Source organism: Camelus dromedarius, chromosome 23 (assembly GCF_036321535.1).
Source record: "Camelus dromedarius isolate mCamDro1 chromosome 23, mCamDro1.pat, whole genome shotgun sequence".
In the NCBI taxonomy this organism is placed as follows: Eukaryota; Metazoa; Chordata; class Mammalia; order Artiodactyla; family Camelidae; genus Camelus; species Camelus dromedarius.
Window position 1 is genome coordinate 2547668 of NC_087458.1, and position 144179 is coordinate 2691846.

Consider the following 144179-nt stretch of genomic DNA (forward strand, 5'->3'; position numbering starts at 1 on the left):
GTTCCTCCCATTCTTCTGGTCATCAGTCGCCTAGAGCGGGCCTGGGCACAACCAGAGGCACAGGAGTGGGACTCCGGCGGCCCCACGTGCGCGGGCTGCAGGCGCTGCTCAGCAGCTAGCAGGGCCCCTCCGCACACCCTCCGCGCGCCGCAGCCCCCGCGCACGCCCTCTGGCGGCTGCTGCGCCCGGGGCGGCGCCGCGGGCGTCGGGAAGGAAGCGCGCGCGGCGCGCGGGGCGGGGCGTCTCCCGGATGGACGCAGCGTGCGGGCGCCGAGACGCGCGAGTGCAGCATGTCCGCCTTCTTGCTGGCTCTTCGGGGCGAAAACCGAGCCGAGGCGCCGCGGGCGCGCGTGCAGGAGCAGGACTTGCGGCAGTGGGGCCTGACAGGTCAGTGGCTCCGGGCGAGCTTCCGCCCAGGCGGGCCGCCTCGCGGGCACTCGCGTCCCCCGGGCCCGGGAGCCCGCGCCGGCGCCGGTCCGGCGGCGCCGCGGGTGCGGACGACGGGGCCTTGCCTCCCCGCCCCTGCGGTGGGGACGGGCGGTCGGAGCCCCGCCTGCGCGGCGCGCGGGGCCCGCGGACGCCGGAGGAGCGGGGCTCCGGCCCCGGGGAGGGGGGGGCTTGGGGAGGCCCCTGTCCCAAAGGTGAGACCGTCCTCCCTGAGGAAGCGGGGGTCGTCCTGGCGCCGCGAGGATGCGAGTTTAAAGTTTCTGTTGCGGTGGGTTTGGAGGCCTGGCCTGGTGGGGGGCGGGGGGTTGGTTGCTTTTGTAAACCTGTCAGACTCTCCTCCAAGCTTCAGTTTTCTTCGTTCACCGTGCGCGCGCAGTTCTGGGATAGTTCTCCACTGACCAGTTCTCCCCCAGTGCTAGAGTTTGAAATATGCAGCTAAGAAAAGTTCATCAGCTCATTACTGCGCGTAACTATTTTATGTATACTAGCCCTTCCCTAGAATCTTCGAAGCACGAAACTGTGCGTCTCCCTGAGGTCAGCAGGTAGGGAGGCGGACCGCATTGTTGCGTGGAGATCGTAGGACTGGAGACACCCAAATCCCATTTCTCTACTTCCCGGCCTGCACTTAACTTCCCGCCTAACCTCTCCCATCCTCATTTTCTTTCTTTATAAAATGGGAACAAGCAGCCGTGCCTTAACTGTATGACAGAACCCTGAATCAGTAATAAGCAATGGTATAGTTTTTAACTCACTACTTACTGAGTGTTTCTGAGAGCCACATACTATAAAGTGTTCGGTACAGAGGTGAGGATACCCATGTGGGCCCTGCTTTCCTAGGGTTTCTAGCCTGGGGACTGTGAGTGCTTTCAAAAGTATAAACAAGTATTTATTGAACTCATACTGTGTGCTAAATACCAAGGAAGTGTGAGGCTTTGTTGTGAATGAGACAAAAGGTGCGGTTCTGTGTCTAACTTGGAAGAGGGATGGATAAAGATGAATGGATGGGACACAGACATGGAAGAGAAAGACCTCTCCCATCTTGAGTCTCTGAGACTACGAGCATGATAGCTCTGTGTCTGCAAGGAGTGTGTATCCAACTTAAATATGGATTTATGGACTGATGCTTCTACGTTTGTGTAGTTTATATGTTTATAAAGCTAACGTTTTTATATGTTTGCCTATTTCCTTGCATGTGTTTTTGGGTATGGTACTTTGAGAACATGTGTGAGAGGAGGCTAGATCAAATGTTCACATTGACATTAGACTGTAGATTATATACCTGGAGAAATGCACACATGGATGGATGAGCGCTGTGTCAGTGAAGCTGAGACCATAGATGAGAGATTGCAAGTTTGCCTGGATGAATTAGAGTGAGTGAAATAAACAGACAAATGTGGGGGCTTGGTGGGAACGGATAAATGAGTAGTGGAGGGAAAGAAAATGAGTAGAAAGTGCATATATTCAGAGGAATAACCATTTAATAATATAACTTGAAATTTCTATTTGCCAGAATAAATTGACATTCTGAGAAACTGTTCTTTGTGAATTGGTTAAAAATGCTTACTAGTTTTTTTTTTTTTTTTCTTATTAACAGGTAGTAAATGTACTCCACAAGTGAAATATTTAGGGTAACCACTGCCGCATCTGGGGGATGCATGGGTCATGCCAGCATCTTCATGCAGGGGGCACCCATCCTCCTCTTCTGTCTCTCTCCATCCCCCACCCTCACAGCATCTCCCCACTGAGTGCCCACAGCAGACTCATTTATTAACTTGACTTTTATGTCAAATATCTTTTAGGTTTAATTTCAAAAAAAAAAAAACAGTTAAATTAAAAAAACCCAGCATTTAGGGTAATAGTCTATGCATAAAGAAAAAATAGTTACATACATAGTGCTACTGCTGGTAGTGCGTTTTTACCTATTCCTGCCAGCCCTCGGTCTGTGCATGGATACGTGTGTATGTCTAACTTCTTTTTTCCCTTCTTTTCCCGGGCTGGGCAGGGACTGAGGCAGAAGTGCAACAATGGGGATTCATGTACATACTTTTTGGAAACCATGGTTTTTTTCCTTATTATCATTTAGTTTTCTTCAGTATTATATTTAGTACTTCAGTGTGTGGGTGAGCCATAATTTAGCCAGCCCCTTCACTTAGGTATTTAGGGTTTTTTGCCTGTTTTACATAATATTAATAAATACTCTTGTAACCAAATACTTGTTATTGCTATGAATTTTAAAAATTGAGATATAATTGCCATGTCACATTATATGAGTTTTAGGTGTATGACATAACAATTCGATATTTGTATATATTGCATAATGATCACCACAGTAACTCTAGTTATAAAAAGCTGTGAATTTTTAATTCTTCAAAGGCAGCATTTCTGGGAGAAGAGTATATAGAATTTTTGCTCATTTTTCCACACTCTCTCCAATGCTGATATTTTCAAATTTGAGAATGTAAAAATGCTGTTTTATTGTTTAATTTAATGTCTGTTGTTTACTAATGTTGTTGGACACTTGGGTATTCGTCTTCCTTTTCTTCCTTTTCTGTTTAAGCTTGTTGCCCATTTAAAAAATGTTTTTTTATTGAGGTATAGTCAGTTTACAATGTTGTGTCAGTTTCTGGTGTACAGCACAATTCTTCAGTCATACATGAATATACATGCATTCATTTTCATGTTCTTTTTCACCATAAGCTACTACAAGATACTGAATATATTTCCCTGTGCTATACAGTATAAACTTGTTTTATAGTTTGTATATACCAATCAGTATCCTCAAATCTTGAACTCTCAGTTTATCCCTTCCCACCCTCCTCCCCTCTGACAACCACAAGTCTGTATTCTATGTCTGTGAGTCTGTTTCTGTTTTATGTATAAGTTCATTTGCCTTTTTTTTTTTTTTAGATCCACATACGAGTAATATCATACGGTATTTTTCTTTCTCTTTCTGGCTTACTTCACTTAGAATGACATTCTCCAGGGCCATCATGTGTCTGCAAATGGCATTGTTTTACTATTTTTCGTAGCTGAGTAGTATTCCATTGTATAAATACACCACAACTTCTTTATCCAGTCATTTGTTGATGGACATTCAGGTTGCTTCTATGTCTTGGCTATTATAAATAGTGCTGCTGTGAACATTGGGGTGCAGGTGTCTTTTTGAATTAAGGTTCCCTTTGGATATATGCCCAGGAGTGGCATTGCTGGGTCATATGGTAAGTCTATTTTTAGTCTTTTGAGGAATCTCCATACTGTTTTCCACAGTGGCTGCACCAAACTGCATTCCCACCAGCAGTGTAGGAGGGTTCCCTTTTCTCCACAGCCTCTCCAGCATTTATCATTGATGGACTTTTGAATGATGGCCATTCTGACTGGTGTGAGGTGATACCTCACTGTAGTTTTGATTTGCATTTCTCTGATAATTAGTGATATTGACCATTTTTTGATGTGCCTATTGGTCATTTGTTTGTCTTCATTGGAGAATTGCTTGTTTAGGTCTTTTGTCCATTTTTAGATTGGGTTGTTTGTTTTTTTTTTTAAGTCATATGAGCTGTTTATATATTCTGGAAATCAAGCCCTTGTCAGCCTCATCTTTCGCAAATATTTTCTCCCATTCCGTAGGTTGTCATTTTGTTTTTCTTATGGTTTCCTTTGCTGTGCAAGAGCTTAAGTTTAACTAGGTCCCATTTGTTAATTTTTGCTTTTATTTCTATTGCTTAGACTGCCCTAGGAGAACATTGCTGAGATGTATGTGAGATAATGTTTTGCCTGTGTTTTCTTCTGTTTAAGTCTTTAAGCCATTTTGAGTTTATTTTTGTGTGTGGTATGAGGGAGTATTTTAACTTCATTGATTTGCATGCAGCTGTCCAGTTTTCCCAACACCATTTGCTGAATAGACTGTCTTTATTCCATTGTATGTTCTTTCCTCCTCTGTCAAAGATTAATTGACCTAAAGTTTGTGGGTTCACTTCTGGAGGTGTTGGGGTACTTGGTTACAGCTGCTTGAGGGCAGAATCTAGACCCTCACTTGGCCTTTGCTGGTGTGGGTTGGACCACAGTTTTTTCCCCCTATGGTGTTTGGCTTAACCAGACTGGTTACTGTCTAAAAATATAAATTTTCTGTCTTGCTAGGCTGCCCCTTTCCTTTGGCTAGTGGGAGCAGGCTTTTATTTTTTTTGAAGTACAGTCAGTTACAGTGTGTCAATTTCTGGTGTACAGCACAGTGTCCCAGTCATGCATATACATACATATATTCATTTTCATATGCGGGCAGGCTTTTATTGGACCTTTTTTTTTCTTTCTTTCTATGCCAATTGACATTTCTGGGTGGCCAGTTTCCTCTAAGCCTGGGATATATGAGGCAAAAGGAAACCGGTTAACTCATCACCCTGTTGTTCGCTGGGTCTCTGGGCACTAACCAGCCTGCTTTCCTCACTCCACCTTTTCAGAGTCATTCTATGTTCTTCTTCTTCTTCTTCTTTTTTTTTTTTTTTTTGGTAATATTCAGGGTTTTTAGTTGTATTAGCAAGAAGACTGGGGAAAAGAACATCTCCATCTTCCTAGCAGCAGAAGTCTCCAGATTTCACATATTAATCTTTGATTTTCTGGGTTTTCTAACCTATAAGGTGGGGATAATACCTAGGGCACGGGATTGCTGTCACGTTAAATGGTATAACGTAGGTTCAGTGTTCTCTCCTCTCCCCAGTACTTAGTAAGTGCTTAGTAAAGATAACTTCTTAATATTTTTAATATTCTACAGTTGTATATTGTGTAGTTTCTTTTTAAAGGGCATGAGTTCAAACCAGAAAGTTTTGCATTTGTGAATAGTTCTTGTGTAAAGTGTGTTTGGGGTCTTCCCTCTTCCCAAGTTATAGCTGTTCTCTGAAATTGAACTTTTTTTCAAGTGAAAGAGAAAAGAGAGGCAGCAGAAGCTCCGTGTGGATTTCACACGCTTTCTGCGGTCCCTGTGCACTGGCAAACTCCTGCGCAGCATCATTTCAGTTCTTAACAGCACTGCATCTCTATGGAAGCATAACTGAATCTAGTCCTGTCTTGATTTTTTTTCCTTTAGCACTCGATGGCAGGTTTAAGTGGCTGCGATCAGGCAAGCAGACACAAGTCCAGTCCGCGTGCTGCTGTGTGCTGCTGTGGTGCCTCAGTTAATGCCTCGTTTCCTAGAATGGACACTGATGTGAGACTCAGGCAGTATAGAGGCCAAATCCCAGGTTGACGTTCTCGTCTGTCAAGGCGGTCCTGTTAACACCGACGGGCTGTGTTAGGGCTTTGAGTGTAGTGGTGACTAAGGCTGCTCAAAACATAGTTTGGAGGTCAGCAAATGTTTCCGTGTCTGTAACTTCTCAGCAAGGGATGTGGCCGGTAAGGCTGGGGGTGTGGGGACTCAGGCGGCCTTCTTCAGCGAAGTCTTGAACACAGCCTGTGTGTGCTGAAACGGCTGCCGTGTTTTTTATTTCTAGGGATCCGTCTCCGCCCTTATCAGCTGGAGGGAGTCAACTGGCTAGCCCAGCGTTTCCATTGTCAGAATGGCTGCATCCTGGGAGATGAGATGGGCCTGGGTAAGACCTGTCAGGTACGTTGCTGTGGAGTGAACACTGTTTGCTCCCACTGCAGTACCTCCTTACAGCTTGTGACTGTCTTTAGCTGCCAGCTACTGGCGTGTGTTTTTATACTAGGAGGTAAAATGCCTGCGCCTTTGTTAAGAGAGCGTGATCTTGGTCTTGACTTCTTTAGCCATGGGGACGGTTTTGAACTTTGCACTCCCTTTGTTTTATCTAGCCCTTGACGTAGAATTAAAATTAATGGATAGAGTTTTTCTCTCTGTAAAGCAAATACACCTGTTCCAGGGCTCAAACTGACTCTGCCCTCCCTAGTCATACTTTATCTAGTTAACTGGATTACTTTTAATATCAGTCTCCCTTCCTCAGTGGGCGGTGGGGCTACTTCCCTTTTCTCTGCCCTGCTAGAGAAGCACACAGAAAGTGCCCTGTGTTCTCTGAAATGCCTTGGCCATACAGTGGTAGGCTGCAGTCTAGAGACCTGGAGAATCAGACGTAACCTCCTTGAGCATCGATTAGTGAGTGGTGTGTTAAGGTCAACGCTTCCAGTAGGTTGATCACCAATAGCAGTCCGTGTTGACAGATGTTAGCAGTAGGCTTGGATTTCTGGCCAGTCCAGACACAGACGCTCCTGGGGTTAATTACACAAGGTTTCCTCATCTGTAAGATGCCAAAGGAAGCCAGTGCAGTCAGGATGCACAGAAGAGGCAATTGGAGCTGAAACACGAAGGTGTAAATATTTGGATACCAAGAGGGTTCACCAGTGAGCACACAGAATGAGTCAAGGTCTCATAGTCCTTTTAAGTCTAACCCACGTACATAGATGTTGCGCTGGAGCAGCTCTGCTCATAGTCTAGTCTGGCCATGTCTTGGAGACTCCTTGCTCTAAGCCAGGCATACCTCATCAGTCTTGGGATTATTCAGAATACAGTACGACCTCTGAGTGTGTCCCCTCAGGTACCTCATTTATGACCCTTGGGTTTCCCAGGCAGATGACCCTGGTCCTGGTACCTTCCTGCACTGAGAGCTGTGCAGTAGAGATACGTTTCCCATGTTTCTGGGAGGTAATAAAAGACTTGCACTCGGGAGCAGAGCCCTCTGCTTTGCCTGGGACACTGAAATCGCCCTGACTCCATCCAGAGCCAGCAAATCCCATGTGTCCTTTGCCTTTCCCAGAGTGTTCACATAGCCCAGCTTTAAGTGCCCTGACAGTATCACACCTCAGATTTCATCTTGCTAAAATTTTGTTTATAATTTTTGCATCCGTGTTCATGAAGGACATTGATCTGTAGTTTCCTTTGTATGGTTTTGGTCTTGGGGTAAGTCTGGCCTCGTAAATTGCGCTGAGAAGTAGCTCTTCCTTTTCAGTTTTCTGGAAGAGTTTGTGTAGTTATTGTTTCTTCCTTAGAAGGTTGGAAGAATCCACTAGTGAATCCAGATTTATTTTGTCAATATATCTCGTGGCAATAAAAGATAAATTTTCTCTAAACAGTATCCTCAAGCGAAAACTAAACAGAATGGTTTTAATTCAGTAAGTTCTTCTTGGGTGTTTGGGCACAATCTGGGCTGGGAAGCTATGGATAGTGAAAAAGAAAATTATTTCTGTTATCAAAGTAATGTGACCTCAGTTAAAACTCCTCACCACAGCACGCTGACCATAGTCACGGAGAGCAATGTGTGCTTTACATGGTTGAAATTATAGTGCACATGTAGTTTGTATATTATTAATCTGGCAGTCATTGTTATTTTCCATTTATTATGTTCTTTACCGTGATGATTTTCTGTTGGCTGCGTAACACCCGTCAAGGGAAGTGATCGTACTTTACTTAAATGCTCTCCAGAGGACGAGTGCAGACGTTCCCTCTCCGCGGTCCTGACACTAGCCTCGGTGTGGGCGTCTCCGGGCCCGTGCAGCTCTGTCAGGATTTTGGGGTTACATCCTTAGGGGCGGTTTTCTCAGAAGCAGCTCTGCAGGTGGGGCTGGGGGCCCTCAGACTTCTTGTTTCGTAAAAGAGTGCTGTGTTCTCTGTATGTCACGGCAACTTTTCAAAGAAGATGTTCTAGTCCAAAGTGTGTGCAGCTGTATCCCGAAGTAGTCTCTTAGGCGCTGAAAGATTTTCAGTGTAGACCCTGATGTAAGCTTATGAGACGTTATTTACTGTTTGTTTTCCTCACTGAATTTATGCTCCGGGAGAGCTGGGAGTTTTGTCTGTTCCGTTCACTACTATGTTCCAGAGCTCAGAATAGCTCCTGGTAAATAGAAGGTGCCCCATAAGTGCATGTGGAGGGAGGGGGGGCATGCTCCCTAGGAGATGCTGGCCAGCAGTGGGGCCCCGCGCGGCCGGCCCTCTGCACAGCAGGTCTCGGCACTCCCTGCCTTGTGTTTCCAGGGCATCCCTGATCTTGCACGTTCCTTGCATTGTTCCCATTGTTTCCTGTTGTCTTTCCTGATGTTTCCCTTTGTATTAGAGCTTCAGTCGCATAGATGCTGAGCACCATTGCTTATTGACTGTTGGTGAAACTGGGCACCACACGTTTCTTTGGCGATTGTATTAAGGCTGTGATTTCCCCCCCGGGAATGGATTACCCTCCTAATGGGTGGAGACTGTACACAAGGTTTTGTTAAAGCAAGTCCTCTATAACAGTTTGCATTTGTTTTTATCTTTTTGATGCAGTTGTAAGTGTTCTCTACGAGGTTGTGGGAACTTTACTGTGTTCCTCATGTGGGAATGTGATCAACACTGCCTCCTTTTTCTCTGTTTCAGACTATCGCTCTCTTCCTTTACTTGACAGGAAGACTCAATGATGAAGGACCATTTCTGATTCTTTGTCCCTTGTCTGTTTTGAGCAACTGGAAAGAAGAGATGGAGAGGTACAGAGTAGATGCAGCTGAAATTTTATTTTTTACATTGATTGTTTTTTTCTGGGGTGCTATCTGAACTATGATAAAACGACATACTGCCCTAAGCAGTGAGTTTGTTTCTTCCAGAAAAGTGTGACCCAAGGCCGTGCCGCCAGAGACTGAGGGCTGGGGCGGGGTGGCCTAGGGATGCTCTTGTCACTGTTTGGTACTTTGAAAAGTCAGTACTCATGTTTAGTAAATTTTGCTGAACTAAAGGAAAACCCAGCTTTTTCATAAAGACATAGTGACACTTCATAGAAAGTAACCAATATGGAATGAAAGTTTTCTTTTTAGGTTAACACAAGGCCCTTTTTGATGTTCACTCAGCCCTTTTCCATCTTCACACGAGAACTCGCCCTCGGGTTTACCCGTCAGTCTCGGCGAGCTCCCAGGGCCCAGGGCTTGCTCTGGCCGTAGGGTACCCTCAGGGCAGCCCTTCCGTGAGGTGTGATCCTCCAGACGTGCACCCGCTTCCCGCGGCTCGTTCTGTGTGTTCATCTGCCTCTCTTCGTGGATTCAGATTGGCTCCAGGGCTTTCCTGTGTAGCATACGCGGGTGACAAGGAGGAGCGGGCCCGGCTGCAGCAGGACCTGAAACAGGAGTCACGCTTCCACGTGCTGCTGACTACCTACGAGGTACTTGTGTGTTTCCCTGGAGTCAGAGCTCTTCACTTGGGACCTTAGAGGTCGTAGAATCCACTGGAATCATATTTAATTTTTTTTTGAGAGTTCGTATTTTTCTGGGAAGAAAGTCTGCTTTCATTAGATTCTCGGAGAGAAGCGTGCTCACATGAGTTAGCTCTCTCTCCCTCTCTTTCCTGGTGGAGCAAGGGGGCAGCTGCCCCCCGAATGGTGGGCAGCAATAGGCAGGCGGCAAGGGGAGGGCGGTGGGCTGAGGCGTCGTCTCTGTCACTGGAGGATGGCAGAGGAGGACACTTAGCTCAAGTCTCTGTTTAAGTCCTTGCTCGTTGCGCTAAGCTTGCCTGGGTCACTGGAAGCAAGACCGTCCACTCATTGCTGCCTGCCTGTGTCTGTCTGTCAGATGGTGCTGCTTAGGTTTATGCTCAGGGCTTGTTTACACAGTGAATGAATAAGACTTAACTAAATCCTGTAGTTTGGGAGAGTTAATAACAAACTAGCTTATTGACATCCGAGTTATGTCGGTGTCAGCCTTTATAAGGTGTCTTCTTTAATTTTTCAGATTTGCCTGAAAGACGCATCATTCCTGAAGTCGTGAGTATGCTGTTCAGGGCTCACGTCTAGCGTACCGTGAAAGCCGTGTCTTTCCTTCACGTTGCAGTGCTTTGCTTCTTCCCTGGTGCGTCGTCTGGGAGTCCTGTTCATCTGTGTGGGACGTGGCAGGAGTCTTACAGCCCGACCCCCTGCTCGTTAACTGCACGTCCTTGGGTTAGTTAGTTAACCTCCACAAACTTCAGCTTCTTCATCTGTAAGTTGGGGATAATTAAATCTCTCACCTTGAATGTCGGTTGTGAGGATGAAATGAGATCTGGTGTACACGGTGGGCCTTCACATCGCAGCTGCATAGACGCCTTTCAGGACTGCCGTGTGGAGGCTTTACTGCATCACAGGAGGTGAATCATTTCAGCCTTTTCCTGGGAATATCCTAAAGTAGCAGTCAGTGCTGTAAAATTAACTTTTTAGAAGGGGATTTTTAAGTATACTTCTTTCTAATTAATTAGCTTTCAGGCCTCATATCAGCTCACAAAATACAGGAAAGTTAGATTTAACTCTTAGTACCACCTGGTAGGAGGGGTGACATGTTGCAGTGTGTAGTCAAGACAAAAGTTACCTTACAAATGAAACGAGCGAGATTGTAGGTGAAAAGGAAGGTATGCTGACAGGGTTTCATTCTCCGTAGCGTGTGTAGTTATGATGCAGTTCCACCCAGTGTTTTGTTTTAAGTGTCACTTAAGTAAGCACAGTACCTTATTACTTTTCTTAAGAAAAAGAGATGCTTTCCTTCTCGCTTCTCTTTTGCGATCGATGCCCAGCTTAGTACGTGCTGAAGATCTCTCCCCCGGAAACGCACTGTTCGGGGAGTCAGCAGCAGCACCAGGAGAGTGAACCACAGAGCAGCCCTGAGAGCACACAGACTCTGGTAGAGGAATGAGAAGCTCCTGGACAGCCAGACTGCCGGGCAGTGCCTGGGCGTCTCACAAGACGAGGAGATGGGGACATAAATGTTATTGGGGACTTTACATACGTCATCCTGTTTAATCTTGGTGAAAACCCTAGTAGGTGGGGATTCTCAGCCACGTTCTAAATGAGGAAGGTAAGAGATTAGGTGACCCATCCTGGGGTACATTGGTAGTAAACGGCCAAGCAGACATCCAAACCCACCATGCAGTGCTGTGGATCTGCTTTTTAAGAAAGCGTGTCAAAGTGTCTAGGTGCACTGGAGTTTCACGTTATTCAGCAGAAATACACTCTTTCTGTGTTAGGTCATCTGTCTTGAATCCACTCCAGGTGAATTTAAGAACCTGAGTAATAAAGGGCCATTTATAATGTTCACTCAGTATAGGCTGCAAGAACACGGATGCTTGCTTTTGATGTATTTGGCAAGGTTATATTGTGTGTTACTGTACCGCACACTCTGAGAACAGCCAGAAAGTGGAATGTAATCTCTGCCCTAATGAGGTTTATTGTGGAGACTTGAGGCTGTGCATGTATGAAAGATAGGAAATTTTTTTTTGACAATAGACACGAAATCTTTAGCTCAAGAGGATTAGAAGTTACTTTGTCCCACTGTCCACCCACTGCTGGAACTCCCTCCACCTCGTCCTCTCGGGGAGTGTCCCTGAGGGTGTCCTTTGATGAGTGATTTGCCCTCCTTCCTTTCGGTGAGCCCAGGTCCCCTCCCCGCAGCCATTCCATTGAACAGGCTTTGTACTGGATGCTTGCTGTGCGCCAAAACCTGAGTATCTAGTTCTTCACAGAGGAGCAGGACCAACTCTGTTCTGTATGGTAATTCAGGCAGGAGCCAAGCACTGCGCGGTGGCCACTTCCACACCTCATTTCATGGCGTGTGTCCAGCTTCGGCTGCGCTCTTCCCCTCCGTGGTCCTTCGGTGCGGCCCCTGCTGTTCAGCGGGGGTGGCCCCGCTTCCTGCTCTCCCTCCCTCTGCCTGCGCCACCCTCGGTGGGAGAGTGAGTGGTGCTAGGCATCTGCTTCTGCGCCTGTTTTCTGGGTTTTCTGTGTGACCTTAGAGGAAGAGGCTTCCCTCCTTCTAAGGCCAAGCTTTGCTCAAGACCTTACTCTTAGTATTTGAAGGATTTTTATTTCTATACCTACTACTCTCCCAATATTCTGCTTTACTTGTATATACATTTAGTTTTTTAAGTATAAAAATAATGTAATGGGACTGTAAACAGAGTGTTTACAAATGAAATATCAACTTAAAAATCTTAAACTTTCACTTTATTATCTTCTGCATGATTTTCACACTTTTGAAAAAGATACAATATTTATATATTTTTAGTTATATAGGCTTTTTATCACAGTGTAATCATTTATCATTTAAAATGCTATATTTCATCATGCATTTTGGACCTGGTAGTATTTTAAGCTTTTTGTTTTTTTAAATAATGCAGCTTGGAACATACTCATACATGCATGTATTTCCAAATTTTGAATGTTTTCATGGGAAAAAACAGTTTCCCAGGAGTATTTGCAAAGAGTATCCTTTTACGACTGCAACCTATTGGGAAGTTGTGGTCACAACTATTACGCCACAGAAGTGCTCTGTCCCACCACTGTGACTTCCAGGTGAACAGAGCCAGTGAGCAAGCTTCCTGTCTGTAACGTTTGACCCTGTGCACCGCTTCCCCATTTTAAAACCATCCTTTTTAGCTACTATGATATCACCGTCTGTTGGCTTTTCTCCTGGGTCGGAATCTCAGCTCTGCCTCATGCTAGCTATATGCCCCTGACCAGGTTACCTACCTTCTGAGCGTTAGTCTCCCTGTTGGTAAAATGGGCTCAATGATGTCTGCTTACCTTAGTCTTTGGATTAAGTAACATACCTAAAGCCCCAAGCTGAGTGTTTGGCACATAGTAAGTGACTGTAAATGTTTCCTTTTGCTCTTTGTCTCCGGCTCCTTCCTTTCTGCCTTCAATGGTCTTTCCAATCTTGGAAAATAAATTCCCTTAATTTTATTGCCATATCCAGAAACTGTATGTACATGGTAGTCTCAGATGAGAAGGCAGTGTGGGTGTGTTTCTAACAGAGGGGGCCTGATACCCGCCTTCCCAGCAAGCGCCGTGGTGTCGTGGTAGGACTCCTGGCGGTGAGGTACGTGTCTGAGTCACACGAGACTGAAGGCTTGGCTCTCCCCCCGCAGCTTCGCGTGGAGCCTGCTCGTCGTGGACGAAGCTCACCGGCTGAAGAACCAGAGCTCCCTGCTGCATCGGACGCTCTCGGAGGTGAGCTCGCAGGGCAGCCTTCGTTCTCATGTAACCCCCTTTCAGAGACATTAGCTTAGGTCTATACAGAGCCAATTAAGTTGAAACTTTTTTTTTCCAGTCAGATTTCTGCAGTTAAATGAACATTTTGTGGTGACAGAAGGAGTGCTTATTATGGCCTAACTGCTTCCTCTTGTCGTTTACAGGGGTGATATTTACTAAAATCTGGTTACCAAGTGACTGAGGTTCTACCCCAGTAAAACACATTGTATTTTTGGAAACGTTTCAGCTCTCTTCTGGTCTTCTTCAAAGAGGCAGTTTCTTTAAAAATAGTCTTACTGTAGTTCTTCTGCCTGCAGTGAGGACCGCATCTGACATGTTGTACCCCTTCTCCGTTTACCTGTTTAAAACCTTGGACGGTTCACCACGAGGAGCCTGATCTCCTGCCGTAGAACGTTTCCTCCAGCCTCTCCTGTCTCTGTCGTTCTTCTGAGTGTCACACCCTTGACCTTACTCCACTCTCTTGCTCTCTGGCGCAGCAGGCGAGCCGTGTCGTTGGAGCCCTAGATCTGCCCTCTTTTCTGAGGAGCTAGTGGAGTAGCTTGTGCGGACGGAGGGCCCTTCTCCGTATCGACCTAGTAAAGAGGCTTGTTCATTCGTGAGACCACATGTGTGAATGTGTGTGACCATCATTGAAGTTTGGTTCCTATCCTGTAATAAATCAGCTAATAAATTTAGAGGGAATTCAGAGGAGAGTCTTAGGTCTGAATTGTGTATTTACTGGTTAAAAGTCCAGTTTTTAGTGCTTTTATGCAGATATGGCCACTGTCTGTTATTGGCCCAGTCTTAAGGATTGCTGTCCCCTAGTGGGCCCCCTCTGCTCTGTGGTGTCCTTTGCCTTCTTTTTAGGGACTCTGCATAGCATCTCTTTCCCAAGAGGTTGTCACATCCTGGCACCTAACCTTATGAGAGCCTGCTTCATAAACTGCCGTGCCAGCTTCCTGACCTGCGACGGGGAAGAGGAGCACGTGCAGCAAAAGGCCCCGGGCTTGGAGTGGGGAGGCTAGCTCTGCCCCTGGCTCCAGGGCCTTTTCTTCTTACTCGTAAGGAAACTAAGGCTCGGAGGGACTCAGTGAGAGAACTGCTCTGCGTCATCCGAGGGTTCCTTTTTAGGTGAGGCTGGAATTGCAGGCAGCTGGCTGGTCGGAAAGAAACAGTCATATTTACTGATTGGGCCGAGGGAGGGGAGAAAGGTGCTGCCTTTTTTCCCCGCTTCCTAAAACTGTTTTCAGCTTGTTTGTTGAAGTTGGAAGCAGCCTAAATGTGAACACCGGGAAGTGGTCACACAATTTATGCTCTGTCCATACAGTGCGTTTACGGAGTACGGCTGCTGCGAAGAATTGTGTAGAAGGGTGTTTAGTAACATGGAAAATATTTGTAAAATATTTTATGCAAAGTGTTTACAGAATATTACACACACAAACAGAGATTATCTCTGGAGTTTTTTCCCTGATAAGTTTTAATGCAAAATGGACACGGCTTTGAGTAAAAATGTGAATAACTCAGGTGGTAGGGTAAGCTGATTTTAGTACCTGACAACCTTGATTGTCTTCGTTGACCTCATATTCTTTGGGTCACTTTAGCCCTTTGCTTGGTGAGCACATATTGTAAAAATGTGATTTGATTACTAGAAACATTTATTTGTGACCAGTTCCCGTGCTTGAAATGCTTGAAAACTTTGCCCTACAGGCATAGCAGGCATGAATGGGTGGGCGTTGATTAGACAGTCTAAAAAGAAACAAAACAGAAAAGGGAGAATGCCAAAAAGAAAAAAAAAGACTTTCAAATCAGTTTTAACTGATTACATCATTTCACCCATTACCTTTTCTTCCTTCAAAAGCAGTATCTTTTTATGACCCCCCTCCCAAATCAAAACGTAGACACACAAGAAGAGTAAAAGGCAACAGTGACCCTGTTGCGCTGCATGTTAACATTTAGTGTACGCGCTGCCACGTCCTTTGCGGCCCATGAGTGCGCCCACACAGAAGCACGCGTGTGTATTTTTTTTTTAAATCAAGATGTATTACTTTAAATATAAAAGTGCAGTGATTATGTATGTGTATATATGTATTTACATACACACAATGTATTTCGATGTTTGATATATATTCATAGGCTGTGGCTTTCTCTTTGTGTTGTATTTGTGTGTGTGTGTGTGCGCGCGCGCGTGCTGCGCTATTTAACTCAAGTAGTGTGTGCTCTTGTTGATGTCAGTTCAGAGGCTGTCCTTTGACTAGTATCTGTTACTGTTTTTCCTAACCTTTTACTTCATTAGTCTCTTATTCTTGGTGTTCTCATCTTTTGCTCAAAGTTTAGAGCTTCTTTCCACTTTGGGTTGTTTATGGTCCAGAAAAGTCCAGAAGTCTTCACGTCTTGCACTGGCTGCACCTGTGAGGGTTCACAGACGGGCGCTCTTGTAGGAGAGCGCTGCCTCCGCCTTGCGTGCTGGGCGCCCTGCCTAGTGATAGCGCGGCGCGCATCCCCACGCGGGCTGCAGCCCGGCAGCCGGCCTCAATGTTCACGCGGTGCTTTAGAGCCACAAGTGAGTTTACCTGCATCTTTGTAACGGCGTCGTCTTCAGAGAATCCTCAGCCCCTCTCAGGGCTGGAGCCAGGGCGGAGCCCTTGCCTGCGCCCGTGCCCCTGGGTGTCGGCCCCTCTGGTCCTCTCGTTAAACCGCACGTCTCTGGGCACGAGTAATGGTTGTGCTGGGGACTCGGCCTTGCCCCCCAGGGTTACGGGTTTTCACCTCGGGTGTTCATGCGTTTGAGTTCTCAGCCGTCTTCAGCCTGCTGCTGACCGGAACTCCCATCCAGAACAGCCTCCAGGAACTCTACTCTCTCCTCGGTTTTGCGGAGCCGGAGCTCTTTCCCAGGGAGCAGGTGGAAGATTTCGTTCAGCGGTACCAGGACATAGAGAAGGAATCGGAGTCAGGCAAGTTCCCTTCTCGCAAACCACGCCCGAGGGGCCTGGGCCCAGAAGGTGCCCTTGTGCATAACGGTTATGGAGAGAAAAGAAAGGGAACTGATAATCAGAGGGCACCTTCCGGGAGGGGAGGCGCCGCACACAGACGAGGCGACGTCAGCGCCCTCATGCTGTTCCGTGTCTGCTCTTGGTGACTCTCTTGCTTGTTTGCTACGTGAGTCTGTGGTAGTGCTCACCGGGCCATTTTTGGAAGAAATGGTGACTGCTGATTTGCAGGCTTTTTTTTTTTTTTCCTTCCAACATGTAATTTCTATAAGGACTTTGTAAACTTTCTGTGCTGCTTCCCGAGGCAGAAATATATGTGGGTGCTGTAGCCTGAATCTACTGTCCAGCATTCCACAGCACTGGTGTTTCTTTGCACACTGCACAAAACCCAAAGTCTGGACGGTTGGGTGGTGGAAGTGAAGGGGGGAGGCCTACGTCGTTCACACAGGCCATCTGTAGTCTTCTTCCTCTCACACCTGTGCCCCTCTGCCTCCTGGAATTATCTGTCTATTTCTGTGATATTATGCCGGGATGGTGATGCAGAACAAATGGCAGGCATGCCAGTGTGTGGTCTGTATGTGCGAGGTGAGTGTGATTTGGAAGGGCTTTTCACAGCAGAAACACCTCCACCGCAGGCTGAGGATTACCTGGGGAACTGCTCTGATTGCTCCCATGTTCAGGGTTGCCAGATAAATATATGTCACCCAGTCACATATTACACAGGATGTACTGATATTTAAAACATTGTTTGTTGTTTATCAAATTCAGATTTAACTGGGCACTTGTATTTTTATTTGCTGTATCTGGCAACCCTACATGCAGTGTAATTCCAGTGTAGGCTAGGTTTTGAAGTTCACAACACCCGGGGAAGGAGCAAAGGGATTGTAAGTTTGAATGCTGGCAACATTAGCATCCAGCTGTGTGTCTTTGGATAAGGGGCTTAATTTTTCTGAGCCTCACTCAGCCTTAGAAATGGGGACAATATTATCTACTTGCCTTACATTTCTAAGCTTTTACGCTGATCAAATGCAGAAGTATCACGGAAACAAAATAGCTCAGTGCAAATGAGATTACTGGTAAGAATCAGAAGAGCTGGAAGGGAAAACCCAATAAAGGAAGAAATACTATGAAAAATTACCATCCTGGCCTACAACACAGAATTGGCATGAAAACGGGAAACAAAAATAAAGTGCTGTGTGTTCTCTAGTAGTGCAAAGCCTCGGTCTTGCTTCTGTCCCACGCTACGTGTGTTTTTTTTCCCTCGTGCAGCAAGTGAACTATACACACTCTTGCAGCCGTTTCTGCTGAGGCGAGTGAAAGCGGAGGTGGCTGCAGAGCTTCCCAGGAAGACGGAAGTGGTGCTGTACCACGGCATGTCGGCGCTGCAGAGGAGGTGCTACAGGGCCATTCTGATGAAGGACCTAGGTGATCAGAGGGCACCTGTCCGTTTAGAAACTAAATGAAGATATGATTTTCATGCAAGGCAGTGTTTTATACTCAGGCTTGCTTTATGTAGCGAGAATATGGGATGGAACTTTGTGTTCTGAATAATACTCAGGGCCGCTGCTGTGAAACTGGCAGTGTCTTGAATGTAACTCAGACTTTCTCGGTTGTTGCGTTTGTGAAATCCGCCCCCCCCCCCCACCTTTTCCTTACTGCCTGTAGTTAAGCGGACACTTCTAGGTATCCCAGTCATGACTTGCGTTTTCCCACCATGTCATGTATGTAACACATTGCAGAACATTTTTGTTGAATCAAATTTACTGGGAGGAATTGGGACTGGGAAGGGGGAGAGAGTGGAAAGACCTTTCAGTTTTGTGTTTTTTTGTTCCTTGGCTCTGCAGTAGCTGTCAAAGAAGGAAACAGGATTCTGCAGAAGGCTAACAGAGTACTGCTGAGTTCTGTTTATAGTTAGGTGGATTTTAAAAACCAGATGATGGTTAAGAAATCTGCATATTGATGTGCTGTTAATTCTTAATGCAATTCAGTGAAATTTGGGAGGTTAATACAGGTTTGAAAGATGTATTATTGAAATGAGTAAAGTTATTTATGGAAACTTGAGGGTTTTTTGTTGCTCAGTAGTACCTCTCTGTGTCTCTTTAAAAAATTTCAGACGCGTTTGAAAATGAGACGGCAAAGAAAGTTAAACTTCAGAACGTCTTGTCCCAGCTTCGAAAGTGCGTGGGTCACCCGTACCTGTTTGATGGTAAGGCGGTGCCCATTTTTCTGACATTACTTTTTCACATTTCTGTGGCCAGCCTCGTAGCAAAGTTCTTCCAAAGCTTTGCCTGTGTTTACGGTCTGCTTTTCCCTATTTTCTTGTGTTAACTTTTTTATGTCAGTGTTACCTATATATTGCTCATATCTTCAGTTGTCCCTTTTCCGTCCTTCAGGATTTTGTTTTTTTCTTTTTAAATTCGAGATCCTGTCATAGATGCTGGGTTGTATCTCTTAATTTTCCTAAAACCTAGCATTTTTTTGTGTGTGTCTTCAAAAGTAGCACCCTTTACCATCTGTCTTTTATTCATTTTGCTGTGATGCAACCAAAAAGGCCTTGTAGATACTCCCCTGGGTCTCAGGTAACAGGCTTCCAAGAGCAAAATACCACTTTCTCTGTACAGTGGAAGCCGGCATTTGGATGGGCTGGATCCGGTGGACAGGCCGAGACACTGACTTCTTTCTCATTTCAGAGAGTTTTCACTCTAGGGATCAGCTGGTTCCTTTTGATGATCTGTGAGGCCGGCTGGGTGCTGCTGTTCTGCGGGTGGAGGTGGACGGCCAGTGAGACGGCTTCAGGGGCACTTCTTGGGGTGGGTGGTTGAAGCCGCCTGGTGGACACACTCCCGGACGGAACTAGGGTAGCTTTTTTGTTTGTTTGTTTGGCCATTTTTTGGTCTTTCATGAGATTGACAGTTTTGAAGACTTAAGGATGGTTATTTTATGGCATGTTTTATAATCTGGATTTAGCATTCCTTTATGATCGGATGTCCTTTTCTCAGCCTTTTATCCCGCCCTTCCTGCTTCACGAGCGGACTCTCAGACGCTCGACCAGTGGTTCACATTTTAATTAACCTCTCAAAACCTTTGATCCAGCTGATCACTTTTTTCTTTCATATATAATTTTAGTTTACTTTTAATTGTTTTTACATACTACCATTCATTGTAGCAAAATAAGAAAATGTAGATCAGCAGAAATAAACCTGAAAGCCTCATAATTCTACCTTGACTATAACCCTGGATATGTAACCTTGTGGATCAGTTTTAAGTCTCATTTATCATATATTACCTATGGTGTTTGAAACATGCTTTTTTTTTTTTTCTTTAATACTCAGCTACACAACTTGACTGACTTTCCGCATCAAGAATTGTATTTTTATGGCTAACATTCCATTGGATGGATGTGTCATAAGAATTTAACAGCCCCTCCCATCTCTTGACGTTTGTGTTGTCTCCACTGCTGTGTAATGACAACCAGCAATTATACCTACTTGTATGTATAATTAACAATCACACATATTTCTATGTGTAGGTAAAAAAGTGTTTACTTTCACTTGGACAGATTCTTAGAAATGCAATGCTGTATCAAAGGGAAAATTCCATTTGAGACTTTCGGTGTCTAGCCCCAGGCCACCCCGCAGGGTAGGATGGAGCCTGTTAGCCCACATGCCTGCCAGTAATGGGTATTGGCATCCTTTAGAAATTTTGCCAAATTAAAAGGTAGTCATCAGCTTGCATTTCTTTATTTGAAGCGAAGTTGTTTATCCTATGCATCTGGTTTCTTCTTTTTTTCTTGTTTTTCTTTTTTTTTTTAAATTGAAGTACAGTCGGTTGACAGCGTTGTGTCAGTTTCTGGTGCGCAGCACAACGCTTCCGTCGTGCGTGTCGGTCGATCGCTTCTTGAAGCACTTTTTCCCTTTGGCTCTGGGACAGTTCTTTCTCCTGCTTTTCTATCTGCCTCACGTCTGCTCCTCGCCGCCTCCTTTGTTGCTTCCCTTTCGTCTCGTGGATGTCTGCAGCTCCCTGGAAGCACTGCTCTAGCCACACTTGACACATTTTGATATGTAGTGTGTTCATTTTCATCCAAACGGTTTTTTTTTTTTTTTTTTCATTTCACTCTGACTGGCAGCCTTTGGGCCAGCTCCAGGCCTTCGGTGGCTGCAGGGGTCTGGCACTGAGGCTCAGCATGGAGGGTTTGCGGCGGCCATTTCAAGGGGGTCCCAGCCAAGTAGCTCTATGAAGCATTTTCAAGTGTCCTAGACTCTTAACTAGGTGCCAGTCAAGACTTTTTTTATTTAAGGGAGGGGGCACTGGGAACATGTGGATTTTAAAAGAAGCCCCCCGGGTTATTCTGCCACTGCCCCCTTAAGAATTACTTGTTTATACATCCAAGCCTGTTTCTTCATTTGTCTCCTAGATTGGGAGCCTCAAGACTTCAGTTTGGGACTGTTTGGTCTTTAGCACTTCCCTGTGCCTCAGTTTCCTAAAGTGTGGCTCTGACCCCTGGGTAGACATTAGGCACGCTGGGTGTGCAGGCTCTGTGACTGGTGTTAGGCAGCTCTGAAATACCATGCAGACAAGTAACTAGAAAACGCTTCAGAGGTGTGCGACTCGGGCCCGTGACCAGTGAGGGCGCTTGGCCTCTGTAGCCTGGCCAGCGGCGTCTCCGGTCAGGGCCTGCCCGGCTCGGGGCCCGTTACTGGGAGGGATTCTTTCTTTTCCAGGTGTAGAACCAGAGCCTTTTGAAATTGGAGACCACCTGATCGAGGCCAGCGGGAAGCTTCACCTCCTGGATAAGCTGCTGGCGTTCCTGTATTCTAAGTAGGTGGGAGGTTCGTGTCTTCTGCTCTGAGCTGGTGACTTTAAAAACCAGAGTCATGAGCAACTCACTGATTTCTTGAAACTTATCCCCGTTTTCCTTTTTTCAAGACCCTGATTCAGGTTCTGCCTTCTTTGCAACTGCACTCACCCCCCAATTCCACTCTGTCCCACGCCATCCCCTCCATAATCATCCTTCCCTTCTCTGAATTCCTTCAGCCCTTAGGCTCCCAGTCCAGCACTTGGCAGTGCACTGCCTTATCTGCTATCTGGTTGATTACTGTGTGTTAACCATGTCACTCCGGTTGTTTGGTTCCACAAGGACAGAGATAACAGAAAGCATTTCTTTTTTGCCTGCTGGTACCTTGTGTGGAATTGGCATATAGTAAGTACTTAGTCAGTATGCACGTTTGTTAACTTGTGGGGTTTAGTTTGAACCCAGGAAGAACGTGGGGGGCTCTTTGCCCGAGACATGAGTTGGGCATCAGAAGACCAAGTCACTTCTGGAGCCACTGATGTTTAGTGCCTGGTGTCCAACCTGTATCTAATCCTCCTGGTCCCCAGAGGGACAGAGCAGTCTAGAAGAACCCCAGTTTCCCAAGGATTTCAAAGTTGCCCCTTAGGAACAGTTGTGCCAAGTAGGCCTAAACCAACTAAAATCGCCCAGTGCTAGGAATGTGCGAGACAAATAACTGCATGTCTCACTGTAGTTCATTGGCTATGGTGTTTCTACTCCAAGTTTGCTACAGTTGGAGGACCTATAAGTATCTTCTCTCCAACCTTTTCATTTCACAAGTGATGAAACAGGCCCAGAGAGGTTGTGTGACTTGTCTAAGGTCACACAGCCAGCAAATGACAGAGATGGGATTAGAATTAAGGTCCTCAACTTTAAGTTCAGTGCCCTTTCCACCTGTTGGGCCTAGAGTCTTAAAAGAGTTTTTCATAATTGTTCCTCTTATACCCATTGCAAACTCAGGTTAAATCAGCGTTCCTAATGAGAGTGTTGTTTTGACTGTGCCATAATTCTTTGTGCAAACTTAAAATTACAGCTGACAGCATGGGACTCTAGGCTTGACCTTATTCTTGACGTGGTCCATTTTGCCTCCTCCTTTCCTCTCTCCTCTCCCCATACAGAGGTTTTCTCATGTGTTATGTGGGATATGAGATGCCCCCTGCCCCTTGCTTCTCTGAAGTGACGCTTCTGGAATTTTCAGCCAATCCTGCTGTAGATGAGAGGGTAGTGATTTCACCTCCACGTGGAGATGAGCCGTCGATGGCTGACCTCATGCTCTTCAGGCTCTCCAGTTTTTGTTTTGTTTTTCGTACTTTTGAATTTTGCATTTTACTCTTTGAATTTTTAAATGTATTTTGCTGTGAAGAGCATGTCTTTCTTTCCATTTAGTCATTGATGCCCTAGAAAGACGGGCCTTGTTGTCCCAGGGCTTCCTGTGCCCTCTGGCGCATTGACACACGCCTCTGGGAACACCCCCGCTCCAGGGTGAGAGCTGCTGCCCAGAGCCCACATGTGGGGCCATGTTCTTATGTAAAGCGTCTGGCACTTCCCAGAAAGTCTCTGTAACGAGTGTGACATTTATGTTTCTGCGTCAGGACTTCACTGCTTCACAGATGTGCGTTCTTTGGTAAGTCTCACCTGAGGGAAACCCACCTTCTGTGCTGCTGGGGTTGGCAGTTGTCCCTTTTCTTTTTTTCGCCAGGGGCCATCGAGTTTTACTTTTCTCCCAGATGACCCAGATGTTGGATATTCTCCAGGACTACATGGATTATAGAGGTGACACCCCTTGACCACTGCATCGCTCAAGACTTTTAGGCAGAATAGTCCAGATAGGTCCATGAGGAGAGATCCGGGGTGCGGGGATGTTATAGAGGAAAGCAGTGAAAGGCATTATTCAGAACCAAAGGAAGATTGAAAGTAAGGAGAGAGATGTGTGACGCAGGGTTTGACAGGAGGGTAGAGACAGGAGGGCGGAAATAAACACACAGCCCCGTCAGTGATGTGATTGAAAACGATGGATGCTGATGATGGATGTTCACTTGGCTTACTGTGATAATCATTTCATGAGGTATGTAAGTCAAACTGTTGTGCTCTACACTTTAAACTTATACAGTGCTAGCTGTCAATTATAGCTCAATAAAAACTGGGAGAAAAAATTGTGTGTACTGGAGAAAATGTGTGTTGCAAAATTTTGAGTGTTTTTGAAAATACGAGCTTTCAGTGTCCTGCAATATTCAGCTCAGCAGCTGAGGACTTGTTCAGGACCGGTAGAAAGATGAATATGGGAATCACAGAGATCCCACCTACCTACCAAGGAAAAGCAAAGGACATTTTTTTCTACATAGACAGTGGGGAATGTAAGTTATTACCTAGGGACTCTGTTTAATACGTAATAAAATTTATGTGGGATGATGGGGAAAAAGGCTGTAATATTGGTTGATCTTGAGATTAGTGGTGAAGTATCAGCTCCAGACTGTAACTATTTAAAAAATGAACTCAGAGGAGGTCTCTTAGAACCGTGTGATTCCCCCAAGCACCGCAGGGTAGCTGGTCCATTGGACGCTCGCAGGAATGCACTGGCGTGTCGAGGAGGCGTCCTCAGGTCATAGGCAGGGCTTGAGCATCTGATTTCCCTCCCCGACCGCGGGTCTGTGGTGACGGGTGGAGAACCCTGAAACTTCACTGAAAGGCAGCGCTGGGCCATCTGGCCGGGCTCATTCGCTCCCGAGTGCTGGTCTGACTTGCCTGGGAATTGGAGCTGCCCCACAGTGGGGACCAGCGTGCCTGTGCCTCCAGGCTGACTTGGGATTGTCAGCACTGAGTGTTAACCCCACAAGTGCCAATACATCAGCTCTATGTATTTTTTTCTCGTATGTGTGTAGAAAACCCAGGGGAGTTTATTATGGTGAGTTCTTTTGTAAACAGTGAAATATCCCCAGGATTTAGATTTTTCCCGTGGGATTTACTTATAATAGGGGCCTGCCTGCATCTGGAAAGGGACAAAATTAGCGTTTGGTTTTGAGCTGACAGCAGTTTATTCCACAAAGAGTACTTGAAAAGGGTTAATATTTCTCCTTTTTCTTCCTCTGTGTGAAGGCTACAGCTACGAGCGTGTGGACGGTTCTGTGAGAGGAGAAGAGAGACACCTGGCCATTAAGAACTTTGGACAGCAGCCCATTTTTATTTTTCTCCTGAGTACCAGGGCAGGTGGGCCGCAGAGACACTGACAGAAACAGACACATAAGGGACGATACTGTGCATTTACATCCTAACCATTAGTACCTTTTCCCTTACTTCTCTGAAAGGTGAGGTTATTACTGAGGACTGTAAAGAAAGGGGACTTGAGGTGGGTGTGATGTAGGTTGATCAAGGCACTGGACTTCTAGTGGGGTGCTCTTTTCTGTCCACCCTAAGCACTCATCTTATCAGAGAAGTAAGGCTGAAACCTGGGGTTGTTGGAAAGTAATTCTAACCTGCTTTGACCATTGACCTTGGATCGTCCTGAAAGCTTTCTAGAATTTGTGCAGAGTTTTAGTCACATTCAGTAGAGGCAGCTCTCCTCCCAACCATGAGTTTGGGAAATGGGATAGCAGCCTGTCTGCTTGTTGTCCTTCCTACAGGTAAAAATCTGGTTTAAAAACCATGTGATTACAATGGAATTGGCAGCTCTTTAGAATTATTCGTAACACTGTTTACATATGAAGTATCGTGTATGGCATTTGTCGTGCTTTACCCGTTACAGAATGCTTTCATTTACTCCAATAATACGAAACCCACTCTTGGAGATGAAATTTTTCTCATGTCGTGGAACAAGCAGACCTTAAATTAGTTTTGAACTCACAGAGTCTTAAGTTTTCATTATTTTATTTTATTTTTCGTAGACCTAAATCTTGATGGAATAGATGCGGGAGCTCTAAGGGGATGTGTGTCCTCTGCTATAAAGAGACCAGTGTCTTTATGAAAAGAGAGTTCAGTCGTATTTAGGAAGCATTTATTAAGTGCCTCTGACCAGAGGGTATGAAAGGAAGTGTTAGCTGTAACCCTTGAGTGTAAGGAGGGCGCTTCACCTGTGTGTGTGTCGTCTCTGCGGCACAAAGGGAGAGTCAGGCTAGTTCGGCTCCGTTCACTCAGGGTCGTAGGCTGCACCCTGGGTCTCAGCCGTTTATTCGTGTCATCTGTGGTCTTAGGGGTGCTGTTAGGAGACACTGAAAGGGGCAGCGCAGAACATCCTCACTGTTGGGAAAACAGCCCGCTGACGTGTTACTGATTTCATCGCCTTCGTTTTGAGAGAGCGGCATGGTTTGAAACATCTAAAATTAGAGCTCTGCTTTTCAGCCTACCTCCCTGGAGTACTCAGAACTAGTCAGAACAGAGTGATTTTTTTTAGGAGCCATAGCAGTCCTGGACAGGAGCCTTTCCAAACACTAACTGTCTTGTTCACTCTCTTTTTATCTGTAGATTTGCATCATTATTTATTTAATAGTTACCCTCCAACTTTGAACTATTTCTGATTGAGTCATATTGCCACCAGGTGGCAGTAATAGCACATGAATGCGTCCCAAACAAGCCCAGATACGGCTTATTTGTAAGATAGCACCCCTCGATGACGAGGAGCTGAGCTTAGATGACATTAACCCAAGAAGCAGAGATTTTATGAGTGCGCTTTAGTGACACGAGGGCCCGAGAGGGACTGTGGGGTAGAGGATAGCGCGTGGGCTCTGGAGCCAGACCACGGGGCACTGAGCCCGGCTCCTTCACCCTCAGCTGCGCACGCTCTGAAAAACCCCGTGACCTCCCTGTGCTTCCATGTCGTCATCTGTAAAACGAGGATAGTGAGAGTAACGACGCATAGGGTTGTTGGGAGGGTTAAAGGAGTTAATATATGCGACGCTTATTAGAACGGCGCCTGGCAAGGAGTGAAGCACAGCCCCGGGGTAGCTGGCCTTATGAGTAGGTGTAATTTGGCATCTCTCAGTAATCGGTCTTTATTATCTCTTTATTCCAGCTTTAATTTTATATGAAGGCTTTAATTAGAATGTTCCAGCCTGACTTGTCTTGAGATCCAGCTTGGAGTCAGCAGCCCGTCTCAAAAGTCAGTCCTTAATTCTGGCTCTTGGAACAAGCTGTTTCAGGCTTGCTTGTTTCAGCAACGAGCTGTAACGACCCTGGCAAGAGGGAGTCCGTTTTGCACTTGTTTCCACATTAATCAAAGAGAAGGCTGTAATTTGCCTTCATGGTTCTCTTAATTAATTCCCGTAGTCCAAGAAGCCTCCGGGCCCGTCCTGCAGCGCTGGAGGAAGCGCAGAGCTGTCCCGCGCAGCGTTCTTGTCCTGTGGGTGGTTTTCTTACCGTCTCCTTGATGAACTTGGAAACAGGCTCAAAGAAGCCTGAAGTCTTCTCCAGTCAGAGGGAGGCGGCCTCCCTGCTCTGCTCGCGGCGGGGGCGGGGGCGTCCCCTCTCCTCCTCCCCCTGCGCCCGGGGCCCTGCTGCCCCGCTGCCGCTTGCGGTGGACGCCGAGAGCTCTTCTTCTCACAGTGCCCGCGACAGGCCTCGCTCACGTTTAAAGCTGCTTTCCGAAAGACCACGTGTCCTCTCCCACACGCTATTCTAAACAAAACTCAATGAAGACTGTTAAACAGAAGAGATTTTAAAATGGCTTCAGGGCGCTCACTTAACACCCGCTTTTGCCGCTTACTCTTGCTCCCCTCACTCTGTTATCTTGGTCGTTAAATTTTTCCAAGTCAGGCAGTATGAGCCTGGGTTGGACTTCTGCCCCCTATGAGACTCTGTCTGCAGTTGGGGAGGGGGTGTCCGTGTGGAGGATGAAGCCAGTTCTGATGGTCTCCATTTATCAACCTGACCAGTGTAGTCTTGCATCCTGATCGTCAGGTCCCCCGCCCGTGAGCTGCAGCTGACGCTCCTTTTTGCGCTGTTTGCAGGTGGCGTCGGCATGAACTTGACGGCAGCAGATACTGTTATTTTTGTTGACAGTGATTTCAATCCTCAGAATGACCTGCAAGCAGCCGCCAGGGCTCACCGAATCGGCCAGAACAAGTGAGAGCCCTAAACGCCGGCGCGGCCCCACTGCCCTGGCTCCTCAGCGGTTCTGGGTTGGGGAGGAAGGTGAAGGACGTGGGCTGGGACGGTCGCGGATTGGGGGGCGAGGGGCCGCGAGGCGTGAGCCCAGCCCTGCTGGTGACTCCAGAGTAGTGCAGGGCTGGGCCCGTGACTGTTCCAGACTTGCTTTGTTTAAAAGAGCAAAATCAAGTTGAGAAAGGACTAGAAGGAACCTTTAGAGGTCGTTTAACTCATCCTTCCTGAGTCGAAGTCTAATTCAGCTGAAAGTGAAATTACAGGTTTATGGAACTAAGCTCAGAAGATAGGTCTTGCCCTCTGACCTGAGGGCGATTTAGATCTACCCGGGGTTTGCTGCCGCCACGGGTAAGGAATCGCAGTGACGACCCCTCATGGTCCCTCCCTTGACTCTTTTGGAAAGTTTCAGTGAGAGAGGCCAGATCTCTGACGGCCACCTCCCTTTAGTGGTGCCCCAGACACGGCATTTTGAGGCTCCTTTTGGACTTGTCGGCCTTGCGTGCCTGTGCCCGGCTTTGCAGGCCCCTTATTACAGCACATTCCTCTCCTCGGACGTCTGCACAGGTCTGTGAAGGTTATTCGGCTGGTTGGCCGAGACACTGTGGAAGAAATAGTCTGCAGGAAGGCCGCCTCCAAGCTGCAGCTCACCAGCGCGGTCATGGAAGGGGGCCGCTTCACCCTGGGAGCCCCGAGACCCTCTGCGGATGCTGACCTCCGGGTAACACACGTCGTTCTTCACTTTGGAAAGTGTCGTGATTGTAGCCAGTGCTCTCTGGGGATGAGAAGGAAGTGAAAAGAACTGGCATTAATCCGCCCCCAACGGCACATCTGTTCCCAGGCCAGAGTCCTGCTGCCGGCGCGCCTCCCGCAGGCCGCGGTGGGAGCTGCGACGAGCGGGCTCTGTCCAGACGGCAGGTCTAGAACGCGGCGGGCTTTGGGCCCCTCTGACTGCACTCCAGCCCAGGCCCTGAAGCTGGCTGGCCACGTGGCTCTGAGCAGGCGTCTCGCTTTACCTTTGCTTTTCTGAAAGCCAGGCTGCCGCGGGCCGCCTCTGAGGGCCGCTAGGAGAACGAGGTGAAATAAAGAGCGCAGTGTAACAAACAGTGATTGCTCCCATATCTCCACCTGAACCCCAGGCCCTCTGGTCAGTTCACATCACCTTCTTCATGCTCACAAGAGGGTGGACAAGACTGGGAATTCGGAATTATGCCATACATAGGAAAAGTGGGTGAAAGAATTAGAGTTAACTGCTTGAAGACAGGGACACTGGATAGGGAAGAAATGCTGGCTTGGAAGATTTTAGAGAAAGCTTTTATCTGCAAGAGGGCTTACAGACACTCTGTAGCAGCCCTGGGGTTAAAATTAGAACCCATGTGATCGTGTGTCCCAGGGCCTTCCATTCTGACCCAGGCATGAGGAGCTGGAAGCAGAGAGACCAGCTCCTGGGACATTGGAAAGACCCAGGCGTGCCGGGGGTAGCGGGTCTCTGCCAGGGCAGCAGCAGTGCGAGGGCCTGGCGTGAGCAGCGCACGGAAGACGAAGTGACAGGAGTTGGCTGTCAGAGGCGGACGGCTGGGGAGAAGGACAGTTCACAGGTGGCTGTGAGGCTGGAAGCCCAGGTGATGAGTCCGGTAGCAGTTAGGAAGGTGGAAGGTAGAACAGAGGTTTAGAAAGATAATTTAGGCTTTAGTCAACAGAGTTTGCAGTAAAAAAAACACAAAGCTACTGTTAGAGGAAAACTGAGACAAGAATTTCATCTGCAAAAGTTTGTAAGAAAGAGCAGGCTTTAAAAGGTCTCGTTTGTCAAGCAGGAAATACAACAAGTATTTAAAAGGAAAAAAGCTACACACTTACGCACAGAGCCACTGGTCTACAGTTAGTCTGGTTAAAAACAACGTCTTCTCACGTGGTTTTCATGTCCACAAAGAGCAGCGCCGGCCTTTACGCCCGGCCTTGCAAAAGACGAGGCTCCCACTGGTTTTGTCAGGGAGTTAGTAACTTGCGGGAGAGGCTGAAGGTTTCCTTTGTGTTGGGGCCAAAACGAGAAAGAGTAACCCTGGGTTCTGTGCATCTTCTTGTTTGGTTTTTGTTTAACCTCAAGGTGCAAAGTGTTTTTTTTTTCTCTTTCTGTTCTTCCTTTGGCTCCCGGCTGACGTGTGCGAGCTCACCCATGCTGGTGGCGGGGCAGGCTCGACGCTGTCTTAACGCTACCTAAGGGGCCACTACAGGTGTAAGCTGAAAGCTCAAGAGAGGGGTCGGGCAGCCTGCGGAGCTCTGAAGTGTGGTTCTCCACGCGCCTGTCCTCTGTTCAGCCTCGAGGGCGGCGAGCCCGCCTTGCGGGGTGGAGGGCATGAATGGCAGAGCCTCGGAGGCCCCCTTCTGGGTGTGCGCGGAGGAGGAGGAGGAGTTGCCAGTAAGAAGTCTGAGCTCTCCCCCGTGGGGAGGAGCTCAGGGGATTCAGTCGGTGTCCCTGTGACGCAGGCTGCTGGGCACATCCGTGCGGTCGTGCAGACATGCCTCTGTGCCATGGGCCAAATCCTGGTGGGGATGTAGGCCACTGGCTGTTGGAGGCGGGCTCTGTCGGAAGGTTCCGTTCTGGCTCTAATGGCGGATTTCTGTCTTCCCTGCCAAGACTAGACAGCTTATCTCTTTGGTGGCCGAAAACAAAGGTGACAACCCAATGCCCTCGTCTCAGAAGAAAGCAGGGTTTATTTGTCTGTAAAATAAAAAAGAATCCAACAGTAAAATAGTGACTGTGGCTTAGTAAGTCTGAGTACAGGCTCCTGACGCCCTCAAGGAGGGAAGCGGGCTTGTCACCCTGCAGGGAGGAGTTGGCAGAAGCAGAGTGAGGCAGAGCAGCTGCAGCAGCGTCTACTGACCGCCTGCTGTGTGCTGTGTATTACATGCAGTGTTTCCTTCCCGTTGTTTCCGTGAATGTAAGTTACCAGAGAACGAGGTAGGCGCTGTTTCCATTTTAAGTAATTTTCCCTGGGACGTTCAGGTTTAGGACTCCAGTCTGGGTACTCTCTAACCTCCAGGCACATCCCTTTGCCCTTAATTGCTGTAAAATATTGCTTCTGTAAAAACACGGGTAGTCCCTTGATGGCTGAGACTCATCATAAGTGAAAGCATGAATATGAGATGGACCAAAGGGAGTGTCCCATTGGGACCAGTCCTTCTCATACATAGCTGGCTTTCTTCTATTTTGGGGGCCAGCTGCTGCAGCCAGTCACCTTGTCACACGTATATCAGGGTTCAAGGTCAGTATAGCCCGGTGTGTTGCTTCGGTGAACTATCTGAATTTTTTTGCAGCTACCAGAGAATTTCCTAGTCACAAAACAGAACATCTAGAGATAACCGACCCAGTCTAAGAGGACAAGATGCAAATGAGGAGCCAAGACGTGAATGCAGCTTGGCCCAGCATCTCAGTTAGCTCATAGGGAAGCACACAGGTGAAGGTGGGACGCTAAAGCCAGGAAAGATGATCTGAACTTTTTGGGTGGTTCCTGCATCCCTAGGAAACGGACCGAGAGCACAGTAGAGAGAAGGGAAGAGAAGCGGGGCCGTGGAGGCCCAGAGCAGTGTCCAGGAGCATTAGAATTGAGAAATGGCCTTCAGGCCCGGTGATCAGGACTTGTCACTGGCCTTCGCCAGGGTGGTTTCCATAGAGCGCTGCGGCAGGAACGAAATTGCCAAAGGAAAGCAGTCAGTCAGTCAGTAGTGGAGGTAGAGTGCCCGGTGTAGCCTTCTCTTTCTGAGAAGCTTGGCAGCGGGAGTCGGGGGAGAGTAGCTAACAGGGTCTGTGACTTCTCATGTGGCTGCTGGGATGCCTGTGAGAGCGACTGTGCGAGAGGTGCTAAGATAACGCAGGAAATTATGATTATTCTTCAGGAAAGATTTCAGGTGAAAATTTTTTGGTTACTGAGAATTGCCAGAGTCAGCGTCTCTGACCGTCATTTATTACCTCTCTGGTTACCCATCATCCATCCTCGGAACAGCCCTGGTGGTGTCATCCTTCGTGGGGAGGGAAGAGACGCTGACCGTCAGGGAGGGGACGTGCCTGGTGTCCATAAGCCGCTTAGCAAATCACTGATACCCCAGGGTTTGTTTTCACAAGAGCCAACTGGACTTTTCTGTTTTCTCATTCAAGCTGAGTGAGATCCTCAAATTCGGTTTGGATAAACTGCTGTCTTCTGAGGGGAGTACCATGGATGAAATAGACCTGGAGCCTATCCTGGGAGAAACAAAAGACGGCCAGTGGCTCTCCGATGCCTTGCCGACAGAGGAGGAAGGAAGCAGAGACCAGGAGGAAGAAAGTAAGTGGGGGCGAGAGCAGAGCTGGTGGTCCTGCCACCCCCGCGGGGACGTGAGTGCGATGCGTCCCCGTGGAGAGTCCTGGTGCTGCTGCCCGGGCACCCTTCCCCTGCCTGCCCCTCGCCGTGGGCTCACTGTTTAAGACTCACGCGGTTCAGAGGTTGTCGGACTGTCCCATGCGGCTGAACTTTGAACCACGTTGATGGTAGCAGTGCTTATGGTGGTATCCGTCTCAAGGATGTAAATGCGTATTTTTCCTCCCTTGATTGCAGGTGTGTTCCCCTTTGTCTGTCCTTAGTCCTCTGTCCTTGGTGTGGAGCTGCACGTGGTGAGGCCTTCTCTGAATGGTGGAACGATTTATTTTAAACTGCAGTGAACACCGATTGAGCCTTTACTCTGTGTTCAGTCAGAAGTCTGCTTGTCACGTGCCTTGTACTAATTTTTTTTCATTTAATCTTCACCATGAGGTGAGGTGCCATTAATTTTAGTTTTTAAGTGAAGCGATACATGTAAATCATAAGATGATTTTTGTCATTTTTTTTTTGCTTTTGGTCAACATTTGTCTTTTGTCCGTTTCTATAGTACTTGAATTTCTGATTTGCAGTGTTTTTTCACTTGGTAGCTTTGTAAGGATGTCTTCTGACGTCTTAGGGTTGTTTTGAAATGACTCTGCCTGTACCAGAGATTCGGTGCGGACTCGGGCGGAAGGTCTGACTGGTCGTCTTACTTAATTCAGAAGCGCCTGTTCCACTCACGGAGAAGTGCAGCGTCTCTACAGGCTGCTGCTCTTTTGGGTGGAGGGTGGGGTTGGCGTGACTGGTGGCGGTCTGATTCTCCCGTTTCCGTGGGACCCTGATTTTCCGTCCCTTGCTTCCTTCTTTCCCTTTGCCACCAAACTGCCAAGGCATGTCCCTCCTTCTGAGGCGCCTCTCTCCCCAGAAGCAGTGCCGTCCTAAGTTGCTGGCTGCGAGTCCTTTCTAGTCCCTTCCTTTCAGTTCCTTAGTAGTCACTGCTCTGATCTGCCCGGTCTCAGACTGACCCTCGTTATTTTCCCATTTGGGGTGTGGCGTTCTTTGGGGGACAGGTCTGATCTGCAGCTGACACTGGCAGAAGCCTGCTGCCCTCTCTGCGCAGCCCCTGCCTGCCTCTCCGGGCTGGGCCCGGCAGCGGACTCGGCTGGCCTGGGCCGTTCGCGTCTCTCGCACCTGCGGGCTGAGGGTGCCATGCTCTCCGCCTCCTGGTTCCGCCGCGGCTGTGGCTTTGCTGCCGTGTGTGGGGTTCGCAGGGTGTGTGGGGAGCCCGGCCCGCAGGCGGCCGGCGTTACTCGGCAGGACGCTGCTTTGTGACCTTTCTAGTTGTTTAGTTTAAAAATGTTTTAATATTAGTATTTCTGTTTTTAAAGAGCCCTTTCTCTGCTTGCTGTTTGCCTGTATCTTGCTCTCATTGCAGGGCTGTCGCGCCCTCTCTTATCATAGCTGTTAAAAAGTATTCCGGGGGGGGGGGTATTTATTATCTTAGAAAAAAGAACTCCTCCAGCCTCTGTGTTGTCTTTTCCCTCCAGTTGCTTCTCCTTTCTAAAAACGCTGTCTCGTTTCCGCCGGAGGTTTCCCTGAAACACCTGGTGGCTCTGGCTGGCCCCTGTGCCAGCGAAACGCCAAAGCTGACGGGCAGGTGTCTGGGCTCTGGGTCCTTATTGCAGCGTCACCGGTTGGCGAGCTGCCTTCCTCACTGAAGGGGGCCTTCCCAGATGTCTGTGTCTGGAAGGAAGCCTCTTCTCTGGGCAGCTGTTTCTCCAGAGATGAATGCTTGAGATCATTCTTGGAAAAGGTTGGGTAGGAGCTTGGAATAAATCTGCTCACGCTGAGGGGGTGACGTGAGAAGGGGTTCCGGCGCTCCTGTTCCTTGGTGTGCAGGTTCTCTCAGTCCTCCCCCAACGGGTCCTCGTCCTTGTATGCTCTGCGCTTTTGGAGGGTTGAAGGGGTCCCTGTTCTCATTATCACCCTTTGACTGGGCACCTGTGTTTTGCTTCCACTGCTCTTTTAAATCTGTTATCAGCCACTTTCCATTTTCCAAAGTTATTGAACTTTTCATTCACTGTTGTCTCATATCTTTTAAAAATCCCGTCACTGGCATTTACTTCTGTTAGATGGGAGAAGAAACAGATGCATGTGGTCCTGTTTTTCAGTTGCATTTTGATCACATTAAGCGCTGAAGCTTGCACCCATTTCATCTAGATTAATTTCAGCTTGTTTGCCTAACATTTACCAGAACGAAATAAAATTTCACTGTTTTCCAAAAAGATAATTATATCGTCAGTCCAACTGCCAAAAAAAATTCTATTTTTTTTCAGGCAGCCAAGCTGCCTGAAAAATTCCCCTGTTGTATTAAAACTTGGGGTTTTGTCCTTGATCAGTGAGCGTGGGTTCACTGTGTGGCAGGCGGCTCCCCTGGCTGGAGGCAATTGAGGGTCTGAGCCCGTGGTCTCCTGCCTCCTCTCGGCTGCAGAGGGAAAACAGGGAGCGCGGTTGAAGGGATGTAACTGAGTGTGCAAGAGCGGTAATTAGAGCACACCCCGCCAGAGTGAAAGGAAAAACAGCGCTGCTGTATCTTGACCGCCAGGAATCTTTTTAAAAGCACGTCCGTGAGTCGAGAACTGCACTGTGAAGCTGCTTGTGCCGATCACGTCTGACGCCTCTTGGCGCTGTGTTTTCTTCCACTTGCTGATAGAGCGCCTCACTGAAAGCCCCCCGCTGATTTAATTAGCAGATGCCAGTTAGAACCGCAGCTGGTGGGTTTGGGTACAAGTGTGAAGCACTTGATCTCTTGGGAATGAAAATGTTTGCTTTCTTACTCTTTAGGGAAAACACACTTATCGCTGATTTTACTAATGCTGTGAAAACACGTTCTTTGGTAACACGTGTGTATTACATTAAACACGCTTGACTTTGTAATATCTGTGTCACCGCTCCCTGGTTGCCAGTCCTGGCTTGTTACGGCTTCTCTTCGTCCGGTGATTCATGATCCTGGCAGGCCATCCAGCAGCCTCTCTCAGCCGCGGTGTCCTCCCCTGTACAGTGGCGCTGGTAGAGCCCGCTCTGCTCTCCCGCAGTCACAGCAGCCAGGTGTGGTCACATAAGGGCTCGGACAGCATCAGGTGCTGTCCACATTTACCCCACCGTCATCGCTGTTGTCGCTGTCATGAGTGTCCCTGCCCGCTAGCCTTCCATCCCCCTGTACGTAGTAGTATGCCGAAAAGAGCCCCCCGGCCTTCGAGTCAGCAAATCCTGCCTTCTTCATGTATTAGCACCGAGGACTGGGGAGTCTCTCCCCCGTTGGAGCCTCAGTTCTCCCTTTCTAAGTGGGGTCGGTTGCACCAGGACTGGGGTGTTACACGAGGTCTGTAAAGACCGTCGTAAATCTAAGGGATTGTTAGATTCTTTACTTTCTCATAGATTCTCCCCGTTCCTGTTAATATTGCAGAAAAGGGATAGAGGGGTTAAAACTGTGTTTAGAATTAAAAAAATAGGCTCTTCGTTACCCGTTATTAGTGAACCTTACTGTCAGGGAGATTCATGCGGGGGAATAGTGTGGAGTGAGTGGGTGATGAGTGATGCCAGACTCCGTGGGGTGGGGGCATCCGGCAGAGACCCACGGACCATCTAGAGATGGACCGGAGGGCTTTAGCCACGCTCTCCCCTCAAAGGTGAACACGTGAGACCTGCACGTGGATCCCAAACCCGTCAGCGTCAGTGGGACTAGACATCCACTGCCTGCCTCGTGAGCTAGTCTCAGCCCGTTTAGAACACAGGCTGTTTGCTAGTTCACCCTGGTTATTGCTTTGAATCGAATTGGTCTATTTGTCTTTAGTATCTAACATGTCTCTCTCTGTGTTTTATGTCCTTAGAAAACCACATGTACTTATTTGAAGGTAAAGATTATTCTAAGGAGCCTAGTAAAGAAGACAGAAAATCGTTTGAACAACTGGTGAATCTTCAGAAAACCCTTTTGGAGAAAACCAGGCAAGAGGGCCGGTTACTCCGAAATAAAGGCCGTGTAAGAACTGTTCATTTATGGAAGAGTACATTCTTCCAAACTTTCATCCTAAGAGAGCAAAAAATGATACTGGTAGTGATTTGTTAAGAAATAAGTATGCAAGTATTTGTTGAAATGCAGGTATAATTAACTGTACCTTAGTGTAAAAGCGATGTAAAAACAGCATTAGAAACACCATCAAGGAGAGTATGTTCACCACTTAGGGCACGTGAAGGCAGCCGTCCCTTGGGGCCCCTGAAGGCATCGCTGTGTTGCACCAGCCTCCTGCGCCCTGCTGCTGACGGCCGCGACCCTGCGTTGTTAGGACGGTGGCAGTCACAGGTGGTCTGCGTGGCATCCGCAGTGGCCCGGCACTTAGTATGTGCTCAGTAAGTGCTGGTTACCGTTCAGATGATCATGATGTTGAAACATTCTTTTTAAGAAGGAATGACATAATACAGTGAGGAGGATTTCCACTAAAAATTGTTAACCCTAAAATGGCATCCTACAAGGTATGCTGTCAATTAAAAAAAAAAAAGCTATTTTCTGAAGTAGCTTATTCCCAGTGAGATGAATGAAAACGACGCACTGCTGCCCTGGCTGTGCCCGGGCTCTGGCAGAGTGCAGAGCACGGGGTCTTGGTTACCGTGCCTCCAGGACGTGTGCATGGTGGTGTCTTGCCAGCACACAAGTTGGCGTGGTTTTGTGAAATATTTAGCACGCTGCTTCCATGCAGAGTGGTTTTAGGGATGAAGGAAGCTCACGGAGGAACAGGTAGCCCCCAGCCTCCCTGCTCACGGGTCTTGTCCTTCCTCCAGGTTCTCCTCCCAGGCCTCAGCGAGGAGTCTACCGCACGTAAGCGGGTTCTGAGCCCTGAAGAGCTGGAGGACAGAAGGAAGAAAAGACAAGAAGCAGCAGCCAAGAGAAAGAGACTAACAGAGGAGAAGAGGAGGGAAAAGGAGGAAGCAGAACGTAAGAAAAGGTATGTGTGTGGCATTTGACTGTGTCGTGAATAAAGCCAAGGGCCACGGTCGGTCAGGGCAGCACCGCCGTATCGTGAGTCCCCAGCTGAGCAGCACTTCAAAATTGCAGAAGACCCCTGTGAAGCTGCTGGTTCCTACTGGTAATAGAATACTTTTTAAAGATTAAACTTTAACCTTAACAGTTAGTCTACTTAAGAGAGCAGTCCTGAGTGTCGAAGGCAGAGAAGATGCATTCAACTGAAGCCAGAAAATTTTAGGATTTCATTGTCTGACAAAGAGGAGTTTGAACAGTCCCTTTTAGTCACATGTCCTTAAGAACAGTGGCATCCGGTGGCTGCTCATTATTGACGTGTAGTCAGGAGACAGGCTCGTTGGTAAGACTTCTTGTTTACTTACAGGTAGGCAGGAAACCTCAGTCGGGGTGAGTTTCTGACTGCATTTCTACTTGGCGCTTACTGTTTGTGAACAGCAATGTGAAATGTGCTCCGAGGGACGTGGCGATAGACCCAGTTAATGTCCTTTTCTCTCTGGCCCCGTGAAGGATGGCCTGGTGGCAGTCCAACAATTACCAGTCCTTCTGCCTGCCTCCTGGGGACAGCGAACCAGAGGACCTCGAGGAAGAGGAAGATGAGAACTCTGCCCGGCTGGATTATGAAGACCCAGACTCGACCTCCATCAAGTATGTTAGCGGTGACGTCACCCACCCGCAGGCCGGGGCGGAGGATGCGGTCATCGTGCACTGCGTAGGTAGGAGACGTGGTGGGGGTCTGGGTGGGGGCCTCCATCTTTATGGTGCCAAGAACTGGGGAAGGTGAGGCAGAACCCTGACCTCAGGGTGATTAATGGGCCTGGTGCAGACTTATGTGGTCAAAAAAATGTGAATTTTACAACCAGGAGACTGGGATTTGACTCTTCTCTCTCTTGTTTACCTGGTTGAGCAGCCCAAGCTCCCTGGGCCGCAACTGCCTTATCTCTATAATGGGATAATATCTGCTCTGTTCTCTGCACAAGGTTTTTATGAGGGTGAAAGGGGGCACTATCTACAAAGCAAGTGAATCCTTTGAGCAAAAGCGGAAACTCCGAGCATGTTCTTTCCTCGTGACCTGGGTACCTCTGACTTCTCTGCAGGAGCCCTCTTTCCCTAAGTAGCCACATCAAACATTACTCATCTGTGTGTGCCTCAGCGGGGCCTCCCCTGAGCGCCAGACCCCACCCTCACCGCTCTGGTTTTCTCTCCATTTTCCTGCCTTACTTCACTCGACGACCCAGCAGCACCTGACAAATTCCGTGTGTATTTGCTTATGGCTTCACTGAACTAGAAAATAAGCTTCACGGGAGCAGGGATTTTTTTTTATCCACTGCTGTAATCCTGGTGCCTAAAACAGTGCCTGACATGTAACAGAAACAGATGTTTGTAGTATGACTGAATGAATGACTGACTCTGAATACAAGGCCCTAACCAGCCGTGTCAGTGCCGGCCTGAGCAGGGCACTCAGCCTCCCCGCGTTCCTCCTGGGAAGTGGGAGCTGTGTGCGGCTGTGCCGGCAGAGCTCCGGCCCTTCCTGCACTGCATCTGCTCCCCGTCCCGCCAGCTGTCTCCTGGGAATTGCAGGAGAACCAGAGAGTTCACGCTTTCAAAGCACTAATTCTTCCCATGCTTTCCTGTTGTGTTCACCAGGTAGATTCCAGAAAACCTTAGTTTCTCCTGCCCTTTGAAAAATCATTCTCCCTGAGTCTTTGGGGCATACCTTTGTTTTTTTTAAAGTGTGGACTGGATTTTGTCTCCTATAGAAGAAAAATTTTCTCTTTCTTCTGACAGATGACTCTGGCCGCTGGGGCCGAGGGGGTTTGTTCACAGCTCTGGAAACAAGGTCTGCCGAGCCAAGAAGAATATATGAGCTGGCCGGGAGGATGAAAGGTGAGAAACAAACCAGAGAGGAGGGTCCGGGTTGGGGGCGGGGGGGAGGACACCTAGGACAGGCTCACCTGGGTTAAAAGCACCAGGTGAAGGGGCAGAAGAGCTGGCTGGAATCTGAGTTCTGTCCTCAGTTAGCGAGGCGATGTGTGACTCTGAGGCAACCCTGTTTTCTCATTCGTAATTTGTGAACAATACTCGCTCCACCCGCCCCGTGGGACTATAATGAGGATAATGAACGTGCAGGTATTCTGATAAATGTCAGTGCCTGCGTGCACCTTAAAGGACAGGCTTGAAGATCATTTCCTTGTTTACCCAACTCACCCCATCTTCTTGAGGGACTGTCTCATGAAAATGTCAGACACCTGTGGGAGAGAAATCAGACACCACTGAAGTGCTCACGAGAGCCGGGCGCTGACAGGGGGAGGCCATGCTATGCAGGGGGCACAGGCTGGGCTGGAGCTGTCTGGGGCCGGGGGAACTTGGGAGGCCGGCACGGAGACGGGGCTGGGGTGCCTCCTGTTACGTGTGGAGATCACACAGTGGCGAGAGGAGTAAGTGATTATTGTGATTATTTCCTCCAAGCTTGAGAGGCTAAAGGATGTTGTCCAATAGAGAAGGGCCCTCCAGATTGCTTAAAGGTTGATTTTCCCTGACTTCCCTCCTCAGTTCTCTAGGGCAGAAAGGGATGTAAAGACTTAGAATGAGCACTTTTCCTGCTAAAACCGACGACTGAACAGAGGGTTTAGCGTGTGTTGACGCAATTCACCCGGATCCAGATCTTGAGTGGGCAGCTGGAAAGGAGAGACTCCAGGGGAGGCTGGAGCTAGAGGTACAGACTGAGGGGTCCCCGCTTGGATCCTCGTTTAAAACCCTGCAGGCGATAGGACGGAGAAGCGGGAGGCTGGAGAACAGAACCTGGGAACACCTCCAGTTAGGAGCAGGGGCAAGGAGAGGAGACAGAAGGAACAGTCAGAAAAATAAGGGACCTTGAGAACGTGGGGTTTCGAGGCGTAAGGGGGGGAGGGCGTCAAGAAGCGGTCCCCGGCGCCAGGTGCTGACGGGCGGACGGGCACTGGGGAGAGCCCGCTGGGTCCGCCCCGGGGGCAGTCGCACAGCCGCGGAGCCCTCTGAGGAGAGTGTAGCGGGAAACCTGGTTGCAGAGCTCAGGTGCAAGTGGTCAGCAAGGAAGCACACACGGGAGTGTGTACTTTCTTCTGAAGAAGGACTGAAATAAGGTGGAGCAGGAGAGATGAAACATAGGCTTGAATTACCATGGAGGGCTTCATGGAAGCGGTGGAAGTTTTCTTGGGCCTGGAAGGATGGGCTGAATTTAAATAGGTGGAGAGAAAGGGCAAGAGAGCCCTTAGCCGTGCCGCATTCTCTTTGGTGCCCCTGTAATCCCAGCCTCCCCAGCACGGGGCGGTCAGCGAGTGCTCCTGGAGAGCGGAGCGCGGGCCGTCAGGCTGGAGCGGAGGGTCTGGCTGGAGGGACAGAGGATGCAGGGACGGAGCTCCTGACGTTGATCTTGCCAGTGGGTTGTTTGGATATGACACCAGAAGCACAAACAACAATAGGAGAAAAACAAGTGGGGCTACATCAAACTTAAAAACGTATGTTCTACAAAAGAAACGATCAACAGAATGCAGCCTACTGCATGGGAAGTAATATTTGCAAACCACGTGTCATTAAGGGTTAATATCCAACATTTGTGAAGAACTCAGACAACTCAATAGCAAAAACAAAGTCTGATTTTCAGATGGGCGGACTTGAATAGACATCTTTCTAAAGACATCCACATGGCCAACAGGTACACGAAAAGGTGCATGACATTGCTAATCAGGGAAACGCAAATCAAAGCCACAGTGAGGTATCACCTCATGTCTGTAACAGTGGGTACCACTAAGAAGACAAGAGATCAGTATTGGGCAGGGTGTGGAGAAAAGGGAAGCCTTGTGCACTGTTGGCGGGACTGTGAACTGGTCCAAACAGCAGACAGAATAGTATGGACATTATTCAAAAAATTAAAGCTACAACTAAGATACGATTCAGCAGCTCCACTTCTGGGTATAATCTAAAGGAAATAAAAGCAGGTTATCACAGAGACATATGCATCCCCATGTTTACTGTAGCATTACCCGTAACAGCCAAGATACGGAAACCACCTGTCTGTCAGTGCGTGAGTGGATAAAGAAGATACAGGATACCCCCATGCGCGCGTGCGCGCACACACACACAAAACAGAATACTATTTAGCCGTGAAAGAAAAGGAAATCCTGCCATTTGTGTTAACATGGAGGCCTTGAGAACTTATGCTAAGTGAGATGTCAGACAGAGAAAGACAGCTACTATATGAAGTCTCTTAAACGTGGAATCTATGAAAACTGAAATCTTAAAAGCAGCAACGTGGTGGTTGCTCAGGGCTAGGGAGTGGCAGAGATACTGAACAGACTTGCAGCTGGTAGAGGAGCAAGTCTTGGAGATCTAATACTCAGTCCAGGACTACAGACAACAAAACTGTATTTTAAATGTTAAACTTTCTAAGAGACTATAGATTTGATTGTCCCACCACTAGAAGAAATGATAAATTATGTGAGGGATTGAGGCGTTAGCTAATGCTACAGTGGCAATCACAGTGCAGTGTAAATGTATCAGGGTAATTAATACATTGTACACCTTAAACTTACATAATGTTATGTGTCAGTTTTATCTCAAACAAACAAAAAAATCCCCAAAACAACAGTTGTTGGTGAGGGTATGGAAAAACTGGAACTTGATAGTGGGAATGTAGAACGGTGTAGCCATTATGGAAAACAGTGTGAAGGCTCTTCAAAAAACTAAAACTAAAATTACATACGATCCCGCGCAGGGGTCTGTACCCAAGAGAACTGAAAGCAGGGACTTGAGCAGACATTTAAATGCCCATGTTAGCATTATTCATAACAGCCGAAAGGTGGAAGCAAGCCAAGTGTCCATCAGCGGGTGAATGGTATGTACATACAGTGGAATGTTACTCAGCCTGAAAAGGAAGGAAATTCTGACACATGCGACAACACGGAAGAACCATAGCGACGTAATCTAATAAGCAAAATAAGCCAGTCACAGAAAGACTGTATACTGTGTGATTTCGCTTATCTGCGATAGCTGGAGCAGTCAAAGTCGAGAGAAAAGCAGAAGGGGGGCTGCAGGGGCTGGGGGAAGAGGGCGTGGGGGGGCTGTTTCATCCCCACAGTTTCAGTCCTGCAAGATAAAGGGTCCCGGAGATGGGTTACACAACAGGGTGAATGTGCTTAACACTACAGACCTGTGTGCTTAAGGATGGTTAAGACGGCAAATTTTACTTTTTAATTTTGGGGGGGGCAGGTAACTACCTTATTCATTCATTCATTTTAATGGGGGTACTGGGGGTTGAACCCAGGACCTCCTGCATTCTAAGCACACACTCTACCACTGAGCTATTCCCTCCCCTCTAAAATGGTAAACTTTATGAGTATTTTACTACAATTAAAAATTTTAAAAATAAATGTTTTTGAGGAAAAAACAATTCACAAGTGAAGTGAGTACCTGGCGAAGGCAGTGACCACTGGCCAGGAGAGTGAGCCAAGGAGGCTGTGGAAGAGGCAGGGCACGCACAGGAGGGGTTCAGGACAGTCCTTCCTTGGGGGTCGCATCCCGTCGTGAATGTAATGCTCTTTCTGTTGCCCCTTTTTATTTTACCTCAGACTTGAGTTTGGGAAGTGTCCTTTTATTTCCTATTGATGACAAAGAGTCAAGAAGCAAAGGGCAAGATCTGGTAAGTAAAAAAGATCACATCTTTTATCAGAGCTGAACTTTGGCTCGCGTCACCTCCCGCTGGGACCGCTCCTGCTCGCGCTGGCCTCTAGCAGCGTGTCTGTCTGCGTGGGCTGCCGCCACGAAACACGCAGACCGAGTGGCTTGAAAAACAAAGTTATTTTCCCACGGGCCTGCAGGCTGCAAGTCCAGTACTAGGACTCCAGCAGGGCCGGTTTCCTCTGGGGTCTCTCCTCGGCTTGAAGACGGTCACCTCCCTGCTGCGTCCCCACAGGGTGTTTCCTCTGTGCAGTGCAGATCTAAAGGCTCGTTCTAACTTCACCGCCTCTTAAAGGCACTTTTTTTCTCTTTTTTAATTGAAGTAAGTTACAGTGTGTCAGTCTCTGGTGTACAGCACAGTGTCCCAGTCATGCATGTACATACACATATACATATATTTGTTTTTGTATTTTTCATTAAAGGGTATTACAGGATATTGAATTCAGTTCCCTTAAAGGCACTGTCTTTAGATACAGTCACATTCTGAAGTACTGAGGGTTGGGGCTTCAATATAGGAAATTGGGGGACACAGTTCAGCCCATAACAAGCAGGTTGGGCCTTGCTTTCTTCCCACCCCCCACCCCCGTCCATCACAGCCCCGGAAGCACTGTCCCCCGTTTGCTCCCTCCGCTGGCCTAGATGGCAGGCCCCTCCTAGGTGCAAGGGCTCTTGTTTTGTCCTCTTATCCTCAGTGCCTCATGCAGTCCCAGCTTATAGGAAATGCTCCATAAACATTTACTAAATGAAGAAGAAAACATGAGTGAAAGCTCTGAAGATCTCATCACTTATCACATGAAGAAGCCTGTGGCAGGTCGTGTTTCCTGCCAGCCACAAGCAGAGGAGGTGAACCAGTGCGTACTTCTGCCAGCATCAGAATTCTCCTTTCACACCTTAAGTGTCTCCCACTCGCCTGTCACTTGGAATTCCTGTAAGATGTTTTATTTACCACACCTACCTAGTTTTCTCCAAGGCCTGAATTCATATTTAAATTTCGAGCCAAATCTTACTGACTTAGGAAAAGAAGAAATTTAGAAATCTGGCTGAAAGACAGGGGCGCTTTCTTGAGGTTGGTGGCCTCACGACTAAGAACAGAGTGGTCTCTTATTCAGTCATCTAGTCATTTCTAAAAAACGAGGAGGACACAGTGGTCGTGCCTAAGAGACTCGGAGTCCAGTGACTCAGAGAACAGCTGAGGGTGCGTGGAGCAGCGCAGCCGCTGTGCAACTGGTGACGTCCGTCCCAGGCGCTGCCCTTGCACTCGGGTTAGGACTGGGTGGGTGGTGTTGGCCATTTTGTCCTCCTGGGAGTTGTCTGAGCAGGGCTGGGGTGCCTGCTTGTCTCTGGGACCTCAGAGCTGACTGGAGCCCCAGAGCTGGGTACAAGGACCTCTAAAGCTCCCCCTGCTCCTAAGATTCTCAAGAATTCTTTCTTTCCCCTTGAGAGCATTTAGAAAGGACAGCGTGCTTTGGACTCAGGTTTTAACATATCTTTAAAAAGAGGAAGAAAAGCTTATATAAAATTACCACTAAGTAAGACTGAACAGTTACAGCGGGGCGTGGAGTCATGGATCTCGTAGGACCTGGCTGTCCAGGCAGCGCGTTCCAAAGAGAGGCCAGAAACAGGTAAACAACAGGGCCTGCTACGCAGCACAGGGAGCTGCATTCAGTTTCCTGTAATAACTATAATGGAAAGGAATCTGAGAAGTACATGTGTGTATATGTGTAACGGAACACTCTGCTGTCCACCTGAGACTAACACTGTAAACTGACTATACGTTAATAAAGAGTTAGGAAAAAGAGGTGAAGCCAAAGTCCGGGTAACCTCAGAGGGGCTGTGCCTGCCCTCCGGGGGCAGGTCCCTTAGCTGGCGGCGGAGCATCTCATGTCTCTTCACCCACTTAATGACTGCTTCTCCTAGTTGGCCTTGATTGTGGCCCAGCACCGCGACCGCGCCAATGTGCTGTCTGGCATTAAGATGGCAGCCCTGGAAGAGGGCCTGAAGAAGATATTCTTCGCAGCAAAGAAAAAGAAAGGTAATCTCTTCGTTTGTGCCCGGGAGTAGGTGAATTTCTATTTCTAAGCATATGTGAGTTTTAAAGGGAGGGGAGCGATGTCAAGACCCCATTCAGTGTACGTGGTAAAGGTAAGCCCCCACATGGGAGACCACAGAAGTAATGACTGCATCACCCTGTTTGTAAAGCCCCTTTCGTTTCTAAATCTCCTTTGTACCCGTTATCTGCCTCTACTGGGGTGTTTGTATCATGAGCACAGACGAGGAGGCAGAGGACCAGAGGTGCAGTTGGGAAATGCTGTTTATCATTGTCCCCTCTTGGAGAGTCACAGTCCACATCAGCAGACAGTTCTCTGCCAAAGACCAGAGTTACACTTTGTTTCCAAACCCAGGGCATCTCAGGGTTTGTTGAACTGCTTGATTTGTTAAAGAATTGTATCTCGACCATCAGTCATATTCTATTTCCATTATACCTGCTTATTTCCAGAGCCTGTAGATCCTCATGTTCAATAGAATTATTTAATTTTCCCTCTTACGGCCCCTCCCCAGAATATTTCTGACATTATAATTCTGCGCTCTGAGTGGGACGCTCATGGTTATACACGTTGTCCACTGGGAACTAGAGTGACTCAGAGGACATTAGTACCTTCTCTGCATAGACTGTACCCTTCAGTTTCAGATGAATGAAGACATCATGATGTGTTCTTTTTGTAACAGCAAGTGTCCATCTTCCACGCATCGGACACTCCACGAGAGACTTTAACTGGTACGGTACTGAGCGACTTATTCGGAAACACTTGGCCGCAAGAGGCATCCCAACTTACATGTATCCTTTCGTTGTCCTCATCGTGTGCTCTCGCAGCTCAAAAAGGAGGACGTCTTGTGTTTTCTGGTGTCACTGTTAACCCAAGGCCACGCCCTCTTCTGCCACGTTTTTCACTCTGCCCCTTTACAGTGGGGAAGAACTAAGATGGACTGGCTGACCTGTGTGTGTCCCGGGGCCGAGCCCGCCCACAGCGAGGCTAGAGGCGCCTGAAGAGGGGGATCTGCAGGGCAGCCGCGCTCGGCACGTGTCGGATCTTGTCACACCGCGTCTCCCCCTTCAGGCCGGCAGACCGAGGCCCGACGCTGGTAGCTTCGCTCTGTTTGCTGACAGACACGCAGCAAAACAAGTGAGCTGCTGTGTTTCTGAACCTGTTCAGTGTGTTCTTAAGGAGCAATGAGAAAATAATTTTGACCATTCAGGGTATAATCTAGTTTTGCAAGACTAGTATTTTCTTCTAATGACTCGCTTGCTGTGTGAGTTAGCATTGCTGGAACTTATACTAAGTCCAGAGTCACTAGAAGAAGCTGAATTGACCCCCAAGAGCTACGGTCAGACAGAAACTTCATCCTCTTACTTCGTTACTGAAGTTAATTCAGTCGGTGGTTTTCAGGATATTTAAATCACTGTGAACCTTAAGAGAGACGTTGTATTCTATGTGTATTCACAGCACGCGCGGTATCAGAAGCCCTCTGCACAGCAGGCCGGAGCAGCGGTCGTGGGCGCTGACAGCGTCGGAAGGGCTTCTGGTACGGAGAAAGGAGGTCCAGGCTCCTGGGCTGCTTATTTTGATCATGACTAAACCAGGGACCGCGTAGCTTTAGTGAAGTTGACTTTAAAGTGATGAAACACATATTCCTTGACCGCCCTTCTCAGATACTACTTTCCTAGAAGCAGGGCTGCCAGCCTTCATTCACAGCCCTCGTCTTCATCCTCACGACAGCTGGTGCCTTAACCGCTGGCCCAGCGTCAGGGCCAGCCCTCAGCAGCCAGCCGAGCCGTCTGCTCAGAGCTCCTGTAACAGCAGTTCACATTGGGATCAGGGCCCGGTGGCCTCTGAGATACTGTTTTCTGGAAGTTCTAACGTTGCTCTCTTTCGGTGTTGCTGCTTCGGTGCCTGTGGTACAGGGACGCACAGGTTGTGTGAGAAGGTCCTTGGGCAGCGTGCCTGGGCCCGTTTGCATAGCTATCTGCATAATAATAAAGTTCCCATCTCTAGTGGTTTCATTGCTTTCTTTCCTCTCTAGCTTTCTTCCCCTCCATCAGACTGACCTGTTTGTGGTGAAAAAGTTATGTGGATTAAGGAGAAATGAGCGGTCACAGGAGGACAGGGTGACTCCGAGAAGGAAGCACCTTCAGCCAGTTCGTGCCTTGGAAAGACAGGTCTCTGAAGGGCAGAGGCTGAGAAAAGGGATCCTGACCCAGAGAAGTGGAGCGCCACCCCTCCCCCCCCACCCTTCTCTTCATACCGCTCAGCATTCAGATCTTGGAGAGCACACAGTGGTCCAGAGGCCTGTCATATGTGACTTCAGAGAAATCAGAGGATCTCCTTTCCCCTTCCCTCCAAATTCAGTTCCGCTCCAAGAAATAAAGGGATTGTGGGAATGGCACAGAGCTGACACTGAATGTCAGATGGGAGGGCAGGGGGCTCAGAGCCCCCGGAGAAGGAGTCTTAGGGGGAGACACCACACAAGCTATGGCTTTTCATGCTTTTGTATGTGAAGTCTCAGTCTTGGCCGACTGTCCTCAACCAGCCTGATTGCTGCTTTGAGGCCCTCAACACCTGGGATGCCCAAAGGCCTCCCTCTTCCAAAGCCTCAGCCCTGGGCCTTGGATGCAGGGAACCCTGGCTACTGGAGGCCTCAGAGCTGGGACCATCACCTCCTAAGGAAGGCGGTGCCTTTAGCACCTGGGTTGTTCTATCTGCCTCTCTCCCCAGCTCCTCGGCCCTTCACGATTTAGCATCTGTGTTGAAGACCTATTAGACCCTAAATTCATGATTCCCAAGTTTGTTTTTCCTAAAATGTACTTTTATTTTCACTGCCTCCTATCTGCTACTCTTCCCTTCAGCCCTTGACACATGGTTATTATGATAACTTTAACCTCTTGACTGGCGTCATAAGTCTTAGAAGCAGAACTGGAACTCCGAAAAGGGAGAACGTAGAGGAACCTAACCTAATGCACGAGTAATTGCCATGCCTCCCAAAGCAGCCAAAGCCCATGAAGTACCAGCAGATGCAAAGAAAACCTGATTATGTGACAGCCATGGACCCTCCTGAAAAGCTGTCCTTCCTTCAGCTAGCGGAGCACAGGGGCGAGCCCTGGATGAATATCTGAGGGGCGGCAGAGCAGGAACTCACTCCCAAAGGGAGCACAGTTGGCCTTTTCAGGGGCACAGGTGTTTTTATGAAAGAGGGTGATTTTTCACCCTACACTCTGTCCCCCATGTTCCAGCCTCATGGGCCTTTGCTCTGGATGGAGGACGGGGGCCAGGCCGGTCTTCCCCTTGTAGGCTGGGCAGAACAGCACAGGAGGTCAGCAAACTCATGCAGCACCTTCTCCCTGCAACGTGGGCTCACGTGTTAGCGGCAGCCCCCCGCCTTCCCTCTCTACCTCTCCCAGCTTGCCAGTCAGAAACACCGCCCTACCGTAGCTTGGTAAGTCTGTCTTGGAATCCCTTCAGCCTCTGCATCCAAGGCTGTCCCCCTGGGAAGGATGAATGAGAGAAGCTGCCCATGCTGTTTGTCCCAAGGGTTTGTGCCACTTCTTCTACAGCATCTTGGATGCCATCCAGCCTCCCCTCTGAGGAGGTGAAGGTAGGGCCAAGAGGACCACAGGTTTTTTTTGTTTTTTTTTACTGATGAACTTTCGTGGAGAAGCCTGTACCATAAACATTGATCTAAAAACCCTGCTTACTGAGATGGCGAGGAACTTAGGTCTTGAAATGTTCTGTTACCACCAAGTTCTTCCTTCAGAAAATGGATGGATGTGGTGTCACATATTTTGCCTGTTTATGTGGCTCACAAAGTTTTAAATATTCTGATACAAAAGTTACTCAAAGTTATTCTAGATCAGGACAATATGTTGTTACTTCAGGAGATTTCTCACCTGCCTTCACTAACTCCCTTAGCACTCTGGGCCCTTCCAGTTTTTCTCTGTGCGTATCAGCTGGGGACAAATGTAAAGGGTTAAACAAAAAAGCAACACATACTAAATTTAGTAAATAAAAAGATAAAATAAAACACAAGAGAAAAATGCTGTAAGAGATGGGAGGGAGGAATGGGGAACTCCGTTATAAGGTACTTGCACGACACATGAAGCAGTAGACAAACCAGTTGTAAACGTGTGGTGAACTAGAGAACAACCACTAAAATACTGACAAAGTGCAACTGCTGTGCTAACAGGAGGTAAAACAATCATATAAAACGTCCAATTAAAACCAAAGAAGGCAGGAAAAGAGAGGAAGACAAACAAATAACAAGTTCAATAAATAAGAAACATACTAGGTCCAATCATAACCCAATGACACCAACAATCGTTTTACATATGAACGGCCTAAACGCACCGACAAGGGCACAGGCGGAGTCAGAGTGCGTAAAGGACAAGGCTGAGCTGCCGCGTCTGGTCACAGGTGTCACTCCCAGGCGACCCCAAGACAGCTACTTCCCGCTCCTGCCGTTTGGCTTCCTGTTACTGGAAATGAGCTGGTTACCTTCCCTACTAACTGGGCCCCTCCAGGTGGTATGAGCTTACCCGCGGGCCGCTTTCAGCAGAACGGTGGCAGGTGCTGAGAAGGCGCGGGGGTGAGCCAGGGAACACGAGAAACCGCAGTAGAGTGGCCTCGCCTTCGGAATCCAGTGCCTTTAAGGGACTGAACGTACCTAACTATTCTCTGTCATCCTTGGAAAACAAGGATTATTACTTCTACTTGACATTTTGTGAAAACTGTTGAAATCAGGGCCTCGGTGCACCCTAGCAGGAAGCCCAGCCTCCTCCCACCCTTAGCTCCACAGACCCTCTCCTCTGCCCCCGTGCAGCTGTTAGCGCCCTCTCCCTTGTCCTCTGACAGCCCCCTTGTGGTTCTGCAGGAAGATGGGGCATCAGTCCCTAAAACTGTGAACTGTGCATTTTTCTTTGGCTTTAAAATATCAGGCAGGTAATAATAAAGATCCAGCAAGACACTGAAAGGAAATGGCACCTACAGGAATCTCCGGCGATTCTTGTCTTTCCCTCTTTCTCTCTTGGTCCTGCTCAGGGTTGTCTCGTTGGCAGGCAGCCGCCTGTGAAATGTGCACATTTCAAAGCAAATGGTTCCAGGAGCTCATAATTGCTGCCAAACGTGTGCGGATTTTAATAGCCCATTTTCATTAGCCCTGTGTGAAATCACCTGTCTCTGTGTTGTTACCCAGCTTAATTGTCAATTATGGTGATTAAGCCTGGCTTTCACTACCATCACTGGTAATCATTAGTATTATCTCTCAGGCTGAACGAAGGGGAAAAAATCATGCCAGAAAAAAATCATTTTGTAGGTGAAGGTGAATATTTTGGTGTCAGTGAATAAGGAGGCATTTTTCTTTATTTAGGCTGAACTAAACTTGAGTCTGGCTGTCATTTCCAATTTGCCTTTCAATATCTTGAGACAAATCACCTCTTTTGTCACTTGGTTTCCTGTTGTCAACAAGGGGTTCCTGACACCCACCCCCTTCCAGGTCTCCAGAGATGTGCCCGACAGCTAATTAGGAAAGTAGGTAAGATAGCTGATACCTGTAGAGTGCTTTCTGCAATGTGGGTGATTCTAAGTGTAACGAGGGGAGCCCTAGAAACGTTCTGGGAGTGGCACAGAAAGTGTTGCCAGTGGGAAACGAGATTTTGATGTGATTCTTTCCTACTATCATCAACCCTGTTAAATTGTGAACATCTAGCCCTGGCTTCCTGTATAGAATCATCTAATCGTGAGTTTTGACTAATAGTTTGCTTTTTCCTGGAATTTGGGATAAACAATAATGCAAATCAAGGAAACCATCATTCCTGTCCTTCCTCCTTCACAAATTTTAATTTATTACAATCCCTAAGCCCATTGCTGTTATGCTTTTATGGGATTTCAGGACTTGACAAAAATAATGAAAGATTTTAAAAATGGCATCATTAGACATCATCTCCAGCACTTGAATGCCTTGTGTGTCCCGAAGGTTTCCAACACTCTTCAGACTTAATGGTTTCCTCGATCTTTGAGGAAACTAATAAGAGATTTTTAAAATTCTAATCTAACAGGAAGAAAGAAATTTAAGTAATGCAAGCTTAAGGGATATGGAAAGTGAATCAGTAACAGTTTACTGCCTTCTGGGATAGAGAGGGAACAAGGCTCTGTGGACACAGTCCTTAATAACAGCACCTAAGTCCACAACCTGCAAGGATACCCCGGCAAGTCGAGGCTGAGCTGGGAAGAATTACAAAGGAACTGTCTTTCTGGATAGCTTCCCTTCTCTTCCAGCTTCCTCATTCTTCTTTAGTGTTGCTTTGAGTTGTTTTTTTTTTTTTTTAAAGGTCTGATTATAACAAATGTTTAACTTACCACTTGGTTTCTAGACCCTCTGTACTCAAAATTACTGCCCGGGTCTTCTTCAACCTCACGATCACCCCCTCAAACACAGTGGAGGACTGGAGTCACAGCTGTCACAGGGTTTTCTAATCTCTATGAATACATGTTTCTTTTGTAATGTGACATTTTATTTTTAATTTTCCCAAAGGGAGAATATGATTTAAAGATCACCTAAGACTAAAGGAGGAGGACAAAGTACAGATGAAATATTTTTTTCTTTTATGCGGCTTTTGCCAACCCTTCCTCTCCCAGGCCCCCTTTCTTGTGTTCCCACTCTACTTCGTCCTTACCTGGCTACAGTGTGACTACATTTTATCATAGTTTTTTGTTGTGTAACTTAAATTTGTCGTCCTCAAATTTTGGTCGAGAGAGCTGCTTTTTCAGCTGCTGTACAAGCAAGGATAAGGGTGATGAAGGAAAGGGAAAATTAAAAAACCCAAGAACTGAACGATGAGTCCCTTACCGGGGAGCTGCCACCTCACGGGGAACTGATTCAAAGGAGAATGAACTGCCTTGGTGACAGCTGGATGCGCCGTGAAGGCTGAGCACTCTCTGCTGGACATCATTCCCAGATTCACGGAGATCCCACGCAGGCACGCGTGCACTTTGTGACAGAAATGCCTCTGTAAGAGCTGACCTCAGTCTGAATTTGAAAATTCTTTGTTTCCCCCCAGTGTGTATGTATCTCCTGTTAGGACTGAGTCTATACTGTAATCATTCTTTTCCATCATCTTTCATCCTTTTCCACAAATGTTTGCTAAATAGGTTTAAACTATCACTCTACCCCCTTAACTCCATAAATCTGCTTTGGAACTAGAGTTAAGGAATAAACAATGTCAGATATTCACTTTCTTGCCTTAAAGTTCACACTTTTAATGTATTCAAACCAATGAATAAAACAAGGCATAATGTCTTGCTATCAGGACCTCAAATTCCAGCTGACCTCTACCCCTGTTTTTCCACAGAACTTCAGCTTCCTCCAAGAAGATGGCAGGACAAGAGACTGCTGTTTCCAGGCCCCCTTTGCTTCTCCTTTGTGTTTAAGGATCTGTTTCTTTCCGGTTAGTTAAATTTAGAGCTGCCTTTGAGATTTTAGCCCCCCGTACCACGGGTTCCCAGGATTTCCTTGCAAAAGTTCCCTGAGTTAGCCATCTCTGCCAGTTGGGGTTTCTGAGGAAATGAGCCAAAGCTAGCAGTGGTTGCCATGGTGATCAAGTGTATGGAGTGAATTCAAGGAAGCACCCATTTGAAGGAATGGGGAAGCCACATTACAGCAGAACAGCCATCTGCTGAGGATGAAGTGGTCCTAGAGAAGGAGGGCGTCACAGCAAGGAATACGGGAAAAACTGGAACAGAAACTGAGAAGGATGTGTCAGGGAGCCAACAGCGAGGTGCACGGTGATTGCCTGAGCAGCGTGAGGCCAGCCCAGGAAAGTCTGTGTCTGAGTGGACCCCAGGAGGACGGCTTTGTGCTTCCTCACAGAAAGCCTCAGTAGCCTGGCGGTGGCAGCAGAGAAAACAGGCAGAAGGAACTACCCAGGACTGGGCACTGGCAAACAAGACACATGAAGTACGTGTAGACCAAACAAACCTGTGAAACAGCAACACACCTCAGATTCCTAAGAACCACGTTCTCAGAAGCTTTTTAAACAGTTTGCCACAGAATGAACAGAAGTATGCTTGTGTGAAACTTAAGTGTGATGGAAAGCAAAACCTTTTACTGCTCTAATACTAAGCCCTAAATCACAGGATTATTATGAGAATAAATTCTATAATTTATTAGTAGGTGCTGACAGAGTGCCTATTACATAGCTTATGTTCAGTAAATTCTTATCTAGATATTTCAAAAAATTAGTCTCACGTTCTAACTAACGTTCGGTGCTAAGCCAAGGCACGGAGAACATTTCTTCAAAGAGCTCACAGCCCTTAAAAAGGTCTGATGAACACACCAAAACGTCCTAGAAGGTAAACTAGAAATAGGCACCTTGAACTTCATGATATAAAACAGCAATGCTGATCCCTAGGAGAAGAAAGTCGAAGCCCCTCCTGGCCCCTCTCACCCAGCACTTCCTGCCTTCTGCCCTCCTGCAGGAGGACTTGGGGTCCAGAGGAAGTCTCTCCCCTACAGAGGGGCCCAGATTTGGATGGGCCAGTTACGGGCAGGCGACGCTCTCAGAGAACATTCTCAGCAGACACGAATGTGGCGTTCCCTCCTCTCTCCCGCTCCCTGCAGGCAGCCGTCTGGCCACCTTTCCTTCCCTCTTCCCGCGTGAGGGTGGCATCGAGCACTCAGGGTGGAGAAGACCCAGGGCGGGTGGTGGAGGCCATGCCCACACGGGAGCTGCCGCGGAGACTTGTCTTCCCCTCGCCGCCCACTGCAGTTGCAGGATCTGGGATGGGGATGTGGGGATGTGGAAGGTACAGAGAGCTAACAGGCTGCTTTGTGTCCAAGCCATGCAAGCCAATCTAACTTCTCTCGGGTACAGCCGAGGCCACTGGGATGGGGGGACTAATCTAGAGATATTGCAGCATTATTTTACTTTCAGTGTCTCTTGCATGGCAGCTTTCTAATACCTGTTTGTTGCACCAGAATAACAAATTCTTCAAGTTGGAAGGGGATCTGATAAGGCACAGGACACAATCCCACATCCTGGGACGAATCTCCCCCGGAAGCTCCAGGGCAAGAGGTACTCATCCTCTCCATGGACGCTTCCAGGGATGGGGAGCCCGATGCCTCACACAGGGGTCCAGCCCCTTGCTGGACAGTCCTCCTTGTGGGAAAGCTCTCCCCTACCTTGTGCTGAAATTTCTCTCCCTCTGAGGCCCACCCCTCATGCCTCCTGCTGTTCTTGGAGCCAATGCATTGCCCTTCCCGAGTGCATCTTATGGCTCTTCAGGAATTTAAAGCAGCTTTTATGTTATCTGCGTTTGAATAGCCTCCAGTCCTTGATATGCTCTTCAGAGGAAATGTCTTTCAAGACCCTGTCTCCTTCCTGTGGGGCTCTGGTTGTTCAAAATTTCTCATATATTGTGGAGGCTGGAATCAACCCCACACCACAGTGACATAAAATGAGCAGAGAACAGGGAGGACAGAGCTTCCGTTCACGTACTTAGGAACACTTAGCTTTCCTGGCAGTGGTTCCACTCAATCCTATTTAACTCAGTCAGTGGGAACACACGTCTTCTCACATGAAATGCTGTGGAGTCTGATCTTGCGCAACTCAAACCTGTACAGTGGGCTTGGAGACCAGGTAAATGGCTTTATATTAATCCCTATTAATTGACTGTCCCTGCTGATCAAGCTTTTTGAGATGCTTCTTAAACTCTGGCTCCATTAGGAATAATGCTTCCTTACTTGTGTTATTGTGAAGATTAGATGAAATAATGATGCAAGCACTTTGAATACCCCACACATAATAGTTACTTAATAAACAGCTCTATTATAACAGCCAACCTAATGATGGATTGAACTGGACAAACTACATTTTCTACCAGTTCTAGTATTCTGGGGTTTTATGATTTTTTAGGATAAACAGGTCATTGGAATCCCTGGCTCACAGTTTAGTACTCAACCTGACATTTTTATTTGTTGCATGCTTTTATACCCTGCCTCTAACCTAAAAGGAGTAGAAGTAACAGCTCAAAAGGCAAAACAGTCCTTACCCGCCCCCACGACTGTGTTAGCCAAGTGCTACAAGCACCAAGCCATCAGACTGTCACCAGCAGGAAATTACTTACTAAAGGAAAAGAGTTTGCTAAGAAAACAGAAGAATTCATCAAGAATTATTAAGAAGCAGCAATTTCAACGCTGGGAGTGAAATTAAGAAAGATAAAACACGATGCCAAAAAAGTCTGGCATTTAATGCAAATTTGAGTCAACAAATGAAATAACTTGGTGACTTATATATGCAGCCATATAAAATGAGCTAAGCATAGAGCTTTACGGAGTGACTTTCAACTAGCTGCATTAACAGGGCCCAGAAAGTGGCCATCAAGCCAGCAGTGCCAAGTTTCCCAAAGTGTGATTCAAGGACTTCGTGCATTAGAATCACCTGAGATGCTTGTTTAAAATGAAGATTTCTAGATATTGTTTCAAATCACTGGACTGGACCTGGGAACACGAATTTAACAAGCGCTCCAGTTGATTCTGGTGTCCATGAAAAACTGAGAACCCCTGTAGTTCAGTGGGTGCCTGAAGGGCAAAGGGCAGCCCTGCATGGAGAAAAGAGGGGGAACTTCACCGTGGTGACCTTCATGCACATCTACTGTAGGCCTCAGGTCACCCTCTGGGAAGCTGTGTACTTTGGAATTCGCATTAATTTTGGACCATAAGGGATACCACACAGAGAAACTGGGGTCTTCACAGCCATCGGACCTCTGATCTACCTGAGCAAGAGAACCTACCCAGGAGTCAGCTAATCTCTGAAACGCCAGAGAGCCCACCCTGTATATCCAAAAAAGCAACTTGTAAGGATGAATTACTTTGAGTGTGTTAGAGTCAAACTTCCTGAAACGCAATTTGGGGCAGCGCTCCTGACTCACTGGAGCTCAGGGCTAACTGTCATATTTGTCCCATGTGACTCTGCTCTCCTGGCCACCACCCAGGCTGTGACAATCAGATTGTCTCTCCCGGGACTTTGTAATTGGGTCTGAAGTTAGTTACAACTTGCTAACTCATTTGGTTAGAAAGAGAATATGTAAATTTGAGATCTGGTCCACTCTGGGGACAAAGAAGCAGAGAAAAAGTTGCATGGAGAGATAAGAAAGCAGCAAAGGGGCAGAGAAAAGCAAAGATGTAATGGTTCTTGTTTCCAGCTCCTTCCTCAGGTCCGGCTACATTCTTACCCTCGGTTACATGAGAGACCTCTGTATCCAGCTACCAAATTCCCCTGCACTTCTTGTTTTATAATATACCAATTCAAGGGGCTTTCTGTTACTTTCGGCCGGAAGGGCCCTAATTAGCTAGGCCCACCGTGCCGCATACCCACCCGCCGCCTCTCGCCGCCCAGCGCGCCGCCTGCTCCTGCCGCGCACGCCTCCTCCCACCCCCGTGCTCGGCGCTCTGCCCCCGTTTCGCACTGTTGCTCTCCCACCCAGTTTCCGTGGGCTCTGTCCTACGACTGACAAGCATCTTTAGCTACGCATTCGGCCTCCTTCAGGCTTTAGCTGAAGTCCGGTTCTCCCCAGAGGCGAGCAGTTCCCAGCGGCCCTCTCAAGGGCAGGCCGGTCTCTTCACGTACCTACCAGAGGCCAGCCACCGGTCGAGAGAGAACTGAGGCGACCGAGGGCGGTGCAGGCCAGTCGGCATGTGCTGTGCGCGCTGAGGTGGCGGCCACGTCCCACAGCTCAGGACCGCCCGGTGGGGACCGTCTAGGAAGAAGTGGGGGGGTCGGCTGTGCCTGAGACGCTTCCCGTTCCCCTACCCTCCGCCCAGCTCCTGTGCGCACGCGCGCGCACACACGCCAGTCTCTGGCCACACTGGAGTTCTCTCACCTTTGGGCTTTTCCGTATGCTGTTCCCGCTGCCTGATAATCTTTTCACCTTCTTCTTCACCAGACTACTTTAGGTCTCACGGAAACGTCCCTCTCTTTAGGAAGTCTTGCTGCTTCTCTTGTAAACGGCGTACGTGAGAACAGCTAACTAGTCGTGTTAGTTGATTGTATCACTAGCATGAACCTCCATGACTCTCTTTTTCACGATAAGGGAATAGTATTTAATTCTCCTCAGAAAAATATGAGGAGCTGTTCCTCTTTGACGCGGTTTTTCCTCACCAGGAAGCCCTTACGGTCACTGAAAATGATTTCTCGTCGCAGTTGCTCTATGAAGTTGTGGCAGAAACAAAGTGCATCCAGTTAAAGGAATGGTGTGCCTTCTCATATAAGGCAAGTTTTAAGAAAACATACACACAGACACATGCACAAACTGAAGATTCAGCAGTACCGTACAATGAATATTCTTGGTAATTCTCTCTAACCACAATCCTCTATGAAGAAATTCAGGCAAACTCACGTGCTATGGTCATTTCATGGCATTTCTTTTGGTATCTAAGGTCTTTTTTTCTCCCCAGCTCGAAGAAGTGCAGAAATACCAAGGGCTGCCAGCAAAATGTCTGGCTGGGCCACTGAGTCAGTGAACCGTGGATCGGCCCTTGGGAAACTGTGATTAGCCTCCTCTGCAACCAGGATCAGTCACAGCGTGACAGCCTCCTTCTTCCCAGCTCTTCCCTGGAATCCCCGCCCCTGTGCGTGCCACAGGATGGGTCAGGGGAGGACGTGACCCACAGGTCCCACAGTCACCCAGACCTGCCCTGTGGGTTACTAACCTGAGCCAAATGATGCCAGAGGAGGTGAATTCCAGAAAGAAAAACTTCTCTTTTCATCAATTCAATAGAATTCCATGTTTTCAGAAAACAGTCAAAGGTTACTGGTAGAGACCCATTGTTTTTCTAGTGATTTATACTTACCTCTTGATATTCTAAATGAGTGACTCAGTTTCTTTCCTTACATTTATGTACGGGGATATTTAGGTAAAGAGAGAAATATCAGCCACAATAGCTCATTATCACTGAGCACTCTATGTCCAGATTTGCATGTATTCCTGAGATTAAATACTATTATTATCTCTGTTATACAGATGAGAAGCTGAGTGACCTAAAAAAGTGTGTGACCTGCCCAAGGTCAAATAATTCTTAGAACTGGGACACAGACCTGGAATAAGGCCCTTTCTCTGTTCTATCCTTGCTCAGCAATGTATAACTCCTGGCTGGATATGGTGGTAGGGTGGGGGTCTCTGGTTCTGAGCCACGATATTCAGGCTATGCTGAATGGGGAGGTGGATTCTTTGGCCACCAGGTGAAGCTGAGGGTCCTGCCCCTTTATCTAAAGGTGAGTAAGGCAGTGAAAGGAATCGGGAAGATAGAAGAGGCTCCTTACAGCTTACCCAAGGCCAGCAATTTCAGTCATGTCTCCACTTCACTCACTCCTTGGTGGGAGTGGTGGATGCTTATTGTTAATTTTGTGGTTTTAGGTTTTTTGTTTTTGATTTTTTTGCAGAGATTTTATGCATGACCTGCTCTTGAAAACCCTTCTCAATTGAGGGTTTCAAAGGAATATGATGACTGTTTTACATTCATAAAATGTATTCGTGATGAGAGCAATATGAAAATGACCCAGTCCTAAATCCTTATGGGAACAGACTTTCCTGTCACTTTGCAGGTTAGAGTTCGCTAGTATAACACGGAGGGCAAGAGAGAAAAGTGTTCAGTCACACGCTGCTACAGAAAAGCAAACGCCCTGCCAGTGATGCTGATTCATTGCCAAGGTGCACAGTTCTGAAAGAATCAATTGAGTTATCCTGAGTGCAATCTTTAACCAGCCCTCCTCCCTGTTCATACATACATATTCATTACTTTTATCGGAAGATAATCCATTCTGGAAAGGCAGCTGCTTTCTAAATAAATTGCCGTTCCTTTACAGCTGAATCCAACAGGCTGTTTTTCTCACTTCAGTGAATTTGTTCTGACAACAGGGCATGCCAGTCATTTGCTCTTTTCCTTTCATAATTTGGTTTTATTATTAATCTATTCATTATGTTTATTGGTTCTGTCCATTATTTGAGAGGCTCAGTGCATATTTACAAGTGCAATATAAAGAGACAGCTGCAGCCATTACAGCTTAGAGTCTAACAGACAAAGACAGGATGACCCCGGTCTTTCCTGCCTCTGACTAAAACTACGTGATGCTATGGGGCTGACTGGCCCAACTGACCAGCCAAGACAGTACGAGCCAGATAACCAGATAACGGAACTGAGTAAGTCATTTGCTGGATTTCCACCCTCCCCCCACCCCCGCCAATCAGTTTAAATTCAAGGGCTGTTAATTACTGTTTTAAAAAATTGCTGACAATGTAATTCACATACCATAAAATTCACCCCTTTAAAGTGTGCAATTCAATGGTTTTTTTCTATATCCACAAAGCTGTGTAGCCATCACTGTGGTCTAATTCCAGAACATTTTCATCACCCCAAAACATCTTCTTTACCCAGTCATCTGTCGATGAGCATTTAGATTGCCCCTATGTCTTGGCTATTGTAAAAAGCGCTGCTGTGGACACTGGGGTGCACTAACCTTTTCGAGTTAGAGTTTTCTCTGGGTATGTGCCCAGAGTGGGATTGCTGGATCACAAAACGTCTATTTTTAGTTTTTTAAGGAACCTCCATACTCTTCTCCATAGTGGCTGCACCAATTTGCATTCCCACCAACAGTGTAGGAGGGTTCCCTTTTCTCCACACCCTCTCTAGCATTTATCATTTGTAGGCTTTTTAATGATGGCCGTTCTGACCAGTGTGAGGCGATACCACGATGTAGTTTTGATTTGCATTTCTCAAATAATTAGTGATGCTGAGCATCTTTTTGCGTGCCTGTTGGCCATCTGTATGTCTTCTCTGGAGAAATGTCTATGTAGATCTTCTGCCCATCATTTTGATTGGGTTGGTTTGTTGTTATTGTTGGTTTTTTTGGGTTTTTCTTTCTTTCATTTTTTTGATATTGAGTTGTGTGAGCTGCTTGTATATTTGGAAATAAATCGCTTGTCCATCACATCATTTGCAAACATTTTCTCCCGTCCCACAGGTTAACTTTTTGTTTTGCTTATGGTTTCTTTTGCTATGCAAAAGCTTTTAAGTTTAATTAGGTCCCACTTATTTATTTTTGTTTTTATGGCCATTACTCTAGGAGACTAAATTCTAAATTCTTTTTATACATTGTTGGATTTGATTTGCTAATATTTTATTGAGGACTTCTGCATCTAATTTCACGAGAGATATTGGTCTAAGGTTTTCTTTTCTTATAACGCCTTTGTCTGGTTTTGGTATTAGGGAAATGCTGGCCTCATAGAATGAGCTAGGAAGCAAACCCTCTGCTTCTATCCTCAGAAAGAGATTGTTAAGAATTCGTATAATTTCTTCTTTAAATGCTCGGCAGAATTTGTCAGTGAACTCATCTGGCCCTGCTGCTTTCTGCTTTGGAAATTATTAGTTATTGATTAAATTTCTTTAATAGATACAGACCTATTTGGATTGTCTGTTCCTTCTTGTGTGAGTTTGGCAGCTTCTGCCTTTCAAGGTATTGGTCTGTTTCATTTAGGTTATCAAATATGTGGGCACTGAATTGTTCATAGTATTCCTTTATTATCCTTTTAATGTCCATAGACTCTGCAGTGATCTGCCTTCTTTCATTTCTGATATTAGTAATTTATGTCCCCCACGCCTCTTTCTTTAGTTAGCCTGGCTCGAGGCTTATTGATTTTACTGAACTTTTCAAAGAATCAGCTTTTGGTTTTAATAATTTTCTCTATTGATTTCCTGCTTTCAATTTCATTGATTTCTGCTCTAATTCGTATTACTTCTTTTCATCTGCCTACTTTGGATATAATTTTTTTTTAAGTTTCCTAAGATGGAAACTTGGGATTATTGACTTTAGATTTTTATTCTTTCCTAACATATGCATTCAATGCTATAAATTTCCCTCAAAGCACTATTTTCACTGCATGCCACAAATTTCAATAAGTTGGTTTTTATCTTCATATAATTCAAAATATTTTAAAATTTCTCTTGAGATTTCTTCTTGGATCCCTGTGTTATTTAAAAGTATAAAATAATGCTTAATCACCACATATCTTGTGATTTTCCAGTCAATGTCTGTTGTTGGTTTCTAGTTAATTCCATTGTGGTCTTCAAGCAGATATTGTGCGATTTCTATTTTAAAAATTTGTTAAGGTATGTTTTATGGCCCAGAATGTAGTCTATCTTGGTGAATGTTTTCATCAAGAATGTGTGATCTGCTATTTCTGGATGATACATGCACTCTCCCCTGGTCCCTAAGCCCCTTTCCCAGACAACTTTAACAACATTTTCTGTAATCTTCCAGAAGTATCTTAGGCGTTTGAGTACCCCTCTCTCTACATGTTGCAGTATCAATGTTGAGGAACTTGCTTTATGCTCTCTATCAATGCTCCTGAGTCAAGATCTGCAAGTGATCCAACACTGTATCCCCCTCAGCACTTATCCCAGGGCTCTGTGCCTCGTGGGAGCTCAGTGCCTGTTTGCAAAGGGAGTGTCCAGCTCTTATCAAGTTTGTGTAGAACTTAGTATCTGTATCAGAGGCTCATCCCAGCAGAGATGACACCTGGATACAAGAGACCATCACCAGCTGTTGAGTGGACACATTACTTCCCATTAAAGAATGGCTTTCCTAACTCCTTATGCACTCCTTCTTTTCAAACAAGCCTCCAAAGAAATTGAGGCATAATTTCTTTGAAAAAAATCTATTCAATGCGAGCTGTGTAGATCTCCGGCCACCTGATATTTTTTGTATGAGGCTCGTTTTAACCTTAATGTGTTTAATGTCACTGACAATCCCCAGCTACAAAGACTGAAGAGTAGTAAGTCTCATTATGTTAGTTTTACCATAAAACTGTTATGGAGGAGGAGATGAAATAGCAGGACACTTGATGAGAGCTCTGGGCTTCCTGTGCTCTCTCACGGCTTCTAATGAGAGCATAATCGCAGAATTATTGTAGGGAATTTTTTTCTTCAACCAATAAAAATGACACATTTTTCTGAGTCTGAACTAGAAAACAACTTTTCCATGTCCCTGCTGTCATTTACCTGCACATGGTGCAAGCACTTATTTTTGGTTCTTAATGAAGGCACGGAGCTTCTAATTATTTAGGGATGTGATTAAATGAGCTTCCCAGTGACTTGGTGTCGCAGGAGGAATCTTTTAATTTGCACACTCCTACCACCACTGTATCTTGCAAACGGTGACTATTTAACAATCCCCATTGCCACTCATTTGCCACTGCTACTCCAACTCATTGACTTTGAAAGTTTTAATAGTGCCCAATGAAACTTTTAATTGCCTCTGATTAGCGTCAAGGCTTCCTGAGGCAGGCTGTTAGGGGATGCAGCCGGGCTATGCGAAGGACCGACGGCAGCCGTCTTGGGTTAAGATCATGTGAAGAACAAATAATTCCCTCATCTCTGTCTTCCCGCTACCTTATTTGTCATGAAGTGCTCAGGAACTGTTTTTTGAAGATCTGCCTTATTTACTTTTGGTTTTTATTTATTCTCATCTCAGAAGCCTGTTAGAAATCTATAAACTAGAGCAGAAAAGCACAGAACATAATTTTAACCTAAATTCTGACACTGTATTTATAGTTTAAAAACATTAACTTCTACCTCTTTGTGCCTCAGTCTCATTAGTCCTGATTTACCACTCATCAGTTTCAGAGCCAAACCTTCAATGGGCTCAGCAGCTTAAATCAGAAGAGGAAAGCCACTGCATCCTCCCATCAAAATCTTGTCACGTCATCCATATTTGATTTGGAATAACAGTAGGTAATGGAACTAATAATCAGGCTGGATTTTAGGAAAGCTGTAGGCATTGTTAATGGAGCAGGAAATAAATGGGGGTAAGGGCGGGCTGGTCTTTTCCTTAACGAACCACTGATGAAACTCCAGATTCAGCAAATTTCTTAGCATCAAGGAAAGAACACCGGAGAAACTGGAAAGAAGAGTATGTCAAAAATGCATTTAGGCAGGATCTGTGGATACAGGCAAATGGAAAGAAGAGTTAAGTTCTTGCTGATATATAGAGAACTTGACTGATTATAGATCTGACCACTGCACTGATCATTTGGGGGGTTCTTTCAACTTTTTATGGTGATATAGTTTTTTTCTGACTAATTAATTAGTTTTGCTCTGCACTCTTTCTCATTTGTCCTTTAAAAGAGCTGGAAATGATTTAATTAAAACATGTAGGGGAAGTCCAGTATGTTCATTTGAAACCATGAATCAGAATTGTATCTACCACTTTTTCATTCATCCTTTATTCGCTTCCACTGATTAATTTCAACGAGTGTTTAGGGAGCCACTAGTTATGCACCTGCTGAACCTGGAAGCCATCCACTTAATGGTAGCATTTAGGGGTACTATTTAGTACAAGTCCTTTTCAGTCTTTCAGACCTTGTCCTTTCAATTGTTTGCAATTAATAATTGTGTCCTTTACAAATCAGTTTGCCTCTGGCCTGTCATATACCATATGAACTTTTTTCTTTTAAGGTAAAGACCCACCTAGTTCATGAAATGACTTTCACTGTGCTAGGTCAGTTTTTCTAGGCTGGAGGTCCCCTGTTGTTTCTCCTTTCTCATCTCCACTTTTCCATTTGCCTTTCCTCTACTTTACAAGAAGGGACACAATTCTCACCCATCCCAAACCCAAATAAGCTCATTGCCTCAGGGTACCAAACAAGAGGATGATTTACAATATTGACTTAAGCAAATTCTCCTATTCAAGGCACCTTACTGTGACTCTGTCTTTCCCAATCTTTCCCAATTTCTGTTCAGGGAGAAGTTTCACATTAGAAACAGTGTCATTTTGACCCATGTTAGGTGTTATAAATTCAGATCTGTATCTGTCACGATCATCTTTAGCTGAGACAAAATTATTTTAAGTAAAATTTTCAGTAATTCTCATGAAAAGCTCTATTGTATCACTGAATCAGGAGCGGTGATTTTAAATCCTGGCCTGATCCCTCATTAGCAAGGTGATCTAAGGGGTAATATGATGTCTATATTACAGATTGCAGCGGAAGTAACCACAATTTTTCTTCAATATGATCTCGCCTCTTCCGTTCCTTGACCAAGAACACATCATTCCTGAGGGCTGGACCAGTAAGAATAAAACAAGAAGAGCATCAAGAAGGCAGCAATGCCTTGTTTCACTCTTGGAAAGTCTGTATATTTTGTGTATTGATATATTTAGCTATCTTATAAAGAGTCAGCAATTGGAGGACTGTGATAGGAATGCATAACAATATGTTTATTTGAATCAAAAAGTGAAATCACAATTTTTTTTCTGACTGGCTGATTTGACAATGAGAGCTGGTTTTGTCACTTAGACTATGTAGTGGGTTAGGGTTAGGGTTAGGGTTAGGGTTAGTGTTAGTGGATTTGTTTTCCTCAGAATTGCTTTTACTACTCAGGGTCTTTTGTGGTTCCATGTAAATTTTAGGACTGTTTGCTATATTTCTAAGAAAAATGCCATTGGAATGTTGATAGAGATTGCACTGAATCTGTAAGTGGCTTTGGGTAGTAGAAACATTTTAGCATTATTAATTCTTCCAATCCATGAACACAGGGTGTCTTTCCATTTATTTGTGTCTTCTTTAATTTCTTTCATCAAAGTCTTTCAGTTTTCATACCTTTTCGTCTCCTTGGTAAATTTATTCTAGAGTTTTTCTTTGTTTTTGATGCTGTTTTGAATGGAATGTTTTTCCCCCAAATATTCTGTTGTTAATGTACAGAAATGCAACTGATTTCTGTATGTTGATTTAACTGCAACTTTACTAAATTTGTTGATTAGTTCTAACAGTTTTTTGGTTGAGTCTTCGGAATTTTCTATATATTAGATCATATCATCTGCAAACACAGATAGTTTTGCTTCTTCCTTTCCAATTTGGATGCTTTTTTTTTTTTTTTAATCTTGCTTGACTGCCATATTTACAACTTCCAGTACTATGTTGAATTAGAGTGATGAGAATGGGCACCCTTGTCTTTGTTCTTGATCTTAGAGGAAAAGCTTTCAAATTTACCATTGAGTATATGTTAGCTAGTCATTTATGGCCTTTATTATGCTGAGGTATGTTTTTCTATACCCATTTATGAGGGTTTTTATCATGAAAGGATATTTTATTTTGTCAAGTGCTTTTCTGCATCTATTGAGACCATCATGATTTTTACCTTGCATTTTATTAATGTGGTGTATCACATCTATGGATTTACATATGTTGAACCATCCTTGTATTCTACGGATTAATTCTGCTTGATCATGGTGCATGATTCTTTTAACATGCTGTTGAATTTAGTTTACTGATACAGATCTTCCTTAACTTACAATGGGGTTATGTCCTGATAAACCAATCATAAGTTGAAAGTGCATTTTTATACAGATGACCAATAAGCATGTGAAAAGGAACTCAACATCATCAGTCATTAGGGAAATTCAAATCAAAACCATAATGAGATACTACTTCATAACCATCAGAATGGCTCACAAACAAACAACTCCCCTCCCCTCAGCCAAAAACAAAACAAAACAAAACAAAACAAAACACCCAGCAAGTTTTGGCAAGGATGTGGAGAAATTTGAACCCTTGTACATTGCTGGTGGGGATATAAAATGGTGTAGCCACAAAAGGAAACAGTTTGTTGGTTCCTCAACTAGTTAAACATAAAATTACCATATGATCCATCAGCTCTACTTCTGGGTATATACTCAAAAGATTTGAAAGCAGGGACTCAAACAGATACTTGTACAGCAAAGTTCATAGCAACATTATTAGCAGTAGTCGAGATATGGAAACAATCCAAGTATCCATCAACAGACACATGAATAAACAAAATGTGGTATATCCATGTAATAAAAATCATTCATCCATAAAAAGAAATGAAATTCTGATATGAGCTACAACATGGATAAACCTTGAAATATTATGCTAACTGAAATAAGCCAGACACAGGAGGAAAATAGTTTATGATTCCACTTATAAGAAATACCTAGAATAGGTAAATTCATAGAGACAGTAAGTAGGATAGAGGTCCTCAGGGACTGAGGGAAGAGAGGAATGAAGAGATACTGTCTACTGGGTAGAGTTTTTATTTGGGATGACAAAATATTTTGGAAATGGATAGTGGTGATGACTGTACAACATTGTGACCAAATTTAATGTCACTGAATTGTACAATTACAGATGGTTCAAATGGTATGTTTTATGTTATGTGCATTTTACCACAAAAAAAATATTTTAAAATAGTCTGTATAAGTCTTCATAGAGTGCTGACTATTAGATAAACGCAATGTCTCAGGTAGATATCACAAAGGCAACTTCTGGAGTAGCTAGACTGGCGATCACTATTCATGGCTTTCGTAAAGGGGCACAAACTTCTGATTCCTCGGAGACTACTCGGAGCACCAGAACCAGATGAAAGAGAACTTGCACATCTACTTGACAAGAAATCCCTACCTAAAGCCTCCCCTAAAGAAACACCCTGATCCAATAAGGTAGGAAAATCCTCAAAGAGCCTCCCTCCCCAGCCCAGGCAGAGAAGGAGCAGGGGAGAAAAAAGTCAGACTGAGAGAGACCACAAGCAAAACCAAGGGAACACCGGATTGTGGTTGAGGCTTAGTGGGCAAGAGAATTCGGCTGAGGAGCTGGGTCCAGCACTTCTTTGGTTTTCAGAGATTATTTCTAGCCACAGATTATTTTATATTTTACTAAAGAAACCTCATGCAGAACTCTAAAGGGGAGGGCAGAGAACCGAGGAGCTGCTCCCTGGGCAGGAGCCCCTGGACAATTTCACTGTCTTGGAACCTTGCACCTGGGAACATGCTTTGGGAGACAACCTACTAATTAATGATGAGCATGAATTGAAATGCTTTCTTTATCTCTCTCACTGACTTTCCACTAGGTAATGTGGTTTGTCAGTACTAGGCACTTAGTTAAGCACATTTAGAGAGGTTAGTGAAAGATCATTTTGCATTCTTATTATTGTAGCTTTCATTAAAAGTGTAAATAGTGATTTTTCAACTGACTTAGGATTTGGGGTACTTTTAAAGATATCTCAAAGCTGCTACAGATACTTCACCATTATCTCACATTTGATGGGAAATATGACGGGTGTTGGGCTGGACTGGGAATCAAATTAGGAAGCAGATTCTGGCTGCAGAGTCACCAGTCATGTATCCTAAGCAAGTTATGGACCTCAACTTCTCCATCTCCAAAATAAAGTTCTTGGATCAGCTACCTCTGGCCCCTTCCCGTTCTGATGCTATGCAGTTACACCTCTTCTTTCTAATCATACATAGTCCAGATTACCAGGGGGGTGTCAATGAACTCACTCCAGCCACTCTACGTGCTGCAGATAAACCAGTGATGATGGAGCCTGGTAAGATCACAAGAAAGACCAACTGAATTGTTAGTTCAGGCGGTTAGAACTGACACGAAGAAACACTCGTGGCTCTCACCTAAAGAGTATTCAGAATGTTAAGCCTAAAATTTCCAGCCACACTCATATAAGAGGAAAAAGAGGTCACATTAAAAATGTGAGATTCACTGGTACAGCCTATCAAAGACAGGGGTGCCTCTATTAACCCAGAATAAGGTGGTCAGCATAAGTTAATTTTCAATATATTGAGAAATTATTCCTTCAAGTGCCAAAATATTTAAAAATTTTAACTGCTTCCATGGGTGATCTTCTAAAAATAGTTAGGCATTTCACTTCTTTCTGAAGCAAATTAGTTGAAACACAATTTAGTAATTTATTGAAGGTGAAGGATTATCTTTTTTAAAAAGTTATACCTTCTGTTATAATACAGTGATGTCCATAATCACTATTGAGTTGTGTAAGGAAGTTTTTTTTTTTTTAATTGTAAGGAAGTTTTTTACTGAGTAGCCCAGATTGTTCTGCTTTAGAAAATTGTTGTCTCTCTCACAAACAAATGGGAAGATATTCTATGTTCTTGTGTTGGAAGAATTAATATTGTTAAAATATCCATACTACACAAAGTCATCTATAGATTCAATGCAACCTCTGTCAAAATTCCAATGGTGCTTTTCACAAAAGTAGAAAAAGACAATCCTAAAATTTGTATGGGACCAGAAAAGACCCCAAATAGCCCAAGCAATCCTGACGAAGAAGAACAAAGCCAGAGGCAACACAGTTCCTGATTTCAAACTATACTACAAAGTTATAGTTATTAAAACAGTATGGTACTGGCATAAAAATAGACATATAGACCAATAGAACAGAACAGAGAATGCAGGAATAAGCCCCTGTGTATATGGTTAACTAACAGTTGATGAGGGTGTCAAGAACACTCGATGGGGAAAGGACAATCTCTTTAACAAATGATGGTGAGATAACTGGATAACCGCCTGTAGAAAAATGAAATTGGATCCCTGTCTTATACAACATATAAAAACTAACTCAACATGGAGTAAAGACTTGAACATAAGACCTGACACCATAAAACTCCTAGAAGAAAACATAGGGGAAACCTTTTTGATATTAGACTGGGAAATAATTTTTGGATATGACAACAAAAGCACAAGCAACAAAAGCAAAAATCCACAAGTGGGATTACATCAAACTAAAAAGCCCCTGCCCAGCAAAAGAAATAACTGACAAAATGAACAGGAGACCTGTGGAACAGGAGAAAATATGTGCAATCCATAGACTGAATAAAGGGTTAATATCCAAGATATATTAAAAGCTCAAAAACCTCAATAACAAAAAAGCAAACAGTTCAATAAAAAAAAAATGAGCAGCAAAACTAGACATTTTTCCAAAGAAGGCATCCAAATGACCAACAGATGCATGAAAAGATGTGCAACATCACTAGTCATCAAGGAAATGCAAACCAAACCCACAGTGAGATACTACCTGTTAGATCGCACCTATTAGAATGGCTAATGTCAAGAAGAGAAAACAAGTGTCGGTGAGGATGTGGAGATGAGGGAACCTTGTATATTGTTGGTGGGAATGTAATTTGATTAAGCCACTATGGAAAACAATACGGAGGTTTCTCAAAAAGTTAGAAATGAAACTACCACTGACCCAGCAATTCTGGGTACATAGCCACAGGGAATAAAAACAGGAGTTTAAAGAGATACCTGCACTCCTGTGCTTACTGAGCACTATTCACAATGCCTAGCCGCAGAGACAACCTAAGTGGGACCCACCAACAGACGGATGAGGAAGGAAGGGGTAGCGCATACACACCACGGACTACTATTCAACCGCGAGAAGGAAGGAGATCCTGCCGTCTTCAATAACATGGGTGGACCCTGAAGGCATTATGCTAAGTGAGTTAAGTCAGACAGAGAATGACAATACTGTACAATGTCACTTATATGTGGGGTTTAAAAACCTGAAATGATAAAAACAGAGAGTGGAATGGCAGTTAGCAGAGACTGGGGGGTGGAGGAGGTGGGGATATGTTAAGTGTATAAACTGGGAATTGGTAGATTAAAATAAGTCATGGAGAGTTAACGCACAGCATAGTGATTATAGTCAACAACACTATATTATAAACTTCAAAGCTGCTAAGAGACCAGATGTTGATTCTTCCCACCACAGAAAAGAAACATGTCACTTGATAGAGGTGTTAGCTCTCTCTCGATAGTAGTGGCAGGTAATCATACTGAAATACATAAATGTATCAAGTCAACATGTTGTACACCTTAAATTTATATAACATTATATGTCAGTTATATTTTAATTAGAAAAAAACATAAAATAGCTGTCCCTGTCTCTGAAGTGCTTCTGGCTCTTACTTTGTTCTCATGCTGCCAGCTGTTGCATGTGTTTGCTGACGCACCTGCAACCAGCAGAACTCTACATTTCTTTAAGCAATTTTTTTTTTTTTTTTTTGGCAGAGGGGAGTGGTTGTAGTAGCAGGAAATTTTCCTGGTCTTTCCTTTTATTAAAAAACACTTTCTGTTCCTCCAATGTGTTATGTATGGATGTATGAGGTTGTTGGGAAGTTACTCTCCAGAAAAATAATATGTAACTAAGTATCTTAGACAGCTTGGGCTACTGTAACAAAATTTTATAGCCTGAGTGACTTAAACAACGGATGGCTGTTTCTCATGGTTCCGGAAACGGGGAAGTCCAAGATCAAGGCACCGGCGGATTTGGTTCCTGGTGAGAACACTCTTCCTGGCTTACAGACGGCTTCTTCTGTCCACATCCTCATATGGAAGAGAGAAAGAGAGCTCTGGTCTCTTCTCCTCTTCTTACAGGGACACTAATACCATCATGGGGACCCCATCCTCATGACCTCATCTAAACATGATTACTTCTCAAAGGCCCCACCTCCAAATACCATAAAATTGGGGCTTAGGGCTTCAATATATGAATTTTAACATAGAAACATTCAGTCCATAATATTGAGATTCCATGTTATTTCAATTTTTACTTCAAGAAAAGGGATGAAAGTAACCCAGCTATGAGCAAGGAATCAGTTGGGTGGATGATATTTTATATCCTGACTTGGTAAAAAGGCAAGGCTGTCGATCAACAACGTAAGGTTCCTCTTTCTTAGAAGGAAAGCAATGCTCTGAGAGTGGGATGGTCTTTCTATTGCTTTCCAGCTCCTTGCAGCCTCTAGATCTCTTTTTAAGGGCAACTTTCAATCATCAGCCAGGCGGTGATTAGGGACGACGCTCCCTCTGATATTTGTATGAATGATGCAGTTGTAGGAGAGAGAAGCTGACATTCAAACCCAGTGCTGTTCCACTCCTAAGCCTGGGTGCTCTCTACATGAGCAGCTGCCCTGCACAGACAATGTGCCCACCCCTGTGAGCTGTGGCTTGCTTCCTGGGAGTCCAGTTCTTGGAATGAGCTCCTAGACACACACATGCACATACACACGCACACGTGCACGCGCACACACACACACACTACACTTTCTTTCTCCATGAGGTATGACCAGTCTCCTTTGTAATATTTTATAGTTAAGCATCAATACAGAGCAAAATCCGTGTGGGTAACCCCACATCTAGGGACAAAGATGACCAACTCAGCTTGTAGCCTGAACCAAACAACAAACAACTCTCCATGGCTTTCAACGATGAGCTTAAAAGCAAGAATTCCATCAACTGGTTGTTTCATATGACTATAATATGCTTTTTCCTCATTAAGTTGTTTACACCAAAAGTTGGGTTAAAATAAAGTTGTAATGAACTCAAGGCCAGTGAATTTAGAGATACTTGCTTCCAGATCATTTACTGCCAAATTAATACAGAGCAGTTAATCACTTTTAACGTCTCTTTTTACATGTCTGTTTTCATCAAACAATTCATTTCTGTTTAACTACTCCGACCAAAGTCTTTAGAATGGATATTACTGCCATCACAGACATCTTCTAGGGAAGAAGTATAATGGGGCTGAAACCCCCAAATTAAAAATATCATGGAGAAATAAATAAAAGGAAAATATATAATAAATGTCGTATAATAGCTTCTATTTCATTTGGGAAAATCACTCAGGTAATTTGCATACGTGCCATCAGGGCTCTAAAAAATAATATTTTCGATAACTCTGAGTTAAAACAGCCAGCACATGATAGATAATATGATTAGAACAACTCTTACACCTTTGCTGATTGCACAATGTTGTAAGTGACCATGGTGATCAGAAACTGAAACTCAGAACATTTCTTAGAAGAGGAAGCTCAAGACACCTCTAGATCTACCGACGTCCTGGGGAAATGTCAGACAAGAGATGACTGCTTTCATCCAAAGTCACCAGCTTTTGACACTTTCCATAACCCAATTCTAATTTTCTGGTCCAATCATACTCTCTTCTTCACCTAACCAGTTTATCTTTTTTTTTTTTTTTTTTTTTTTTTTTTTGGTAACTTGACACAGTTGAACCAAGACTTTCATCTAGAAGACAGGTAGAGCTGAGTTTAAATGGAGGCTCTAATCACTCACTTGTCGTGTGATCAAATTTTTTCATCCTGTTTCCTCATCTATGTATTGGGGATAGTAATAGTATATTCCTCGTAATGTTGTTCTTAGGATTAAATAATATAGTGATATAAAGCACTCAGAATAATTAGCTATTACTATTTACACTATAAACAAATAAAAGTAACTTTTCCATTTAATCTTTGGTGCTTGTAAGTGCCATGTCAATCACCTTTTCAGGTTAATTATCAGATTCCTGAAGGTGAGATATGTGTGATGAGCACCTGAAAAGAGCACTCTTGTGTCCTGATTTATCAAATTTGCATGTAATTGTTCCCAATGTCAGCTTCAGAAAGTAGTCCACTCACTCAAGAGCTGAAACAAGGCTGCAGCACCAGACAGCACACTGACTCTGGTCGTTTCTTCTACGTCTCAGGAGAAGTTAATGAAAATATAAGGCGGGGAACAGGACGTCTCCAGTCTTAGGAGAGAGGGTTGTTGGTACGAGCAGTCATTGATGGGCTCCAAAACCTGATACGACTGAAACCCACGCCTGGAGAAACTCAGAGAGCAACACCTGGGCTCTATTGGAATGTGATGATTGCCTGCACTTCTCCCTAGACTGCCTCCCTCCCAGCTCACTGTCACCGCCACTGACGACTCTTCTCAGTTCTGTGTGGGCCTCTTTCTCCACTGATACTAATTCTATCATCACACATCCTCCTCAGGAGAAAATGTGATTATTTCTGTGCCCAGCACAGTAGGTGGTCAATAAATGACACGAGTAAGTTCTGAAAGTGGACAAACAAAACCGACTCCTTTTAGCCTCCTAAAACCCCCAGAAACCTAAAAGGCGCTCTCTTTTGGAAGGTAAAAGGAGAAGTTATGCTATGAAGAGAGGGTTAAGATACATGGAGGAATACGTATCCAACATGTTCGCAGCGCGTGCAACTTACTCTTACCCACGAACTGGCAAGACAAAGGAAGATCGCTCCCTAGGACTGAATGCCGTCCAGCTCCACCTGTCAGTTCCACAGGACCCCAAGGGTGACAATGAAAGACAACGGCCTATTTCTGGACCACGAGGCCAGAGCATCACAGGTGTGCCTTTCACTCATGAGAAAGGTTCCAGGTGGACTAACTGGTGAATCTCCCCTCCATACTGGGCCAGCTGGGCAAAATTGCATGATTCAAAACTAAAACAAAAATAACCCACTTAACCTTGGCAACACAGTCTCTGAATTCTTCAGGTGAACAAATTGATAAAGGAAATAAAATCCAGCAGATTTATTTTTACTCCTACTTGGGCTTTCAACCTAGAGCCATTGGAGGCAACTGTCGCATTCCCCTGGAGCTCTTCTGTTCCCCTTTAAGAGTTTCTCAAGCCATAGGTTTGGTATATTAGGTTTCAGAGATTATTAGTAACCACCCACACCCACCATCCTTGCTTTCCCGGAAACAGTATCTTGGAAACTCATTTAAATATCCAAAGACAATTCAAGGTGGAATCACTTGCTGATGGGGAATTGTTTTTCATCATCAGGGAATAAGGAATAAAGGCAGACACATCACTAGATAAAGAAGAGTAAGACTGTTTAACTATCTGTACCGGGGCGGGGATTGTTAAGTAGGTGTATAAAAGATGTTGAAGAAGATGAACAAATCTCTCCAGACAGTGGAGAGACACCCAGAGGGGAGAGAAAGAGAGACTACAGAATAATTTTATCAGTGTCAGTGGGCAGATCCTTAATAGATGTTATAATAATGAATGTAAGGGAAAAGTAGTGAATTTGGGAATAACTGATCTAAAATACACAAAATGAAAGACTCTCCCTTACCAGATTGTACTCAAGAAAACTACCTGGGGTCATTACAGATCGACCCTAAAATATGGACCCAATATTCTGCATCAGCCAAAAAAGCCTAGAGAATGAAAAAAATTAAAAAGTACACTGGAAACAAAGCTTTATCCTGGTATGTCTCTGCTTGAAAGGATCAATGTAGTTCTTACTGCTGTGCCTCAAGAACAAGTTTGCCATAACTTGAAAAGATCCAGAGAAGAATCCAGATAACTGGAGACACTGGGAGTGAAAGGGAGCCTTTGTTTCAGCTTAGATTTAGACTCTCAGTCTGTACATGAGAAATCTAATGACTTGGAAGTAATTAAATCTATGTAATAGTAAGTAATATGAATAGGTGAGCAGAGACATGCTTACTCACTAAACTCAAAGTCCTGGGACAGGGAGATGGCAACTTTTAAGTATATTAAATACATTCATTGGCCCAAGGAAGAATAAATGCATTTCAAAAGCATTTGGATAAATTATGACTAATACAGTTATTAATGTCTTTGAGGTATATTCAGCTCCTGGAATTAGATGGCTTCAGAAGGGGCAACAGAAGTAGTTTTGTGACATCTTTGCGAGCAAGGGAATTCAGGTATGGATGGGCCAGATGCTCCCAGAGAGCTCATGACTGAGGGAAGTTTGAGAACTACTGGTATAATAACAAAGTTACCTCTGATTCGTTCAGCAGACCACGTTCCATCCCTCGTCCTCGCTGCTGCACATCCAAGTACAGTGAAGGCCAGCTTCCAGCAGTGAGTGCTCCCCTGCGATGGATGGCCAGGGGTCACAACTCTCCAGCAATTCTGATGAATATATGTAACTTCCTGGTTCATCTCTATTGTTTCATCTTAAATTCTGCAAATGAGATGCTGCAGATGAGCAGTGCTGCAGTTCCTTCTCATTTGCATTTTATTAGCTTTATGACAGTTCCCTTCTTGCATGATATTACCTAATTACATCCTTCAGAGAAGCACTAACGTATCACTCTCCACTTCCAATTATTCACTCCAGCGAAGGGAGTCACGACACGCCCACTCTCTCCCAGAAAAGCCACCCAGCAACTGGGTCGCCCCCGGAGACGGATGAGGTGGAGGGAGGGGACCACAATCCCAAGCAGAAAGCCTTAAAGAGAGGCCTGGCTTGGCCCTATTTCCTCTCAAGCCAATTTTCCAGCCACACAAGAACACAAGTCTCAGAACCACACACACCCAGATGGTGTCACCCAACTTTATTGCTCGTGTGATTCACTGGATTTGTTCTAAAAACAACTTGTTTCAAATAACTTTGAGATGTTTCCAAAGATCATCCATTTACAAAGAATCACATGCTCCCAATATTTCAAAGACTGCAGCCTCTGAAAACCGATTTTAAATGCTGTTACAGTCGATGCGTAGCTCCCCAAGGGGCCTGCTGCATCTTTCGCACACAGAGGATCAGCTTTATGCAGGGTTTTCGTTCTTTGGCCCTTTTCTCTCTTGATGGTGTTTCCCCTTTATTTCTTGGTTCTCAACTCAGAGGTTCTAATACATTAGACTTCCTTTTTTTTCTGCCTTATTCAGTTAGTATATCCTGGTTATTACAAGGAAGGATTTAAGATTCAATTTTTAAAAATCAGTTTTCTAACTCCTTTTCATCTTGTCTATCTACAGTTCCTTTAAGTGTTGCTCTTTCGGGGGGCGATGAGTTTATCATGTGCCGCACGAAGTCACAGAGCCTGAGGAGTGTAATACGCAGCGTGCCGCAGGAGGAGTCCTGGCTGTGTTACCTGACGGCTGTGTGACCCCATTCACTTAACTTCTCCAAACCCCAGTCGCCTTATTTGTAAACTGGAGTTGATAACGCTTAGGCTGTCTTCCTTGCAGGATTTCTGTAAGGAAGCCACAAACGTTAAATGAGTCTGCGCTTACCTTACCATGCCGTTCATGGTTTGATAACTTTCAGTTGTGTCCCTTTTCTTCCTTAATCTTCCGAATCTTTTCGGTTTGTCTGCTCATCCTCCTGCTCATCCTTCTTGCCTTTCACTTACTCCACTTTTCATTGCTGGGAGCCAGCCGTCAGAACCTCATGTACTCTTGCGGACTACTGCCCCTGGAAGTGCTATAGCATTGCATTTCTGGTTCCCTTTTTGCTGATGATCAATATTTTATTTATTTATTTTAAAAATCAAAGTAGTATGGAATGAGTTTTTAGAGAATTACTGCTTCTGGAAACTCCTCTTGGACTACGCCACATGTTAGGTGCTTCTCCCTAAGAGTAATACGTTACTGACTAACCTACACACTGGCAAGAACATGTGAAGTGCTTCTGAGGGCTTTCTCAGCATCTTGGTTGATTTTTAGCTCCCCGTTAGTTTCATGCCATTCTCGGACTTAGAGACTAAGTTGTGCACCCTCTACTGTGCTGTGGAATAAAGCTAAAAATGTTAATCTCCTGGGAGGCTGTTTTCACGTCCTTGGGATGCAGACCCAGCAGTGGGATTGCTGCGTCACATAGCAGTTCTGCTTTTAATGTTCTGAGGAGCTTTCACACTGTTTCCCGTAACAGCTACACCAATTTACATTTCTACCAACAGTGAACAAGGACTCCCTTTCTCCACATTCCTGCCTACCCTTGTAATCTCTTGTCTTTTCGGGAACAACCATTCTAACAGGCACGAGGTGACATCTCATTGTTCTCTTGCTGTTCATTTCCCTGACGAAGGGCGACGTGGAGCACTTGTCATGCAGTGGTCGGCCCTTCGTGTGCGTCCTTTTGAGAATGTTTATTCAGGTCCTTTGCCTATTTTTAAAATCAGTTTTTTTTTCTTTTCTCGCTACTGAGTTGTATGACTTCCTTATATATTTTGGATATGAGCCCTCTAATCAGATGTATGGTTTGCAACTATCTTCTCTTATTTTGTAGGTTTTCTCTTCACTCTGTTGATTGTTTCCTTTGCTGTGCAGAAGTACTTTTATCTTCATGCAAAATACCATTTACCTATTTTGCTTTTGTTGCCTGTGCTTTGGGGATCATATCTAAAAAAAATCATTGCCCAGACCAATGTCACTAAGCTTTTGCCTACGTTTTCTTCTAGTAGTTTTACAGTTTTAGGTCTGACATTTAAGTCTAATAATTTTTAGTTGATTTTTATATATGGAGTGAGATAGGTGTCCAATTTTATTCTTCTGCATGTAGATAATCAGTTTTCCCAACAGCATTTATTGAAGAGGCTATCCTTTCCCCACTGTGTGTTTTGGCACATTTGTCAAAGACAAACTGACCACAAATGCATGGATTTATTTCTGGGCTCCCTGTTCTGTTCCACTGGTCTACATGTCTTGTTATATTTATGATTATGTTCTTCTGGTTACTATAAATTTGTAGCCTAGTTTTGAGATCAGGTAGTGTGAAGCCTCCAGCTTTGTTCTTTTTGTGGAAGACTGCTTTGCCTACTTGGTGTCTTCTGTAGTTCCACACAAATTTTATGATTATTTGTTATACTTCTGTGGAAAATGCCCATGGAATTTTGGATTACACTGAATCTGCAGATCACTTTGTATAGTAGGGACATTTTAGCAGTGCTAATTCTTCTAATCCATAAACATAAAATGTTTTTTCATTTATTTGTGTCTTTAATTTCTTCCATCAATATTTTATAGTTTTCAGTGTACAGATCTTTCACTCCTTTGGTTAAATTTATTCCTAAGTATTTTTTGATGCTATCATAAATGGAATTATTTTCTTAACTTCTTTTTCAGATAGTTTGTTATTAGTGTGTAGAAAAGCAACTAATTTTTATGCTGATTTCGCATCCTGCATCTTTACTAAACGTGCTTATTAGTTCTAAGAGTTTTTTGGTGAAGTCTTCAGGGCTTTGTATATATAAGAGCATGGCATCTGCAAACAGAGAAAGTTTTACTTCCTCCTTTCCAACCTGGATGTCTTTTATTTATTTTTCTTGCTTAATTGATCTGGCTAGTACTTCCATTATTACAGTGAATAGAAGTGGTGAGAGTGGGCATCCTTATCCTGTTACTGACCTTAGGAGAAAAGCTTTCAGCTTTGCACCATTGAGTATGATGTTAGCTGTGGGCCTGTCACGTAGGGACTTCATTATTTTGAGGTATATTCCTTCCATACCTAACTTGCTAACTCTATCATGAAAGTGTGCTGAAGTCTGTCAGATGATTTTCCTGCATCCATTGAGATGACCATATAATTTTTATTCTTTATTCTATAATGCGGTATATCACACTTAATGATTTGCATATACTGAACCATCACTGCACCCCAGGGATGAAACCCACTTGCTTAATGTGTATAATACTTCTTAGTGTGTTGTTGAATTTGGTTTGCTAGTATTTTGTTGAAGGACTTTGTATCTATGTTCAGAGGGATACTGACCTGTAATTTCCTTACAGGTCAATACAACATATAAAAACTGTACACTTTAATTTCTCATAATTCCGCATTTTATGTTACTGCTGTCACAATTCACATCTTCTATATATTGTGCGTCCATGAACAAATTATTGTAGCTATGGTTATTTTTAATATTTTGTCTTTTTATTTTTATGACAGTTAAAAGTAATTTATGCACCACTATCACATCATTAGAGCATTTTGAATTTGACTATATTTTTGCCGTTATAGTGAGTTTTATACTTTCATATGTTTTTATGTTGTTAGTTGGCATCCTCTCATTTCGACTTAATGCATTTAGCATTTCTTGTAAGGTGAGTCTAGTAGTGATGCATTTCACTATGGAGAATTCACGTGGAGAAAAACATGGGCATTCTGGCTGCAAGGTAACAAAGCATCTCTTTACTTACAACTGTGGCACCCCATTCCAACAAGGCAAAAAATTACAACTGTGCTGAGCACTTGACACATTGTAATCGCAGGTGAACTGTGTTCTCGCCAGTGAACTCAATTTTAGAACAGTCCACAGCTCCAAGACAAGCACAATAACCCATAAGCAGGTACTCGTAGTTCCCCCCCAAACCTCCAACCTTAGGCAGTGTTAATCTACTTTCTATTTCTATGAATTTGCCTATCCTAGGATTTAACATAAATGGAAATACACAAGACGTGGCCTTTTGTGTCTAGCTTCTTTCCTCTAGCGTCACATTTCCAAGCTTTATCTATGCTATAGCAGGTACCAGTATTTCACTCCTTTTTATGCCAAATGATATTCTGTTGTGTGGGTATAACCATATTTTATTTATCCATTCATCAGCTGTAGACATTTAGGTTGTGTACAATTCTGGGATATTATGAATAATGCTGCTGTTAACATCTGTGTACAAGTTTTTACAGACTTATATTTTCATTTATCTTGGGTGTATATCTGTGAGTGGAATTGCTGGGTCAAATGGTAACTCTGTACATAAACTTTTAAAGAACTGCCAGACTGTTTTCCAAAACAGCTGTGTAATTTTACATTATTACTACCAACAGTGTGCGGGAGTTCCAGTTTCTCCGCATCCTCACCAGCACTTGTGATTAGTCTTTCTGATGACAGCCAGCCTAGTGGGTGAAGTGGTAGCTCACTGTTTTTATTTGTATTTCACTAATGGCTAATGATTCTGAGGTTTTTAATAAGCATCATCTCTGTGCTTCTCCTCCATGTACAGAAAAACCCATGTTGCAAAGGGGATTTTTTGAACTTTAGAGACTTAACTCTTCACCCTGTCTAATGTTTATATTCTAATTTTAGTGAGGTAAAATACGGCAAGACTTTCAAACATACAGCCTTCTCTGCTTCTGTGCCCTAAAGAGCTGTTTGGCGCCTCTGCCTTTTTCCCTTTAGAACTCAGATCAACAGTGTCATCACCAGGCCATGAGCAACAGCAGGACCAGAAATCAGGGGACGTGAAAACATAAAGATGTCGATGTGGAAGAAGGGAAGCAGCACATCTAGGCGAGGAGCCTGGCTCGGTGACTCAGGACTGAGGGAGCGGGGCACTCTCAGTACTGCAGCTCCACACACACGTCTGACTGCGCATGAAACACCAGGAGCCTACCTCCAAGATCCAAGGCCATGCCTACAGAACCCACGGAGGAAACGTCCTTGTGCTTTGTAGAATCCCAACCAAGCAAGCCCACATCCACACATCCCCCTTCTCTCCATAATGGGAAGGAGAAGGCAGTCTTCCAGGCTTTAGCTACCTGCAGCCTAACAAAAAATCTAGTACAGAAATTCACCCACAAACGTCCCAAAAGGGACAAGAAGCTGATCTCCTCATTGTATGCCGGGAAAAGACGATCACCACGACTTTAATGAATCCATGAGAGAATTAACTGATCCTCGTTTCTACAGTATCTATTCAGGCTTCTGCCCTTGAGCGGTACTTGCACCCTGAGGAGTGCCAGAGCAGATGCTGAGAGAGAGACTGCATGGGTACTCCCCAAAGGTCAGTCCACGGCATCTATAACTGTCCATTCTAGAGAAACGAGTTCCCGGAGAGATCAGAGAAGGCTTTCCACTCCTGCATTCGGCGATGAGCACGCTCAAGGCAGCTCCCGGAATGGAAGGTCTCCGTCATGACGCATAGCAGTCAACAGCCTGCTGCACAGAGTGTCCTTTCCAGTCCAGAAACTAGAGTGAGAGCAGCGAGCCCTGCCACCAAAGCCAGAAATCCAAGGCTTTCAGTGAGAGTCAGCAGTAAGTAGCACAACTGAGAAAAACTGCCCAGTGTCTGAAGACACCTACTTCTTAAGAGCATATTGTAAAATATTAAACCTATTTTCATTACCAATTTCATGACAGTTATGTAACAACATAGGTTTAAAATCATTTTTGTGCATACCCATGTCCACATAGTAATAATAAAACTAGAGTTTAAATAACCTTAGTGGTTATGTATTTGAAAGCCTGAGGGATGCCTGAATTCCTTAAGTAAGGTGATATGAGGGGAAATTTGTTCACAGTAAATATTTTATAATGCATAGTATTACCCCTACTCTAATTTTGACAAGCAAGACAGAAAGGAATAATTTTCAGGGAAGAGTGTTGTCTCCTAGGCTACATTATAGTATGACGTTCAGGACACACAAAATATGTTTAAATAAAATGTAATTAAATTTGCATAAAACATATTTGGAAACTCTTTTTGTTCACTAACCTAGGGGTTCTCATCTTTATGCTGCAACACACTGATGTTTGGGAGATACGTTGGAGGCAATTTATTAACTGTAGTAAAAGCCTTGTAGCTTCTGAGTCATTTGCTTCCCTTACAGTCCCTTTCTTTTTCGAAATCTCATGAATTCAGGTTATTCCTATCCAATTGCATTCTCACTCACTTGCCTTTGCGATGATTTACTGGCTGGGAAAGAGTAAAGCTGGGTTGCTGCTCTCTGGCTGGGCACTGAGCCAGAGCCATCACCCGGTCTCCCCCGGAGCCTCTGCCCTCCCGGGAGAGGAGAACACGGAGCGCCCACGGCCAAGCGGGCGTGACGCCGCACCGCGGCCCCACGGAACGTGAGTGTTCTCAGGTCAGAACCGCCGAGCAGACGCGTCCTCCCGTGCTCAGCCGTGACGGCCCTTCTCAATCCCTTCTTCCTCTCTGGGCCTGACAATACGGCTCCATTTTGCATTCTTCCTTCTCCGTTGGTTTTTAACCTGAGTTGTTAGTGAGTGGGCTTTGCACCCAAGGTCTGGCTCCCCACTCAGCTTCCGCAGGCGGGGGGCTCAGATGCCACTGGGAGTACCAGGCCGCCGGGTCGGTCACGGAGCTGAAGTGCCCTCTCCCCAGCAGGTCATTAGTGAGGCCCGCCCTCCTCTGCTCTGACAGTCACGCTCACGAGAAGGAACTGAAATGCTCACATTCGTGGCTCTAGGCAGCCCACGGGATAGGCTAGGGGACAGGTACAGTCTCCCATCCCTGCAGAGCCACCCTCTGCTCAGACCTGAGACTAAATACCCTGGTTGAGAAATGACCACCTACATCACACCGAGGCAGACACGGCTGCTGGGAAGCCGAGCCCCTCCTGCTCGCACGCAGGGGCTGCCCCCAGGTAGAGGCCGCTGGTGGAAAAGTAAACAGTCAATAATTCCACTCCTTTTGTCTGAAGAATTCCAAGAAATGGGTTTGACTGGTGTCACTATCAACTTGAGGGTTTTTTTCCCCCCATTTTTTAAAGCTGATTTGAAGGAACTCTCAGGAAATTTTAAAAGCATAGATATTTTCCCTATTTGGTTTCCTCCCCTTGCCCCTCTTTCTGTTTCTTTCTTTTCTTACCCTATGAAATGTTCTAGCAGGACAGTAAATTGAAAAGAGTATGGCTCTCAGACCCAGATAGACCTGCGTTAAACTCCAGTTAAATACTTCCAAGGGGGCTTTCAGTCATTGCGAAATGCTTGCTACCCTAAAAGATTTTCATAAATGCCAAAAGGGAATTTCCTCAAGGCAGGTGAACAGTAAGGAGTGCGCCGATAGACTGGGCCTGACCCAGGCACATGAAATAGGAGATTTTCATGGTCTCAGTCATGCCGTGTTTTCAGATGGCGCTGACACTGGCAGAGCCACGGAATCTCCGGGCTGAGAGGAACTGTAGAAGCAACTCAAATGATCTTTACTTGAGACTTGAATCAACCCTCTTTGGAGGAGATGCAGCAACTGCAGACTGTTCTTGAACATCTCCAGTAATGGGCCCTCGTTACTCTATATTATGAAACTTACCTAGTTTAAATTAAGTTTGCAAAAGTTAAAAAACAAAGAAAAATCGATATAAGGCCTTGATACTTCTATTTACATACCTCAATTAAGCAGAAAGGTGAAGAGATTTCAGTTCAAAATGGCAAATGGGTTACCACAAAGTGCTTGGTACCAATCAAGTAAGTAGAGTTGTGAGCAGACCTGAATATTCACACGTTAGTACAGGGAGTGTTGCTCAGTGGTCAAAACTGAAGCTTTGAATTCAGACTACTGGTATAACCGCTTGAGAGCCTTGGTTTTCTCATCTGCAAAATGAGATTAATAACTGAATTTACATTTTCAAGTGTGCACTGAGAATTAATGGCTAATCCATGAAGAGTGCTGAGCATATAGCATGTGCTCAGCAAGTAGTAAATGAGAGGCACAGGACTGGTATTTGTAACATGTACAAATGGACAGGGAAGCACCGAGCCCAACTTTGGAGCAGCTTTGACTGGCTACTCACAAATTTGGCAGAAAGGTTTCTAAAACTAAGCAGGTGACAACAAGGTCATCTTTCCATCACCACCAGAGGCGGTTTGAGAGGGGAGAGATCTCACGGGTCTACCAGTCTGGGTCTTTCTTTTGGAAATAATGAAGCAGAAGCTGAAATCATGCTCTAAGAAAAGCAAGTCTGTCTTTTAAAGGAATGTATGACTTGGGGCAAACATGAGAGGAACAAAACTTGGAGCAGTTCAGGAGAAAAGAACCAGCTCTGGGCACTCAATCTCCATGCCTTTGCTTCCCTGCTCTCTGCCTCAAATACGCATTCCCAAATCTCCATCCGCTTAAATCTTTTAGGGGCCATGGCAATGCCACCTCTTAAAAAAATTTTTTTTGATGTCTACTCCCATGGATGTTCTTACAGCCCTTTATTTTATTTTACATTTATTTAGTCTTTATTTTATCAAACATTTATTAAGGGCATACTCTAGGCAAGGCCCCCGACTAGTGTTTAGCACAGAGTTGAAACACCTAGACCATGACTTCAAGGAACTCATATTCAAGATGGAATAGGGACTTTGAACAAGTAGTAAGTGTCCTATTCCTGGAGCTGTTCAAGCAGAGGCTATCCAACCAAAGACAAGCAAAATAATAATAACAATCTTAAAGGTAAACAAAATGTGGCAAAGCTTTCTGCCTCAGGCTGTAGTTTATCTTTCCAGGAGACTGTAAGTTCGTTGAGGACAGGGATCAGGTCTCACTCCCTTTTGGACTCCTTCATTATACCTAGCCTAGGGCTATACTGGACCCCACAGAGGAATTAGATTGGTTTGAATTAAAAACTAGCCGCTACTAAGAAAAGGTTCTTGGAAAATACTGAAAGGAAATGAGAGCTTCACAGCGTGAAGAATTTAAGGTAGTAATTCGTCTTGCCTTTCCTCTCTACACTAGGAGAAACAGGTGAGATGCAAAAGGCTGAAAAAAATGTTAATGCTGAAATAAACCTGAGATAAGATACAGTTTCTCCTGGTGAATTTGTTAAGACAGGACTTTGAACCTCATAGACAGGGGTTAGGGCATCTCTGCCTGTTAGGTGGGAGCAGCCTAGACCCTTGCCACTGAGGCATGGTCCCTGGATCAGCAGCCTGGACATCACCCCGGAGCCTGCTGGAGGTCAGGTGACCGACGTGCACATTACAGCTGGAGTGGCACTGTCCTGTACAATGGCCTCTGATGATTCCACTCGGTCCCAGGTGCCCACATCATGGGGCACTGTACAAACAGAAATCCGGACCAGGTGAAAACAGCTCATATATTCCACACCAATCAATTAACTTTGCCACAGATGCCTAAGATTGTTTGGACTTTCTTTTAGATAAATTCTCCTGTGTGCGTGTTGCATGCATTTTAAGTAGATAAGCAATTTGCTGGGCACAGGAAAATTAGATTTAAAAATCTTAATCACTGTTTTGTGTCATTGAAATCAAATACGAATAGATGTTTCCTTTACGTGCCGTAAGGGTTTCCACAATTATACCAGTTACTCTGGTTTAGTTTATCCCCATTTAGTTTCCTTTGAGGAAACAAACTCCTTAAGGTTAGTCAGCAGAACACTTTATTTATTACCACATCAAAAAAATTTCCCCTTTTAAGACCTCTAGTGTCTTTATTTTCTATAGTTTATATTTTTAAAATTATATTTAAATTCAGTACCAACTTTCTAATGAAATTTAAATGCTTTAGGCACTGCAAAGCTATGAGATTTGGAATTTTTAATGAAAGTTATGCATGCCTATTAATCATATGCCTTGACTTATAGAATAAAAGGTAAGAATGCATGAGCTTTGAAGACTATAAAGCACTTTACAAATATTAAGATTTCATTATAGGTAACCTAAAGTGTCATTATTAGTAACAATTATTATTATATGACTTACACTCTCTGGGCCTCAGTTTCTCAATCTGCAAAATGGGTGTAATAGGTTTTCTTATAGGTTATTGTGTGAACCAAGTGAGTTAATACATATAAAAAGCTCAGATGTAATACATGTAAAAGGCCAGCACATAATAGGCACATAATTTAGTAAGTGTTAGCTATTATTAACTAACGTGTGTCTCTACCTATTACTCAGCTTGGGAAATCCTGATTGAGTTCAGATATGTAAAAACATTGCATCTTTTCAAAGTAACTCATTGGCTTTTTGCTTGTTTTTTTGATTGAATGGGTTATACTAAACTCAGCTTAATCTTTAAAGAAAGACATACCTTTAAAAAACTACATTAAGCAATATATTTTTTAAAAGCCAGACATTTTTGTGTATAGACCTAGGGTAAGAACTTTCCCTTAAACTATTTTCCCTATAAAGTCTTCTCCACATGTAGAAAATAAGGTCATTACTATACGGCAAAGGGTTTGGCCGAGGTTGCCTATTCACATGTAACAGAAACAACAAGCATCTGCTGCGGCACACACAGTGCAGCGCACACGTGGTGCTGGTTAGCGGTAGATTTTGATGTTGGTGTTTGCGGTGAGGAGGCGGAGGATCTAACACAGTCGCCCCAGACGGACAGAACGAGCATCACGGATGAGGGAAACGGATGGATGTGACTCCGCACTCCACCCCAGTCCCCGGGCCCACGAGCAATTAGTCTAGCCAGTCAGACCAATGACAATTTTTATTATGGTTCTGATTCCACTGCATATGTATGTGCCCCTCACGGATACGTTCCTCAGGGACTGACTTCAAGTACTTAGAAGTCATGTTTCAAGGGCTTTATGCTAAAAGCCATATATGCAACTTCAGAAACCATGTTGTTTTAAATCCCCAACCACTGAAAATTCAGTTTCACAGTGTGGATGTCCACAGACCGGGCATCAGTTTCCCAGAGGAAACTCTTGTGGAACCACCTTCCATAAGGAATTTCATTTCTTTCTGTAAATACCTCAAGACATCTCTAAGAGAGATTGTCGTATCTACCTTTTTGACATCAGGAGTTTAAAAAGATACACGTGTCACTGATTTTTGAATGACTTGAAATTCATCTGTGTAGTTGATAGACAAGACAGGCAATAAAACATATGCAATAACATAAGAACTTTCTAAGGGTACTCACAGATTCCCAACTCAATTCCAGCACCAATTTACTGTAAATCAAAGCTAATAAGACTTAGGGGAAGCAGTGCCTACCACTAACCTAGACAGGGTGGTGAGTATTTTAGAATCTGTCTTGGATGCATCTTCCACCACATTCCTTGTGAACACTGAGGATCAGGGTCCTGCCTTAGTCTTATTCTCTTCTCACTTTATATCTTTGGTTGATTTCATGGACACCTATGGCTTCAAAAGCCATCTCCAACACAATGACTCCCAAATCCACATCTGCAGCTCTAGTCTGTCTCCTGAGGACCAATTATTTATTTTTAACTGCCTATTGGGCATTTCTGCACAGATATCCCACAGTATTCAATATTATTCAAATCTAATCCACTCTCTCCTCTCACCAAACCTGCTGTACCCCGTTTATTTCTGGTTCCCAGCCTGCCCACGCTGATTCGGTGTCCTCACCGTGTCTTCACCATCGATCACCTTCAAAGTGCTCCAAACACATTTCCTCCTCTGTGAACTACTGCTTCAGGCATTTTCTCCAAGCTCTGAAACTGTCTTCAGTTACACAATATGCCGTTTTGTTTTGCCTTCAGTTCTCACACTACTCTCTTGGACTAAACAAAGGTGTTTTAATCTAAGGCACGCAGCCTATTATGGACTTTGGGGATGGGTTTCACAATTTGCAGCTGCATAAAAGACCCTCAGCGTGGGTATATGTGCATTTTCTGGATCTATAGGTTTTTACCAGTTTTTCAAAGCTGGCGATTTTCTAAAACCCAGTTCATCACCCTCCAGACGTCCCCTGACTCCAGTCTGCCCTGACCTAGGTTGTGCTCTGTGGGCCGTTGCTGATGTTCTGCAACCGTGCCTGCACGTTCTCACACCAAAACCTGCTTTCCAGGCAGTCAGCTGGGCTCTCAGATAGCCCATGAGGGGTGGAGGGTATTTTATTAAGCACCTGTTGCAGAAGCACTCAGTTACTTTTATTCCCAAAGACCCTGCCCAGAAAGGCAGGCCTGAATAGCTTCACACAACCTAGACTGTGCCCCAGTGGCAGCCAGTGCCCTGCCACCTTCTCTGGGGTAGCTAATGAGGTTCCACTCGAAGTAGAAATCACTGGGCTCTTCAGGATTAATCGGCTAGAGCTTGGCAGCACCCAGCTAGGCTCGCCCCACCTGCTCCCCGCAACCTGGCAGGAATCACCAGAGGTGTGGGGTACAACTGAGGCGAGAGGGCTTCCAGCAGAGCTCAGAACGCTTAACCAGACCTGCAGCAAACACTCCTCCCCTGTCGCCCACCAGCCCACTAACAAGCTTCGAATACAAATAACAGTGGGATACAGCTAGGAGATCTTGAAGAAACAGATAATCTCTACAGAACAAGACAAGAAAAAAAAAAAAGGAAAACCCAAAGCAAGGCAAGAAGCAGAAATGTGGGCACACTTGCTCGTACCCTAAATACAAAGCACTGCTAGAGTAATTTGAAGCCTGTGACCATAGGAAAACAGACTCAAACTCAGTCCAGCTGCTCACTAGATTAACCCTCACACTAAAGGTATAGTAGAAGGAAAGACGTACTCTTCTTCAAACAGAAGAAAAGTTTGACCTCAGTATTTACTAACCTATACAGTATGTCCATCTCTCAACAAAAATTTGTGATACAGACAAAAATGATAAGAAAAAATGCATTCTGAAGAGACAATACAAACCCCAGAGCCAGACCCAGATATGAGAGAAATATTAAAACTATTAGACAAGGAATTTAAAATAGCAATGGTTAGTAGGCTGATATTTTTAATGGAAAGGTAAACAGTATGTAAGATCAGACAGTTAGTTTCAACAAAGAAATGGAAACTGTAAGAAAAGATCAAATGGAAATGCTAGAAATAAAAAACATAATAACAAAGATGAAGAATGCCTTTTAACAGGGTTATCTGTATACTTGACACAACTACAGAAAGAATTTAAACTTGAATACAGGTCAATAGAAATTACCCAAACAAAAACACAAGGAGAAAAAAAAGTTAAACAAAGAACAGAGCATCCAAGAGCTATGGAATAATAGCAAACTGTCTAATATACCCATAATTAGAACCCCAGAAGGGAGAGACAGGATGAACAGAGAAAAAAAATATTGGAAGAAATAATGGTTGAGAGTTTTCCAAAATTCATGACAGATCCAGGTATTCAGAGAACACAGAGCAGGATTCATATAAAACAAAATAATACCCTTGGCATATTATATTCAAACTCTGTAAAGACAAAAAGAGAATCTTGCAGGCAGCTAGAGGAAAAAACTCAACCTGACAGATCACCATAAATAAGAAATATAGCAGACTCCTCGTCATTAACTATGCAACCTAGAAGACAATGGTGCAAAGTGCTGATAGAGAAAAACTGTCAACCCAGAAGATATCCTTCAAATATTAAAAGAAACAAACACTTTTTTCAGACAAACAAAAACTGAGGGGGTACATTACCAGCAGAAATACTCTAATAGAAATGTTAATGAAAATTCTTCAGGGAAAATGATTATACATACAAGTCAGGAATTTGGAGCCATACAAAGAAACAAAGAATATTAGAACTGGACTAAATGAAGGTAAATGTATTGGGTTGAACAGTGTCCACTCAAAATACATGTCTACCAAGAACCTCAGAATGTGATCTTATTTCCAAATTACACTTGAAGATGTCATTATTTAAGATGAGATCATACTAGATTAGGGTGGGCCCTAAATTCTGTGACTGGTGTCCTTCAAAGAAAGGAAAGGACAGACAGACACACAGAAAAGAAGGCCATGAGATGAGAGGCAAAGATTGGAGTGATGCACCTACAAGGCAAGGGGCACCAGCGATTTCTAGGAGACACCAGAAACTGGGAAAAGGCAAGAAAGGATTCTCGCCTGGAGCATTCAGAAGGAGCATGACCCTGCTGATACCTTGATTTCAGACTTCTAAGCCTCCAGAACTGTGAGTAAATACATTTCTTTTGTTTCAAGTCACCAGGCTTGTAGTAATTTGTTATGACAGCCATAGGAAACTAGTACAGTAAAATAAAACTACTGTTTATTTTTAATGCTCAAAATTGGTGGTTTAAACAAAAATTGTAACAATGTAGTGCATGTTCATAGCATATGTAAAAGCAAACTTTGTGACAACAGCAGCAAAAAGGAAGTGATGGAGAAATTGGAAATGTAAGGTCTTAACAACTACACTGAAGTGGTATATATTATATGAATCCAGACTCAGATTATTTACAATGCATTTTGCAATTCCTGGTGCAACAGTCAGATTTTTTTTTACAAAGAATTAAATAATAAGTAGATAAAGGTTATAAAATAAAATAGAATCATTTTTTAAAATGCTCAGCCCAGTAGATAGAAGACAGAAAAAGGGAACAAGAAACAAAGGGTAAATGGAACAAACAGAAAACACCTAGTAAGTCAGTAAATTTTAATTCAAACATATCAGTAATTACTTTAAATGTGAATGCTCCAAATACAACAGTTGAAAGGCAGAAATTGTCAGATTGAATTTTTAAAAAAGCAATATCCAATTATACACTGTCTAAAAGAAACCCACTTTAAATACAAGGAAAGAAAAGGGTTAAAAGTAAGAGGATAGAGAAAGAAATACTATGCAAACACTAACCAAAATAAATACAAAGTAGCTATATTAATTTCAAACAAAACAGACTTCAGAAGAGGCAAGATTATCAGAGATAAAAGGAATATTACATAATGACAAAGTCAAATCTCCAAGAATACATAACAATTCTTAATGGATATATGCCTGAAAAAGAGCTTCAAAGTACATAAGGGGAAAACTAATAGATCTGAAAGCAGAAATAAATGAATGCATAATTCCAGTTGGAGACTTCAACACTCTCTTCTCATTAACTGAGAGAACAAGTAGGCAGAAAATCAGAAAGAATTCAGATGACCTGAACAACAATCAACTAACTTAACTGAATTAACATTTATAAAATACTTGACCCTATAATACCAGCATAGACAGTCTACTCAAGTGCTCAAGGAATGTTCATTAAGATAGATCACATTCTGATTATTAACAAATAAACAAACTTAAAATAATAAATGTCATACAGGCATATTCTTTGATCATAATAGAATAATAACGACAGAAAGATGTCTGGAAAATTCATTAGTATTTGGATATTAATCAACATAGCTTTAAATAACTCTTGGGGCAAATAGAAAGTCTTCAATGAAAGGAAAAAATATTTGAACGAAACTAAAAACACAATACATCAAGACCTGTGGGATACAACTAAAATAGGGTTTACAGCAAAGTTTGTATTTAACATTTATATCAGAAAAGCTTATATATAAAATTATGACCTAACCTTCCACCTTAAGAAAGTAGAAAAATAAGAATATATTAAACCCAAAGCAAACAAAAGCAAGGAAATAACAAAGATTAGAGAAGAAATCAATGAAATTAAAAACAATAGAGAAAATCAATGAAACTAAAAACCAGTTCACTCAAAAGAACAATTAAATTGATAAACCCCAGCCAGACTGACCAGGCAAAAAAGATAAAAGGTACAAATTACCAATATCAAGAGTAAAAGAAGAGACATCAATACTGACCCCACATTAAAAGGATAATAATGGAATACTACGAACAACCCTATGCTTATAAACTCAACAATGAGATGAAATACACCACTTTCTTGAAAGACACCAAAAAATATGAAACTCACTCAAGAAGTAGATAACCTGAATAATTCTATGTATGTTAAAGAAACTAAATTTCTAGTTTAAAACCTTACAAAAAATAAAAGTCCAGGCCCACATGGTTTCATTGTTTAATCTGACCAGGCTTTAAGGAAGAAATAATACAAATTCTACACAATCTCTCCTAGAAAATTTAAAAGGAGAGAAACTTTCCAATACATCTCATAAGGCCAGCATTACCCTGATAGTTGATAATAAAACTAGACAAAGACAATACAAAAAAACTACAGACCATTAACATTTCCCATGAACATTATGCAAAACTCCTAAACAAAATATTAGCAAATTGAATACAGCAATATACAGAAAGGATAATACATCAAAATCCATTGAGATTGAACCCAGGAATGCAAGGCTAGTTCAACATTCAAAACGTCAATCAATATAATTTACCATATTAACATACTAAATCTCAACAGAGGCAGAAAAATCATTTTACAAAATTCAACCTCCATTCATGATTAAAACTATTAGTAAAGTAGGGATAGAAGTAGTGCTAAAGGGTATTGAGCACACATGTGCCAGGCACATGACATATTATCTCATGTTACTTTTCCCAACAGCCATGAGATAGGCACTACTGCTATAAGAATAAAATAAGGAAACTAAGGAACAGAGATCAGTTAATTTATCCACTGTCTACATCTAGTAAGCAGCAGATATAAGGTTATAATTCACATCTGTCTGACTCAAGAGCTCACTCGTTCTGCCATATCATCTTGCCTCCCAGATTGAAAATAAAATGGAAATTGAAGTTTGTAACAATGGCTCAGAGATTAGAACAGATACTTTAATAGAAAATTAATAATTATATTAATTCTCTTACCAGAAAACATGTAATATTTGACTGAGGTTAAATTTTGGACTACTAAAGATTACCTTAATGAGAAAAAATACCTAAGAATATATGATTGCTTAAGTTTCTTTATACCCTATAAATCCTAAAAGATAAATGTTCCTATTGAGAAAAAAGATTAATTTATTCAAAAGTAGACCAACAAAATTTTATTCTGAATAAATGAGAGATGTTCACAGATATCTGTATATGAAATTTTTCATTCTAGGGTTTATAATAGCAAAATGAATGGGAGCAATCTAAATGTTCAAAGAGATATTAAATTTATTTTGTGTAATATAATATATAATGCACTTTTAGGAATTTGTGCTCTCAATATTTTAAGCCTATAGAAATTAAGATTCGTGTATAGAAAAAGAATCTAAAATGAAATACACGGAAAGGTAGCATTAATTCTGTGGATGGTTCTATTCCTCTTTGTATCTTTCTGCATTTTTCTTAATTTTTCACAGTGAAAATGTATTACTTAAAAAATAAAATGTTTGCAAAAAAGAATTTAATGCAGTGAAGTACAATGTTAGGAGGGAGACTTCGCAAAGCCAGTGAGAAATGAGCTTACTGTAACATAGGGGTCAGCTGCTTGTTGTAGGTTTGGACCAAATCTCCATGTATTTCCATGTACCACCAGCCACACAAAACTATGTGGGAGGTTCCTGGGCCTGAGCTGGCCAGATCTGCTGTGAGAAGTTACGGTCTCCCTGAGACATGCCGACGTGGGGTGCTCTTTGTACATTCTCATTATGGCTTCTTTTTCCTCATTGTTTTGTAGCTGTGATGCCACTTGAAGTGAACAATCAAACAGACGTCACTGAATTCGTCTTCTTGGGATTTTCCAACCACCCCAACCTACAGGGCTTATTCTTCCTGATCTTCCTGGTCACCTACCTGACAACACTCCTCGGGAACATGCTCATAATAACAGCCACCAAGATCAGCTCTGCTCTCCACACTCCAACGTATCACTTCCTCAGCAACCTGAGTTTCCTGGACATCTGCTACGCGTCCACCACCAGTCCAGTCATGCTGGGAAACTTCTTCCGGGAGAAGACGACCATCTCCTATGAGGGCTGCCTTTCCCAGATCTTTTTCCTTGTGACCTGTGCTGGCACTGAAGGTGTCTTATTGGCTGCTATGGCTTACGATCGCTATCTTGCCATTTGCCACCCTCTTCAATATCCTGTCCTCCTGAGTGTGAAAGTCTATGTTTTTTTGGTAATTGGATCTTGGCTATGTGGGCTGGTGAATTCTGTGACACACACAGTGCTGGCAGCCACACTCACTCTGTGTGGGCCCAACAAGATCAGCTACTTTCTCTGTGACATCCCAATGCTTCTGAAGCTCTCCTGCTCAGACACCTCTCTCAATGAGTCTGTGCTCCATGTGGCCAGTGCCACCATCGGCCTGAGCCCCTGCCTGTTTACCGCAGTGTCCTACATACTCATCATCTCTGCCATCCTTAGGATTCCCTCTGCTCAGGGCAGGAGCAAGGCCTTCTCTGCCTGTGCATCCCACCTCACTGTGGTGGTGGTCTTTATGGAACGGCCAACTTCAACTATGATAGACCCAGAGAGGGCTACTCCCTGGACGTGGACATTCTAGTCTCTGTGCTCTTCTGTGTTATGACCCCCATGTTAAACCCCATCATCTACAGCCTGAGAAACAAGGAGGTCAAATGTGCACTGAAGAAGCTGTCAGGAAGGTCTGGGTTCCCTGGCAACATCAGTGTCTAGATCAATGGTCTTCAAACTGCGGTATGCGACCACCTGAAAAAATTTCAAGGTGTCTGTAACATATGTAGTTTTAGAAAGTCTATATTCAGATCTTCAATTCCTACATACATACTAGTTCCTAAAACTGATCTTCCAAAGAACTCCTTTCTCTCCTCTCTCTCCACAAGTGCTTTTTTCCCACTTAGCAAAGTCAAGATGTGTCAGATACCATGTGTTGGTTCTCAGCACCATCTAGATCCTTCTAAGTTTTCCCCACATCGCAGGGGCTGAAAGTCTGGAAACCTTAGTTTTCAGACTCCTTTGCCAGCAGTTTTCCGTCTTAGATTCTGTCAGTGTAAGAGTCATACACGAGAGATTAGAAGAAAAAGGAATAAAGAAGAAATTGTCGCCCTCTGGATCTGTCAGCAGCAACACCAGCACTGCAGCGGCAGGAACAGACTCCTGCGGCGCCTTCAGCTGATGTCTGCAGTCTCCTGTAACAGCTGTCCTTAAAACATAAGGTCACTGAAGTACGGAAGGAGTATCTCTCTATAGGAAGAGTAGAAGCTTCCACAGAGGGTAATATTACCTACTCCCCTTCCCCCATTTTTTGCTCTTACAGCCCTTCCAGAACCTTTGTCACTTACTTCCTGTGTTAAATTCCTGAAGGTTGAAATACTGAGAGTATTTTTCTAAATTTCCTCTGTGAACACAAACTGCTATTGCATTTTATATCAGGAGAGGTTCTAGGAAACAGACCTTCAGAGGTGGAAGTCCGGAACTGGATATCTGACCTGATGGAGTCTGAATGCATTGATGACATCATAGCCAATGGAAAATAGGAAATCTGATCATTCATGGTACTCAATAACAAAACAGATTCTTAGAATTATCAACAGTCATTGTTTAAAATAAAACATCTTTTGAAAACCAGTCTTTGAAATGCCAAATTACTGCTGCAATTGACCTTTATGGTGAGAATGAAGACTACAAGATTGTATTAGCAATGCTCTCCTAGGGCAGTCTACCCAGTCAATAGAAATAAAAGTAAAAATAAACAAATGGGACCTAATTAAACTTATAAGCTTTTGCACAGCAAAGGAAATTATAAACAAATCAAAAAGACAACCTATGGAATAGGAGAGAATATTTGCAAATGATGCAACTGACAAGGGCTTAATTTCCAGAATACACAAACAGCTCATACAACTCAAAAACAAAAACAAAAAACCAAACAACCCAATCCAAAAATGGGCAGAAGACCTAAATAAGCATTTCTCCAATGAAGACATAGAAATGGCCAATAGGCACATAAAAATGCTAAATATCGCCAATTATCAGAGAAATGCAAATCAAAACTATAATGAAGTATCACCTCACACCAGTCAGAATGGCCATCATTAAAAAATCCACAAAGATAAATGCTGGAGAGGGTGTGGAGAAAAGGGAACCTACCTACACTGTTGTTGGGAATGTAGTTTGGTGCAGTCATTAAGCAGAACAGTATGGAGATTCCTCAAAGAACTAAAAATAGACTTACTATATCATCCAGCAATCCTACTCCTGGGCATATATCTGGAGGAAATTCTAATTCAAAGAGATACATGCACCCCAATGTTCACAGCAGCACTATTTACAATAGCCAAGACATGGAAGCAACCCTAATATCCATCAACAGATGACTAGATAAAGAAGTTGTGGTATATACATACAATGGAATACTACTCAGACATAAAAAGAATGAAATAATGCCATTTGCAGTGACATTGATGAATCTAGAGATTATCATACTAAGTGAAGTAAGTCAGAGAAGGAAAAATATCATGATGTCAGTCATATGTGGAATTTTTTAAAAGATACAAATGAACTTGTTTACAAGCCAGAAATAGATTCACAGACATAGAAACCAAATTTATGGTTACCAAAGGGGAAAGGGGGAAGGGATAAATTAGAAGTTTGGGATTAACATATACATACTACTATATACAAAACAAACAGCAAGGACCTACTATATAGCACAGAGAACTGTATTCAGTATCTTGTAATAACATATAATGAAAAAGAATTTGAAAAAGATAAATATGTATATTTACATATATATATATGTATATCTGAATCACTTTGCTGTACACCTGAACCTAACACAACATTGTAAATCAACTATACTTCAATTAACAATTTTAAAAAAAGCTTTTATACAGTAAAGGATCAACAAAATGAAAAGGCCACCTACTGAAAAGGAGAAGATATTTGCAAATGATATATACAATAAGGAGTTAATATCCAAAATATACAAATAACTCATTTAACTCAACATCAAAAAAAAAAAAAACCCAAACAACAAACAACAAAAAATGGTAGAGGACTTGAACAGACATTCTTCCAGAGAAGAGCTACGGTTGGCCAACAGGAACAAGAAAAGATGCTCATCAAGTGTTGGTGAGGATGCGGAGAAAAGGGAACCCTCACTCACTATCGGTGGGAGTGTAAATTGGTGCAGCAACTACGGAAAACAGTATGGCGATTCCTCAAAAAACAAAAACAAACAAAAACAAATCTATCATGATCCAGCAATTCCACTCCTGGGAATTTATCCACAGAAAACAAAAACAGTAGTTAGAAAAGGTATATGCACCCCTATGTTCATTCCAGCATTAGTTACAATAGCCAAGATATGGAAGCAAACTGAGTGCTCATCAGTAGAAGATGTGGTATCGTCAATGCAATATTCAATGGAATAATACTCAGTCTAAGAAAAGAACGAAATCTTGCCATGTGAACGGCACAAAAGGACCTACAGTGTATTATGCTAAGTGAAACAAGTCAGAAAGAGAAAGACAAATAATGTATGATTTCACTTGTATGTGGAATTTAAAAAACAAAACAAATAAACAAACATAACTAAACAGAAACAGAGTTATAGATACAGAGAACAAACAGGTAGTTTCTGGAGAGCAGATCGATGGGGGAAGGAGAGAAATAGGTGAGGGCGATTAAGAGGTACAAATTTTCAGTTAGAAAATAAATGAGCCACAGGTATGAAATGTGTAGTGTGGGAAATAGAGTCAACAATTATGTAATATCTTTGTATGGTGACAGATGGTAACTAGACTCACCATGGTGACCATTTTGAAATGTACAGAAATACCAAAGCACTGTGTTGTGTCCTAAGAGTGTTACAAGGTCTCCCACTCTGCAGCCTCCTTGGGCAGGGAACCAAGCCAGCAGTCTTACCCAGCTGTTCTCAGCCAGTGGTATACCCTCTTGCTCTTGACCTCAGAGCTGAAACAGTTGCCTCACCCAAAATAGACCCTAGTAGCAGGTCCCACCTGCCCAAGGACATTACCAGCAGCCATGTCCAAAACCAAACTGAGCTGACTGGTAAGGAACCACCTTGGCCAAAGCGAGCCTGCAAAGTCTGGAAGGGAAGACCACTTACTCAAATGTGCAGATACCAATATAAGGAATCAAATCTCCTGGAAAATCAGGTAAATGTGGCACAATCAAAGGAAATTAATGAAACTCTAAAAACTGACCTGAAAACTGGAGATCTTTGAACTGCCAAATTCAGAATAATCTTAAAGAAGTGTAGTGAACTATAAGAACACAGAGACAACAAAATGAAATTTTTAAAAAATGGATGAACAAAATGAGAAGTTTAAAAAAGAAATGGAAGCCATAATAAACCAGAAATCTTAGAGCTGAAAAATACAATAACTGAACTAAAGAATTCAATAAAGAGCCTCAAAAGCAGGCTCAGTCATGCAGAGAAAGAGCCAGCAACTTAGAAGATGAGACATTTGAGGAGCAAAAAGGAGAAAAGCGAAAAAGAGTAAAGAAAGCCTACAGGACCTATGGAACACAATGAAACAAAACCAATATTCACATGATTGGAATTCCAGAAGGAGAAGAGAATGAGAAATGGAGAGGCAGTATATTTCAAGAAATACTGGCTGAAAAATTCCCAAACCTGAGGAGAGAAACAGACATCCATATCCAAGAGGCCCAAAGACCTCAAACAGGTTGAACCTGAATGGGGCTACACCGAGACACATTATAATGTCAAAGTCAAAGACCAAAAAAAAAAGTAATTTTAAAAGCAGAAAGAGAAAAGAGAGAAGTTACACACAAGTGAACCCCCAAATGCCCATTGGTGGCTTTCTCAATAGAAATAATAGAATGGGATAATACATTCAAAATATTGAAAGAAAAAATTTTCAAAGAATACTACACCCAGTGAAGTGGTCCTTCAGAAATAAAGGAGGGAAAAAACTTCCCTGAACAAACAAAAGCTGAGGGGATTCATCACCACTACACCTGCCTTACAAGAAATGCTAACGAGAGTTATTTGAGTGTAAAAAAGGATGTTAATCAATATCATAAAAACGTAAGAAGGCAGTGTAAAAACTCACCGGTAAAGGTAAATACATACTCAAACAGAGTCTGTAACATGGTAATGGTGGTGCGTAAGTCACTTACAACTCTAGGTTAAAGTTTAAAACAAATGTAGTAAAATACATACCACAACTACAATAATCTGTTCTTAGTTACATATTTAAAAATAAGTGAATTGTAACATCAATAAAGCTAAAATGTGAGGGGAGGAGAAGTAAAAGTGCAAAGCTTAGGAATTCTATTGAAGCTAAATTGTTATTAGTTTAAAATATGTTGTCATAATTTTCTGCAAGCCTCATGGTAACCACAAGGGGAAAACCTGTAGTAGCTACACAAAGGAACATGATGAAGAAGTCAAAACAGGATGCCTGGGTAACACCACACACGAAAACAGGGAAAAAAAAAGAGCAGGATAAGAAACAAGAAACGATGGATCCTCAAAACAACCAGAAAACAATGAACAAAATGGCAGTAGTAATTCCTTACTTACCAACAATACTTTAAACATAAACGGACTAAATTCTCCAATCAAAAGACACAGAACGGCTAAAAAGATTTTTTAAAAAATCTAACTTTCACCAACATCTCCTCATTTAGGTCACAGTGAAGAAATCAACCCTGTGTAGCCGTCTCTCTCTCTTCCAAATGTTCCTCTTCAGGTTTGACTGTAGACCAGACAGCACCCTGTGCAGCCACTCTGGTCACTTTTAATGTGCTCCCCAACCTTTCTTCCTCATAGAGATCACTAGAATTTGCACAGGAGGAATTTCTGTTTTTCAGTACCTCTCACCTCCTGGAGCTACATTCTTCTTATGCCTCTGACTTGGTTATCTTCTCTCCTCAATGAAAAGTATGTGACCTGCTTTTCTCTAGTCTAGAGCAATTTTTACTGTGTTCGGGAGAATTTTGTACGATCTTAATGATTGTTCCATGAAAAATGTCTTTATATAGTCAAATAATTTTGGAAAACTGTGGGCAAAATTAAACAGTTTTTTCATGTTGAGGTATGTTACCATGTACTATAATTCCTAGAAGGAGGCTATATTGCATTTCTTAAACTTACTGGTTGACAAATGCATTCTGCTGTTGCTGCTCATTTCCCGGCACTAGCATACCACAGAACAATCTTTGCAAAATGCTAGTCCAGAGAGTGTTTCCCAAACTTTAATATATGACCCATAAGATACTGGCTTAGATTTCTTTTATTATAAAGTTACATAAATATGTACAATCATAAAACCAGATGTAAACTCCACTCCTTATATGAAGAGCTCTTATGTAAGCAACCATAAAACCAAATCAATTTACAAATTAAAATAAGCAAAACCAATAAAATTCAAATTGACCACATTAAGTTAATGTGACATGTAATACTATTTTCTTTAAGCAAAATCGCCAATGCAGGGTTTATTGATAAAAACATAACATCTTATTAACTTGGTTCTTTTGGTTCTGTGTGCAGTGAACTTGCATTTAAATCACTGTCATATCATTGTTGATCATTTCCTTTTTTAAAAAGGAGCTCATTTAACCACAGATTTTTTTTTGGATGGGTCAATCAATTTAAGGGTGTACCTTTCCCAAATAAAATACTATAATTAAAAAAACTTCTTTTAAGCAAAAAAACTACTTATTGCATATTGATTTGCTTTCTGCTATTGAACTGCAGCAAGTTGGTATGGACAAAGAATACAAGTAAAACACTTAAAGTATTAATACCGTACACGTCACACTCTGTGATCCGTACAGATTCTTTCGAGGCTGACGTTCCATGTTTCTTTGTCACATGACAGTGATGACGGTTCTCCCAGCACTCTCACTCCCCTGAACTAATGCAAAACGTTCATCTGCTGCTGACTTGGGGGTATTATTTGGCCTTCACTTGGCAGGAATATGATCATAAATGGACACGAACTCTGACACCAAAACTAGGAGGCCACAGTCAGTTTTTAAATTAACTTAGAATACATTTATATTATTTTTTAGAGATGATCATAAAGGTGGAACAGATCATGGGAAGTTAGAGATTAGAAGGAGTGGAAGTATCTGTAGTGATCTTGGCAGCGAGAGCTGATCTGACAGCCTCTCATGTCTGCACAAGGATGAAAGGGAAAAAACCAGCTTGACTGACGTTTCCAGCCCCCACTTGTCCCTTCTGTGGTTTTCTCCCCTCCACTCCAACAAAACAGGAGAGAAGCTCTCAGGTATATTCTGACATTCAGTCATACCACATGCTATGCCCATTTGCAGTTTTAAACCTTTTAATCTGTCACTGTGGAAAGAAAGACTTTCCCTCTGTGAAAGGAAATTTAGATTCAGACCCCCCCTGGACTGGTGGCAGATCTGGATTTAGAGATGGAGAAGATACATAAAAAGGATTTTCTCAGAATTTAAGCTATATTCAGGGAGGAAATCTAACATAATCCTAATCTGACTTGAAATCTAAGCGGCGTCTGCAGGCTTAGGCAGTGCGACCTAGAGAAAGCCAGCCCTGCATTAACCTGCCTCCAGACACCCCAAGTCCCTTCTTCACAGTGTCCTCCTCCGTCCCCTGCCCTGTGCCATCGTTGCCTCTGGCCTGGGGCTGTCTTCCTTTCTGCCATTCCGCTTTCTGAGGCTTATCAGTCCTCTCCTTCCCATCCCAGCACCTCTGCACCCAAGGAGGGGGAAATTGCTCTAGGACCCCTCTGCCGTGGGGCTGGGAGGCTGCGGGCTGGCATGAAAGAAAAAGGGGGCCTCATCTCAAGAGAAACTCAAGAAGCAAGACATGGTCTTTGTCTTTCATTGCTTGGGTGATAATAAGATGCTGAAGTTTATAAAACACAGAACATGGTCTCCAAGTTTACACTGAATGCTCTTAAGCTATAAAAATGGTGAGCAATGCTCATCAGCTAAGTGGGAGTATGTCTTAAGGTGTTCTCTGAACAGTAATCTCATGCATTTAGCTGGATTTCCTGTCCTAAAGAGCCCTACATGGTTAATGTTCCACTGAAGTGAGGCATGGAAGGATTCTTGACTATTCTTAAGAGGAGAAGAGGAGGAAAGATGAACGTGATCATAAACTGGGGTTAAGAGTGTGCAACTCAAACATTTCCTACAAGGCATGCTCCTGATTTCCTTCTGTGCAGTAACATTTATTGTTTCTCCTTCTCGTTTAAAAAACTTTTTTCTAATTCTTTGAACAAACATTCATTAAGTCCCATTTATGTGATAGGCTCTCTGCTAAGTGTTTCAAGGTTCAAAGATGAAAAAGACTGGGCCCTGCCCTCCAGGGACGTTCAGTCTAGAGGAGGAGACAAACAATAAACTGTAAAACAAGTAGGCAAATAATCGCAATACATGATCATGCCTTGACTCGTTCAGGGCTTGTGCAACCGTCTGTATTTCCTTTTCTACTAGAATTTTCAACAAAGCAAGGCTCTCCCTGGTCTGCTAAGATTCTTCAGTCTTTGCCTAATATCTTGCAGAGAAGGACACTGAGCATACATGTTTTTGATAGTGAAGATACAGACCTTTATATAATGACAACCAGTCCATCTGTAGATTGCAAGCTCTCTGTGCAGGGGCTGTGTCTAACTGTCCATCTGATGCAGCAGCTAATCCACTGGGAAAGTGTCTTAAGTGCTAAGAAAATGTAGTAATACTGCCCTGCTGCCACCTGGTGCTTTATTTACACTAAGTTAGGCTTACAGCAGTAGAGAGTGCAACTGAAAACCATTCACCATGCTCAACCAGCGAATGAAATCCAACTATATTCAATATCTTATAACAACTTATAATGGAAAAGAATATGAAAGTGAATAGATGCATGTATATGTATGATTGAAACATTATGCTGTACACCAGAAATAGACACACTGTAACTGACTGTACTTCAATTAAAAAAATCCCGCCCTCCAACACACAGGCAGGCACATGTAAGTGCACACTCAGCATATGTGCTCTCCCTTATTGCCTCCATTTATTCACGGGTTGTTTCTTTCCATCCCACCCAACGCTACCATCAGAGCCAAAATAAATCATACCTACAGATTTTCTTGGGCACTGGGTTCAACTAAGACTAGACAATGAAGCAAAGGTGCCATGACTGGAAAGACATTTTCTTCTGAATCACAAAAGCATGTGACAGGTACCATTCATGGTTCCAGGGAATGAGTGGTGAACAAGAGAAATACATCCTTTACCCTTTCCTCTACAGCAGAGAGAGTCCTATTAACTCCTAAACAGGTAAGTAAAATCATGCATGAGTAAGGGCTAGAAAGCACATAAAATATGGGGATGTGACTGAGGCACCACTTAGGTAGGGTGGCCAGGGCGGGTCCCTCAGGAGGTCACATTTGAGAAGAGGAGGTGATATGGATAATGAGAAAGAGGCAGCCACACCAAGATCTCGCGGAGGAGCATTTCAGGCAGAAAGGACAGAACAGGTCCCAAGAAGAGGAAGCCTTCAGTATCTCAGGGAAGAGGGAAGGCCAAGGTGGCCAGAGCAACACCAGGTGAGTGAGGGGCAGTTACAGGAGGGGAAAGCTGCCAAGAGTGGCAGGGCTGGACCGGGCAGTGCTGGGTGGACCACAGTAACGCATCTGGATTTGATCGCATGTGCAACGGCAAAGCCACCAGAGGGACTTAAGCAAGGGGGCAACACAATCAGCTCTTCTGAATGATCACTGTAAAGGACGGATTACCCGGGAAAGAGTGCAGGTCAGAGATACTTAAGAGGCTACGGCTGTAACTGAGGTGTGGAGAGGATGGTGTGCTGTAGCAGACAGTGAGGAGGGAAGAGCTGCCAGCTTTGAGATCTATTTTGTAGGTAGAGCCAAGGAGCTTCTTGAAGACCCAGATGTGGGGACATGAGTGAACGAGAGGAATCAAACAGGGCTCCTGGAGCAACGAGATGGCTGGTGATGCCGTCTGCTGCGGTGAGGAAGGCAGGGGTGGGGGAGTGTATTTGGGAGTGGGGTACTGATAGCTCTACTTGACCATGATAGGTTTGAAGTATCTGTTAGACTTGCAAAGGGAACAGAGAGTTAGATTCCAAGTCTGGATCTCAGGGAAGCCCAGCCGGCACTAAGAGCATCATGAGATGTAGATGATCAGACGCAGGCGTACGCCGGTGTGGGTGCTACCGGAGGCCACGTTTCTGCTTCATAGCTTCAGATGATACCTTTACCTGACACCCTCTATCCCAGCTCCCAGAAAGCATTTTTCCATTGGCAAAAATAGCAAAGTAAAAGATTGGATGGAATGTGAAAAATCTGCCATTCTAAAGAAGAGGAGACTCCAGGCTCATGAGTAAGACGTCGGACTTTGCAAGGGCTCTGCCACCAACCCCCTCGTTTCATCAATGAAGAGTTTGGTGCACAGAGAGGTGACTGGACCAGTGATGTCACACAGCTGGTACACACACAGCAGAGCCAGAGCTTGAACCTACGCATGTTGGCCCCCAGCAGTGTCCCCTCAGCACTCCCTCCAGCAGCCAAGGTGGCCTGATGATACCAGAACCGGTGGGATGCAGACAAAATCAGGTGTGTGTGCATTCCACAGGTGATTTTAGAGTCAAAATCTTAATCCATATTTGAGGTTTTCATTCTTTATCACTCAAGAGTGAGAGTTCTAGGTACAGCATAGAACAAACAGGACTAAAAGCTATTCTGGGAACCAGTCTGTTCATCTCTGTCTCTAAGGCTCCTCTGAGCCCCGTCTATCTTGGTCATCAGTGAAGGTCAGAGTGCTGCCTGGCTCCCACCAGCCCTGGGAGTCTGCATCGGTCCTTTGCGGATATGGCGAGGGAAAGGTAAGGTGCCGCTCCGTGACCTGCAAAGCGCCACTAGAGGGCTGCAGAGACTAGCTGTGACGGGCACAGCCGGCCACCACCGAGTGGTCTGACTCTCCCTTTAAGCGGAGGAAACTGGAGCCTCAGAAAGACGAAGCGCTGCTCCCAAGGCTACCCAGCTGGTTGGGGCAGTCACAGTTCCATCGCAGGTCCTCGGCTTTAAACTTCAGTGTGATATAATGGCAAGTACATGGATTTTAGAGCCAAGAATCTTCAGTTCTGCTGTGTCTCGTTTTGTGCCGTTGGTCAAATTTCCTAACTTGTCTGAACCTTAGTGTCCTCATCTATATATATACATATATATATATATATATTTTTTTTGTTTGTTTGTTTGTTTGTTTATTTAATAGAGGCACTGAGGATTGAACCCAGGACCTCCCACATGCTAAGCACACACTCTACCACTAAGCTGTGCCCTCCCCGCTGCTCGTCTGCTCTGTGGGTGATGGTGCTTCTGCCATGCCGTGCGTCATGTCACACCGGTTAAGACAGCACAGTCGAGACGCCTGGCACTTACTCAATGCTGACCAGGCCTTCCCCTTTCTGCTGAGGCCCTGGTTCCTCTCTGAACTAGCTCAGCCTCGTGGAGCAGCTCTCAGTAATGAACCCAAATAATCCCATCTGGTGACAATACTCTGCTGCACACTGAGGTGCACAGAGGGCACCGAATACCACTGAAAAGCAAACAAACAGAACCCCAGGAGATGTGTGTATCTAACTTAACTAGGAGGTGGGGGGAAAAGTGGCTTCCTTGCCACTGTCCTAGGACTTGGGTCCCCAAGGTCTCTTCATCTACCCCAAATCAGGGGATGTTTGTTGAGTACCTTTGATGGGCAGAGGAGTGTGCTGAGGATTGTGGGAGGACGTGTATACACACACACACACACACACACGAATCCTGCCTTCAACAGTAACCACCGTTCCACTCCAGGCGTCACCTCTATCACAGTATTAATCTCATCTCATTTATTCCCACAGTAGTCCTGAGAGCCTGAAAGTCAGGCTTCACTGGCCTCATTTTAGAGATGAGGAAACTGAGGCTCAGAGAAGTTAAGTAACGTGTCCAAGTTCTCCCAGCAAATAAGTGGCCATGCTGGAGTTTCAGGTCAGCTCTGCCTGTGCTTTCACGGTGCCCCCATCTTCTCTGAGGTGCTTATGATGTAAAAACATCAGAACGTGGGAGGTGCTATAAAAGGCAGGCACCGAGGGGCTGAGAAAGGAATTCTGAAGGAAGCCCAAAGTGACTGGTGGGGAGGTGGGGAAAAGAAGAAGGAATTCCTGACACATCTGTCTGTAGTAAATCTGATACATCGAAACATGGTGTATTTGGTGTAGAAGAGAGAGAAAGACACACACAGGCTGGTAGAATTCTGTAAGAAAGTACTTCCTGGAAGGAAGTAGCGTCAAAAGCCGAAGTGAGAAATCTAAAGTTGGAGTTGTACCAGCAGTGAGCCCCACTGCCCACTTGCCCAGGAAACGAATTTTACGTTGAGCCGCTCTATTAAACAACACTGACAGAGGCGTCTCCGCAAGGAAAGCAAAGGGAAAAGCTCCAGGAACTTCCCAGAGCGCTAGCACAGCCGAGGGCTGGCCTGACCTAGTTGGCGGGAGGAGATGGGAGGCCAGGGAGTCCCGGCTCCCTTCCGCTTACCCCTGACCTGGCCTGCGGCCACTTCAGGATGCTAGCTTGGTGGCCAAGGGCGGCAGCTGCAAGGCTGCCCCCAACCTGGACTTCAGAGGTGCCGCCCACCAGCATGTTGGTCACTGTGAGCACCTTCTGAGCATGAACGCCCAGATGATCTCACAAAGCAGGTCCAGAAATAGCCCGGCACCTGAGTGTGACCCGACACAGGAAGTGTCCTTCCATCCGGGACAAAGCACACCTCTCCAAAGGGGCAGGGAGAGGAAGACATAATTAGAATCATTCACTCATCCAACAGAACTGAGCCTCCAGCCATGAGCCAAATGTAGTTCTCAGCCCTGGCTGCACATTAGAATCACCTGGGAGCTTCTAAAAGTACCACTGCCAGGGCTCCACCCAAAACCAGTTAAATAGGAACACCTGGGAGCCAGCCCAGGCGCTGGTGTCCTTTAAGAGCTCTCTGGCTGAGTCCTACGTGGCTGAGAACCACTGCGTTGGGCGCTGCATATTCAACGCCACCCGAAGAAGCCCGGCTCCCTGACCAGGCCTCCCGGAGCTCACAGTTCCTCAGGGCCCTGCAGTTTGCAGCGTGTTTCTCCAGCAGGTAACCTTGACTGGTCTGCAGCGCCAGCCTGATGGGGCAGCGTTAGAGGGAGCGCATGGCTGCCCAGCGTCACCCAGCAGCGGAGCCGCAGGGCAGGCTCGGGAGCTCGGCTCTCTGACTCCAGGACTCCCGCTCCCACATCCCTGAGCACCGCACACAGGGGACCAGACTAAGAAGGCGCTCCGCTGACATCCAACTGCACCACAGCCGGGTCAGGAGCGGAAAGGATGAGTCGGGGAGAGCCCCAGGTGGACCTGCTTGTCACAACGAACGTCCATCAACAAGCTGATGGCCATCAGCGTCCTTAAAAGCCGGCCTGTGCTGGTCAGTTGGTTGTGCGTGTAACTGCTTTCACTAAGTACTCTCTAGACAACAGAGCCTTGTGGCCAGAATAGTAATAGATACATGGAAGCTCACCTTGCCAGGCTCAACAACTGGCCTTGGGATGATGTTAACGACCCCTAAGAAGAATACAACTTACTGCATAAACGCTCAGGCTGTGCACAGCAGTTAGTACCAGCAGGCCGGCTGACATGCTGGCCATTACGTAGAAGTCAGTAGGTGTTTGAGGGGCACCTGTGTTATGAGAAAGAAAGAGGGAGGCAGGTGCTGCATGTGTCTAAGCAGTGGGCCAAACTCGGAGGCTCTGAAATCTAACTCCCTCTCTGGGCGGCTGTTTGGCCTCATAAAACCTGTGCCTCTCTGGGTTACACACCCAGTATTGCCTACCCAGCAGTGGGCTATAACCTTCCTGAGGTGGCCTCAGAGGTATGGAGGCTGGTGTCCCAAGTGCTGGTCCTTGGGAAGCAGGAATCACTTCTCCCACCCGGATTTAGCTGCCCTGTGCTTCTCCCTTCAGCAGCTTTGGCCTGGACTCATCTCTGTCTTTCACCACTCTTCTTCCTCACTCCTGGTGTCTGTCACCGATAAAATGCAACCCTCTCATTTTGCAAGTGAGGAGACTGGGGTCCAAAGAGACACGTGGCCAAAGCCAAATAGAGGGTGGCAGAGCCAGGACCAGCCCAGCCCCCTGGTCCATCCCAGTGCTCTGGCAGGACAGAAACAACCAGGACTATAAAGCATTTGCGTGTGTAGATCCCACTCCATCGGCTAATTAGAGGGACTCACAGTAACCAGACTCATTTTTTTTAAACACAGTATTCCACCAGACTCATTTTAGTGGCCTTTGGGCATGGGTCCAACTTTTGGCAAAATCACAATGTAAGCAAAGCTAGTCTTGTGACCTCTCACCTCTTCCAGGCCAGGAGCTCAGCTATGTGTAGACACGTGACTAGCATGCATTTCTAGCAGCTCCAGCTGACATCCATTTCTCAAAAGGACCTACCAGGAGAAAAAAACTTTTAAGTCTCTGACAATAGCACTTTTGATCTGTAATATCTGGATTTAGCTGACCTTCTTGGATCCTTCAGTAACAGTAATTATCACCATCATCACGGACCTACCATCTACTGAGCACCCAGTATGTTCCAGGTGGGGTGAAGCATGCTTTTACATTATCATTTAATGCCCATATGAAGCAGGTTTTATTTTCTCCACAAACAGGTGAGGAAACAAACTCAGAGTGGGTAATAACTGCACAAGGTCACACAGTTACTGAGAACTGAGCCAGGGTCAGTCCACCTGCTCAGACCAGGTCTTTGTATCACATACGTAAACCTCCTGGATTGAGGCCTCGTATGAACAAACGTCCAGAAATCACACGGCCAACAGATCCAAGGATGCGCGAGGGAGAGAAGCGCCTGCCCCCAGGGCTGAGCAGCTCCCTTCTGACTGCCCCGCCCCCATCCCACTCCGCCCGCATGGGACCATCATCTCCTTGTCAGTCCCAGGCCCTGGAGGCCGTGAGGGAGACAGGCAGTTTGAGCACAGCCTGGCCAAAGCCTGGAGAAGCCTGATGCCTGTGACATTTATCAACTGGTTAATTTCAGAAAGGCATCCATTTGCACCAGCTGCTTAAAAAGCTCTCGGCCCTCAGGAGACGCTCAGCCAATCACAAGGCAAAGGCAGGGAGTTTTTTTTCTGGTAACCATATTCAGCCGGGTGTCTGCCTGCTGCTTGTTTGGTTGTATAGTTTCGGCGAAGCTCAGGAGAGCGGAGAGGAGAGTTAAAATGAATGATTTTATTTCCTTTAAATTATTCTTATATTTACAGCTCACATTTGTCCTTAATACACCTGTGCCCTGTTAACCTATTACAATGGTGATGACCATGATGGGAACGACTGCTGCTGCTCTTTGCATGATGAGAGATGCCTGGCTCTTTCTGCCAGGTTCTCTCCACGTGGCTGCATCTCGTTTGTGTGCTTGGAGGGAGGGGTGAGGGAAACCCACCACAGGTCCAGGATCTGACCTCTGTCAGTTAGGTTCAAGCATCAGGTGAGCAATCCCTTTTAGGAATGGTTGATACACCAGAATGCAAAGACATTCACATGGAACAGAACAGATCACTCACCAATTCCCAGAATTAGTTGTCAGCCCCCTGTCAAGAGACCAAGCGCTTTGTGACCACAGATTTAGAATAAAAGGCATGAGATGTTCTCAAGGAACTATTGTGGGTGCCTGGGAGGGGGTGAGGACTGTGGAGGGACAGCCTCTCCTCTGCAGCTGAGGCTTATCAAGGCTTCTCAATGTGCCAAGCACTGGACAGAAATGCTCTCAGTCTTTGCAAGAGCCACAGGAGCAGTGTACCAGTTATCAGCCCCGTTTTACTGCTGGTAAAGCAGAAGCTTAGAGAGCAAGGTCAGCGCCCTCATTCAAGTCCAGGTACATCTAACTACAAAGCTGACGGCTCCCAACCACCCACCCTGTCCTGTCCCTGTCCTCTCTGTCTAAGCTTAGGGCTGCTTTGAAAGCTGGCCTTTTCTGTCCACACGCAGCCCACCTTCTCCCCTCTATAGCACTGGGGACTTCTGACTAACTTTTGCTTACTGCTCCCGTCTGTGGTCTCTATGTAAGCCATCTATCTGGCTGCATTTGACAATCTGTATTTTTGTTTTAAACTGAATGGTAAACTGGAGTAAAAAATTCAAGCAAGAAAAAATATACATACATATCTTAGAAAGAAGTTGAGGATGACTGTGGGAGAGGGAGGGAAGGACACAAATATGCAGATGCCGCATTCATTCATTCCACAGCAAATCTGTGCTGAGCACCTACTGTGTGCCGGCGCTGAGTGCTGAGAGCGACAATAAAAAGATGAACAGGACGAGGCTATGCCCTCAGGCCTCCCACAGATTAGCATGGGTGGGAGTGGGAAGCAGTAAGGATCTAACGTTCGGGGTGTTTGGAAGCAAAGGAAAATGCATGACCTGACCTTGCCAAAGTCTCTAGATAGAGAAGGGGGGCTGTGAAGACTTCACAGTACTTTTTAAATTATATACAATATCTTCTATTAGTTCACTGCTAGCATCATAAGATCAATTAAAGACGTTCATTTTTTAAGCCCATGTTTAGGACAAAAACATCTTAATCTGACAAATATTTAGAAATATTGGCTTATAAGTAGTAATGAAAAGTGCTGACATGGAATTAATAAAACAATTATAAACTGACCTTTATTAACTCTGGCACTAATCTAAGCTCTTTACATGTATTAACTCATTTAGTCCTCACTAGAACTGTTAGAGGTAAATATTACTATTATTCCCACTTTACAGACTAAAAACTTGAGTCACAGAATGATACAGATGGCCAAGTAATACTTACCATTTATAACGTACCTGGTGCTGAGGTTAAAGCAGAGGGTAGAGGGAAAAAGAACAAGTTTTAATTTGAATAAGACTCGGCCACGTATTAATTCTGCAGACCTGGGTCTCCATGGGCAAGGTGAATGGGTTGGAGGGTAATTTCTGAGAGCCTTTCAGTGGCACATCCTGAAAACCCCTCCTAACCTTGCTTCCTATGGAATAAAGTAAGGACAGGAAGAGTGGCAAAAAGGAGGAAGGCAGACTAGGGCTAGCAGGGCTCTGGAAGAGGCCACGGCATCTCCAGGGTTAACGCCACAGAGCCTGTGCCCAGGAGGTGGTCAAGGAATACCTGTTGAGCCGAATAAGTGTATGAAGGAAATAAGCTGTAGAGGAAAAATAAAATGCTCGCTCAGGGATGGAAAAAGCCTGCACAGAAAAGAAAGTAAAAGCACAATGTGTGTGCAGCCAGTGGCAGAGCTGGGTGAGAGCGGGAGGGACAGACAGACACTGACACTGAGGCTTCTTGGGAGGGCTGCCAGGAGCGCCCGCTCGGGCATGAGACTACTTCAAGTTCAAGTCCAGGCTCTGCCACTCTGAATTGTGACCTGGGGCGAGTCCCCCACCACTCTGTGCCTCGGTTTTCTTGTCTGTATCTGGGGACAAAATTAGCACCTACCTCACAGGGTCGCAGAAAGGTACAATAGGGTAATACACCTGTCGCCCGGGGACAAGGTAGGGGGCTCTATGAATTTAGCCATCGTTACTAATCCAAACATGGTGTGAATGGGACAGACGAGAAGTAGTCCAGTCTTTGCACCATATTCAGCCTGATTACTACTCTTACAGACGTTGTGGCAGGGGCAAGAGGGGGATGTAAACTGTCAGTCTGTAAGAGCCCTGACAAACACGAAAGGAACTGAGACTCGCTGTTACGGAGGAGAAAAGGTCAGGGCCTGAGTCATGACGTGCAATGTGCAGAAGGGGGCTCCTCAAATCACGCCAGCAAACTACCTCTCCACCTCGTCTGAGGACAGAGCCAGAGGAAACAAGACTGCTTCATACAGGAGGGGAGAATTTCCTGATCAAGGGTTAGGAACAGAGTGCTCAGGGAGGAGGAGGGCTTCCTGTTTCCTACTTTGGGGAACTTTAAAATGTAAACAGATAAACTCTGATCCTGCTGAAGAGAGAGCTTCGCCAAGGCCCCGGGGTGAGCAGAAGATGGTTCACGCCAAGCCCCAGGCCTCAGACCCCAGCACTGGGCCCGCTCTCCTGGTTGCTTCGGTTCTATTTTTTTCCACATTTAACCGCTAGTGACTGGGCACCTACTGCTTGCCAACCCCTCTTGGAGTTCCCACACCTCATTTATATTCTAGGCCTTTTCTCCCTGCCGGCCGCTCTGAAGCACCACAACCGTGCATGTGAGTGTGCAGCTCCTGGGCAACCTCAGTTCTCAGGAGTCCTCCAGGAGCCTGCTTCTGCCATGCGCTCAAGTCGTCTGACCACGATGTGTTTCCCCGGGGCGCGCGCCTGTGGATGTGATGTGCTGGCGGAGGTGGAGGGACCCGGTCAGATGCTGACAGCCTCCTCAGGCTCTGGATCTCCCAGCTTGCAACGAGCAACCAGAGCCCCCAAATCATTAGTGCGATGCACCGACTTCTCTTTATTTCTCAGGTGCTGAGTAACGGGGGGAAATTAAAGAGAAGAACCATATAAATAGAGCACTTTAACAAGGGATCACATTCTCACACAGGCACCACAACAGCAAATCCGAACAACAGGGAAACACAGCGCGCTAATGAGACAGAAGGCTGTTTCAGTTTCTGAACTCTGCTGGCTCGTGTTTTGAAACTCAGCTGCAGGAATGTCCTGGGGGAGAAAATTCCACCAGGACGGACTATTATCAAGCTGTTGTGGAGGAGGTGGGAGAAGCTTGCCAAAGAGAGTCTGATTCGTCGACTGCTGCTCTCAGGAGGAGCCAATGTTGGTCTGATCAGAGCTCATTCTCTTAATGTTGCCTGATTTTTTGAGAAATAAATGCCCAGGGTTACACTGCATCCCTGCAAACTCCACAGCCGGCCTGCCCCAGTCAAGGCTGGTGGCTGGGTTGGGGAGAGTGTAATCTGACCCCACCACCTGCTGGCTGGAGGGCAGCAGGGAAGGAAGGCGGGCTGGCTTCCAGAATCTTCCTGGATGCTTTGCTTCCTCCTCCTCTTTTCCCCATCCTCCCACAGAACTGCTTTTTCCTCTTGCAAAACTCCGGTTCTCAGAGCCAAGGTTCTCCACACATAAAGGAGGGATGGTAACATTTGTGATCCGCTTTTCCAGGGTCTTACGAGGCTTCCTGTTCTAATATTTATAAAGCATCTTGAACTTCTTCAGCAAAAGGTGACCATCTGTAAGCACCCTGAGCTGTCAGTGGCAACTGATATTTACTGAGCATCAACTTTGGACTGCATGGTACACATTATGTACGTATTATCTCATTCAGGCCTCACAAGAGCCTGGCAAGGAAGTTGTCTGCCTTGCTTTCTGGCAAAAAAAAAAAAAAAAAGGCCCAGAAAAGTTAAGTAAACTTGTCTAAATGTGTGCAGATCAGAAGAGTCAGGATTGAGTCTGGCTCTGAAGTTTTCCCAGTACGTGGCTCGGTCATTCCCATAAACTTTGGATTGTGTCTCCTGCGATTTTCTGTTCATTTATCCCATGAGTACCCACTGTGTGCTGGGCATTCTTCTTCTTCTTCTTTTTTTTTTTTTTTTGTATAGTCTTCTCTGTATCCCAGTGTCTGCTTTCCTGTCTCTCTGTCTCTTGACTTCACTCTGATGCGCACCGCCCCTGAGCCAGGGGGAGAAAGTGCTTTCATCCCACAGCCCAGGTACGGGCTGTGGTTCTGGGCTCTGCCCCACTGAGACTTGTTTCCTGCACACCTCTTCCCAGCCCCGTTCTCATCACACAGCTCCCAGAGACCTCAGTACCTGCTCCCTGCTAATGGCACCAGTTCATCTACACGAAACCAGCAGCTTAGACTTCCACCCCCACTGGGAGAGCCGTCCTTGGCAAGGTCTGAAGAAGCTGTCCATTCACTGAATGCTACAATTCATCTGACAATAAATCATATATTGCTTTGTGATAGCTCCTCTACTGTTGCCTTTAACAATTATTTAACCCTTAAAGCTCTTACATGCGTATGACTTGTGCCTGGAAGCAGAAATCCCGTCTTATGTCGGTTCCATCAACAGGGCCCATCCGCTTGACGCATCTGATAGGTATTCAGTAGATACTTGTTGGTTTTATATCCAATTTCCTCCCTTTTCGGGGAGAGGGTCCGCCTAACTACCCCTCCTGGCACATTCTGTCCCTTGCTGGATACCCCCACCTTCGCCCTTTCCCATCCTTTCGTATTTTTTCATTCATTCCCTTCCTCAGCAAACTCAGCACAAGTCATGGAGTCATGTTTACTTGCTAAATCATCTTCTTTGAGTCCTCCAAGTGAAAGCAAACCACATTTGGATTCTCATGATCTTAAGTTTTGGTCACTATGCGACCATGGAGTTTGCTGGTTGCGCTGACCTTGGCTAAGCCATCGGCTCTTCTGAGCACCCGCTGCTCCAGCAGTCATTATCTCCAGGTCCTTCCCCTCTTGCACCACGTATCTTGCAAAGGTCATCCACGTCTGACCTACAGCTCAGCAAGTTTGTCCTCATTGACCAGTCTCCCCTGAACACTCTTCCCTCAGCTTTTATGACATCATCTTCATCTGCTACTCATCTGACTTCTCCAGCTGCTGCTTCCTTTGATTGTTCTCATTCTTATTTTTCTTATGAAAATAGCTAACATACTAGCTAGCCTGAATTGACGCTACTACGTGCCAAGATTATGCTCAACTTCCTAGATTCTGTCCTACAAGCTAGGAACTACTACTGGCCCCTTAAAGAAGAAGAGACCAAGGCTCAGACAGGTGACAGAACTTGCCCAGAGACACATGGCCAGAGCTGTCTGATTCCAGGGCACATTCCCTCAACAGAAACAACGTGCTTCTCACTCTCCTTTATAGGCTCTCTTCTCCTACTCCAACCTTTCCTTTTACAGATCCGTGGAGCTCTGTCCTGGGCCTGTTTCTCCTCTCTCTGTCAACTCTCCCTGGATAACCTCACCCACTTCTTTGTCTTTAATAACCGTCCATGTAGAAATACTGCTACCCTGCTGTCTTCAGCCCGTGCTCCTCTCCTGAGCTCCAGACCTTTTCCTCCAACTGCCCAAGGCACAGCAACATACGATGCCTCACACATGACACGTCTTCTTTCCCTCAAAACCTGCTCTTCCTCCCAAACTCCCTATTTCAGTAAAATCACATGACTGTCCACCAACTGCACAAATCGGAAAATTCAGTGTCATCTTTCTCATTCTCCCTAACAATGGCTTCTTGCAAGGCTTCTTCGGGACTTGATTCCTGCCTCTCCTTCCGGCTCCATTTCTTCTGATTCATCCCCTGACAATCTTTACCCAGCTGTGATCACTCCTTTACAGCTCCTAGAATGAGCCAAACTCACTTGCTTTCTCTGCCTTTCCTGTCTCTGGTTTTTGTTTTCTTTAATCAATTGCACCTCTAACTGTAATATTTTCCATCTCTTGCCCCTCACCTGGTTCAACCTTGCTTACCTGCTAGTCTCATCTTAAATGTCTCTTCTTTTGAAAATACTTCCCTAGACCAGATTAAATCTTGCTGGCACTCTTATTTCCCCCAAACATAATCTATCACACTTCATTGCAGTCACTGTTCAACTGTTGGTGTAGTCTTGTCTGTTGTAGTATCTTTTCTATTTCTTTCTTTTTTTAATGGAGGTATTGGGGATTGAACCCAGGACCTTGTGCATGCTAAGCTGAGTTGTAGTAAGCTCGACATGCTAAGCTCGCACCCTTCCCTCTCACTGTAGTATCTTGAATTCCTAGCAGGGCATCTTATGGCTCTCAAAGTATACTGAATGAAGGGATGAACTGCAAAATAGAGTTAATCATAACTACTTCTCAGTTATTTTGGGTAATTGTGGACGCTGCATGAGATAGTATTTGTGATCGTACTTTGTAAGCTGTGAAATCGTAGAACAAACCCCTACAACAATAAAAACAAATTATGTGTGGCTGATCGCCCCTACTTTTCCAGATTCCTCATCCTCTTTCTGGACCCACCATCTCCTCAACAGTCAAAAGATCATCATGTCTCAACATGCCATCCGCTAAGACCCGCCCCCTTCTGACCCAGGAGCTGCTCAGCATGTCTTCCACGTCGTCTCTGCCGGGTCCGCCCCCCAACTCGGCTCAGTCAGCAGCTGAGCCAAGGTCTTACACTCACCCCTCCACACCTATAGCTCAGTGCTGGTTCGGTCCAATTCAGGTCTTTGGGCTGAGTCCTCCCACCCTTGGGGGTCTTAGTGACTGCCTGTGCACGAAGGATTAGCATTTCTGTTCCTAACCACCCTGCCAGCCCCCTCTTGCTTTCACTCACTGCAGAAACTGTGGGAGGGGGGAACCCTGAGCTAAGGTTCTCCTGGCCATCGGAGAAGCTGACTTGGAAAGGAGACAATGCTGAAAGAGTTTTACAGCAAACCCTCAATCCATGGATTACAGGGGAGAGAGGTTGGAAATTGCATGAGGAAAGGGAGAAAGAGAGAAATAAGGAGTATATGTGAGGGTAAAGGAGTCGCTGGGTAAACAGGACAGTGACTCCTCCCTCCCTGGTCGCACTAGGATCCCTTGACAGCGACCCGTTGCACTGAGCAGGACGATGCCCCTTCCCAGCTCCAAAGGGAGGGGCCCCGTTCTCCTCTTGGGCTACCTACACAGCACGTACATTTGATCTCCTGTGATTTAATCTGGAAACAGGGTTGCTGTTCAGAACCATTCCTGAGCCTAGAGGCCAAAATCAAGGATACTCTCAAGTGACTTTTTTTTTTAAAGTCACCACCAGGGGGATGTTGTGGGAAAATCAGTGATCAGCTGGTGGTTTCAAATGATAAAAACCATCACAATCACCACAGCAAAACCCCTATTGCTCATTCACATAAAGAGAGGGTATAAAAGAGCCTTCTTCTCCACGTCAGCACCCCCTCCGTAGACTAACACTCTGTGACTTCGTGAAAACTGCCCCAGATGTCCACTAACCTGATTTCACCTGCATAAACATGTGAGGGGAGAGCGCTTAGCGTGATCTCCCTGGACCAGTCACTCCAGGAATGGACAAGCTTTTACTACCAGAGATGACTGTTTATCTGAAAGTCTGAACACCGGAAGCACCCAAACACTGTGCATGTGCTAAATGTCTTTTCTGAAAGTCTTACAGTCATTTGAAATTAACATATCTAAACTCCAAAGTGCTGACTGGATGTTCCAGGTGAGCACTCCTCCCTTACACTCAGGTGAGAGCCCACCCTCCCGCAGTCCCCCTTTGTCTCTCCTCCCTCATTCTGCTCTCACTCCCCTCTGCCTTCCCCGCCCCACATCCATCGGGGCCCAGAAGCAGCACGGCTTGTTACACAAGCACGGCTTGTGTAACACTCGGGGCACAAAGCTTACCTGCACCTTTCTCTGTTTTTCCTGTGCAACTGGGGAAGTGACAGAGCTGTCATAATGTGTCTGTTTAAGTCTCTGAGTTTTCAATTCAACAGAGAAGAAGAGGAGGGGGCTCACGAAGATGAGAAGGGTAGCAGATGCATTTGATAATTTTTCAAGGTATCAGTCCCAGAGCCTCATTTTTTTCACCCCGAAAATCCCTGCATAACAACGAGATAGAATGATGAGCAGTGACACCTTGGAAGGCAGCCAGTCTAACAGTATTAGAGAGATAATATAATTTTAGAACTGGAGGGGGCCTCAGACCTGATTTAGCCCAATGCTCTCATGTTAAGATAAGGACAGTGAGGGCCAGGGAGGTGTTACGACTTGCTCAAGGTCACACAGGGAGTTTGGTCTAGAACCGCCCTCTGGACATCAAGGCCACACTGTCCACAATGAGGCAGGGCCTGAGTATCCGCAGCGGCATCTGCGCAGAGGGCTGCAGGGAGGCCATGGCCAAGGGAATGAGGGTGCAGGGGGCTGGAAGCAAAGAAGTCGGGAAAGGTGGCAGAGGAAGGTGCTGCAGAAGCACAGTTTCAACTGAATGGTCAAGCTTGAGACATCTGGGCATGAGAGGGACCAGATGTACCAGGAATGGGCAGCAATCAGGAAATTCGCTGGGAGTCAAGGCAACCAGAAGAAGCTGAGTCAAAGAGGCTGATTTGCAAACAGCACAGGGCTCTGCATACAGAAGCCGCAGCTGCAACTCAAGGACAGCACTTAGATTTATGGAGTGTGGACAGGACTTTTGGTCGGCATCAGCCACCTCAGCCAGGCCTGTGAATCACAGCCAAATCTAGATGAGCTGTATTACTGACCATGGTAATGGGAGGATGAATGGTGGCTGGGATTGTCTGCACTGCAATCAACCTTTAAGATGGCTAGAAATTTTGATCGGGCCAGCCCCTGGCCAGATAACAACGTCCAAGAGACACAGTGATCACCGTGAACAGAAGCTGTTTCAAAGACAAAGGCCACGAGGCACAGCCCTGTGACGGAGGAGCCCACTTTGTCATGGGTCAGAGCCCAGGTTAACCAGACCTCCGTTGGGAAGGGGCAGGGGAATGAGGAGAGCAAAGACTTGGAGAATGCAGAGGACTGAACTGACGCTTTTCATCACATGGATCCAGAAGCTATCAGTGGGGCAGGAGCAAGGCATCGGTGCTGCGGACGCCAAAACGGCAAACCTCTAACAAATTTACCGCCAGTACGTGGAGAAGATTTCTGTCACAGATCTTGAGAAAGTCGCTGAACTTAGCTATGTGTCAGGCTAAATCAACACAACGCGAAAACATCTGGATGGAAATGAAATGCCTCTGTCAGTTGCCTGGGCTGTTTTGCCTACCTGACATCAAACAGCTGGATTCTTGTCAACATTTGGATGACGCACTGAATTTTTCATTTTTCATTCAGATCACAAAATCATAGACTCTCCAGCTTGGCAGGAACTTAAAGGTCATCTAATCCCTGCTATTTGGCATAGCCTCAAATGACCTGTTGTTTTACTGTGCACATCAAACACGAAGACATGGGTATGTGCTATGTCTAATTATACATATTGTATCTTACTTCCATACATGTTTATTTTAAAATTTTGTTCTCCTTGGCTGTTTAATGAAATTGTAAATGAATCATTTACAGGGTAAACTAGATTATTATATGTATGAAAATACAGTGAAATTCTGTAATTAGCCCAGACTTGATTTAGAAAAAAAAAAAAAAGCTGCAGGTGTGTAAACGCGTGTGAACCTCGGTGCTACGCCTAGCACGGAGCCAGGAGGCTGCTGAGTTACCTTCACTCCTCAAGCTACCTGCTTCATTTCACAGGGAGAGTGGTTTGCAAAGCAGTTTGCTTCACCTCTTTTTCACTTCCTTACTTATGCCTGCCATTTAACGAGCGCAAAACAGGTGTCTGTTCCTAGACTGAGACTGAAGCACAGTAAGAGCAAAGGGCTGTGAAATTCATTAACTCCAGAGATCTGTTTCAGAATCTGAATCTTTCTCATCCAGATGGCCAAGGCTTCATCCCAACCCCACCCCAACCCCTGTCCATATTCAGAGAGTTCCTTTACAACATTCACCCCAACACAGCTTCACAGAGAAGACGAGCTAAGGAAGCTTTCTCTCCCGTAGATTCAGCTTCCGGCCTCAAGTATATGTTTAATGTCCCCGACCATCCGCATGGAGCTTTTCATTTTTCACAAGTGGCCCTTGGAGCCATGGTCTCATGATCCTGGGAGGCTCCATAGAAATGGGTACAGCCAAATGAAGACACAAGAGCAAATGCGGAACATTTTCCAGAACTAAATAATGTGTGCGCTGAGTTAAAATGATAGTCTGGGGAGAAAAATGAAGTGAGAAGGTCCAGGAAAAGGAAGAAAGGGTAAAATGAGATGGTGAGTCAATGAGGCAGGGAGATCAGGGAAGACTGTTCTGGATGGCAGGAGATGTGGATAAGGAGGGTCTTACATTTGCAGTGATGAAAGCTTATAATGGGCCGGAGGGGAGGCGGCAGTAAATCAACCAGCCAGCCAGCCAGCAACCTTTGCTGGGTCCCCACTGTGCGCAGAGCAGTTTGGGTACGAATAACTGCAGGGAGTTAGCCAGACTGTAAAGGACCCTCTAAGATGAACCTGAAAACTAGTGGAGGAGACCACCCCAGGAAAACATCTCTGAACGTAAGAGAAGGCAGAGTCGTACTGAATAACGAAGACAGCTATAACCGAAGCAGGCAGCAGAACCACCACATGCACAAAAAATAACTCAAGCCATCTCCATCGTATAAGCTTAATACACACGTATGTCAGCATTAACACTGACTGAGTGCTCGCCAGGTGGCAGATGCAGCATTAAGCACTTTATACACATTACGTCTTATGTGCAGGGAGCGTGGGCAAGCCTAGAAGATCTAAACATCAAGTCACATGCCTGTTCATTTGGCATGAAGCGAAGTAAATGAAAGGATATGGATCTGAGGTGTAAGAGCTTGCACTCAAGGATCTGACGTAACTGGTTGTGACTGTTCACGAGCAGCCCTCAGAGTGCAGGACACGGATTGACTTGTCATTTCTCAGATGCAGGACTGACTTGCGGTGGGCAGTGATGCTCTCTTAGCTGTCCCCTGCCCACTGTCTACCTCTCGATACAACTTCATTGTTCTAAGTGTTTCATTGAGTTGGTCATTCTTTTGAACTGACGCTGAGAGATTGCAGACCTGCAAAGATCTTCAGAAGCATACTTCACAAAGACAAAGGGTCTCCTGATTTTAGAGTGGAGGAAATACCCCATTGGTATGGGTAAATCTCCAATGTCTTTTTATTATCTAGTTCCACGGTAGGATAGTAGCAGAGTCAGAGGGACTTGCACCTGCAGTTACTCTAGAGTGGTGGCCGTGGCAGCTCTGCCCTCCCTAAGCCTCCTGGGGAGTAGCATCTCAGTGTTATTTAGAATTTGGAATGGAGAACGACACAGTGTATTTGGGATGGGCCAGTTGTTCAGAGGACAGCTGGCCTCATCCTCCCATTCCTGGCTGGGCTGAGGGAAGTGGCCCCAGGCTGTCCCTTGAACAAGGATGACCCTGTTTCCTGTCACAAGAGCCTTCTCTCTGCCCTCTGATCGGATGTATAGTTGACTTCTTATATAAAGGCAGGCCATCTGAATTTTGTCAAGTAACTCCAGTAATACACAAAGTTCTGCCACAACAGGAGCGACGATTAGACAGGGCATTAAAGTTATTTCAGGAATTTGCACGGAGAAACTCCAAAAACAAAAATCGATCAGCACCACGAGAAGCATCAAGAAAATGAACACAGCTTGAGAGAGCAGCCTGGTCATGCTTTTGGTGAACAGCCCAGAGATGAAGGCCCACCCCCAGGGCCAGAGCCTCCCAGGGCCCATCCGGCATTTCACTCACTGCGAGGCCACCGCTGCCAGATGCTCTTATTATGTGTTTCTCTTCTTACTGCCACAGGCACACCGCAGGAAGCCCCCACTGACTGAGGTGTGCTAAGGGAGAGTTGGTTCCTGGAAAACAAAAAATCCCGGGACTGTCAGAGCTGGTCAGGGCTCACCTAGTTGGTGCTACTCAAAGGGTGGTCCAAGGACCAGTGGAGCCCACCGCTGTCCCAGTGTGCGGGGACTAAGAGTAGAAACTGAGTAAGCATTTGAAAACTTTAATAGGAATGTGACCTTGCCTCAACATCTAATTTGATGTCTGTTGAAGCTCATAATAAAAAATTTGAGCTTGCACTTCGTAAATTGGCCATTTTTTTCCAGCGCATTTTTCTAGTCACATATTTTTATTGTGTTTTACAAAATTACCAGTACAGTTGACCTTTGAGCAACACAAATTTGGACTGTGTGGATCCACTTACATGCTATTTTTTTTTTAGTAAATATGACTACGTCCTACACAATCTGGTTGACTCCTTGGATACAGAACCACAGGTAGGGCAGGCTGGCTATAAAGTGATACCTGGATTTCAACTGAGCTGAGTTGGCACCCTTAACTCAGACGTTGTTCAAGGGTCAGCTGTATATGAAGGACTGGAAATTGCAAAAAAAAAAAAAAAAAAATTAATGGGTTCTTCACAACAGGTGGTTTAAATAGCACGGAGCTAGTCCCCCATTTTCAAATTGTGAATCCTTGATCCATAAGTGGGTGGCAACCCATTGATAAGGCATGAAATTAATCTGTGTAGATACCTGCATTAACCCGAGAATAGAGCCGAAAATATCAGGGTGCATTGCATGTTGTAAGGATAAGTGTTGCTTTGTGAGACTTTTAAAAAGCATATGCAAACAAGTGTGTGCGTGGATTTTTGTATATATACATAGGCAACAGAGAAAGGGCACCCCGGATGCGCATGTTTGTAACATGTGTCCCTGCTTTTCTCTTAGGTGTCGGAAAAAATTTTCACATCACTGGAAAACTATGTGTTACCTGTAGCACAATTTTGTGTTATCTGATTTTGATTCAATGGGAGCTATTTTGCAACTCTGCACATTATAGATAACTGACAGCATTCTACAACAATTCTCGTCTATAGACAAGCAAATTTCTGTCCCCTCTGGTGGAGGATCAATTGACTCCCATGCCCCCGAGGAAGAAACCAATTTTGCCTCTTTTTCCACATTAATGCCAAATCCTGACCTAGAAATGGGCCTGTTCTTTTTGGATTCTCTTTTGAACCAGCTGTACCATCTACCTAGCTCCCTGACTGACTGAATTAAATAAAGCCTCTATGCCTGTTCATTCTAAATCTGTTTGAGAGTCATGATTCTACTTTTCATTGAGAACAATCTTTTCACAGAGATCATAGTAGAGCTTTCATGCCACCATCAGGTGGTGGTGTTTGTTCAAACTTAGGCCATTTCTGATGAAATGGGCTCCCTTAAAGGGCAGTGATGTCTGGGTCCCCAGCAAGGCTGAGGGCTTCCTCCAGGGTTAACTTCCTGCTGCCCTGATAGGAAAGGGATTTTGACTGTGAAAAGTCTTTCATTGTGAAAGAAACCACACACCCATCTCTTTTACTACAGTTCAGAAAAATTGGAAGATACAATTAAATGTAGACTAGGCGCACGAGAAGAACAGGTCCCAGATACAGCAAGAAAGAACACTAGCTTGAGAATCAAAAATCTGGATTCTAGGCCCAGCTTGACCCCTAATTAGCTCTATGATCTTAAGCAAATTACTTAACTTCTCTGGGCTCAGATTCCTTATCTTGTACACTGACCTAAGTCAATAGCTTTTTGCTTTTTTTTTTTTTTTTTGTACAACAGTTTTCCCCAAAGAAACTTGCACACTATCCCAAAGTCCCAATTTCCAAAACAATGATGACACTCTATTCAACAGGGGCTTTCTGCTTGGTTTCAGCTCCCCACACTATGGCGGCCTCCATGTACAGGGGCCCCCGGAACTCTGAGGATTCCGTGAGAGCACAGACTGAGAGGCATGGAACTTAAAAGCCCTAAAACTCTTCCTGATGCTATGATGTTACAATTACTTTGTCTCTGAGTTAAGCATATTAAAAAAATACTTTCCAAGCTGTTCCACCCTTTCCTTCCTTGCCCCACCCCTACCCCCTTGGCTGTCTCCATTTTTGGTTCTGACCTTTGGAGTCTCTGTCTCATCCTTAGTTCCTTCAACCCCTGGGACCCACCCCATAGCTTCAGTTCAAAAACATATCCATTGTATTCTAATAATGTTTAATGATCTGCTTCCCCCGTGAAACTGTGAGTTCCCTGAGTGTATTAAGTCATGTCTCCCCACCTTTTTTCTCAGGTCCAGCACAGTGCCCGACCCTCTCCTCTGTTCTCAGGACTCATCTATCCACCAGAACATCTCCTATTCAGAGCTCTCTCCTGAACTTCAGGTCACATAGACAGCTACTTGCCAGACATTTCTACTTTGGGTATCTCATAGGCGCTTCAAAAGCAACATGCCCAGAACAGGACACAGCCTCCATTCAGAATCCTCACCTTCCCCTGAAATCCCACCTCAACGAGGGGTGCTGCAGTCCATCTGCTGCCCAAACCAGAAATCCTCAACACCTTCTTTACTTTATTTCCACAGCCAACCAGTTTACATTTTCCTTCCATTCCATGTCCCACAACTCTTAACTCCATCTACTTTTCCCCATGCCCACTGCCACTGCCCTGGTTCAGACCACGTGGCTAATAATAGACAATTCTGATGGTGTTTTGGGGTGCCTAGAGTTATAAAAAATAATAATAAAATCCTCTTCATACATCAGATCCCTCAATGTTCACGCCTACCCTGAGAGTTTAGTACTGTTAACAGTCCCATTTTACAGCTCAGGAAATTGAAGTTTAGAGAGAATAAGTAACTTGCCCAAGCTGGGAAGTGTTGGAGCTGGAACTTAAACCCTCATCTCTATAATGCTAATGTTCCAGCCCTCAGCCATTACATTAAACCTGAAATACTGCCTGGTGTTGTGTCCCTACCAATAGCCTTGCCCTTTTAAGTCCTTCCTCCATTCTACAGCCCAGGAATTTTTTAAAAAACATAAGTTTTACCATGTATCCTCTGCTTAAAAATCCTCATTGTTTTTCCTCTGCCGTAATATAAACTGGTTAGCAGCTCGCTAGGGTCTCCGGCAACAGGTCCACACTAACCCCTCCGGTCTCTGTCCTCGTCACCGGCCCCCTCGGCGTCAGGCGTACTGAACCACGTGCAGCCTGGCGGCCGAACGCTGCGGCGCCCCGGCCGGGCCTCTGTGCCGCCTTCTCCTTCAGCTTGGCCGCCTCCTTCCCCACCCCTCGGCCCAGCCGGCCCCTGGGCCCACCCCGCTCCTCAGCTCGGAAGCTTTCTACTCCAAAGAAGCTCTCTGCGAGCACGCCCGTCCCAGGACGCCGTGTCTTCCGACAGTGTGGCCGCCGCCCTCTGCGGAGGCGCCTGCCTGCCTGCGGGAACCCGCCCCTAGACCCAGCGCCCGGGGCGCGGGGCCGCGCGGGGCCGCAGTGTCGCGCTTCGCCGTAAAGCGAGCCTGGCGCGGAGGGTCCCGGCCCGCGCGGCGTCGCGCGAGCACCTCAGGTGGGACGTGGGTGGGACGTGTGGGCGCGAGGAGAGCAGCCGCGGGCCCAGCCCAAGCCCAGCCTGAGCCTGGTTCCGGCGGGGGCTGGATCTGCAATGATACCACAGGGCTGTCCCACCTTAAGGCAAGGGGTGAGCTTTTACTGCTGCCCCCAACGATGGGTCATCACTGCGGCTGCCCTGCCCGAGTATGTGTACGTGGGGGTGGGGATGGGCAGGAAGTGGGGGGTGGGTGACAACCCCCCAGGTGTCCCTGCGGGGAGTGCTGCCCGCCTGCCCCTCCCCAGGAAAGCGCATCTGTGAGTCCTTCGTGGCTGCCAGGTGGGTGCTCGCTCCAGGGAAGGAGGACACCCCCACAGCTAGCACACATCCTGCCACATCACACTCAGTAAATGTCAGAGGACTAGATGATGAGGCTTTTTCATTCATCTCGCAATTTTTTCACTTATCCCTGGCTGAGTGATTTTTTTTTTTTAATGAATTAAATCCCCTAATCCTCTCAATCTTGATTTTTTTGAAGGTCTCCATTTTTTTTTCAACCTTCTCTAAACTCTAATCACTTTACAGGGCCCCAAACTTGGGAAACTCTCATTTCTCATTTAATGGGTTTTGTTAGGTACTAGCCAAACATGTGCACGACTGCATATTTCTACAACTTAACCAGTTGCAAAAGGTCTGACTGGTCCCCAAGCCAGAATGTTTACATCTTCTCAAATCAAGTAGGATTTGAGGAGAGAAGGTTTCTGTCATACCAGTAATTACGGGCAAATTTGATTTTTGAACCATTTGTCTAGAACAATTTACTCCAGAATATCTATGTATATTTTATTTGGGGGTCCACCCTAATATATCTGTCAATTCTGCATAATTTGTATACGGGTTATCCAGGCTTGGGAGCCCTTACCTAGTAGTTAGCTGCTGCTCATTCAGATGCCCTTCCATAGGCAGCCCCTTCCCTGGCTAGGACACTAAAGAGACCCCTGTGGAGTGAGGAAGAATTATTCCCATGAGAAGTTCCCCTCAGCTCAAGTGGGCTGGGGGCCTGACGTTGTTCCCCAGGGACATTTTTCTCTCTGGGAGAAATTCAGCCTAATCAGACTCAGCCTTAAAGACAGAGACTGGGTCTTGTTCATCTTTACATAAAAACTAATCATATTTCACACTTAACTGTTTAAAAGTACTTTCATGTATAATACCGCTTTTGATCCTCACGAAAATCCCAGTGGGCAAAAAATTATTGTTCCCATTGTGCCCACAAGGAAACTAAGACAACTGGAGGTCAAATGACTCACCCAAGGTCACATAGCTATGAAGTGGCAGAAATCCACCATTCAAACCCAGGATTCTTGTTGCCAAATATGATGGTCTTTTCAGAGCGCCCTCCCACGTAACACAGGGCCTGGCATGCCATAGGCCCTCATTAGCTATTTTTTGAATTGAATTACCTGTGGCTTCTATTATTCGTGTCCAGGGCTCCTCTTCTTTAGTATAGAAAACAAGGAGTGTGTGATGGGCTAGTCAGTGTCAGCTAAAGCATCGTGTCAGGGAGGTCAAGGTCATTGGTTCAATTTTCAGAAGACCAGTTACCTCTGTCTCAAGACAGTAGCAATGTTAGTTCCAGTGGTAACAGGCTACTCCCCAAATCAGCCATTTTGCCTGCCAGTGCCATAGTCAACAACAAGGAATGAGCAAAGAATTTGAACAGAGCAGAGCAAAACTTCACTAATTCTAATTCTAGAGAGCATGTGGAAGAAAATCTTATTATTTTTATTTTTTTTCCGAGAAGGGGTAGAGAACTGCTGAAACTGCCCGTGGAAGGCCCTGGGTCAACGTTCAGTGACTTGAGTGCATCTAGCCCCACCAGGCTTTACGAAGGACGGGGGGAGCCAGGCTGAGTGGGAGCAAGGGCACAGGAAGAAATGACCAGCTGGGACATTCAGTCCAGCGCAGGTCACGTCAAAGAGAAGGTCACAGAGTACATTTTCTGCTAGAGATAACTCCGACTTTGAGGAGCAGAACAGTGTCATGGTTCCAGCGGCTACATTTGTAATCTAGAGCCTCAAACAAAACCTTCACCCAAGTTCACCCCTTCCGTCGCTGCAGCTTAGTCTGTGACGCCAACAAAAAGCAAACACTTTCAAACAGTTGCTTGAGAACTACAGAGCTCTCATTGCTAATAACGTTTATACCATTGAATTCAGTGAGCACTGATTGACAGGCCTGTTTTACATCCACTACTCTGAAGGCCCTAGGAGTGGGGTGTGTTAAGTCTCTGCCTTGAAGTCATCATCCAAGGAGTGAAACCACTGTAGTTTATAACATAAATCAAGCAAAAAATAAGTGCTAATGAAGTGAATGTGCTCTGGGAGGTTAAGGGGAAGAGTTGGCTATGACCAGATTCCTTTGGAAAATCTTCACGGGAGAGGACTGAACTGAACTTTGAAGGATTTGGGGATCTGAATCTGAAGGCACAGTGGGTGGAAAGAGAATTCCTCTCCTGAATTCAGGGCCCCAGCCACAGTTTCTGGGCCCACCTAACGGTGCCTGGAGCAGCACTGGCTCTCTGTTCCTGTGTTCTCTGCCCTCGCTGCCTGCAGGAACTTGCTCGGCCACTCTGATGCACGTGCAAACCTGGAAGCGTGTGGATGCTAACACCCAAGGAGCAACACTTGATCAACGGGGAGCAGAAGCTGGTGGACCAGTACTTCCCTCTTCCACCCTGCAGGCTGCCAGGTCTGAGAGGCACTGCACGGGGGCTCTTCAGAGGGTCCTAAGTAGGACTGAGCTCTGGTTGCCCACAGTGATGATCCGATAAAGTAATCACGGATGGGCTCTTCCTTGCCTGTTTCCATCTTCACAGAACCCCAACCCCCCCAGTCCTATTCCTTAGTATCACTTCCCCAAATTAACCACCTGGACACAAGCCCTTGTCTTGGAGGGCCTCTACACTAAGGTTAAGAATGACCTCGTTGCTTTTTCTGTACATCCCTGAAAAGGAGCTCTTCCAGAGATGGGAGTGAGTCACACGACATGACCAGGGAGGGGATGTGGGTTTTCTCTGCCACACCTCTCAGGCCTCTGAGCAACTCCCTCTTTGGGGTTAGTCCTATAGGGGCTTGACTTAGAGTCAGCAGGGGCCTTCAGAGAGCGCCTGAGATCTGAGGGATGGGGGATCCCACATCTGTGTGGCACCGGGCACTTCCCTGAGGGCAAGTGGCCGTGCGCTGTGCCCCTCCCCCCCATGTCTGTGAGAGCTGTGAGGGATTGTTGTTTTCCCAGTCTCGGGGTTGGGGTGGGGAGAGCTGGACCTCAGCCGACCTACAGTGCTTTTTGTGGGACTCCGGTGAATGCCTCCCTCTCCAAGTCCCCGGACCTCAGCACCTGGGAATAAAGACTGGGATTTCCCCAGGACCCCCAGCCCATCCTCAGGTCAGCACTTGCTTGGAATGCAGACAGCCAGGCTCCCCAGACCACTCACCAGGAAGTGTGCTCAGAAGGGCCATCAGACCTACTTGCCCAGTCTTGGCAGAAAGACTGATTCTTCCTGAATGCAGACGCGTTGAGCTTTGTGCCCCACAGGTGGAGGCGTAATAATAAGAACTCAAGAGAGGATGTCACAGGAATATATGAGTTTGGGAAACAGATCTAGGATGAATGTCTAGAGGAGCAGGGGTGCTTTGAATTAATGAAAAGGAAAGATGCGTGGGGAGGCCAACTGTCCCAGTGACTCAGGCAGACCAGAGGAGGGGGACATCATAGGACAGACTGAGGTTGGACAGAACCTCCCCCTTGTTGGGAACGTGAAGGTCTTGAAGTGGTGGTGAGGTGGGGTAGGAAGGCTGTCAGGGAGACAGAAGAGAGGAAGATTATTAAATAGTGTTTCTGGTCATATTAAAAAGAGTGAAGGTAGTTTAAGGACGAGTAAGCGATGCCCAGAGTTGGTGGTGGTGGAGGGGGTGGTGATGGAGGTGGATGGGGTGGAGGTGGAAGAGGAGGTGGTGGTGGAGGAGATGGTGGTGGTGCAGGAGGTGGAGGTGGTGGAGGTGGAGGGGGTGGAGGTGGAGGAGGAGGTCATGGTGATGCAGGAGGTGGAGGTGGTGGAGGTGGAGGGGGTGGAGGAGGTGGTGGTGGGCTTCACCTCCGCAGGCTCTCTGGCCTGAGTGCTCCCTCAGGACTAAAATCTACCTTTGTGCGCCTGAAGGAGCAGGAAAGTGATAAGGAAAAGGAGGAGGGAGAGAGGACAGTGGAAAAGGAGGGATGAAAGTAATTGCTGTGAGTACAGTTGAGCGTCCCCACCCTTTGCCGCCTCCAGTAATCCTCACAGTCCTCCGGGGCCTTGGGCTGGAGCCCGTTCAGAGCAGCAGTGCGGCTCCAGGCTCAGGTCGCGCTTTGACGTCAACGCCGAGGGCCCCAGCGCTGCTGTGTTCAGCCGCAACCCCGGCACTCGCTGGGCGAGCGCTTCCCCGCGCCAGCGTCCTCGTGGGGAATGGAGACCCCATGAGGGTAGGGACTTTGCCTTATCGCTGTGGTGTCACTAGGGTCCCTGGTAATACATATTTGCTGCATGAATGAAAAAAAACCTGTAACATGAGAATGAGAAAAATACTAGCGCTGCTCCATAGCGATCAAACACCGTGATGAAGAACACGGACACCAGAGCCAGACCCCCGTAACCTGAGTTCAGATGCAGCCGCTTTCACCACTGCAGCTTCGCCAGGGTAGTAAATCCCTCTGTGCCTCTGTACCACAGTTTCCCCTTCTGCAAAATGGGGGTGATAACAGTCCTTCTACCTCAACAGGTTGTGGTGCAGCTTAAAATAAGTTAATATATGTGGAAAGCATGAAATAGTGCCTGCCTGTATATTTCTTTGCTATTATTATTATTAGGAGAATTAATTGACAAAATCCAGGAAAGAATGCTCAGCATTTGATGTGTTATTTTATATAATCCTGAACTATGCAACTCTCCTATGATGAAATGCAATCAGATATTATTATTAAGTATTTTTATTTATTTTTATCTTTTGGGGGGGGCAGAGGTAAGTATGTTTACTTATTTGTTTATTTTTGGAGGAGGTCCTGGGGATGGAACCCAGGACCTCATGCATGCTAAGCATGCGCTCCACCACTTGAGCTATACCCTCCTCCTGTCAAGTATTTTTAAATATAAAAATATTTTCAGCAGTTAGCTTGTCACCTGCCACGTCACAAGCTCTCACTAAATGGTAGCCGTTCCCGTTGTCATTGCTGGTTTTGTTATAGAAAAATCCTTCTGATCTCACCAGGCCTGCAGGCTGATGACAAGTCCAAAGGTTCATGTTCAGGGTCAACTTAGAATAGGAGACGGCAGGGTAGGCACTGACGGAGGGAGGAGCCCCAGGAAAGCTGCTGTTGGCATTGAGCAGGGCGAGCGTGGCGGGAGCCGAGCTGGCTGTAATGTTTAGCCGCAGGCTAGAGAAACAGACTTGAACAAGAGTGGAACAGGGGAAACACAGTGACGTGAGGGAGCACGGACACCGGGTGGAACTTGCTGTGACACGCAGACCAGTTTCTTCTTCTGTACAGTCTGTTACTTCCATGACTAATCAGAGGGGTTGATTCAGTTCCTCAAGAAGGATTTACGGAATTTGTACCATTGCTTTCAGCGCTGTGATCAGGGTTATGGGAAACAGAAAAGCAGCATAAAGCAGTCTAAGGCTTGGGCTTGCAATCTCTGTTGGAGAGAATATACGACACAAAAACCCCAAGATCATATATGAATATATCCCCAAATGGTCAAAGCAGGTAACTGCTACAGTGGGTGACAGGGGAGACATCAACTCATCTGCTCCTTCCTGCATGCATTCACAGACTGACTCACCACTTAGCAGACACTGAACACCCACTGTGCCGAAGGCCATGAAGGGCAGGGAGCTCAGGAAGCTACGTGGCTGCCCTCAGGGAGCCCACACGTTGACAAGGGACTGGGGGTGGTCTCTATGAGAAAAGCTCCACTGCAGGGCAGGACAGAATCGCACCCCAGAGGCCCGCTTGGTGCTCCCCGAGGGGCTCACTGAGCAGCCTTGTGTGTCTTTCTCAGGATATGGGACTTGATTTGATTTGAAGGCTTGGTATCATGTAAATGGATAGGGCCTGGGGGTGGCACGCCAAGCAGGAAGTCACTAGGTGGAAACTCACAGGAGCAGGGATGAACATGGCTTTTATTTCATTAATTCATCAAAAGCATTGAACAAACTCTTGGGAAAGTTCTGTTTTGCACCTGAAAGATGAATAGGACATCAGTCCTTCCCTCAAACAGTTTGTAGTCTAGTTGGGGAGGCAGACACATAAAGAAAAAAGTAGGTTAGATGTGATGAGTGCGACGACAGAGGAGTGTGGAAAGTAGCATGCAGAGGGTGTCATTGTCCTGGGGAGTAGCGTGGGGGCTCAGTGGGTCACAAGGGAGCCAGGTCCTGCAGCCGCAAGAGACAGCATGCAAGGGCTTTTTAGGAAGCACAGTGGAGGCCAGTGTAGAAGGGCAGATGAAGAATGATGGGAAATAAGGTAGTGAGATGGGTAGAGGTCAGATTAAGAAGGCATTTAGAAGCCATTCCACAGGACTTGGGCTTTATTCAGAGGATGGGGCAATCAGGGAAAGATTTCAAGGGAGCTGACTTACCACATTTGCATTTTTGAAAGACAGTGATAACCATATCTCACATTATTTACGGCCAACTGTGGTTGATAAGCCTCAACCTCACAACGGCCTTTATCAACTCCAGAGGGAGGAACAAACTTGCCCACAGTCACTCAAGTAGTAGGAGCAGAAAGGATTTTGATTTCCAAAGACAAACTCTTAACCCTGACACTCTGCTACCTCTCTGACTGCCATGCAGGAGGGTTGGGGTGGTTGGGGAGTGGATGGCAGGGGAACAGGCAGAGCTGTGGTCAGAATAAAAGATAATGAGGCCATATGGTCCAGTGATCCCACTCCTGGGCATATAACCAGAGAAAACTCCGATTCAAAAAGATACTTGCATCCCAATGTTCATAGTAGCACAATTTACAATAGCAGAGCCATGGAAGCAACCTAAATGTCCATCGACAGATGACTGGATATAGAAGTTGTGGTCCGTCTGTCTGTCTATCTGTCTCACAATAAAATACTACTCGGCTATGAAAAATAGTAAAATAATGCTATTTGCAGCAACATGGATGGACCCGGAGATCATCATACTAAGCAAAGTAAACCAGAAAGAGAAAAATACCATATGATATCACTTACACGTGGAATATAAAAAAAATGACACAAATGAACTTATTTACAAAGCAGAAAAGACTCACAGACATAGAGAACAAATTTATGGTTACTGGGGGTGGGAAGGGATAAATTGGGAGTTTGGGATTTGCAGATACTAACTACTGTATATAACATAAACAACAAGATCCTACTGTACAGCACAGGGAACTATATCTAACACCTTGTAATAGCCTATAAAGAAAAAGAATATGGAAAGGAGTATATATATGTGTTCATATCACTGTGCTGTACGCTAGACATTGACATAGCCTTGTAAACTGACCACACACTTCAATTTAAAACAAAATGAGGTCAGAGCTAAAGTGATAGGAGCCGGCATGGAGAGAAAGAGACAGAGTCCAAAACCATTTAGGAAATAGGCCCTACTGGGTGCTGTGACTGATTCGATGTGCAGAGTAAAGGGGAGGGAGGACTAGCACCGCACCGAGGAACCTGCTTCTATAACTGCATTTCCTGGGGGTTAGCAGCAGCGAGTGGAGCCACAAGAAGCAAAAGAGGCGTGTGTGAGACGATGCACCGAGTGACCCCATGAGGAGTGGGATAGACCCAGCGGGCGCTCAGAAGCCAGGTCGGGGCCGGAGGAAGAGACCGGGGCAGCCGATGGCCTGGCTGGGGTCGGGAGAGGGCAGATTAGACAGGGGCGAGCTTAGATGACAGGGTCATATAGGGCTTGAGTTTGAAGACAGTACAAAGTGCCCAAGGCCCTCAGATTAGGGAAACAGCGTGATCGGCAAAAGCTTTTTAAGTATTCAGGGTTAAACTGAAATATTCAAGACCCAAAACAGAACTTTCTTTCTAGCCCCCATTCTGCTCTGTGGTGACAATAAGACACCTCAGCGAGAAGGGGCTGTAGTACCCCCTGCTCAGGGCAGAGACCAAGTTCTGTGGGCCCAGCCAACACTGGGGACGGGAGCTGGTCCTCGGCCGCTGTCACCCTCCACGCTGGGGCCCCTGAGAGTCTCCACTCCTGCGGGCCCACCCCACGAGGGGCCGAGCCACACGCTCCTTGTCGGGGGGCTATGCCTCCTGGTTTGGAGGTGGTGCGAGGTGGCAGGAGTCCCAGCGTGTCTCTTCCTCTTTTTTGTTCCTTGTACCACTAAGCGACTGAAAGGTGAAGGACAAAAGGAAATGTTGGGAGGTGAAATGGAGTGGGAAAGAATAATGTATTGAAATATCATTCTGCCACATAATAAAAATACCAGTTTGGGGAACCGAGTTCATAACATCGGACGGGATCTAATGGAGCGAGGAGAGGACAGAGGAAAAGGAGACCGACTGAGCAATCACGCCGCGGTGGGTGTCGCAGGGGACCGTGTCACTGTGGTGCCCTCTTCCCTCTCATCTGAGCCTCATCGGCTCCGTCAGGTGGTGCTCATTATCCCCATTTTACAGATAAGGCAACCAAGAGAGGATAAACACGTTAGACAAAATCACCCGGCCAGCAAATCGAAGCGCTCCGGCTTGGAACCTAGGTCTCCTGAAGAACGCTTTTCAGACAGGAAAAATCCCCTGTGCACTTAGCACCCACTGCACATCCCGCCACATCAAGTTGCCTCCCCTGGAGTAAGGTGCTCTAGACATCAGAGCCTAAAGGTGCGTTTGGAGGCTCTATCGTGAGAGCAGTTTTCCCTGGGAAGCCTGGCCCGCCTTGCTGAAGGCATTCCTCAGGGCTTTGGAAGGGACTTCCCACAGAGAGCGGCTTCCAACCACACCACGGCCGCAGCCTTCCTTCCGCGGGCCCCGTGTCACTTAACTGCGAGGCTCAGTGTAAAGCCGGCTCTGACAACCGTCCTCGGATTCATGCTGAATGAATCTCTGGTACACACTGTCAGAATCTAAGAGGCAGGTGTAGCTCCCCTGACGCTTTCAATAGGAGCTTGTTCAAATCATGTAGCCTCTCTAGGAACACTTTTTCAAAGGAGTGGTTTATAATTTCTCATCTGTAGAAGGAGTGAGAGGGTGGATTGAGAGGAGGGAGGAGGAAGTACTGATGGGGGAGGCAGGGAAAGAGACACCATTCGGGATCAGAGCAGCAAAGATCAAAGGAGAGGGGTGATCCTCCTTCTGGAGATGAGAGGCTGGGAGAGAATGCCTGTGAAGGTAAAGGAGAGAAAGAAGCAGGATGTGGTAGGTGGAGCCCTCTCCATAGAGAAAACCAGGAGAGCTAGCTGTCTGTTTCTCCCTGGGGACAGCTGTATTTAAGGCTCCCTGGCCCCACCCTCATCTTCTGCAGGAACCTCCCCTTCAGCCAGGCCGTAGCTCCTGGTCCCTCAGCGACCTCACCCACAGCACCTTCTCCCCCCACCCTTTCTGGGGTTCATGCATTCCAACCCCTATACACCCACTCACCCAGTTCAAGCTCCTGAATCACCCTCTACCCTTTGCTCTATCTCATTGATCAGAATCAAATTTAAGTGCCAACCGCCCCATGAGTCTGACCTGGACCTCGGGCCCCAGGGTCTCTGTTGCCTACACCACGGGCTCTCCAGGCTGCAGCAGGAGCACCTGGAGGGCATGCTACTTATTTATTTATTCATTTATTTATTTAAGAATTTTCTTTTTTCCTCTAACTGGTTGGTTCCATTTAGCTTAAACTCAGGTCCGACTTCTTGTTGGACAAAACTTGAGTCACTGCAGAGTGACAGCTCCTGCTCCCATGCCCTTCGCTGCTGTGCCTGGTTGCATACCAGAGTCTGAGTGTTATAAGCAACCCAGTTCGCAGTTCAGTTCAGATCCTTTCTCTTCTTCAACCAGCCGAGAAGCACAATTAAGTTTGGAAATGATCTGAAATTGTCTACTGGCTCACCGGAGTGCGTTTTAGAACACAGGTGGCTGGGCTCCCAGTTTCTGAGTCAGTAGACCTGGGGTGGAGCCTAGGAATTTGCATTGCTAACAAATTCCTCAGTGATGCTGATGCTGTGGCCTGAGGACCACTAACCTGCACCATTCACTGAGCCTGAGTCACCCGCTGCTTGTACTGGTATCTTAATCGAGGGTGTTCATCCATCCTGCGTCCCAGATGAAACTGTGAACAACTCAAAGGCGGTGATGTGGTGAGTACTGGACTGTCGCTGCCCACACACACACAACATGTAAGCGGCATACTCGGAGCAGGTACCCAAACCAGTATGAACTATTCATTGGTGTGGGGTTAGGACTGATTTTTAAGTAAAAGTATGAGATGGGCAGTGTGCCCACAGGAACCGCCTGCTTTCCTCTCCTTTTCCTCAACCTAGTTCTATGCCACTTCGCTCTTCCTCCTTCAGGCTGAACTGGGCCCCCTAAAACGTATGCCTGCCCTAAAAACCTGGAGTTCTCTGGTCTGCTCCTCAGAGTTTACAGGCAATTCTTGTAAGAAGTTTGGCTGAGAAGGAAGGAGGTGAGGCAAAGCAGCACCTAGAGAGGGGCATGAGGCCCAGGAGGCTTTTTATTTTATTTTTTTAGGATGAGAGAGACTTGAGCTGGAAAGAAGCCAGCAGAGGGAGAGGGGTGGTGGTTGGAGAGAGAAGGCATAAGGGATCGAGGGAGGTCTTTGAGAAGGAGGGTGGGTGGGATCCAGAGTAGAGAGCGAAGGATTAGCTTAGACGGGAGCAGGGACACCCCCCACCCAGTAGTAGATGGGGAAAGGGAAGAATGGGTTTAGATGTAGGAACAATAAGGCTTTAGACTCTAGGTGGCTCCTAGTTCTAACATTTTATGATTCCATGAAATTAAATCGCTATGGTGTCAGTGGCTTGAATCTTTCATAAGAGACTCTCAGGCTATGGGAGGACTGCCAGTAGGGTGACAGGGCCTTCCCAGTTGCCTTAAACACCTACTATCTGCTACACAAGGGGGGAATTGGAAAAACAAGACGAATATGTGCAACCATGATAACGTAAGGCCCGGAACAACACTGCAGAGACGTAGGACCCTCCTTCAGTACCCCAGCAGACATCTGGTCTACCTGTCTACATTCATTCATTCATTCATTCTCAGACCATTTAAAATGGCAAGCAAGTGGGGGAAGTATTATGAATAGCTTCTCCCTAGCCCTTAGAATGGGCCACATTCCATCCCAGACCCACAGAGCCCCAGCCCATTTCTGGGGTTCTAAGAAACACCTGATGGGGGCAGGAATAAAAAGTTATCAGATGCCTCCTCAATTAAATCAGCACACAAAGTGCCTGGTACATTGCACCAGAACCTGGATCATAGCAAGAGGTCAATAAATGTAAGCTGTCGTCATCATCTTCCTCCTTCTTATCCTCCTCTTCATCGCCATCAGCAGCGGTTACTCTGTGCCTCGGTACCGTGCTACGTACGTACATATTTATGTATAAAGTAGATGCTCTTCCTGATTACAAAAGTAACAGATGGTCAATGCTACAAATTCTGACAAGAAGTACATGATGTGCTGGAAAGAGGGAACGCACTGGATTCAGACCGCCTGTGTCTGCATGATGGCGCTACTGACACTGGGTGATCTTAGACATGTTACCTAACTCTTTTGTGCCCCAGTTTCTTCATTAGTTAAGTGAGGGCAACAATACTTCTTGTATCCTCGAGTTCCTGGAAAATTTAAATAAGATGATATGTACATCAAGCACTGAGCATAGTGCTTGGCACATAGTAAGCAGTCACTATAAGGTGGTTATTATTGATAGTATTAATGTTGCTGTTTTATAAATAAAGCTCTCCATAATTCATATCTCAGAAGTAATCAATATTGATAGCTCTTTGCAAATTTTTTCAGGCTTTTTTCTATCTACATTGATACCTCTGTGTCTGTATCTGTATGTAACAGAAGATCCAAAATATGCAAACTATTTCACAGCTCTGTGTTCACTTGACAAATATTAGGGATGATTCTCAAAACAATCCTGCAAAGTACATATCAATATACCATTTTGTCTATAAATGGATAATTGATGTTCCCTCTCTGAAGGCAGCAACTTACCATCCCAAATTTTCAAAGGAAACCTCTGAGGCTGACGTATAGGGCACGGGTCAGCAGCCTTTTTCTGCAAAGGGCCAGATACAGATAGAAATAGGTTAGGCTTTGCAGACCATATGGTTTCCATCGCAACCACTGAACTCCATGGTTGCAGGGTGAAAGCAACTGGAGACAATTGGGAAGGAATGAGGGTGACTGTGTCCCAATAAAACTTTATTTACAGAGCACAAAAATAGAATCTCATATATTTTCACATGTTATGAAATATTCTTTTTTTAAATTTTTTTCTCAACCATTATTTTAAAATGTAAAAATCACTCTTAGACCACAGGCTGGGCCGTACAAAAGTGCCACAGGCTGGGCCGGGCCCCCGGGTCACAGGGAGCAAGTGCGTGCACCGTTCTGGAGCCTGGCTGAAAATAAGAGCAGCAGTGCAGTGTCGAAGTAATGTCTGAACACAACCTTCCTGTTTTCTCAGTAGGAAGTACCTTTTCTTCTGTGTGAAATGCATCATCCCACCAAATCTGCTAAAATCCCGCTCCAGGTTTAGATCACGTGCCACATCCTCTGTGAAGCCTCCCCCAAAATTCCCCTGAAGAACTCAATGCTGTTCCCTCCTCGGGTTCTTTTCGCGCTTCCTTTATAGTACTACATGCTGTACTTCTCCCGCTACCAGAATCCCTGCAAGGCCTCCAACTCCTGTGAGCTCAGTTTATTTGATGTGCATCTGGAACCAGCAAAGTGCTTGGCAACTGAGAAGGACTGAACCAAATTACCGAGCGTCACTCTCACTCTGTTGGGTGCAAGAAAAAGGAACCCGTTAGGGCTGGTCTGGGAGTGGGGAGAGGGGGCGGTTATTTAGAACCAGGAACATCTGAAGGAGCCCAGATTCAGGACGCCACCACCAGAGCTAGAACCATGGAAAAGCTTTGGAAAGCTGACCAACCATCTTTCTGTTTCAGGCCATGTGGACTTTCATGTCTACCTCTCTGAGTAGGCTGATTTCATTCTTTTTTTTCTCAGCAGTCCTCTCAATTCAGGAGCTAACAGATCAACTAGCTAATTTGACGTTTCTGGGAGAGAGAATCTGATTGGCCAGAGGAACTGGCTGCAGCTACACACCAGCTCCGAAGCTTATCTGAGTGGGCAGTCCGGGAGTTACTCTCCCAGAAAGGAGGGAGTGTGTTGGGCAGACACCCCAAAATGCCTGTGATTCTTGCCGGCTTCATTAGCCTCATGATGACTCGTGCTGTGTTTACATGTGTACACCTCTCTCCTGTGCACTGTCTAGACAGCGTGCTCCTTTGGAACAGGGCAGAGCCCCATTCATCTCGGTGTCCCCAGTTCCAGTACAGTGTTTTGCACACAACAGGTAAGAGCAAACGCTCACCGAATTGAATTGAAAACACCGCCTCTATTTGGTCTTTATGCGTCTTTCATCTTTGTGAAAGGTACACATTCCATTGCGAGGCAAAAGACGTGTGGCATAAAAGACACATTTTCTTTTCCGGGCTTCAGTATTTTTTTTTTTTTTACTATTATTAAATTGTCTTTAGCTCAGATAATTGCATTACTTCCATGCCAGGTTTTCAGAGGTCAAATAACCTCAGGTCCAGACGGACTACGACTGCAACTATAATAGTTTCAGAGCAATTATCTGCTTCCAGCTCTGCAGGGCGGAACAACTGGAACTCCGGAGCCAGGCTAGTAAGAAATCCTTTTATATGCATCCCTCTCAGAGTCAGCCCCATCTGAACTCAAGGCCGGTTTGAGCAGAGAAGTGCTTAGCTGTGGCCAGTGGCCTAGGTAGCGGCTGCCTATACCGGCTTCCCAGCAGGCCCCGGAGCTGCGGAGCGCCCGGGTCACACCCGAATCCCACAGCCCTGTCCCCAGGGCCGGGGAGGCCCAGGCGCTGCAGCCGCCAAGGGCAGCCAGGAGCGGCTGTCTGGTACCTGCTGGGGTTTCTCTCCTCATTTATTACATCTCCTCTGGTCTGCTCCCTTGGGGGAGAAGCTGGCTCATTGTTTACCAAAACCAGTTGCTCCCACTGGTAGTTCTGCTACCTCTTTCTGCTCTGATGAGCTGCAAGCTTCGTGCAGAAGCAGATCTCAGGGAAGATGCGTTACAGACGCAGCCCATGGCAAATGCATTATGTTCTAGTTTGTGCCTCCCTGGCCTAGGCTGACATGGATTCCGGAGGCCTTACTCAGGGTCTTCCAAGCTCCCTTCTACATCCTGATGAAAAGCGAAAGGAGACAAGACAAAATGGCTTTTCTGTCCCACCAACATGCCAGCTATATTATTATGTCTGCATTCCGTTCATACTAGGTGCTCCGAGACTTTCAGTGTTGGGGTGCTTAATGTAGTTCAAGGCTGGTATTTCTCCCAAGAGGGCTGTGTGTGAGGGGGCACACACCTACGTGCCACATCTCCTCATGGAATGCATAGAATTCCAGTTTACCATTAGTTAACCCACTTAAATAACAATTATAAATAAAGTCAAATCTACATGAACTCAAGCAGATCTCTATCCTTTATCAGTTAATCAGACTCCTTTAAGTGCATCCATAGGTCTTTTGCAACAATTAGAGCTTTTTCAGAAAGTTGCCTGGAAAAGGAAAAAAATAACTGCTGTAAAATATGATGTGTTAAGACCTTGGGGCACTTCATCTGCTGGCCATTTCCAGAATGGTAATCCTCTCAGCCTACCCACATGTGAGTCCACTCTTCTGGTCTGTTGTCGCTTAAAAAGAACGAAGAAGCCGTATTCATTTATTCTGAAGGAGAGGGGAGTTTCTATTTCCCACTACAACAGCAGTCTATTTTTATCTGCCATCTCTCGCTGGAGTTCAATAATGTGAATCTCTTGTTAATGCATATTTATTTTACCTTAGTTGTGTTCCCTTAAACATTTTTTTTTTTTGGCCTCTAAAAATTATCGTTCTCTATTTTCTACCCATCTCTTATTAAAGTTTGGGGGGAAGCATGTTACAGTTTGTGGATTACCTGGCTGCCGTATTCTTTCTTCTTCTATACTGTAGCTTTTGGCCACCACATGCCCTTTATTGACCTGAAGCTTAGCTAAGAAAAGCAGATGAAATTTAAACAAATAATTTTTAATTTCTAAAAACATGAGTTTGTCACAATGGTTTTCTAAGATGCCTGAATTTCACTCTGCATTACTTCGCAGGATCTTTTCAAGTAGTATTTTTAAATAATAACATTATGTCTCTAAGAGGCTCTGCATGGAAAATATTTTCCCTGAGAGCTTATGTTTACAGACTAGTTCAAGCGGGAGCTAATAAAGGTAAAACAAATGATGATGCAATTAGTATGTCCTTTCAATTATCTCTGGTTCAGAAAAGTCGATGGCAAGAGAGACGACATAAAAGAACAGTAAAGAGCAGGAGCTTTGGATCAAACAGAACCAGGTTTGGGGCCCTTGTATTTATGAGCTGTGTGACCTTGGGCAAAGCTCTTAATCTCTGCAAGTCTGTAAAATGAGAACAAATGTAACATCTAACGTTTGTTGACCACTTTTTATGTGCTGGGCACTGGGCTAATTATGTCACATGCATTCATTATCTCATTTCATCCTCAAAATAATCCTATGACGAAGGTACTATTAATATCCTCGTTTACAAACGAAGAAACTGAAGCTCAGAAAGGCGGCGTAATTTGTCCAAACTCACAGGGTGGCAGAGTCTGTAACTCAGCGCCACGTCTTTCTGGCTCCTGAGACCAAGTACATAAACGCGGCGTTAGGTCGTGTCCCTGCAGTACACACTTCTTACGAGGTGAGCTGTGGGGAGTCAACGAGATCATGCATGCGAAGAGCGTGCCTGGCAGTAGTCAGTGCCCTTATTCGCATCGTGTATGATTACCTACGACCAGCTACAATTTGTGTAGCACTTTACTCTTTATAAAGCTCATTGACCTTGTACCATAGCGATGGTACCTCATGACAGCATGGGAAGTGCCATGCAGCTGCGGCTCAGGACTTGGCCGAGTCCATGTGGTTCATAAGCACGCTGATGTCGGAACTCGGATCTTTTAACTCAAGGACCCAGTAACCTCACTCTGCCTTTAATCATGGAGGGGGCTATATGTTTATATAATTAATTTCAGTTATTATTACAGGAGGTGCCTATTTCCAGATTAGGTGAGTTCCAAGTTTGCCTGCCTCCAAATTGCTGCTTCGTCTTGGTAACTCTTGAAACTTGTTCCTTGATTTTCTGCTTGACTGTCTCCTTTATGTCAGACAATTCACCTTGGAGAAATGTGGAGAAGAGAAAAGCTTCTTTTTTTCTGACTCCCACACTTCCCCCCACAGTTAAATATATACGGGTAGACAGGTATCAAACTGTGAACGGGCTGGGTTTTTAGGGTGAATTTGTAAGTTGGGTGTTTGGAAAGCTGAGCATTTTTCCTTCACAAAAGCCATGTTTTAGATGGAATTTTAAGGCACATAATGACCCCATAGGAACCCATCATGACCCCGCAGGTCCTATCCTGCCCCCATAGGAGCCTGTCAGGGATATGCACCAGATGCAGGAGAGGAGGCAAGGGAATGTGGAAGAAGATGAAGCAAAGGCCTGCTCCTGCCTTTAATTCCAGGTTTGCCCCAGATATAATTTTGAAACAGTCTACTTGCCTCTAGCATTTCCTCTCATTCTCCTAGTTTGTGCCATCTCTTAGGTTCCCTTCATCTTCTCTGGCTCCGAGCAACCCCTGCCCCCCCCACCCCCACCCCAGATCAGGGCTGTCTTACACCAAAGCGTCCTCTAAGTTCTAAACCTACCCACCTGCCTCCCCTGGTCTTTGCACTCCACTTGCTAATCTAAACGGCTGTTTGATAGGTCTTTGGAGGAAAACAGCCTAATGAAAGAATTCTCACAGAAGTCCAAGAGGCTGGTTTTCCTTATCCCCTCTAGAGGTTTGCTTTTTAAAAAGATTATTAGTATCACATGTAAATGTGTAAAATTGGTGGAAATTCTAGCAGTGAAACAAAATAAAGTGACAATGGCTATTATGAAGAAGGTATTTGGAAGTGACGTGCCGTCCGATGGGTAGACCAGCCCAGCAAGGGGCTTTCTTGCTCTGTACTCTATGCCACTACCCTCTCCAGCACACACATGCATACGTCACCCACACACACATTGCACCAGCTACCTTGGCTGCTAATCTTTTTTCTCATCAGGTGGACAATTGTTGGGATGATAGCGTTTCAGCGCTGGAGAGGGTTCTAGAGCTAATGTGATTAGCTCACTTTATAATCGCGCAAACAAAGCTCAGACACAGGATGGGTTCACACACTGGTGAGTGTCAGACTGGCACTACAGTCCATGCCTCTTGCCTGAGAATCTAGGGCATTTTCTTCTACACTTCAGGCTTAGCACCCAGAGGTCTTGCAACGTAAACTTAGAAACACTCATGCACTGACCTCGCTCGCTTATCCACATGGGTTCTCTTTTCTCCCTTTGGAGTTGGCAAGTAGAAGCCATCGCTGCTGGAGGCAAGATAGTCTGACCTGCTGTTCCTACCAACATGTTCTGACCCAGAGGCTGGGAATTCTCTGTCCTCTGCCAAGTGGGACTGCAGAGGAACTGGAATTGGGGCTGTTGGCGGGCCCTGGTACATGCATTCTTCTTCCTTAGCTGCTCGTGGAGATCACATGAAAATATGACGGTCACTATTGCTGCCTCCTCCTTCTCTCGCTGAGCATTGAGATTTTCACTCTACTAATCAGAACTACTCTTTTCAGTCCCTCCAAAGCACAGCCTAGTGGTGGAGGGCGTGGCCTCTGGGGAGGCCGGCTGCCTGGGACCACCCCTCAGCCGGGCGCCTCCTGACTGACTGAGCTTAGCATGTTACCGAACCTCTGTGCCTCAGCTTCTTCATCTGGAAAGTGGGAGCAATAATAGTTTATACCTTATGGGGTGGTTTAATATACATACCAGCTTAATCAGCGTTAGGTATTGTCGTCATCATCATTATCATCAACACCTGGTGGGTGTTTTCAGTTTGCTTTTTAAATTTTTTTTAAGGAAGGAAGCCTTCCTGGTCTTAGCTGCCTTTCTCCATTGCCTGGCAATCTGTAAATCACGTGGTCATTAAAGGTCAGGTTGACCCTTTATGCAATTCTTGCCTAGGAGGCCGCATTGTATAGAGTGAGTCACCACCACTTAGAAGTGGATGGTGAGTCAGTAGCCTGTTAAGGAGAGGTCAGAAGGTCCCCGGCTCAAAGCGAGAGGATCCAAACCTAGCTCTGGGGTATAGAAACAGTGTGCCTGCCTGGCTAAGCGGATTCGGGGTGCCGTGGAGGACCCGGGCTACTCAGGTCAGGTCAGAGGATATAAAGTGGCGGGTGAATGCTGGAGCTGTAGAATCACAGATCTGAATCTGATTTCAGCTCCATCTCTACCTTGCTGTGTGACCTCAGCAAGTTCTTTAACCTCTCTGTGCTTCATTGTTTATCATCTGCAAATGGAGATGGTCTTAACAGAAATGACTCCGTGGGATGAATGCTTGGGGAAAAATGCTGAGAATCAAGTACATACGCAATCAGAAGCAATTATGATCCTTATCATCACTCTTATCATCATGAGTGGTAGTAGGAACAGACAGTTCTAGGGATCAGCCCTGATGCGGGAACAAACTAAGGGAACAAAAAAATCTGTCTTTGACGTGAGTTTTAGGCAGTGACAAGCCCTTTAGTTAGTATTATATGGAAAAAGTCATAATTTGTTCCTTATTGCAACCCTACGAAGGAGTGAGTGATGTGTGTTTCTCATAATTTGCACCTTGTAGAGGAAGATTCTGAGGAGTAGAGTACAAGCAACCTGCCTGCAAAAGCACAGACCTGGTAGCGCCAGTGAGGAGCTGCACTCCCCTTCAGACCCTGCTGGTACAGGGGTAGCCGGCCCGGCAGCAGAGGGGACCTTGCCAGGTCTGTGACTCCACATCCCGCCCCAAAGACGGATGTCTGTAACCATCCTGTCGGCCTTCCCCATCTCAGTTGGCTCTCCTGATTTCATGCCATCTGCAAATCTGCACATCCTTTGTGCTCCTTTTTGCTCACATTTTATGCCTTGCTTTGCCATCTCATTCACTCCGCACGTTTCAATCTCTGGGCTTCCATTTTTCTTCTTCCTTTTTAATGCAGTGTTTTTTTTTTTTCTCTCCTCTCTTTCTCTTCCCTCCTTTACACCCCCACCTTCCTCCTCCCTCCACACCAATCAAATTCCTGCTTGCTTCTGGCCATATTCATTATCCTACCTCATCCCCCCTCATTCCTAGAAAACAGCTCAGGGAGACTGGCCCTTCCCCCCTCCGGCTCGCAGTGCCCACCCTCCATAAATTCCAGCAGCCTGGCCATCAGTAACTTTAGCATCACACTTCACGCTCTTGGAGTTTACACTACTTGTTACTACTGCTCTCTAGGGTTTCTGCTGAAAAAAAAATCCACTTAAAAATATTGTGGGTACAAGTTGAACCCACAATTAAGTTTACTTGCACATTTACACACTTGCCAGTTTTATTTTAACTAGTAGCTCAGGTCTAGGCTCAATTCGGCAGGGAAGAAAGACTAGATCCTTAGAGAACAAAAATTTTTTTTTCCTCCTATGAAGAAGAAAACCACCTAAATCTTCCACAGCCACCCCAGGCCTGGTCCACCACCTTCTGATCTCCCCACTACCCTCGTCTGAAGCTGATGGGCCACGGCTTTTTCCTTTGTGGAGTCATTTATTTCACTCTTCCTGCAGCTCACACTGCCTCCCAGTGTGTGTCCGTGTGCACACGTGTGTGGCCACTGCTGTTTTTGCAAAGGGCTCACCTCTCTTCTGCCATTTTTACCAGGACACAGGCGGTGGCTTTCCCGCTCGCCCTCCCTCCCTCTTTCTCTCCCTGCCCCCAATTCAGCCTAGGCTTTTTCCTGCCTCTTAACTCCACCAGTGCAGCAGCCACTAGCTGAGCTGCTTGCGTGTGAGTGAGAGAGAGAGCGCGTGTGTGAGTGTGTGTGTGCCTGCGTGCACAGCTAGGCCCAGCCTGCGAGCCTGCCAGTCACTGGAGAGTTTTAGTTTGCATTCAGAAGAAAGGAGGAGGGGAGACCAGGGGTGGAGGGAGGAGGGAAAGGTGGAGGGGGGCGGAGGGGGGGCGCGGAGAAGGGAGGGAGAATGTCTTGTTTGTGGCTTGTCAGCAATTGCTTGAGACAAGCTTCCATGTGTGAAAGCTACTTGGCATGAATGCCTGGGCCGTACCAAGTGTCACCGCAGCAAGAGGGGGAGTCAGAAGAAAAACAGATCAGGCCAGAGCAGACAATAGGCCCCTAAAGTGTTCCCCCTAAGTTGCTTTGATGTTGTCCTAGTGTCTTGATACCAGGAGGCCAGGGATTGCAGGAAAAGGGTCTTTTTTGTCTTCATTCACTTTCCCCCCTCAGTTTCTGAAATGATTCTCCAGCATTTCTCCTCATAAAAAAGGTAAGAGCCCGAACGGTTCCTTCGTCTGTGGCAGGCTTGTCCGCCGCGCCTGCGAGTGGGGGTCTCGTTCCTGCGCTGCCCCGCACGGGCGCTGGGGTCCTGCGGTCGGAGCCGCTGCCTTGGCCCCTGGAGTCCGGCCCGGCGCTCGGGGCCGGCTGGCCCCTCTTTCTAGGGAACCCCAGTAACACGATCTGTGTGTGCCTCTGGGTTGGTGGGGGAGAAGGGGTGGATGGAGAGGGATGGGAGGGGGGTGTGAGCGTGGAGGGGCGAGGGGGAAACGGAGAGGGAGAGGGAGCGAAGCCTGAAAGACAGGGAGAGGAGGAAGGGCAGAGCCCTGTTCCAGCCGCCCCAGCCCGGAGCCCACGGAGGCCTCCCCGCGCG

The 144179-nt window shown here is 45.4% G+C and overlaps 2 protein-coding genes across 3 annotated transcripts; both read left to right on the forward strand.

Moving 5' to 3' along the window:
• The first annotated feature begins 238 nt into the window (after positions 1–238).
• CHD1L (chromodomain helicase DNA binding protein 1 like) lies at positions 239–46425 on the forward strand. Of its 2 annotated transcripts, XM_031436574.2 has the most exons (23): positions 239–387; positions 5925–6037; positions 8789–8895; positions 9446–9560; positions 10126–10157; positions 13286–13367; positions 16177–16339; positions 17645–17800; positions 18489–18581; positions 21097–21193; positions 22906–22979; positions 24300–24410; positions 27143–27257; positions 27861–28014; positions 31447–31612; positions 35515–35663; positions 36461–36624; positions 37167–37372; positions 38445–38543; positions 42263–42333; positions 44289–44403; positions 45099–45207; positions 46081–46425. In XM_031436574.2, exons 1-23 carry the CDS (start codon positions 291–293, stop codon positions 46157–46159), a joined length of 2667 nt encoding a protein of 888 aa, XP_031292434.1. In that variant the 5' UTR covers positions 239–290; the 3' UTR covers positions 46160–46425. The 2 variants fall into 2 exon arrangements, with proteins under 2 accessions (XP_031292434.1, XP_031292439.1); XM_031436579.2 differs by lacking the exons at positions 239–387; positions 5925–6037; positions 8789–8895; ... (1 more) ...; positions 10126–10157; positions 13286–13367 and having other exon boundaries at positions 16211–16339; positions 17671–17800.
• Positions 46426–80641: 34216 nt separating this feature from the next.
• LOC105094324 (olfactory receptor 5V1-like) lies at positions 80642–92778 on the forward strand. Its single transcript, XM_010986333.3, is given in 3 exon segments — positions 80642–80661; positions 91802–92563; positions 92566–92778. Coding segments are annotated over 2 exon segments (954 nt in total). The 5' UTR covers positions 80642–80661; positions 91802–91806; the 3' UTR covers positions 92763–92778.
• The last annotated feature ends 51401 nt before the right edge of the window (positions 92779–144179 follow it).

Excerpts from the sequence above, each read along its gene's own strand:
- CHD1L (XM_031436574.2), top strand. The coding sequence starts at position 291 with ATGTCCGCCTTCTTGCTGGCTCTTCGGGGCGAAAACCGAGCCGAGGCG. Across the intron at positions 388-5,924 it reads GCGGCAGTGGGGCCTGACAG|GGATCCGTCTCCGCCCTTAT; the intron begins GTCAGTGGCTCC and ends TTTTATTTCTAG. Across the intron at positions 17,801-18,488 it reads CATTCTGATGAAGGACCTAG|ACGCGTTTGAAAATGAGACG; the intron begins GTGATCAGAGGG and ends AAAAAATTTCAG.